Genomic DNA, 144,179 nt, shown 5'->3' on the forward strand with positions numbered 1-144,179 from the left:
ATGTGGACACCCTTTGTACTTTTTGGGCTTAGATGTGTGGCCACTAACTGCTTAGATTTACATTTACATTTTCGGCACTTTGCAGATGTTTTTAACCAAAGTGACTTACTGTACTGTGACAGTACTATACATTCTAAGCAATTACGGGTTAAGGGCCTTGCTCAAGGGCCCAACCAGCAACCTTTTGATTACTAGTCCAGTACCTTAACCACTAGGCTACAACTGCCCAGGAATTCAAAGCCAATTACAGCATAAACTTGGCAATAACTTACAGTTCCAGCATGAATCCTGACTTCAACCCCACTAAACATAGTAAGATGAATTAGAGCCAGGTCTTTATTAGGTAATTATTGCACAACACCATATTAATGCACATGGTTTTGAATGGGTGTCCACAGTAGGGGTGTGCTATATCGTATCGTTCACGATAATACCGGTATAATTTTCAAACGATACAAAAAGTACCATATCGGGATAAAAGCGATATTCTGCGTACTTTGCGTAATGACGTCACACAGCTACGCAAATGGCGTACGTTCGTTACGTGGGTCATTTGGGTACAGTAACGAGTATGGCAGAACGCGGCTCTGCGGTGGAGGAGCTCGTTCCAAAAACTCCAAATCCACCATAAATTAATCTTTGGCAACCCAAACCCGCCGGCAACTTTTTTGCGGAAGTATTTCTGACGCAGGTTTACACAGGGACGCAATTCAACCGAGCACCTCCACCAACCAGTGCAGGAATACTCTCAACAATAATGTCAACCACCAACACAGATGTAGTACTACTATTACTTAGTACTAATACTACTGTACTTAGTAGTAATTGTGGCGCGCTACGAGTAAAGGCCCACCGGGCTCTGCGCGTTCCAGTGTTGCCAGGTTGGGCGGTTATCCGCCATACAATTTAATAGCAGTTAAATAACACCTATTTAAAAGAAAATATTCCGTTTTAAAAAGCTCCAGCATTGTAGAAGGCTATTAAAAGTAAAGTCAATTTTCAATGCTCAATTGGCTTAATAGTGTTGGTCAGTCTGTATCACATTGTTAAAAGAAAATTAAAATGTGTTTTCCATGCATTCACACTGGCATGTTCTGGGGTTCAACTGAGTGTCATAATTACACACAAGTTAGCAGCCAAATGATCAAGCATTGCAAAGGAATATCTTTGAAATTCTTTCTCATAATGTTAAGGTTATAGGCTATATTTTCTTTTGTTTTTTTTTTACTTGTCAGTGAAAATAGAAAGAGAAAAAAAAAGCTTATTATTAGTATGCAGGTATTCGTGATGTAATTCTACATGGCACTCACTGCCTGTATAGGTAAATAAATGAGTGACCACATAAAAAAAGTATCAGTTTCTGTGTGACCCCTGTGTGAGCAATGGTCTCAGTCTGGCCACCCCTATGAAAATCGTCTGACTTCGCCATTACATTGTTACATTATTTTTACTGGAAAGACAAAATAAAGAAAAGTGTGTGTAATTCTTACATACTTCCTACATTTTTTTTTTACAATGTGTTAACTTATATTAATTCTAAATAAAACCTGAACATTATATTTTTTTTGCAATAGTGTTTTCTCGAAATAAATAAAATATTTTTCAGTGTTTTGTTATATCGCCAAAAAATATCGTTATCGCAAAAATAACCTGAAATATCGTGATATTATTTTAGGGCCATATCACTCACCCCTAGTCCACACACTTTTGGGAAATTAGATGCAGAAAGACTATCTAGATTTAAGGTGATGTATTAATACTTATTTTTTTGGCATCTCCCATTGGGGCTAGCCTTGGTGGACCATTCGTATCCATCCTGTCCTGTTCTGAACACCCTTCTCTTCTACGCCCGACCACCAGTGTCCCCTCTCTCACCACAACCAAAAACCTTCTACCTTGCTCTTTTTCTCCTGCCTGATTGTTCCATCCATAGAACTCTCTTTTCTTCTCTGCACATGCCCAAACCTTCTCAATCTGGCCTCCCTAACTTTGTCTCTAAAACATCCTACCTTTATTGTCTCTCTAATAAAAAGTCCTTTGTAACCTTGTCCATACTCGTCACTCCCAACGAGAATCGCGACATCTTCATCAGCCATTTTCAGCTCCCATCTGATGTTCAAATGCAAGTCGTTCTCTCAAACTGCTCGGCCAATAATGTAATAAATTATTACGGTGACACTGCCTGGAGCGAAAGCCAAGCCACAGGAGATGGACTAATCTAGCAAATCTGTGCAAGTCTAGCTGCGATGCCATGCTTCTGCCCTAGAGACATCTCAGCTGCCATCCTTATTTAACCCTCACCGGACACTTAATTTGAACAAAAGCACATGTGACTGACTAATCTCTTACCTGTCCACTGTGCCCTTAGTGCCGTCCAGCACCTCCACATTTAACTGGTCTGGAAGGCACCAGTTCACGCTGGACTCCTTGGTCTTTCCTGTGTGACGTGCCGAGTCGTACACACTCACTCTGCCCACCTGCACACACGCACAAAAATCCACATTATTTTTTATCCATTATTATAGTCAAAAATGACAATACAGTAATTCAAGTGTTGTGCAAGCCTATATCTAATGCAATTCTATGTGTGTGTGTGTAAACGTACCTCAGGATGGTTCAGTGTAAAGTTAGGAGGCAGGCTTTTGCTGAACTCCGCACTGTCTCTAGCCAACCGACAGCACACAGCTCGGGTCAGATGGCCGTGACTGTACAGGTACCCTGGAAGAATATGCCAAAACTGTCAGCCCTCTTCTGTTTTTGCTCTCCAGAAAATGTGAAATGAGGTCTGCGTCTGAGAATTACCTAAGGTGATGGAGCTCAAGTAGACAGGGTGAATGAAATGGCTGAGCAGCGCCCCCTGCAGTCCCAAAATGTTCCAGCGCATGATCTTGTCACTGCAGCTCATGGTCCTGAGGCGCTCGCCATGCTGGATGCCATCCCACGTGGGCACAATAGCACTGGACTCTACTGGAATGGTACCCTCACCTAAGAGGATATGACAAAAGAAAATGCTGAATCCATTTTAAATGCATAGAGGAATATGCTTGTCGTAGCAACAGTTTAAGGAAGGCCCTTTCCTGTTTCAGCATGACTGTGCTTCTGTGTACAAAGCCAGGTCCAAAAAGACATGGGCTGATAAGTCTGGAGAGGAGAACCGCCAGTGGCCTGCACAGAGCCCTGACCTCAACCATAATAAAAACCTTTAGGACAAACTGGAATGTTATTGCAAACCAAAAATCTCGTCCAATTTGTGCCTGACCATATGAATGTACCCAAATTTCCCACAGACATACTCCAACATATCATAAAAAAAGCCCTTCCAAAACAGTGAAGGCTGATATAGAATGTGAAATATAATACCCATGGTTCTCATATAGTATGTGATAAGTGTAACCGGTCAGTATGCAATCCCCCCCCTCCCCATTTTTCCTTCCGATTTAGCGCATCCAATTTGTCTTCCGCTGCTGACAGACTCCAGATTTGCATCCAAGGAGAGCATGCCGCTGCCCACGCCTTCTTTACACATGTACAGCCCTCCTCTTCTTGTCCGTCTCTTCTGCCAATCAGGTTCCTTACACAGCGTATGAAGACCCACCCACCCACCCACATAAAGTCCGGTCCCCACCCTGCAGATACGGTGGCCAATTTGTATCTGCTGCAGGCACTGCCCATTATGCTCGCCAGATGGCGCCCAGCCGACCGGTGGCAACACTGAGCCTCGAACACAGGAGTTCAGAAACTCGGTGCTGGTGTGTCAGCGGAATATCCCGCTGTGCCACCTGGGCGCCCAGTATGCAATTTTAATTCCTGACTGTAGCCAGTCTGTTACCCTAATAAGCATATTATTCAACTGACATGATACCGACCGTGCCACTTCTAGCTTCACAACGCACCAAGGGTTCTGGGCTTCTCAACATGTGGCCTGTAGCACACATGCAGCACGTGAATCATGGAATCATGCTTTTAGCGCTGCACATAAATGTGCATGGGAATGTCTATTTTATATACAATTGACAAATATATAATAAATGTTGGGCTGATGGTAGGTACTCATAGTTCACATGTTAGTCTGTTCTGTTTTGACAGCATATTAGGTGTAATGGCTCATTAGTGTAAATGGCGGGGAGGTGTACTTGATAAACGGTGTGAAAGAATATAAGCAATGCACACGGAACTCTGTAAGCAACATGCAGTATTAAACATAAAGTAATGAAGAGTAAGTAATCTATCCACCCCCACACAGCAGTCAATATAACACTGCCTGCCCGATGTGGTGCAGTTCCACAGACTGAATTAATTGGCCTGCTTCCACTAAAGAGCCAGACCAGATTTATGGCCGAGTTACATAAATAAGCCATCAGCATTTAAAACTGAATTAAGATTCAAATGTAATTGCATTAGAGTCGATGCGATGCCTCTTGCTTTCCAACAATTATGAGTCGCTATTTAATCGAGTCCATATAAAGGCCAGACTGTCTTACCGTTCTCCACTTTGGTCCTAAGTTTGCCTTGTTTAACATTCTCAAACAGGGGCATGTGAGCTGTGCCGGTGATGTCTGCTGCTTCGCTGCAGGATTTATCGAAAAGTGCCCCATCCCCACATGGAGCGGTGCTGGAAAAGAATGACAAAGAGCATGAAATTATCGATTACAGGGTTAGTTTAGGGCTATTATCTGTAAATGAGACACAGCATATTATTAAAGCCCATAACTGCTGAGATCTCAAGCTCCTGCAATCAAATCTCAGCTGTGCTATTGACAAGCCAGACATTTACAATTTCTGCATTTATCAAACGCTTTCATACAAAGTGACTTACAGTTGTGACAGTATACAATCTAAGCAATTGAGGGTTAGGGGCCTTGCTCAAGGGTTTAACAGTGGCAACCTGGCAGTGGTGGGGCTTGTACCGGCAACTTTCTGATTACTGGTCCAGTACCTTAATCACTAGGCTACAGGTGCCCCGGACACAAAGACACGACTGGCCACGTCTGGTGTGGGACGATGGTCAAACTGCATAAAAAGCATGAAATTACTGACCATAGGGTTAGTTCAGGGCTATTATCTGTAAATGAGACACAGCATATCATCGAAGCCCATAACCACTTAGATCTCAAGCTTCTGCGTTCAAGTCTCAGCTGTGTTATCGACCAGCCAGACAGCCACTCATGCTCAATTGCCTATGTCTGGTGGGGGACGATGGTCAAACAGGCTTCTTATTGCTGCATGAAATTACCGACCACAGAGTTTGTTTAGGGCTATTATCTCTAAATAAGACACAGCATATCATCGAAGCCCATAACCGCTTAGATGTCAAGCTCCTGCGTTCAAATCTTAGCTGCGCTATCGACCAGCCGGACGGCCACACACGACACGATTGGCCAAGTCTGGTGGGGGACGATGGTCAAACAGGCTTCTTATTGCTGCTGCTATTCCGGCCTCTGTCGGCCGGTTGAGGCACCTGCACTAGAGTTTGATTCAGAGATGGTAGTGCGCAACTCTGTACACAATGCAGCTCTCTGTGAGACCCATGTGAGACTCTGTGAGACTGTGACACGTGAGCTGTTTAGCTAAGATTCAAACCCGGGTCTGGGTGGTTCTTGTCTACTGCATTAGGACACTCAGACATTCATGCTCTGGCTGTGCAATGAATGTCTTACCTGATGTACAGATGGAACGTGATCCCATCTTTGATCTTGAGCATACGATCCTGAGCGACCTCAAATATGTTGTCCTCGTTGGGACTATCCCAAAGCTTCATTAACTCGCTGTACAAAAAGCTGTGCAGGAAAGAGAAAGTAAGCCGGGCAGAACCAAATACTGAGTCCAGACAGACATAATAAGTAAAGCTGCAGTGCGTCTACATTTACTTCTTTCATTAATATATTCATTAGAATGAAATATGATTCCATCACTGATATACTGAGAGACAAAATGCATCTGGAAAAAATGCCAATGTAAAGTGATACCGGATGAAGCCTCTTCTGGAAATGATTTCAGCATGGCAGTCGTTGACCGTATCGCCTTTAAGGCTCAGCTCTTCTCCTTTAACACAGCGATTTCCTAGAGTGGCAGAAATGACATTAAAATCGACACGTGTTCAGGCACGGCTGGCCTGTGAAAAAGATTAAACGAGATAGTCTGTGAAAAGACTAAATGAAAAAAGAAAAAAGAATGGAGAATTTATTCTTCTATCCATTAATAAGCAATTAAGTGATTAGGTGCATTTGCTGAGGCTTCATTTTAGTTTCGATTTCCCTATACTGCTGTGTCCACATGGACCACTCCGACGTCCCTTAAAAATGCCCTGGCGCAACTAATTTTAATAAGACGTCCGTCAGTGTACGTCGAAATGATTCCCAATTGCAACATCACGTGACCAGCGGGTGGTCCCTGGCTGTTTCCTTTTAAACGCTACTGGTGTAGCCTCACAAAGAGTCATATGATGTACTGAAAGTTACGCTATGCTTTCTGAGGATCATCCACCACACATGCAGGTGCCTCATTTTGCCAGCAAAGATCACAAATACATCAGCAATGAGGAATCCAAATGAACGACTCCCTCCCTCAAGAACGGCCATCTGCGCCTGTTGGACGTCCAGCCGCTTCAATAGCAAAGGTGGTATCCAAACTCATTAGAGCCAGAGCACCACATTGTAATCATGTATCAGCCAATCAGAGATTAAGATTCTGTCATCCGGGTCAGTACAGGATATGATCAATCCCCACCCTCTACACAAAGTCAGTTTGAGGTAATTATAATCCAGATTTGGAGCTTGTTTGACAAAGTGGTCTAATGCACTAGTCTATCATGTCTGAAATCGGAGTTCAAATCTCAGCTGTGCTAATGACCGGCCAGCACAGACACAATAGGCTGTGTCTGTTGGGGGACAATCGATGGAATTCCTCAGTATTGCTGCACAGAGATGGCGAATAACAAAGAGTTTAGCATAGCTCTCTGTATGCAATACTGATCCCTGTGTGAACCCACCCCTCTCAAGTGAAAAAAACAGTTGGCAACTGCACGTTAAGTATGACCCTCCGCGGTCAGGGTATGGGTCTTCAGAAGTAGAGGAGATTCAACTGGGTTACTGGGCACAACTAGATTGTTAGAAAAAAGGGAAAATAGAATTGAATAGAATAGATGAACGTGTTTAAAAAGTGTATTGTTAATACATTAATATATCTACAGAGACGTTGTATTGCACTGGCAGAGATGTGAACACACCCAACCTTCCCAACAGCAGACTCCAGGCAAGGTCGTTGGTGTCGTCCTAGTGCATTAGACCACTTTGTCACCTGATCGCCCACATTTTTACTGTTCAATGGCTAATTTTTTAATTCTTTAAAAACAACCACATAGGCAATTCCTCAGCCAGTGGATTTCAGCTTATTAGCACAATTGGCTTAATTACCTTCACTTAATAAGATAAAATTCAATGTATTTTAATGTGTTGAAACTGTTGAACAATACTGTGAATGGCTGATAGTTGAACCAATTGTGTTTAAACTTGATCTATTTTTAGGACTAATAGTTTGTGCAATTAAGTTTGCAATCAGCTTATTCATAAATATTTATACGTTTATTAATAAGTATGGCCTCAGTTAAATCAATTAATGATTTAGCACCCAGCACTTCTCCATATCCCTATTCAAACCTTGCTTTTTGATCTGTTCTATCAGTGATCATATAAGGTGCTTCTACAATATTGCTTCTACACTGATTAGACAAAATATTAGGACTACCCACCCACCATGGTGTCAAAACAGCTCAGACCAACTGAGACAGTCTCCACAAAACATCTAAAGGAGTCTTGTGATATCTGGTTTGACTTCTAAAAATGCATTGTCGAGCACTATGATCAAAACACTGTTTGCTGATGCTGCTGTAAAGCCAGTGTGTACGTAACGGGGGTGTTCAAGCTTTTGACACAAGCCCTGAGGCGAGATGTATCCAGCTGTCAGCAGATCTTATGAAAACGTGTGTGTCTGTGTGTACACATGACACGTACCTGTACCCAGGCTGATGACTGTGCCTAGGCTGTCAGCACTTCTCTTCATAATAATGGTGGCAAGGATTTTCCTTCCCAGAAGGCAGTGCTGAATGCGAGCAGTGAGTGCGTTGAAGCGCTGGTGACTCAGCATGGCGATCTGATCATGCATTGTGCTTCCGGTTACCGGCAACTACACACACACACACACACACACACACACACAGGACATACATGATATTTTAAAAGGCCTTTTGTTATTAATATTATACAAACCTCATTTCCAGGAGCGTTGGGACAATTGGTAAAGCAAAATAAAAAAAGAATTTGTGAGGTGTTGAACCCCCACTCTGTGTCTACAAAGTCACAATCCCTGACATAGTCTTGCTGTAATAATCATGAACTCCGTGAGAAAAGATGTGTCTTTCTAAAATCCTAATATACTCCTCCGTATCAATGGTACCTTAAAATACATGTATGGTCACTCAAAGTTGATCAGTGAACACATTGGATTGGATAATTACAACTACTATTATTAAGATCACAATATTCAGATTGTAACTTTCTCTACTGCTGCAGACCCCAAACCAGACCGAGGAGAGACGCACACTTTAATGAACCCTCTCCGACCAGCAGTTACCAAGCGCTTCTTTTCACCTGGCAAAAATAAAGTCTCACAGAGAGCAGTAATGCCTTACCATCTGCAAATCAAATGTCTTAGATGTAGGTGCCTCAACTGGCCAGCAGAGGCCGCAATTGCAGAAGCAGCAATGAGAAACGCATTCGACTCTCAACAACTCTTCACAGCTGTATTATTATAATAGTAGTAGTATTAGACTCAACAATATTATTTAAAGTGTTATTATTCATCCATTCATTGTCTGTTTTATCACTGCTTTATCCTATTAATGGTCGCTGTGGGTCTGGTTTACTGGGCGATAGACAGAAAACATCCTGGACAGGTTGCCAGTCCATCACAGGACAACACACACACATACACTCTCATACCTAAAGAAAATTTAGTATCTCCAATTCACCTCACTTGCATGTCTTTGGACTGTAGGAGGAAAGGGGAGCTTCCGGAGGAAACACTCGCAGACAAGGGGTGAACCTGAACTCCACACAGAAAGGACCTGGACCACTCCACCTGGGAATCAAACCAAGGTCCTTCTTGCTGTGAGGTGAGAGTGCTACCCAGCGAGCCACTTACATAGTACAAAATATGATTGTTGTCTTTTAAATTAATATTATTATGATGATTATTTCTACTACTACTATTATTGTTATTCCTACAGAAGTACTTCAAAGTCTTTTGATAAGCCTTCTCAAAAGAGTGGCACTTATAACTGAAAGGATGACCATATTGGCCACATATTTGGAAACTGGACACACCAATGCACACCGTGTCACAGAGTAAGGGAGTAGGTGTGGCTGACAGACAGGTACCTCTGACGTGAGCTCTCCGGTGCGTGCAGCTTTCTCCGCTTCACCTATCAACACTCGGAGCGCTGCATCTGCCGCCTCCTGTTTGCCCTGCTTTTTATTACTGGCACACACGGGAGGAAACCAGCGACCGCCCAGCTTAGCTTGATACGTGAACCTGAAAGAGGAAAAAGAGACGTGTGAAGGGTAAAATAATAGTCTCTTATAATATTTACAGTAATACTGTGTGTGTAACTGAAGACGGTTCCTTTAAACACTCTAGGCCATGACTGATTACTTTTGGACTGCACATGAAGCACAGTGTGGCCACCGTTTCTAAATATTAAGTATGAGGAAGGCCATATGCACTATTCAGTTTCTAGGTAACAGTTTGGGAAAGGCCCTTTTCTCCAATCATCATTAGGATTCCAATAGATCTGCTGTACAGATGAAACTCAACAAAGAATAAAAATACATTACGAGAAGCAGGAGTGAAAACCCCTACTAATTATTTTCAGCCACACCAGTTGCTAAAAGGTGTATAAAACTAAGTCTGTTAAATAAATACCATCCTTTCACATTTATGGCGACGCTTGAAGAAGGCAGACACTATCCTGTGCACAATGCAAGGTCAGAAAAGACATAATTCATTCGGTTTAGTCTGACCACACTGCTTCTGAACACCAACTAAGGTTTGATGTGACAAATACTGTGTTGACTAAATAGGTACAAAACCCCACAGAGACAGTCTGACTAGAATACAGGTGGTGAGGTAAATAAGATGCAAGGCGAAGAATGCTCAAACGGCAACCTAACATTTTGCTTTCTGGAATATTTTTTTCCCCCAAATATCGTCCAACTGAGGATGCTAAACCCACAGATACGGACGGATGATAATATTCACAAATTCATGCTCCGGTTTTAACATAGTCTACACTGATGCACTTCCATTGAACACAAGGTTCAAAAAGCTGAATTGGAGAATAAAATCTAACAAAACTCCTCTGCCATATAAGACAAAAAAGTTGAGGACATGTCTGTTTACCTAGACTATAAAATATTTAACTATAAAATATAAACTGCTAGGATTCAAATGGTGATCTCAGCATTTGTGGGCTATCAAGCTGGCTATCTAGACTTAATAGGTAGCACTTAAAGTGTAGACTGATTAATAAGAATGGTGCAGATATCAGTTAAAAAATCTAATCCACAACATAAAGTGTGTTAGAAGCTAAGGGATTTAAATACTTCCTAAAGAGTGAAAGTGTGCTAGGCTAGGTAAACTGCAATGCCTGAATCGAAATTACTCAAAAAAGGGGCTGAGAGCACATTTAAGCACACATTGTACTGGACAATATCAAAATAAAATATTTAATTAAATGTTGGCTCTTTGATTAATTTAAGAACACTGCTGTTGAGTGACATCTGCAATATACATACAGTAGGTCTTTATTACTAAGGCATGTTGTGAATGTGTGTGTTAGGGAGGTGTTAGAATACCGTGGATCATGGGGTGGTCCGGACTGGTTAACCATACGGATCTCTGCAGCGAAACCTCGTGAGCGTGCGTATTCGAGCAGGCCTGACACAGGGTTGTTGTTCAGGTGGTTGATGAGATCGCCAACTCCTGCCTCGTGTGCTGCCTGCAGCTCGGCCGCCGTCAGCGGGGGCAGCGATGGACACTGTGGCATAGCTGCCGGCGACTCGCCATCACCTGGTGAGCTAAATGTATGCTGTGGCTGGCATAAAAAGAGTCATGTGTCATGTGATTGATCATATGAAGTATGGACATTGACAAAAGTGTGGAGAACAATAAACATGGCAAAAGTATAACATATATTTTCCTTTATTTAATCCTTGTTCCTTCTTGCTCCTCATTGAATGTGACCTTCTGTACTTTTATTTTTACCTCCTCATTTTCATATTGTCAAACTTCCAAAAGCCCCTTATCCATTCCTCACTTGTGAGGATGATGAGTGGGCAAGACTTATTGACTAGAGGATATAAAGGCTAAGGCATCTGGTTTGGACCAACAGAAGAGCTACTGTGGCTCAAATGGCAGATCATGTTAATGCTGGTGATGAGGTCAATGTGTCTCAACACTGCATCAAACCTCTAGGCAACCATGACCAACAGATCAAAAACGCCTGTTAAGCAAGCCAAGGGTGACAGTGGCAAGCAAAAACACCCTTACAGGAAAAAACCTTAAGAGGAACAAGACTCAGCAGGGACCCCCATCCTCCTAGGGTGGCCTGAAAAATAATTTGAATGAATAGGATTTGGCATCAGGTTGCACTGTAGGACGATGAACCTCTCAATGCATGGAAGATGAAGGACCTGCTGGTAATATCATGGTACCGGATAGCACAGGACTCCTTCCGATGTCTCCTGGAGTCCATGTGTTGGCAAGTCAGAGCTGGTTTTAACAGCATTTTGGGTGGGTGGTTTGGCAGACGGGCGTATAGCAGTGTCATCAACAGATAGCACTCTTTCGCACTTCTGCTTTCATTTGCAGTTGGGTTGCACCTGGAGTCCAGTGACTTTCAGTGTGATAGAGCTATAAACTCTGTTAAAATAATCATTTTCAGTCATAAATGACAGCAAACACACCTTTACTTTCATTCATCTCTCTTCTGTAAACAAATATCCTTGAGTTAATTCTCTGACTACAAAACTATTTAAAAACTTCATACCTTGTTGAGCTGTAGTTTCCCCTCTGCCATGAGAGTCTTTACAGCTTCTTCTGCCGCCAGCTGCCGGGCGGCCTTCTTGCTAGGCGCGAAAGCCTCTGCGAAAAGACTGTCCCCGATCTTCACTTGGAATCTGAACCTGATGCAGAGAGAAAAGGGACATTAACTATTTAGCAGCAATGAACCTAGTGTTATCATTATTCTCATTACCTTAACTATTTAGCAGCAATGAACCTATAATTATTATTCTCATTAACACCATTACCTAGGGTGTTTTCACACGTGCACTTTTACTCTGGACAGAGGTCTGTTTGGACCTCCCACTTCGATACGTTTGGGCATGTGTGATGGTCATGGTCCCAATTTCTTTTTTTTTTTATGGGCTGCTCCCATATTTAGAGGTCACCAAGTGGATCTGGTCTGTATACTAGACTTGGCACTGTTTTTACACCAGACGCCCTTCCTGATGAAACCCTCTTATTTTTACTCAGGCTTGGGACCGGCACTGGGAGCACAGTGGCAAGTTCACTTACCAGTGTTTTCAGCCACCACCCCTTTTCTGCTTATTGGTCAGATGTGTTTGAGACAGGAGCAAGAAAGTAAATACAGGAAAAGGTCCTGTGTTTTAGACTAGTACATGTTTATGTAAAAAAAAAAAACATGAAACAGGGGCAGAGATGTCATTTGTTTATTGCTGTGGTAATTTTCTGGGCAACATACCAGGCTAAACTACATCAGCAGAATACCAAATTCACTTTCAAGGCACTTTGCAAAGAAGACTTGCTGAGCAGAAGGTGGCAAGCTAATATTAAGAACGTACAACAAAATTTGGGATGGGTCAGATAAGGTCGGACCATGTGTTCACCACAAACAAACTTCTCAAGAGCTCCAAGACCACGTCCTTCTAAAGGTCTCGACCAAAGCAATTCACACCGAGGGGGAAACCAAACCTGAGTATGATTTAATCAGACTAAAAAGTGCTTGGATGCGGACCAGGCTGTGTGTAAAAGCATAAGTGTTTAAGTATAACTACACGGCATATAAATAAATCCAAATGATGTTTTATTGTAGAATGGCTTATACACACGAGCCAAAACATTAGGACCAGCTGTCTAATTTGCAGTCAGTGGATAGGGGTTACAATGGGCACTTTGACTGGTCTGCGACTATGCAGCTGCACACATAGAAGGGTACGATGTACTGTGTTGTGACACATTCACCTCATTACTAGGATTAAAATAATTAGCAAATTGAGCCACAGTAGCTCTGTTAGCCATCATGTCCTCTGGTATCAATAAATCTTGGTCGCCCAACAACCTTTGTGATTGACCACTGTTGATGGGTTCTCACCATGGCTGCCTGTAACCACGTCTTCTTGTTTTAGAGTCGTGCCAAGTCGTCTGGCCATAATGATTGACTTATCAAAGTCACTCAGGTGTTTATGCTGATAATATCTGCTCCATTCTGGGAGGAGATACAGTTGCATACGTGCCAGGACGAGTCGGCTCAGGAACAATCAATCACTTTGCTGTATGCCACACTATACCGTTAACACTACTAACACCCTGGACTACACACTGAGACCTATTATTTATTATCATTTGCACCTGCACCTGCATACACTCTCTACCTTACACATATCTGCACAATTATTTACCCAATTATACAACAGTTAGTACCGACCTTACAATCTGATTGGTTGAGAAGCGTTCTAACCGTGCTGATATTCGTGATAACAGCACGGCCTTTTCACACCATAACCGTATTACTCCGCTGACGCGTTGCCAGTAACGACAAGCTTCATGCACACAAACGCGCACGCAGGCGACACAGACTTTATTCCCAATCGCGTTTTAAATCCGTTATACACAATCTAGTGCACTATGTAGGGAACATAAATCTGCGATCTGATACACAATCTAGTGCACTGTGTAGGGAACTTTAATGTGTTTGTAACGCGAACAGTTAGTAGCTCCCAAGAGTTCTGTTATCACCCACATCCTTTGGTGTGTGTGTGAGAGGTTTTTTATTTCTTTTTTTCCCTTCGGAGGTTCTTGCCTTCTTTTTCTTCTTGTTCTTCTTGTTCTTACCTCCCTAAAATGAGTTTTTGCAACTTAGGATGTCTGCTTTGTAGTGTTAAACTTTATATTGTTATTGTTATATATATATGAAAGACGAATAGGGTGTTCCAAGTACCAAAAAAATAAAATGGTTAAATTGTATACTTTTTTTATTTAATATTGTGCACAAATATGTCACCTATGTAAATATGTTTTTTTTTTTTCTCAGCATTTTGCTTATTTGATAATTTTAGTGTTGTTGACACACAACAAGGGCACAAAAATTTCATTCAGCGCAACGACTAATTTATGACAAAATACACACACAAGGAACAATCTTAGCCACTTCAAATTTATAAGTTTAGTATATCTCTTACAAAAGATTTAAAACCTCAGAAGAAACTGTACTTACTCTGTTTTGAATTTTCTGTGCATTGTTTGTACTCTAATGCATCTTGGGATTTTGTTTATTTGTATACAAGATGTTTTTGCTACACATTCTATTCTATTTGAAACCTAATCAAACTCTGTTTTCTATGAAGCAGGCCTGGATTCTCTTGCATTCACATGAAAAATATATATAATAATTATTTATTACAGTTATTTTAAGCAAATGTTTTTGTTGCACTGTATGATGATTTTATGTTGCACTGAATGACATACTCCAAATTATCCTGTTACATCAGAATATTCATGACTTAATTTGTTTTTAAGTTCTTTATTGATTAAAGTAGCAGTAGTAGAATGAAAATATGCCACACCAGTGGCAAGTATGTGTTATAATATTACTACATCATGAAAAAAGTAAGGCAATGAAAAACATAGCTAATGAAGCCATCATAACAACTTGTAAGGCACCAGAACAGTGTGGAAGTGTGGAATTTGTGTCATAACACGTGAAAAAGTTGCTGCAGTAAATCTAAATTCATTCAGCCGTGAAAACCATTTGAAGTCGCATTTTATTTCATGAACTGAACAAATGTTTTCCAGTCTTTTGTTGTTAACCTTGAGGTTCTTGCTGTACATGGCTTTGGTTCTGCGATTATGATTTTGACATCAGACTTAAGGTAGAAAATTTCATCAGGTGGATTTGGCCACACAAAGGAATTTCTGTTTCAATTTTGTAGCATGCAGCTAACTTGCACCTCATCTCCTACAGACAGCAGTACCTGCCCAACGAATGGCAGGTCATCGTACTTGACATTAACAAATTCTCAGGGACCACTTCATCAAAAACATAATTATTAATATTCATTGTAATTACTGATGTTATTAAGGAAGAATAAGACAGAGCCAGGATTCAAACCTTTAACCTTCTGACTGATGGCCCAAAGCCCTAACAGTACCTTTTGTGATAGCTCAATACAATTTCTACAAATTCACTTGTGTAATACTCTGTCTTACCGTGGGTCATGCGGCGGACCCTCCTGCCCTGTGCTGATGAATTCATGTTGGTTGCCGGTACGTTGACAATGCTCCATTAGAAGAGAAACAGGGTTCTTGCCTCCTGGAAGGGAGCGAGCCAGCGCCTTTGGTGGTCCCTCTTCATCCTCCTTTACCACAGTGAGCCAAAGTCACAAAGCACAGAACAAGAAAGACAAAACACAGTCCAGAATGATGAAAAAATAATCACACAATTCTAAATCAAGCCTATGGCAATAGATTAAAGAAATTTGATTTGGGATGTTAATGATCATTTCACCAGGAGGTCATTGTTTGAGGGGATTTCTCATTGGTGCTGCATTTGCAGCCTCTGTTTGCTGGTCGAAAAATAAAAAAATAAAACACGGCTCTGCTAGATCTGCTATGGCAAAGTGTGTGTACAAGCTTATGGTCAGAATTTGCCACAGCATCAGCTTTCTAGCTGTCACGCTCGCAGTCTCAGCTCCGCTCTCAACTCAATTAATGATTCAGTAGCGTTAAATCAATTGCCCTAGAGGTTATCAGATTATCTGCTAATCATTTACATCCCTATTCTAAAAACTCACAAAAGAATCATCTGCAGTATCATTTGTCTCAGCCATCACAACGGCAGGTTGATCTTCATCCTTCTCATCACCAGTTCCCTCAAGCTCTCTGGTGAGAATATACAGGGTCTTCGCAGCTGCATCCTTTTTAGCCAATTTCTTGTTTGAGGCTTCGGCTGGTGGGAACCTGCGTCCATCCAGCATTACCTGCATCCGGAACCTTGAAGGAACAAGATGCATTAGTGAAATGCATGAAATGAAAGTTCCTTGTACACACACACAAAAAAAACTTGGCTAACTAACCGGGGGTCATGTGAGGGTCCGGACTGTTCAAGCAGAAGAAATTCACAGTTATAGCCCAGGTATTGGGCATACTCCATCAGGCCACTGACAGGGTTCTTGCTGCTCGCCTCCTTTAGCTTCTGCAGCTTGCTATCTTCCAAACTCACGCTTGAAGATGGTGGCGCTGCCAGCGACACAGCGACCTCTGATTTGATCGAGTTCAGGAACTCAGGGATGTCGTCTGAAGCCCACTCCGACATCCCTCCGTTTCTTTCCGTTTTGTCTTTGGCAACTTTTTTGAAAGCTGCCAAGTCAGAATGTGATCCATTCCCTAAAGGACCCTCTTTGTTCTGAGGAGTCTTATTCTCGGGCTGGTTTTCCCAGTTCACTAATTCAGACAGCTCACTTGAATCCTGTGACAAGCCTGGTATACAGACTGTATTTTGGGTGAATGAATCTTCATTAAGGTCCATCTCTTCCTGTTTTTCAGGAACAGCGACAGATGCTTTCCGCTGCCGGTCCATCTTGACCCGTTGGTGTGCAGATAGCTCCCACATATGTGTTGACCTCTCTTTGCTGCAACTGAGATCGCCGTGCTTTTCCATTTCGTTCAGTTTGGAAACAATGTGGTTGGCACTTCGAAAACCCAAGTTTTTGGCGATCTTCAATGGACTGGCTTTGCCAGACTCATAGAGGAAGTGCAGGATCTGCTCCTTGTTATCTTTAGCATCCATCATTGTGGCAGAATCTTGTTCCAGTGCAGTAGTTGGAAATGTGTTTGGGTCAGAATCTAGAACTTCTTTTTCAGAGTCCTCTTCAAATTCCTCACTGGAATCACTACTGGCTTCTATTGAGGTCGTACTCAAAGAGTTGCTGTCAGATTTTACTGCCTGACTAATTTCCTGGTCTTGCTGTATAAATGTACCCTGAGGAACCTCCGCATCAGTTGCAGTTCTAAGCTGTAGTTTGCAACTTCCTTGGGAGGACTCACCTTCCTTACAGAGTCTCCAAAGAGGAGGATACCCTTCTAACTTTACTGCTTGATTTAACTTCGACAACGAATACAGCGCTTGGTTGACTATCTTCTTCGGCAAGCGGAGCTTTCTGCCTAAAAACTTGGCCGAGAGGGTTTCACCTCGTTTTAAGGAGGTCAAAGAACCGAGAACCTGCTTCTGGATTTCAGGGGTCAGCTTTAGGTAAGAGCTACCTGAGGTTGAAACTCTATTTGCAGATATACTAAAGGACAGGACAGTGCTAAAGTTCTTTGCCCTTACTAAACGATCTTCTTCTAGTGACAGACCATAAAAGTTTGAAGAAATAGAGGAGATGTCACACGTTCTCTGGCTGGCCCTGTAATTCTGATACTGATTATGCAGGCCCCTTGAACCAGACTGACTTGTAGCTCCAGGTGTAAATCTATCAAAGGAGCCCTTCTCCCAGTTCGGCCTATTTTGACTATAGCCTCCTCTTTTCTTGTAGTTGCTGGTACTTTGGAAATTATAATATCCTGCTCCTGCCTGTCGCTGGGGACGTCCGACAGGGGTTTGGGGCTGCCCTGATTGTTGCCTCGTATACCTGGGTGGCTCAGTACTCTGCCCCTTAAGGAGCGAAGCCTGCTGCTGGTGAAGGTCTGTAACTTCGTCTTTATACCCGATGTTATGTTGTGCTTCGTTTCGATTGTAAGATTGGAAAGAACTGCTGGAATAGGCTCCAGGAGGATACTGGAAGTGCCCCAAGCTTGGGTTTCTGGGGTAAGCTGGAAATATTTGGGGCCGAATATCTTGACTAGATCTGCCCTGATAGGGTGGAAAAGAGAATCGCTGGTGTTCTTTGAAGTCTTCTCCTCTACCTCTGCTCATAGCGCAGAAGTGGAGGAAAAAGAAGCCCGAACCTGGGCACTGACCCACTGCCCTCTGGCTTGGAGGTAAGGATGGGGACCAACAAAGCCACAAAACACTGATCTGTATTATTTCTTTATGCTGACGGTCTCGAAGTTGAACACAGCTTCACCTAAAAACAAAAATAAGTAGAAATTAGTAAATTAAAAGACTAACAAGCTGGGACAAAAGTACAAAGATAACATTCAGCATTTTTTCTGACAAACCTAATTGTAATAAGTAAGACTAAGGTTAAACCACTGTTCTGGAAGGTTCCACAATAAGCAGTTTAACTGGTAACTGGTGAGGTCATCAAGACTGAGAATAAAAGAAGCATCTACCAAAGGTTTAATCTATGCAAGCAAAGATCTGTCATGGTTTACCACTTGAACTGACTGACAATTGTCTTATGATGTTTGGCACAATGTCAGAATGTCTTTCACCAACTACAGTTCATAATATCATGAAACAATTCAGGGAGTCATAGGAAACCTTGGTGCGTAAAGGCCAAGGACGGAAACCGCTGCTGAATATGTGTGACCACCAAGCCCTTGGGCGGTGTTGTTTAAAAAAACCATAAAGCTACCATGATAGATATAGACACATGCCTTCAGGAATATTTTGAAAAATCATTGTCAATTAACACAGTAAATGCTCCATCAAGAAATGTAACCTGAAACTGTAGTATGCAAAGAGGAAGCACACACGGACACGGGGAGAACATGCAAACTCCACACAGAAAGGACCCGGACTGCCCCACCTCGGGATCAAACCCAGGACCTTCTTGCTGTGAGGCGACAGTGCTACCCACTTAGCCACTTGCCCTCAAAAAGTGCAAAAAAACAGCATCTGTGATGGCATGGGGGACATCAGTGCGCAGGGCATGAGTGATCTGCATGTATATGAGTATACCGTTGATGCAAACACTTAGAATGATATTTTGGGAGACATATTGTCTTTTCCCAGGCACTACATGTCTATTTTAGCAGGACAATGCCAGGCCTCGTTCTGTATGAGATACAACAGCATGGCTTCGTAGACATAGAGTAGGTGTACTTGACTGGCCTGCCTGCAGTCCAGATCTGTCTCCTATTGAAAATGCATGACGCATCATGAAGAGAAGAATCGGACAATGGTGACTATGGATTGGTGAGCAGCTCAAGTCTTGCATACAGTAAGAATGGGCAAAAAGTCTACTTGCAAAACTGAAAAATGTTTCATCTTTCCTGGAAATAAGGTTTGTACAACAAAACAAAATTACACACCAAATGAAACTGCTACCCAGTCTACACCACAAAAATAAATATATCTAGTTGCAACTCTATATCTAGTTAAAGTCTAAGACTAGTGTAATTCAATAACTCTGTAACTGGCCTTGAGAATAAATTATTCATTTTGTTGTGACACAGACTACTTATTTTTTGCCTTAGCAGCTATTTCGCCAATTCTCGCACTGACCCTAAAGTGAGGCAGTCCATCAGAGAAAAGCAGATATTAGGAAAGACATGAGCACATTCAAGGACAAATTGTCTCACTGTAACTGAAATTAGACAAAGCAATTACTAGGAAGAACATAAAGCATTACAGTCTAATCACTGAGGTTTAAAATACACAAGGCAATTTAGCAAAAACTACTATTTGCATTGTTAACAAACAAAGATAGGCATTTTAATGGAATCAAGACCTTGAGGTAAAAAAAAAAAAAAAGAAAAGAAAAAAAAGAATTATTTCAGGCAGGCAGGCATTTCTTTTTAATTTCTTTTTAAATGTATGCATCAAGGGATAAAATGGCAATTATATCCACTAAAAATTCAATATTCAACACAAAGTGCAGCAAAGTCATGGGGTCTGAATAATTTCTATTATTAATTTTCCAATAATTTCTGTACTTACATGACCTCATTACATTTGGATACTGGGTTGCTCATACCTCAAAGGGGGCAATTTTAACTTGTCCATGAGTAAACGTCTGGTGTCATTTAATTCCTTGCACTTAAGCTGTGCTCTTTATTAATGTCACTTTTGAAGTTGCCAAAAAGCTAATCTCTCTACTGCTTTTCTGCTACATCTGCATGAATTAGGGATGGTTATTTTTTAAGTAGATAAGGAAATATTACAGGTTGTCAGATGCAAACTATATGTAAACAGAAGGGGATTGTGCCATGCAACACTGGTTTCACATAGGCCTAAACCTCACACTTAGAAATGTTAGTGTGATGGTATCTCAGCTACATTATAAACACAAATGTTAAGACACCCACTGTCAAACTTTATGTTTTGTTGATTTCCTTTAATGGGAACAAACTTCTGCACTTGATGATAGACCATGTGGAAAGTTGTGGCACATATATGCACACATTTATATTTTTATCCAGATCAATTTTTAAACAATATAAGGTCGGCAATTAGGAGTTAAGGTCCTTGCTCTGGTGCTCAACATGTTGGTCAGCCAAGACTCATTAACGCCCAACAGAAAAGCTATTGTGGCTGAAATTGATTTGTTTATTAGGATTTCTTTTTTTTTTTTACACTTTTGGTTACATTCATGACAGGAACGGTAGTTACTCATTACACAAGATTTATTAGTTCACACAAGGTTATACGGAACACAGTCATGGATAATTTATTATCTCCAATTTACCTCTTTATTTTGCATGTCTTTGGACTGTGGGAGGAAACCGGAGCACCCGGAGTAAACCCATGCAGACACGGGGAGAACATGCAAACTCCACACAGAAAGGACCCAGAACGCCCCACCTGGGGATCGAACCCAGAACCTTCTTGCTTTGAGGCGACAGTGCTACCCACTTAGCCACCGTGCTTCCCTGGCTAAAACTGAAGATCATAATACAGGTAATGAGACAAAGTGTCACAGTGTCGAACCCCATACAGACGAGTTAAAAGTGCCTGTCCAGCATCAAAAGCACTACAATGAGCAGCATGCAGTCATAGGAATTGAACATCTGAGCAATTGAAGAAGGTCTACTGGTCTGATTAGTTGTCCGATTACTTGCAAATGTAAATATTTAAAATACTTTGTCTTAGTTATTTCTTCCAGTTTTTTTTTAAGTCTTAAGTTTTATTTTACACTTAACATAGTTTTTGTTATTTATATTTTCTTATGCTACACACACCGAGACCTAAGTAACTGCATTTCGTTTGAATGACAATAAAGCTGAGTCTGAGTTAATCCTATTTTCCAGTGAAAGAAAAGTCAACACGTTAAGGCTAGTCCTGGACCAGCTCCGACCGATAGCCCAGCCACTTCTAGACCCACTCCAGTTCGCCTACCTGCCACGTCTGGGAGTTGAGGACGCCATCATCTACCTGCTTGACCGAGTCTATACTCACCTGGACAAGCCAGCCAGCACGGTGAGGATCATGTTTTTTGACTTCTCCAGTGCATTCAACACAATTCATCCGGCTCTTCTGGGTGAGAAGCTGACAGCGATGCAGGTGGACACCCCCCTCGTGTCCTGGATTACAGACTACCTGACCGGCAGACCTCAGTACGTGCGCCTGCAGCACGGTGTGTCGGACAGAGTGATCAGCAACACCGGAACACCACAGGGAACTGTTCTCTCTCCCTTCCTCTTCACCCTCTACACCACGGACTTCAGCTATCGGACTGAGACCTGCCACCTTCAGAAATTTTCTGATGACTCAGCGATAGTTGGATGTATCAGCAAGGGTGATGAGGACGAGTACAGGGCTACGGTGAAGGACTTTGTCACATGGTGCGAGCTGAACCATCTACAGCTTAATGTGACAAAGACAAAAGAGCTGGTTGTGGACATGAGAAGAAAAAAGGCACCGGTGACCCCTGTGTCCATCAATGGGGTCAGTGTGGACACTGTTGAGGACTACAAATACCTGGGAGTGTACATAGACAATAAACTGGACTGGAGTAAAAACACGGAAACCCTCTACAGGAAGGGCCAAAGTCGTCTCTACTTTTTAAGACGGCTAAGGTCTTTCAACATCTGCAGGACTATGCTAAAGATCTTTTATGAGTCTGTGGTGGCGAGTGCTATCCTTTATGCAGTTGCATGCTGGGGCAGCAGGCTGAAGGTGGCAGATGCCAACAGACTGAACAAACTGATCCGTAAGGCCAGTGATGTGGTGGGTGTGGAGCTGGACTCGCTGACGACAGTGTCAGAGAGGAGGATGCTGTCTAAGCTGAAGTCCATTATGGACAATACCTCTCACCCGCTGTACAACACACTGGAAAGACGCAGAAGCACGTTCAGTCAAAGACTCATTCCACCCAAAAGCACCACGGAGCGCCACAGGAGGTCATTCCTACCTGTGGCCATCAAACTTTACAACTCCTCACTTAAGTAATAGACCTTACAATACGTGCAATATGATAGTTGTATCATAAATAGTGCAATATATGTCACCACTGCATCTGCCACTTTATTTTAAGAGCGTTTTAAGTGTATTTTAAGAGCGTTTTGCCACTTTATTTTAAGAGCATTTTTACTTTACTTTACTTTTTAATATATTCTTACCTTTTAATATTCTTAATACATATATACAATCTGAGCAACTGTAACATCTGAAATTTCCCCTCGGGGATCAATAAAGTATTCTGATTCTGATTCTGATCTGATAAATGACCTACAGGTATGTCCTGGTACCTGATACCACAGAATTCCTTGATGAAGGTTAGAGTTGTTTGCCAGGATATCAAGCAGGTGGTCCTAATGTTTTGGCTCATTTCTGTGCGCGTATTTATTTAACATTTGGCAACCTTGTAACATGTTCAACTAATCAAACTAATCAATCATAGAGCCACGGTGTTTCATACACTTGACATTGCTAGCGATTGTATATGAATTATTAAACAAATAAGTACAAGTGCAAACTATCTCCTTGACTATGCAATACAAAAGTAAGAATTAAACGAAGTTTTACTTAATATAATAATTGTAAAAGGTGTGTGACCTTACTGTAATTATGTAGTATGAAACAATATGGTTGAAGCAGCTCAATACGTACCTGAACAACAGAACTTGCTAACAAAGGCGCAAAAAGTCACAACAGGGCTGAAACCTCCTTTACAATCCACAACACCCGAAAAACTAAGAAAAATAACTCGCTAAAATAAACCAGAAAACACAACTAAAAGCAAAAATGAGCTATTTATATTAAAATCGTGTCCGGCAGGTGGATAGAACTGCAGCTAAAACAACGACCCGGTGTTTTACGTTCTGTTCTGTATGGTGTTACAATTCAACCGCTATTTAGCTCAACTTATCCACCCAAATTCACTTTATAAACTTAATGTGAGTCAATTAAGTCTGGAAAATCCGCAAAAATCTGCTATTTGGAAACAAAACCAAGCGTGAAGCGCCCGCTAAAAAAGGAAAACAGCGACTGTGTTTCACTTTCCTTTCTTCCAAATTCAAATCAGGTTCGTTTCACAGGTTCAATCAACACAGCGGCCGACAGGAGGCGCCAGAGAGTCGTATGACCTGAATGGCGCTGTGTACAAAGTCAGTGTGCATTCATTCATCGTCTGTTTTACCACTATTTTATCTTATTCAGGGTCGCGGTGGGTACAATTCACCAGGCGAAAGGAGGGAAACACGCTGTGCAGGTCGCCAGTCTATTACAGGGCAAACACATGCACACACACCTAGTATCCCCAATTAACCTGACTATGTTTTTGGACTGTGGGAGGAAACCAGAGTTTGTTGTGTTTGTTTGTGTTTATTGCCATTCCAGCTCAATTAGGCTACGTACATGGCATTAGAGGTAGGTTCAAAACCAAGTTTAAGTTAAATGAAAATTGCTGTTCTGTATTTGGCTTTTAATCTTTATGTAATTCAAGAAATTCTGGATTTTTTGTGGGTTATTGTGTTCAAAGAGGTCTTTCATATTAGTGTCTTTGTAAAATATTTTTCTAATATCATCGATGGCTTGGCATTCTGTCAGGATATGTTTTATTGATCATTGTGATCCACAGTACGGGCAGTTTGGCGCATCTTCCCCCAAGAGAAGGTGTCTGTGCGTCAAGGCTGAATGTCCTATACGGCATCTCGTTAACACCGTTTGGTCGTGTCTTTTTACTGGATATTGGGTAGTGGTCCTGTCGAGTCATGGCTTGATTTCATACAGTTTGTTGGCTGTGTTATGATTCCATTGCTCCTGCCATGTGTTCTTACAAAGCAATCTGACTGTGTAGAGGGCATCAGTGGGTGGGACATAGCACCAAGTGATCTGTTTTTCTGCAGCTTTCTTTGCCAGGTCGTCTGCTTTTTCGTTGCCCTTGATATTGCAGTGGCTGGGGATCCAACAATAGGTCTTTCTCCATAGCTAAGAGCTCTAAGATTAATGGGTGATCCGTTCGGAGGGATAGCAGTGCTTGGAAGCATGATTTGGAGTCTGAACACATTAAGAACAACTTGTGTGGGCTTATCTGAAGGTAATTCATGAGGAAACCAGAGGAAAACCCCTGCGGCCATGGGAAGAACATGCAAACTCCATCTGTTAATCAAACCCAGGATCTTCTTGCTGCGACAGTGCTACCCACAAAAGTCAAAACACAGTGTATGTACAATTGAATTGGTTGAACACTTGTTACAAATAGGTTGTAATGACTGTTGCGGCAGATAAATATTTAAATAAAGACGTATTACTTTGTTAATTATAGCGCTATTAGTGCATAAATGGGTCCAGTATTCACACAAAAGGAGGCCTGTACACAAAGTCGCCACACCCAGACACAACGTGATACTACAGTTAATAAATACTTCAACATCCAACTCCTTTCATTTCATGCTGGATCTTAGTGTTCACGGTTTAGCGTCATATTTCTTGGGCCACCAAAATCCATCCAATATAGCATCCCCTGTATCGCCAGCTGTCTGGCTGAAACCAAACCCCGCCACCTGCGACTCTCTCGAATGCATAAAAGATGAAGACACAGCAGCAAGGACGTGACTGAGACCATCAGTGCTTTTCTCATTTTCTAATGACAGAGGTCGTGTCAAACAAGGGTTTGTCTACAGTTCACTGAAACTATATACTGCTGCATACTACCACACTAAATAGTACAAATGCAGTTTATTGAGCCTATTCATCTTAAACAGCACATCATATTGAAGCAGGACACATGGAAAGCAGATGTGTCTAGCCAATCGATGTTGTATTTAAACTTGCACAGTTGACAGCTGTATGGGCACTTTTTTTTTTAAACCCTCTAAAAATAAAATTTTTAGACACTTGTTTAAATGTAAGTGTAATTCAGCACTTAAGTCTCTGGTTCATTAATAAATGTCTTTACATTTGTGCCCATATGCTACTATTAGTGCAGATTACAGCTCTGCTCTTAAATAATTTATATTCCATTACTTGAAACTGAAAACTACACATTCTACACTAAACAATATAGAAGAGCGTTTACTGAGGCCATACATTCCACACTGCATACTACCACACTAAACAGTAAAGAGGACTTTACTGGCACTCGACATCCAACATTGCATACTACCACACTAAACAGTATAGATGACTTTACTAACACTCTACATCCAACATTGCATACACTATTCATTATTTATTTATTTACACACTGCATACTATCACACTAAACAGTAAAGAAGACTTTACTAACACTCTACATCCAACATTGCATACACTATTTATAATTTCTTTATTTATTAGGATTTTAACGTCATGTTTTACACACTTTGGTTATATTCATAACAGAAACTGTAGTTATTCGTTACACAAGATTCATCAGTTCACAAGTTTAATGTCAAACAGTCATGGACAATTTAGTATCTCCAATTCACCTCACTTGCACATCTCTGGACTGTTGAAGGAAACCAAAGCTCCCGGAGGAAACCTACAGACACAGGGAGAACATGCAAACTCCACACAGTAAGGACCACCCCACCTGGGCATCAAACCTACTACACTAAACAGTACTGTACTGAGGACTTTACTGACATTTAACATCCCACATTGCATACTACGACACTAAACAGTATAGCAGACTTTAATGACTATCTACATCCAAAATTGCATACTACCACACTAAATAGTATAGCAAGTAGTATAGAGAGGAGTTTACTGATGTTACACTTTACACTACATACCACCACACGAAACAGTACAGTGGTGGAATTACTGATGCAGCCATCCCACTTCATACTACCACGTTAGATAGAACAAAGCTACCACATTATAGGGTATATCTAAATACAGTTTGCAGTTATTTGTCTATTTGGATATAATACTGAGTTCTGTACATACATGCATGCACACGTCGATACATTTTCTACATATTTCCTGTATATTGCCTGTATATGCTCAACATTGGTACACAGCTCCCTACCATCGGAGACCTTCACCACCAGCGCTGTGTGCAGCACACAGCATCATCAGGGACCCCTACCACCCCAGCCACACACTGTATAACCTTCTGCCATCTGGGAAAAGACATAGGAGCATATGTGCCAGGACCAGTCTGCTCAAAAACAGTTTTTTTCCAACCTTAATTACTTATCTGAAGACTACACTACGCCGCTAACACCACCCTGTACTACACACTGGACCTATTATTTATTATTTATCATTGCACTGTTAATACCATCAACACCCCAGATTACGCACTGGACTGTTATTATTATTTATCATTTGCACCTGCACTTTACACAACTGTTTTACATATATATGTATAGTTATAGTTATTTAGCACCATCCATATATAGTTATAGTTACAGTTGAATAGTTATTATTTACACATCTTTTATTATTATTACTGTTATTATTATAATATATACCTAACTAATCTTTATTATTATTATTACTGTTGTTATTATTATAATATATACCTAACTAATCTTTATTATTATTATTACTGTTATTATTATAATATATACCTAACTAATCTTTATTATTATTATTACTGTTATTATTATAATATATACATAACTAATCTTTATTATTATTACTGTTATTATTATAATATATACCTAACTAATCTTTATTATTATTACTGTTATTATTATAATATATACCTAACTAATCTTTATTATTATTACTGGTATTATTATAATATATACCTAACTAATCTTTATTATTATTACTGTTATTATTATAATATATACATAACTAATCTTTATTATTATTACTGTTATTATTATAATATACACCAAACTAATCTTTATTATTATTACTGTTATTATTATAATATATACCTAACTAATCTTTATTATTATTACTGTTATTATTATAATATATACCTAACTAAACTTTATTATTATTACTGTTATTATTATAATATATACCTAACTAAACTTTATTATTATTACTGTTATTATTATAATATACACCAAACTAATCTTTATTATTATTACTGTTATTATTATAATATATACCTAACTAATCTTTATTATTATTACTGTTATTATTATAATATATACCTAACTAATCTTTATTATTATTACTGTTATTATTATAATATATACCTAACTAATCTGCTATTATTACTGTTATTATTATAATATATACCTAACTAATCTTTATTATTATTACTGTTATTATTATAATATATACATAACTAATCTTTATTATTATTACTGTTATTATTATAATATACACCAAACTAATCTTTATTATTATTACTGTTATTATTATAATATATACCTAACTAATCTTTATTATTATTACTGTTATTATTATAATATATACATAACTAATCTTTATTATTATTACTGTTATTATTATAATATACACCAAACTAATCTTTATTATTATTACTGTTATTATTATAATATATACCTAACTAATCTTTATTATTATTACTGTTATTATTATAATATATACATAACTAATCTTTATTATTATTACTGTTATTATTATAATATACACCAAACTAATCTTTATTATTATTACTGTTATTATTATAATATATACCTAACTAATCTTTATTATTATTACTGTTATTATTATAATATATACCTAACTAATCTTTATTATTATTACTGTTATTATTATAATATATACCTAACTAATCTGCTATTATTACTGTTATTATTATAATATATACCTAACTAATCTTTATTATTATTACTGTTATTATTATAATATATACCACACTAATCTTTATTATTATTACTGTTATTATTATAATATATACCTAACTAATCTTTATTATTATTACTGTTATTATTATAATATATACCTAACTAATCTATATTATTATTACTGTTATTATTATAATATATACCTAACTAATCTTTATTATTATTACTGTTATTATTATAATATATACCTAACTAATCTTTATTATTATTACTGTTATTATTATAATATATACAAAATTAATTTGTTATTATTACTGTTAATACCATTTTTATTTTATTCATATGCTTATTGTTTTATTGCTATTATGTATATAGTTCTATATATATAGATATAATTCCATATATGTAAATAGCTATAGTTATAACTATATAGTCATATTCATAATAATCATAGATATATGTTTACTGATATTCTGTTTTTCTTTGCACAATGCTACTATTTGCATTTCTGGTAGATGCTAACTGCATTTCGTTGCTTAGTACCTTTACTGAGCAATGACAATAAAGTTGAATCTATCTATCTATCTATCTATCTATCTATCTATCTATCTATCTATCTATCTATCTATCGTCTTATAGTTTGTATATTCTTGTGTTTAAAGTTTTAAAGTTTCTTGTGCATTGTCTGCAGCTTGTACATTGCTTGTATACTGTATTTATACTAAAGAGATTACCATCAGCCGGAACCAAATTCCTTGTGTGTATCCACATACTTGGCCAATAAATCTGATTCTGATGATTCTTATAATTACTATAAAAGTTACTTATGTAAATCTGTTTAGGATGCAGAGAATGAGTGACCGTTAGTGCATAAATGGCAGCAACATAAATCTATGTCTGTACTGTGAGCGATCAATGGTTTTGTGATTAAAGGTAATCACAGAGAGCGACTCGAACACAATAGCGCATTGACACAATAACCGGACTGCAGCACCATCAGATAGATCTCAGCTCTAGCTTCTTTAAATCCACTTCGAATCTACACAGATCATTAAACTGATTTAACTCTCCAGTACAGTGTGTGATGTAGCTACAGTGATGTTTTATGATGTGTTTAGCTTTAGTGCAGCAGTTAGCAGTGCGTTCATTATCAGTTAGCATTAGTGGCTAAGCTGCAGCACTCCGCTGTTCTTCATTAATACAGTACATGCATTCACAAATAAAGCACTAATAAACACTGCAATATCACACAGCATTACATACTGCACACATGCACATTCTTTCTTTCATTCACTTACCAACACGGACTGCTGAACTGAACACAAACACTAAATACACAAACACACTCACCCAACGCAAGACGTCCGTACCGCACACAACTACGTAATGTTCGCGCGACACAAGCTCACGCGCTCTTTGATGATTCAGGCGCGAGCGAGAGGGCATCATTTGTGCTAACACGCTAAGAGTGATATATTGAATTCAGACGTGATTTATGTTGTCAACCTTCTCTTAATATTATCCAAATATCACATTCATTGTTGTACATTTATGAATAATTGACCGAATTTTAACATTTTTAAGACATACTGACTATATCTTACATTAATACTGTAGCGTCACCGCTAGGGGGCCGCCACGGGCTTTACCCAGAAGCCCTTGCGGCCATGCTGTCCGTACTTACCGTGGCCGTGTAGCCCAGTGTTGGGGCTGGGGTGGCTACGGTGAGGGCTGGATAGGCAGCCTTTATGTTTGGCTGTTGTATGAATGTCTGTGTGTATGAATGAGTGTCTGTCCTAATCCACTGAGTGAACTGCCAAGGGCAGCTCGACGCCACAATACATTAATACACAAAACTTCACTAAAAATGTGAAAGCATAAAGTACCTCAACACTGCTTAACTTTTCTCTCACTTAATGTTTGTAAAAATCATTAAACTGTTTTATTTATTAATTCCAGCTTTAGCTGTTTTTCTTTTTGTTTATATTTTATTTACATTTTCATCATTTAGCAGACGCTTTTATCCAAAGCGACTTACACACTTTCAGTATTGTGACAGTATACAGTCTAGGTAATTGAGGGTTAAGGGCCTTGCTTAAGGGCCCAACAGTGGCAACCTGGCAGTTGTGGGGCTTGAACCAGTAACCTTTGGATTACTAGTCCAGTATACGGTTGCCAACTTTCAGAACTGGAAATAAGGAACACCCTGGGCTGGCGGGTTGGCGGAAGGCATAGGGTGGGGGGTGGTATGGAGGGTGTTTACCTGAGCGGGGAGTAGGCGGTTAGGGTTGCACCTATAAAAAATATAACGAGTCTTACACCATCATAGGAACATTATCAAAATGTTTTATTTAGGCTGTTTAACCTTTATTATTTTCATTCTTTATAATAATAAATCAGAACCATATTTTAGGCAAAACAACATAAAGATCATCATGTAACATTTTTTCTCAATAGTGCAAACAACATTTTTACATAATCCATCTACACACTGACATGCAGCCCCGGTTCTGGACTGCGTTGCTTAGGGTGGCAGTGAGAGCTTATGGCCCTGTGCCAGCCCTGCTTGTGTTACTTTAGTTTCGCCCTAAGACGGATTAGAACCTACGGCAGAAAGACATGTGCGATGCGCTCTGCCCACTGTGCTACTCAAACAGCAGTGTAATAATCAGGTTGTTATGCTGGTATGTCTGCCCAAACAGAGCGTTACTGAACTTAAAAGTGAATAATACTTAAAATTATAACCAAACACTTTCTAATTCCCACGGTAGCAGCAGTTTCCTTCTGTTTCATACATATCGGCCTGTCTCAGTCTAATCTGCAGCATTTCTCTCCCATTGATAAAAATACAGAACAAAGTGCGTCCCATATCAGATCAACACGGAACGCAACGTTTAGTTTACAAATAAGGAACGATTCCGTATTTTACGGGATGGTTGGCAACCCTAATCCAAAACGACTTACAAACTTTTAGTACTGTGACAGTATACAGTCTAGGCAATTGAGGGTTAGGGGCCTTGCTTAAGGGCCCAACAGTGGCAACCTGGCAGTAGTGGGGCTTGAACCAGCGACCTTTGGATTACTAGTCCAGTTACAGTACCTTAACCACTAGGCCACAACAGTCCCTATTTATATTTATTTATATATTTATATACATTTTATTACCTCAAGCATTTTTTAGTTAATTATTATCCAAATTTCATTGTATATTGTATATTTTGGCTGTGATTTGATGTAACTTTATTTAATTTATAAGATAAGATTCCTTTATGGATCCCCATAGGGGAAATTCGAGTGTTACAGCAGCTCCAGTACAGTGTAAGTACAGTAAATAGAGTAAATAAAATAGAGTAGAATAAAATAAAAATACGAAAATTATTAATAAAAATATGAGATGCAATTACTATTATACACTGATCAGCCATGACATTAAAACCACCTCCTTGTTTCTACACTCATTGTCCATTTTATCAGCTCCACTTACCATATAGGAGCACTTTGTAGATCTACAATTACTGACTGTAGTCCATCTGTTTCTCTACATACTTTTTAGCCCCCTTTCATGCTGTTTTTCAATGGTCAGGACTCTCACGGGACCATGACAGAGTAGGTATTATTTGGGTGGTGGATGATTCTCAGCCCTGCAGTTACAATGACATGGTGGTGGTGTGTTAGTGTGTGTTGTGCTGGTATGAGTGGATAAGACACAGCAGTGCTGCTGGAGTTTTTAAACACCTCACTGTCACTGCTGGACTGAGAATAGTCCACCAACCAAAAATAAATCCAGCCAACAGCGCCCCATGGGCAGCACCCTGTGAAGATCTCAATGATGACCAGCTCAAACAGCAGCAATAGATGAGCGATTGTCTCTGACTTTACATCTACAAGGTGGACCAACTGGGTAGTAGTGTTTAATCGAGTGGACATTGAGTGGACACGGTATTTAAAAACTCCAGCAGCACTGCTGTGTCTGATGCACTCATACCAGCAGAAGACACACTAACACACCACCACCATGTCACAAATCAACTAAAATTTTAAACTTCCAACATACCCTAAACTTTTTTAATTACATTATTTAACCCCCTACAACTTGATGAATTCACAAAAAGTCAACCTTAATCTATTTTAATTATTTTTATAAAGAATCTATGAGCTGTTTATTTGTCATTGGTGTTACCAATTACCAAGACTCAACCAACATTAATGTTAATTTTTTAAAAGACACTCATTAAAACCTCAGGATTTATTAAAGGTAGAGTGGTGTAATGATGACACCAAGAAAAAAAAAATTTGATTGTTTATATTTTTAATGTAATTGTATATGTTTGCACATCATTGCATTAAATTATTTGATTCACAATTGTACTTTTTACTTTAAAAACCACAAAAACAGGAGTAGCCAAACAATGAGACTTTGATACAAACTCTGAAATATGGACTAATTATACAGCACATATCAACAAACAAACTATTGCTATAAAGTTTATAAAAATACATTCATAATGCCAAAATCCTGGAAAAACTTGGCATAATACTAGGGACACAATGTAACACCAGTGACGCAACGGCAGCAAAAGTTTTATTCTAACATTTTTAGAATACAGTTCAACCTATTATTATTATTATTTGTAATTAATGTAATTAACTCATAATAATCCTTCTTGTTTTTTAAGCTTTTATGTGGCTCATTCACTAGAATGTTGCTCCTAGGAGAAGTAACACCAGGGACAGTAACACCAATGACAATTTTGAAGAAAAACTGAAATTTTAACCAAAAGACCACCATTTCTCAGACCACATGTTCTCATAAATATTAAATGACTAAAATTATTTAATATAATGCATTTTTATGTGAAAAATCTCACAGCTTCAGCTATAAAATGAGTAACTCCAATGACATCTATTAAATCTTCACTAAAAATTCAACAACATATCATGTTATTTTTAACAAATGAAGTAAGAAATCTCACAAACCTTAAGCTCTTGTCCACTGCACTTCTTCCACTGACCTTTTGACCCAGGAAAAACCTCAAAGAGTATGTGCATGTTTCCAAAATAAAAGTCTTTTGTGTGGGGTAACACCAATGACATAGTTTGTGTGGACAAATATTTATTTGCAATTATATATATTTTAATTATTTTTTTTTACCAATTCAATATTCTATGTATTTTATATAATGGTAATGGTAAATATAAATGAGATTTTATTTAATAAAAAATATATGTAAATGAAAAGTACAAAGCTCACCACCCATGTACGATCTAAGGGACAAGGTACTTTCTTGATCTAGGCATTTTAAATAAAGGTTCAAATTAAAACAGTGAAGATTATATAAATAAACTTTGTTTCATTACTAAAGGGACAGTCCATATTTATTGAATATATACAATTAATGTGATTACTCGGTCTAATCATGTTTGAGCAGGCTGGAAAAGTAAGGGACATGCATTTCCACCATTTCTGTAGAATGACCCATACATATGTGTGTATAATGAAATGTAAAGTCCATTGCTGGGTAAAGGGGGGGGGGTGGTTGTCAGTGTGAGGACAGCATGTGTATTCTGCTATTGTTATACAGTCTGATGGCAGTTAGCACAAAAGAATGTCTGAAGCGCTCTGTCTTGCTCTTCGGTGGAATTAGCCTATGACTGAAAGAACTGCCCAGCCGGCATAGTTTCGCATTGAGAGGGTGAGAAGGAATTTCCAAGATGGCCCTAATTTTGTCCTTTGTTCTCCTCTCACATACTACCTCCAGACTGTCCAGCTGTAGACCCACAACAGAACTGGTTTTCCTCACCAGCTTATTTAGTTTGTTGGCACCTTCATCCTTGATGCCACCACCCCAGCACACCACAACACAACACAACACGACTGATGAAATGCTTTCAACAGTCTGTTGAAACACATTGAAAGACCTCAGCTTCCTCAGAAAGAACAGTCCACTCTGTCCTTTCACTATAGATGGCATCAGTATTATATTTCCAGTCCAGCTTGTTGTTTATATGTACTGTATATTTATGTTGTTCAATAAAGTAAAAAAAAATGCTAACATGCTCAATGCTATTTTAAGACTGGATTATTCCGAGCACTCAAAAGCTTCTATAATTACCCTATGAAGTAAATATTAGTACAGAATTAGAATTTCCCAACTAGCACATGACATTTTTTGAAGACAAGTGTAAACTATCAAAAGCTATACATTTAGTCCAGCAGTCCTCATGCTCGAGAAATATAAAACTAAATACAGCGGTACCTTGAAACATCAATTGGTTCTGGGAGTGGCGTTGAGTTTTAAGGTATTTTTTCCCCATAAAAATGTATGGGAGGCCTGTTAATGTGTTCCATGGTCCCATGGAACTGCATGTATTTTAGGCTCATGTAAAATAATGAGGTTGTTTTTGACACTTATACACTGAAAATAACACAAATATAACATAAAAACACTGAAATACAATTGAAAATCAATCAAAAATACAATAAAACCTGCTCTTTAACTTTACTTCTTTACTGTTTTCTTACGTTTCTCAATTAGTGGAGAGAACTTATGAGCAGTAATTATTAAGAGATGTTTAGTGTTTCTATGTTGTTCTTTTTTATATTTATGTGGCGGTCGCACACACGGCGAGTTTGAGGGAAACGTTCACCTTAAGGGTACAAATTTCTCGACAAAGGGGATTGAGTTTCAAAGATTTTAAGTTTAGGGGATGTTGAGTTACAAGGTACCACTGTATTCTTCTTAACAGTTGCAGTCATACTTTGATAAATATCAGTCCATAACACAGTGTTTTTCACTAACCGTTTAATTTTATTGAAATTAAAAAAAAGCTAAGCACATCCTCATTCTTTGGCTTTAAAGAGTTTTACCCCTACATAAAAGTTTTTTTTATCTGATACTTAAGGACTGTCCCATTTTTTAAATTATATCAAGAAATAAATAAATGTTTTTGATAGTTTATCTGGAGAAACATGCCACTCTAGCCTGTAAAGCAGTAGGTGCTTTAGAAGACCATCAGTAAGTTTTTAATTAATTAGATTATAATGTGCCCCATGTATTCATTCCAGACTATATCTGTAATTATGTGGACGTTAAATTATTTCTCCTGAACTGTAATTATCTGCTAAACAAGCTTCTAACATTTCTTTCTAACTTTCATCAACAAAACTACTTGATTGGAGGTTATGTTTCATCAACAATCCTTCACTGCATAGTGTCATGGAAAAATATGGTGAGATGATAAATAAAAACAAAGATTATAGTTCACAGGATTGGATTAAAGAATTTATTGGCATGATCGTGGGTATCTCCAGCAGTCTCTGGACAAGAACCCAGAACAGATGCTATAGCTGTCCCTTTATACTGCTCTGGTCACATGAGATTGGGTGTTGGACCTCTTTTCTGTTAACGATTACCCCCTATTGCTTTACAACTGTTTATAACCATTTACTGCATAACAACAGGTATGTTGCTTAGAGTCCCAGACTCTGCTCAAGCACAATACAACTAAGAATGCAAGGCACAAATCACCATACTACTACAGTTTAAGTAATACAAAGCATAAAATCTAGGGCTGTTGTTAATTGGGTTAACTAACGCAATTGGGCTGTTTGTGCCACTTTAAACATGTATCACTGTGGTAATTTGCGCTGCTTTAACACAGCAACATTGTGTTTATACTGTATAGTGATAACTCAGGTTTTTTTCCAGTTTGTGGTCGTGAATTAAAAATTACTCTAGCTGCTGCTGCTACATATTGCGAAATATAGGGTTTCGAATAACAATTTTTGTTTTCAAACAGCGTGAGAAATCATCACCAGACAAAATTACAGTTATTAATTAACGCTTCAATATCATCTTTGGTCAAAGCACACCTTTGTCTCGTCAGGCATCTGCACGCACGAATACGCATTACAGGCAAAATGAGTCTGACTTTATTTCAGAGGACTTTGGATGGAAAGCCCACGGACTGTACACATCGTGGGAACGGACTGTATAAACTCTTTAACATAGTTAACGCTGTGGGTCGACATGACGTTATACGTGTTGCATCTAGAAATGGTTGATTGTAGTACCCCGAGTGCCTGTTTTCAGTGGCAGGGTAACGAACAGGAAAAAAAATCCTTACTTTTGCTAGATAATGTGAACAGACTTGTCATTTTAAATAACTGGCTGAAAGAGGGGTAGCTGTTAACAACTCTATATAGGCATTGGCTGGCTTTCTAAAGATAATTTAGATTTAATAATTGTATTATAATTTTATTTTTTTTATTGGTAAACATTTTCTTGCAATACAAATGTGCATAACTGTTCAAATTTTGCTTAGTTATTTTTGCAGGGCCCCCCACAGGACCACTACAGAGCAGGTATTATTTGGGTGGTGGATCATTCCCAGCACTGCAGTGACACTGACATGGTGGTGGTGTGTTAGTGTGTGTTGTGCTGGTATCAGTGGATCAGACACAGCAGCGCTGCTGGAGTTTTTAAACACCTCACTGTCACTGCTGGACTGAGAATAGTCCACCAACCAAAAATATCCAGCCGACAGCGCCCCGTGGGCAGCGTCCTGTGACCTCTGATAAAGGTCTAGAAGATGACCAACTCAAACAGCAGCAATAGATGAGCGATCGTCTCTGACTTTACATCTACAAGGTGGACCAAATGGGTAGGAGTGTCTAATAGAGTGGACAGTGAGTGGACACGGTATTTAAAAACTCCAGCAGGGCTGCTGTGTCTTATCCATTCATACCAGCACAACACACACTAACACATCACCACTATGTCAGTGTCACTGCAGTGCTGAGAATGATCCATCATCTAAATAATACCTGCTCTGTGGGGGTCCTGACCATTGAAGGCAAGGCAAGGCAAGGCAAGGCAAGTTTATTTGTATAGCACCTTTCATACAAAGTGGCAATTCAAAGTGCTTTACATAAGGAAAAATTAAAAGCATTAAAACATTCCTGGGATCTAGAACCTCAGAAAGACTTCTTGCAAACATTTAGTTACAATTAAGACAACATGAAATTCAAACGAGAGATAAAAATTAAGAACATGAAAAATTAAAAGAAAATATTGTAAAATATAACCTACAATTTGGGAAATACGAAATTAAAACAAGAGAGATAAGCAATTAAAACATGAAAACTAAAAGAAAATATAGTAAAATATACACTACAATTTAGAATGTACACTACTCTATAAAAAGAATTATTAAGAGCATGAAAAACTAAAAGAAATAGGGTAATAGCAAAAATTTCGAGCTTAATCATAGGCACATGAAAAAAGAAAAGTTTTTAACCTGGATTTAAACATTTCTACATTTGCGGAACATCTAATATCTCCTGGCAGTCTGTTCCTGTTATATGCAGCCCAACAGCTAAATGCTGCTTCACCATGTTTAGTTTGGACTCTGAGCTCAACTAGCTGACCTGAGTCCATGGATCTAAGAGATCTACTAGGTTTATATTCTCTAAACATTTCTGAGATGTATTCTGGGCCGAACCCATTCAGTGATTTATAGACCAGTAGCAGCACTTTAAATTATATTCTGTAACTAACCGGAAGCCAGTGTAGAGATTTTAGAACTGGAGTGATGTGCTCAGTTCTCTTCGTCTTAGTTAAAACTCTAGCAGCAGCGTTCTGAATGAGCTGTAACTGTTTAATGGTCTTTTTGGGAAGTCCAGTTAAGAGACCATTACAATAGTCCACCCTACTGGAGATAAAAGCATGGATCAGCTTCTCTAGGTCTTGTTGGCACATAAGACCCTTGATTTTGGCTATATTTCTAAGATGGTAGAAGGCTGTTTTGGTGATGGTTTTAATATGGCTGGTGAATGTAAGATCTGAGTCTATTAGAACGCCAAGATTTCGGACTTGGTCTTTGGTTTTTAGAGCCCGGGAACGGAGGTGCTCACTGACACTAGACCTCTTTTCTTTGCTGCCAAACACCACAATCTCTGTTTTGTCCTTATTTAACTGTTAAAAAACAGGGTAAAAGAACAGGGTAAAAGCAGGCTAAAAAGGTATGTAGAGAAATAGATGGACTACAGTCAGTAATTGTAGAACTACAAAGTGCTTCTATATGGTAAGTGGAGCTGATAAAATGGACAGTGAGTGTAGAAACAAGAAGGTGGTTTTAATGTTATGGCTTTGGGTATCATGATTGGGTATGAAAGGAGAATTTTCCAGGCAAGCTTTGGTGGATTCTTCTTTTATTTTAAAGCTGTGATTTGGTAATTGTTACCCTGAATTCCTGAAGCAACTGTAGGTTATTCCTTTTCTATTTAAATGTTCTTCAATCAATTTGGTTAGGAGGCTCCTTCACCCTTACTTTAGCAAGATGAAAATTCCAGGCTGTGCCAAGCTTCTTCCATTTCAGAAGAATTGGCACCACTGTGGTCCTGGGAACACACAAATGCTTAAAATATTGTTTTATATCATTGATATAAAGTGTAAGTGGCAGAATACTTATTTTACCTAATTCTTACAATTTGTTCTGTTATAATAAGTAAAAAGTAAAAATGCTAGTTTGTTGTTCGTATTCATTGTGAGGATCATTTAGCGCCACTAGGTTGGTGCCACCACTCCAGTTTCAGATGCTATTTGTTCTTTAAATGTTAACAGACTGATACAATTCTCGAGGTCAGTGCCAGTGACACAGTGACCTAAAGAAAGTAATACTGCTGTAACCAATCCTCTTCACTATTTATAAGCCTGCTCACAACAGCATCTTTTACACCTCCTTTGCTCAGAATGTGTACAGTCACAGTACTGTACAGTCATGTAAAAAAGTTAGGACACCCCATGAGAACTTTTGTCTTTTTGAAAATATTTAAACATATGAACATTTGAGCTTCATGAACAGTACTGAGAGATGGAGCTTATACAGTGTATCACAAAAGTGAGTACACCCCTCACATTTCTGCAAATATTTTATTATATCTTTTCATGGGACAACACTATAGAAATAAAACTTGGATATAACTTAGAGTAGTCAGTGTACAGCTTGTATAGCAGTGTAGATTTACTGTCTTCTGAAAAAAACTCAACACACAGCTATTAATGTCTAAATGGCTGGCAACATAAGTGAGTACACCCCACAGTGAACATGTCCAAATTGTGCCCAAAGTGTCAATATTTTGTGTGACCACCATTATTATCCAGCACTGCCTTAACCCTCCTGGGCATGGAATTCACCAGAGCTGCACAGGTTGCTACTGGAATCCTCTTCCACTCCTCCATGATGACATCACGGAGCTGGTGGATGTTAGACACCTTGAACTCCTCCACCTTCCACTTGAGGATGCGCCACAGGTGCTCAATTGGGTTTAGTCCATCACCTTTACCTTCAGCTTCCTCAGCAAGGCAGTTGTCATCTTGGAGGTTGTGTTTGGGGTCGTTATCCTGTTGGAAAACTGCCATGAGGCCCAGTTTTCGAAGGGAGGGGATCATGCTCTGTTTCAGAATGTCACAGTACATGTTGGAATTCATGTTTCCAACACTCATGCAGCCCAAGACCATGATGCTACCACCACCATGCTTGACTGTAGGCAAGATACAGTTGTCTTGGTACTTCTCACCAGGGCGCCGCCACACATGCTGGACACCATCTGAGCCAAACAAGTTTATCTTGGTCTCGTCAGACCACAGGGCATTCCAGTAATCCATGTTTTTGGACTGCTTGTCTTCAGCAAACTGTTTGCGGGCTTTCTTGTGCGTCAGCTTCCTTCTGGGATGACGACCATGCAGATCGAGTTGATGCAGTGTGCGGCGTATGGTCTGAGCACTGACAGGCTGACCTCCCACGTCTTCAACCTCTGCAGCAATGCTGGCAGCACTCATGTGTCTATTTTTTAAAGCCAACCTCTGGATATGACGCCGAACACGTGGACTCAACTTCTTTGGTCGACCCTGGCGAAGCCTGTTCCGAGTGGAACCTGTCCTGGAAAACCGCTGTATGACCTTGGCCACCATGCTGTAGCTCAGTTTCAGGGTGTTAGCAATCTTCTTATAGCCCAGGCCATCTTTGTGGAGAGCAACAATTCTATTTCTCACATCCTCAGAGAGTTCTTTGCCATGAGGTGCCATGTTGAATATCCAGTGGCCAGTATGAGAGAATTGTACCCAAAACACCAAATTTAACAGCCCTGCTCCCCATTTACACCTGGGACCTTGACACATGACACCAGGGAGGGACAACGACACATTTGGGCACAATTTGGACATGTTCACTGTGGGGTGTACTCACTTATGTTGCCAGCTATTTAGACATTAATGGCTGTGTGTTGAGTTATTTTCAGAAGACAGTAAATCTACACTGCTATACAAGTTGTACACTGACTACTCTAAGTTATATCCAAGTTTCATGTCTATAGTGTTGTCCCATGAAAAGATATAATGAAATATTTGCAGAAATGTGAGGGGTGTACTCACTTTTGTGATACACTGTATAACTAAACAAAAAATGTTAAAAATTACTTTCAAACACAAGTTGTAAAATGTAATAAACAAAAATGGAAATTTATTGTGAGGAAAAAGTTAGAACACCCCCACATTTATTACTACTTAAAATGTCTAAAATTAGAATTAGGTACACCACATCAGCTGCAAAGATTAGACCATCGTTAAAGGACATTGGAGTTTTATTTATACCTCAGAATAAACCCTAACCCTAACCCTTCCCAGATGCATATGAGTCTGGGAAGGGATTTAAAAAGATCTCAAAACAATTAGAAATCAGCCATTTCACTGTCTGGAAAATAATAAACAAGTGGAGAACATTTAAAACAACTGCCAACATGGCCAGGTCGGGCCGTCCTAGCAAGTTTAGCCCAAGAGCAGACCGCAAGATGCGTAAAGAAGTCTCCAATAATCCTACAATGTCATCACGGGACCTACAGGTAGCTCTTGCCACAGTTGATGTCAAGGTACATGCATCTACCATCAGAAAGAGTCTGCACATGTTTAATTTTCATGGGAGGTGTGCAAGGAGGAAACCCTTGCTGTCAAAAAACATCAGGGCAAGATTAAAGTTTGCCAGAGAACACCTAGACAAAGACCAGGACTTCTGGAACAATTATTTGGGCACAGTAACAGAAGACATGTTTGGCGCAAACCAAACACAGCATTTGAGCACAAGAACCTCATACCAACTGTGAAGCATGAAGGTGGAAATGTCATGGTTTGGGCCGCTTTGCAGCAGCAGGGCCTGGCAAGCTCTCCATTATAGAATCCACGATGAATTTTTCACTGTATCAGAGGGTGCTTGAGGAAAATGTAAGACCATCTGTCCAAAAACTGAAACTGAAGCGGAGGTGGACCATGCAGCATGACAACGACCCAAAACATTCCAGTAAATCCACCAAGGAATGGCTCAAAAGAAAGAAATGGAGAGTTCTGGACTGGCTAAGTCAAAGCCAGTTTCTTAATCCTATTGATCCTAAATGCTGTGGGGTGATTTGAAACGGGCTGTGCATGCAAGAAACTCCTCAAACCTCACACAGCTGAAGAAATTCTGCATGGAGGAGTGGGAAAAACTTTCTCCCAGTCGATGTCAGAGACTGGTAGATGGTTACAGGAAACGTCTAATTGAGGTTATTTCAGCCAAAGGGGGAAATACCAGCTAATAAGACATAGGGTGTCCTAACTTTTTCCTCTCAATCAATTCACAATCAGTTTTTGTTAATTACATTTTACAACTTGTGTTTAAAAGTCATTTTTTTCAGTTTAGTTTAGTTATATAAGCTCCCTATCTGCTTCTGTTTCTGCATCCACAACTAAGAATGGCAGAAGCCATACGCCAGCAGCATCTGCTGCCAACGTTGCTTAATCTTACCTAAAATGGACTGATTCACAGAGGAGATGTGTATTGTGTGCTGACCTCTCAGAATTAACATTTCATATTGTTTATGAAAGTACTGGTGAAGAAGAGCATACATTTTCACACTGTTACCAGCATAAAGTTCAAAACCTAGGGTCTGTCATGGTATAAACCATGGCATGTACAGTATAGCATGCACATCCTTTTAAGCCATACACGTTTTTGAGCAACATTTAGTAACACCTATGTTTATTCTTAACATGACAGCACACAGCATGTGATAGGTTTACCTGCCTGCAGTTTCATAAAAAATATTTGATGCATTATGAAGTATGATATACACCGATCAGCCATAACATTAAAACCACCTTCTTGTTTCTACACTCACTTACCATATAGAAGCACTTTGCAGTTCTACAATTACTGACTGTAGTCCATCTGTTTCTCTACATACTTTTTTTTAGCCTGCTTTCACCCTGTTCTTCAATGGTCAGGACCCCCACAGGGCCACCACAGAACAGGTATTATTCAGGTGGTGGAGGATTCTCAGCACTGCAGTGACAATGACATGGTGGTGGTGTGTTAGTATGAGTGGATCAGACACAGCAGCGCTGCTGGAGTTGTCCACTCACTGTCCATTCTATTAGACACTCCTACCTAGTTGGTCCACCTTGTAGATGTAAAGTCAGAGACGATCTCTCATCTATTGCTGCTGTTCGAGTTGGTCATCTCCTAGACCTTTACCAGTGGTCACATAGCGCTACCCACAGGGCGCTGTTGGCTGGATATTTTTGGTTGGTGGACTATTCTCAGTCCAGCAGGGACAGTGAGGTGTTTAAAAACTCCAGCAGCGCTGCTGTGTCTTATCCACTCATACCAGCACAACACACACTAACACACCACCACCATGTCATTGTCACTGCAGTGCTGAGAATGATCCACCACCTAAATAATACCTGCTCTGTAGTGGTCCTGGGAGAGTCCTGACCATTAAAGAGGAACAGATGGAATACAGTCAGTAATTGTAGAACTACAAATTGCTTGGTGGTTTTAATGTTATGGCTGGTCAGTGTATGACAATAAAGCGAGAAAGTACATACCAAACATTTCTCATTAAATGCATTTATTTAAAAGAATATGTTACAATTTATTTATAATGTTATATGACCAAGCTTCCCAAATATTTGCATTTCATTGGCTCATTTTAAAACACTGTAATCAACTTTAATTCATTTGCCAAAAGTATTTCACAAATCCTTCAACATCTCAGTCATTTTATGTTGCTGTGGCTTTTGTCTGTGCACCTTATTTGAAAACGTATGCTACTAAAAACACTGTACACAGAGAAATCCGGTTTCATTTATTATTACTATAATGAGGTGATTCAGCCAGGGAAAACAGAGCATATGCAAGGAACAACCTCTTCGTTGCTGTGCCATCTCACTCTTTTTGGTAAGACAGCGAAAAAGAATGAGACATTGGGATGAAACACAAATTAAGATTCGTTGGTGGCTCTTTTTGTATTTAAGAAATGATATGCCTAAAATGAAGTGGAAGTTACCGTCATTATGCCTGTTCTTCACATTATAATATACAAAGAGTTCTCTCTTCCAGTCCAGGGATGTGACTAAGGACTTTTTACCCCATCTCCTTACCAGTTTAGACATGGACAGTTCCCTGCCACTGACTAAGTCTACCCATCAAAAGACATACAGTACATCATTTTGGGAGGGTAAGGCTAGCATGTGCTTCCTTCTAGTGAAAAGATGACAGGCATTACCACTAAATGAGCTGTGCTTTAAGCAAAGTTACTCAAGATCAATGCTCCTGGAGGGGGCACTAACTGTCCTCAAAAGACAGGCAATTCATTCTGACAGTTTTCCATCCAAGATTACAACACACCTGAACACTATCATGAACACCAAGAACACAGTACAGGTGTAGTAAAAGCCAGATCATGTGAGGACTCCTGAATGAGGATTAAAGTATTATAACATGGGCCAGCCATAGCCTAGTGGTTAGGGCACAGGACTAGTAATCCAAAGGTTGCTGGTTCAAGCCCCACTACTGCTAGGTTGCTGCTGTTGGGCCCTTGAGCAAGGCCCTTAACCCTCAGTTGCTCAGACTGTAAACTGTAACTGTTCTGTAAGTCGCTTTGGATAAAGGCATCTGCTAAATGCCGAAAATGTAAATGTAAATAATAAAAATGGCAAAGCAAGCCCAGGTGGCGAATCCTCGGTTCGAATCTCGGCTCTGCCACCGGTCGGCTGGGCGCCATCTAGCGGGCACAATTCCCAGTGCCTGCAGCAGAAAATAATTGTGGGTGGGGTCTTCAAATGCTGTGTAAGGACCCTGGTTAGCAGATAGAGGCGCCTGTGCAGAAAGCATGGGTGAAAAATAAGGGGTCCGCTAGGACTGTGCACAGGCGTGAGCAGCAATATACCCTCCTTGCATGCAATCAGGGATCCACAGCAGCGGAAGACAGATTGACTACGCTAAATCGGGAGAAAAATGGAGAAAATGGATAAATAAAACAGCCTCAAAAGATGTTACAATAATGTATGACACAAAAAAATTTATGACAAAGCTCATGTATGCCTGGTTTATTCATCTTGAAGCATTTCTAGTTTATCAAAAAAGGCAGACTCGGCCGCTCAGGTGGCGCAGCGGTAAAAACACACGCTGGAACCAGAGCTGGGATCTCGAATACATCGTATCGAGTCTTAGCTCTGCCTGACGTCTAAGGCTGAGTGGCCACATGAACAACGATTGGCCTGTTGTTCATATGGGCTGGACTAAGCCGGATGGGGTCTCTCTCTCATGACTGGTACAATTACGACCTCTGCTGGCTGATTGATGGCGCCTGCACAAAGATGAGAAAATAGTGCTCTCAGGGTGTGTCTCTCCGTACACAACGCTGAGCTCACTGCACTCGTCAAAGTGTAGGTGATAAGATGCATACGGCATGCTGCCCACGTGTCGGAGGGGGCGTGGGTTAGCTTCGCTCTCCTCAATCAGAGCAGGGATCGGCATGGGGCAATTGGACGCGCTAAAAAGGGAGAAAAAGGGGAGAAAATGCATAAAGAAAATAAAAACAAAACAGGCAGACAACAGAATTTAGCTTGAAAATACATGCTTGGGTAGCGCAGAAGTCTAAGGCGGTGCTATCGACCTAGTCGGGTGTCCAAAATCTGTGTCTGAGGGGGCGTGAGAGTATCAGCTCTCTTTAGCCAGGGTTGGTACAAATGGCAAGAAAATGACAATTAGATTGGCAGGAAAATGTGAAATGTAGGTATTTTCACCAACTGTACTAAAACAACAACCATAAACACTAAGTCAGCTAGAAACAACTCAACTGTATTGACTTCAACAGGCTAACTGCCACCAACCAGAAATAACTATATTTATTTGAAATAATGCAAACTAGGATAATGAAATGTTACATTTCAGAATAGTTGATTATTTTTTAATACACCGATTCCTTTTGCTGCCCCATACACAACAAACTGTGATGCACTGTGTATTCATCAGAACCAGCATTAACTTCTTCAGCAATTTGAGCTACAGTAGCTCGTCTGTTGGATCAGACCACACGGGCCAGCCTTCGCTCCCCACGTGCATCAATGAGCCTTGGCCGCCCATGACCCTGTCGCCGGTTTACCACTGTTTCTTCCTTGGAACACTTTTTCAATAGATACTGACCACTGCAGACTGGGAACACCCCACAAGAGCTGCAGTTTTGGAGATGCTCTGACCCAGTTTTCTAGTCATCACAATTTGGCTCTTGTCAAACTCGCTCAAATCCTTACGCTTGCCCATTTTTCCTTCTTCTAACACATCAACTCTGAGGATAAAATGTTCACTTGCTGCCTAATATATCCCACCCACTAACAGGTGCCGTGATGAAGAGATAATCTGTGTTATTCAGTTCACCTGTCAGTGGTCATAATGTTATGCCTAGTCAGTTTAATCTAATTATTAAAAAAAAGCAAAGTGCACAATGAGAATTAGTACTTTAAAATGGGCTAATTTGTGTGTTTTTACCCCTAAACAAAGTAAGCAGGTAAATGTACTCAAACTGCATTTGAGTACTGCTGCTACAAATGTTACAAAATGTTAGAAAATATGAAGATGTTACAATCATGATGTACCAATTGAGCAGACTATTTAGTACAGTAGTATGTGGTTTGGGACAGAGCATCTTTTTTAATCAATCATTCATGGACCTGACTGACAACTCTCTGTCTTCCGCTGCTGAGAAATACCAGATTGCATCCGAGAAGAGCACGTCGCTGTACACACCTCTTCCAACACGTGCACAGCCCTCCTCTTCCCGCCCATGCATTCTGCACAGGCGTCTCTTCCGCCAATCAGGGTCCTTACACAGCGTATGAAGATCCGGTGGACAATTAGTATCTGCTGCAGGCACTGCCAATTATGCCCGCTAGATGGCGCCCAGCCGACCGGTGGCAACACCGAGGTTTCACAACTCACATTTGACCCAGAATAGTACTCACAGCCTTGCACCTGTCTGTTAAAAAATCCTACAAAACAATCCTTAGGCTTTGGCAGCCTGCTGGGATGGAAGTGTAAATGGATAAAAAAAATTACACTACTAAAATGGTCTTAACAAAAACTCTCCCCCACCCACCTAAATTGCCTATATGACTAGGCACTGATGGTATGAGAACATGGCCAACATGCAACGTCAAACGAGTAATTCCACTGTCCATTTAAGTAATAGAAGCAGGTTACATGCACACACTACACAACAAAAGAAAAATACAATGCAGCAGTGAGATGTCATGTGACAATAACAGTGCAAAACACAAGTGGGCTCACAAACTCAGCGCTTATGCGCCTGCGCTAAAGCAAACTGATAAAAAAAAGGCACGAATGGCAGTGATTGAGGCAACAGAACCACTAATGATGTGTAAATAAAAACATCAGTAGAAAAACTACATACTAAATGAATGAGGAAAAAGCAACATCATTATTTAACACAACATAACAATCAGGGAACAAAGAGGTTTGCTCAACTTTTTTCTGAGAACTAAGGAAAGCAAAAGCTTTTTGGTTCCTAGTTTATATTAGGGATGGGCATGTGTACTTCAAGTACTTGATTACTTGTGCTGTTGATCGGTCATATGGAGTGAAGTACGAGAGTTCTTCAAAAAGTTTCCGCACTTTTAAAAACAAATTACATCACTCTACATAGTCACCTTCCGATGCATTTTTCCCAGCATCGTGCCATTACCAAAACATGTTTTTGGTTAAGTGTGTAGCTACTAATGCACTGCTGCTCTCACATCATCACATGAAAATCTTCTTCCCTTTAAAGCTTCTTTGAGCGTCCAATAACGTGGACATCAGATGACGCTAAATCCAGACTATAATAAGCTCTCTTCGAGTCTCTCAGACAGGACCAATTACTGCTCCTCCCACCCTCACTGGTTCCAATGAAAATATAAAAGTGCGGAAACTTTTTGAAGATCCCTCGTATAATTTATGTTTTGTTTTACATTGGGTTAGTAATTATGACACTGTGAAATCAAAAAGCATTCAGATCCCTTGACTTTTTGTGCACCTCTTTATATTGTGGATTTGATTTTGATTGCCATTTTTACCCATCAATTTACATTTGATTTCCCATAATAATGAAGTAAGAATGTTTTTTAGAATGTATCACATCCTTGAGATGTGTCTAGAACACAAGTGGACTCCACCTGTAATTTGAAATGACTGGACACAGTTTGAAAAGGCACTCGCCTGGGTATACAAGGGCTGACAATTTACAATGCCTTGTCAGGACAAAAACCAAGCCATGTCCAAGAACTGTCTACGGATCTTTAGAATCAAACTTGAGCAAGGCAGGAATCAAGGCTATAAAAACAGCACACATAAAATACCACATTGGTGCCAATTCATCTGAAATAGAAGATTAGAACCTGGAATCTTCCTAAAATTGAAGAGTCAACTGAATGACTAGATGAGTCTTGGTATTGCAGGTAAGAAAGCTCACATTAGAAGAGCTCCAGAAGTCCTATGCAGAGATGGACAAATATTCAACAGAGAATCTGTAAGATAGACAAGTGGCTCTGCAGCCATCCATAAATCAGGTTTTGATAGCAAACAGAAAGCCAACACAAGCCACTGTTGAGTATAAGGCATATAACCACTTGTAGGACTCTGGGAACAAAAACAGTTCTCTTTGGACAGAACAGCAAGCACAATGTCTAGTGAAAACAGGGCACTACTTATCACCCTGCTAATACAATTCCTACGGTGAAAGTAGTGGTGGCAGAATCATGCTATAAGGGGGGCTTTCTCAGAAACAGGGACTAAAATACTGATAACAATTGAGGGACAGATGAAAACCTCCTTCAGAGCTCATAAACTTTTAGACTAGAGCAACAATTCACTTTTTAATCTGACAATGACCCAACTGTGGAGTGGTTTAGATGCATTCTCTGCATGTCCTTCAGTGGTCCATCGAAGCCCAGAGTTAAAACCCATTAAACATCTGTGGAGAGACCTAAAAATGGCACATCACAAACATTGAATACCATATTGAATATTTCGCTTTGTTAATATGGGTTATTAAGTGTAGACTGATAGGTAAAAATTGCAATGGTAGATAAAATCTGTACATGTAATAAACATAGACATCTGTAGCTCAGCAGTTAAGGTACTGGACTGGTAATTGTAAAGTCGCTGGTTCAAGACCAATCTCTGCTAGTTTGCTAGGTCCGTAATCCTCAATGCTTGGATTAAAAACAGTCATAACTGGAAGCCCCTAATAGTGTTTTTTTCTACCAATTTAGCATAGCTGGGGACCCCAAACGGCATCCAAGGTGGGTGTATATTCGCCTGACACACACTTCCTCTAACGTGTGCACAGTTCACCAATCCCTTCTTATTCTCCCATACTTCGGTGGATCTGTGCGTGAGGGCGGCACTCTGCACTCCTCCACTTTCTGTACAGGCGCCCAGGAAACCAAGGCCCTTATACAGAGTGTCCCTTACACAGCGTTAATAATCCCACACCTTAGTCTGGTCTTTCCTAATCAGCAGACTGGAGGTCAATTTTGTCTGCTGCAGGCATTAGCTAACTGTGCCTGCTAGATGGTGTCCAGCCGACTGGTAGCAGAGCCGAGATTCGAACTTGTGAGCTCAGAATCTCGGTGCTGGTGTGCTAGCGGATAACAGATTATCCCTTACCCATATAAAATGCCTACAATTCCACTGTCCATTTACTTAACAGAGGCAGGTTACATGCACACACTAAACTTTAATCTAAAAAAGGAAACTAAAATGCAGCAGTGATGTCATGTGACTTAGTTTCCAATTACTACAAACGTCCATATTTGTGTTTTGCAACTGGAAGTCGCGTTGGATAAAAGCGTCTGCTAAATGCTGTAAAGTTGAATGAACATCTGTGCATTGTCTGAAGTGCAGATGTCCACACTAGATTAGAAATCAACTTTTCAATAGTATAAAAAAGAAAGTAAAAAATGGGCCTGTGACCTGTGGACCTGGTACAATTCCACTCATAAAAGACATGCCTTAGATTTACTTCTCAACCAGCTTCTAGCAAAACACCACTTTGACATCTGCCAGTTTAAATGCCGGGACACACGAAAGGAACTTATTTTTGTATCCACAAAATGCACTGATGAGCCAAAACATTAGAACCACACCCCAAAAATGACATTGCATATCATGTAGTTCACGTGTGGAATGCAGCAGACTAAACACCAGAGTTGATTTAATAAGGGCCAAATCATTATAACCAGAAGACTAGGTTGAAGTATCTGACAGGCAGCTATGGTGAGTAGCCACTGTAAGTCTTCTAAGGTTGTTGGCTGGCCAAGACTCGGCAATGCCAGAGGACATGAAGGCTATGGCATCTGATACGGACCAAAGAAAGGCTACTGTGGCTCAAATTGCAGATCATTTTAATGAGGTGAATGTGTCACGGCACAGTGCATCAAATCCTTCCGTGTATGTGGCTGTGTAGTCTCAGGCCAGTCAAACTGCACCCATAGTGGGCACGCACTCACGGACGATTTGGCACTGTAGGACAATCCACAGACTGCTGGAAATGTCCTGGTACCAGATACAACCGGACTAGTTCAGATGTCGTGTGGGGTCAGTGTCTTGGTGGGTCAGAGTCGTTTTGGCTCATCAGTGTACAGCCAAGTATTCCAGTACTTGATCCATCGAAAAGAACGAAATGCCCATCCCTAGGTTATATTGATGATCCACGTTGTGCAAATTATAATTACAGGCATTCACAGCAATGAAATCCATCGATGGGGTTGGACAGGAAATGTCATATCTAATCCAATACAAATCCTTTGCCAGTATCAGATTTGGAACGGATCCATGTCACCGAGTAAAGCTACACCCTGCTTACTTACAGAATGTTAGTTAAAATAGCAGATAAAAAACAAACATGTCGCATGGGCCTTTAATACTCCAAGGATTAAAGCTGCAGTATGTAACTTTTGCTTGCTAAAACTGTCAAATCTGTAGCATTAGCATTATGCTTTTAACCATACATTTATTTTATTTGTTATTATTTTGTTTATGCATTTTCTCCCCTTTTTCTCCAGACTTTTAGCGTATCCTCTACTGATGTTGATCTCCACCCTGGTTAAGGAGAGCCGAGACTGACACACGCCCCCTCCGACACGTGTGCAGTAGCCGCCTACATCTTTTAACCTGCACGAGGCGAGTTTATATAGCTTTGTGCACGGAGAGCCACAGCCTGATCAACGCATTTTCCCTCGTCTCTGTGCAGACGGCATCAAGCAGCCAGCAGAAGTCGTAACTGCATCAGTTATGAGGTTCCGTCCTAGAACAACAGACAATTGTTGTTCATGTAGGCACCCAGTCTGCCGGATGGCAGAGCCGAGTTTCTAACTGATATCAGCTCTGGTGTGTTAGTGTGTTTTTACTGCTGCAGCACCTGAGCACCCCAAATGACATTTATCGTAAAGCATTTAAAAAGCGATAAGACCGTTTAAATCTTTAAATCTGATGGAATCTGATATAAATTCACATTATGACCAACGACAGAACTGGTTTGTGTTGTGTTCACCCCTAAGGGCTGGTCCTTTGATGCCACAAAGTAAATTCAATATAAAAAACACTAAAATTGTTGCTTAGTTTTACAATATATGGGTGACAAGTTTGCTATCTGACAACGAGGCACAGACAACAACGTCAAAAAATGTTTATAATTGTATATGTCAGATTTGAATTAAACCCAAGGTATGGCTAAAAGTTAAGACATGACTACATAACAGCACTGCAATGGCTACTTGACTACTTTATGTCTTTAAAAGTGGGGCGTGAATCGCTGTTGATGTAGCCTCAGAACTGAAGCAAAACTCAAAATAATAGATCGGTCTCAAACCAAATACTACTAAAACTGGTTACCTCAACTATTCAGGCATCCTGTTTAGTGTGCAGAATGCTGCTTGGAACACTCTGAGTCTATTAGGAGCACCAGCCATTTGTCTAAACTTAAAGTTACATACCACAGCTTTAAATGCAACCATAAAACCAACATTTCAGTTTCAGGTCCCCAGATCATGCTGGATCTCCAATTTCTCCCATTTTTCTTCCTTCATAGTTGAAGATCATTAGTTCTGGCTCATCTGCTCTGCTTGTCTGGGTGGTCAGTGGAGTCCTAATATATCCACACCCATGAACGTCACTGTGGTTTTTCCCTCCTTCGCACCAGTCATTTGTCTCATACACTCTGAGGGAACGTCTGGCCTCATGTCAGATGATGCACATGTCAGTGTGTTAGTGTCAGGATGAAAGAATTGACACTCGTGGGGGGTCAAATCTTCAGGTAGTGGTAAAACCGAGCAATGTAGAAATGCTGCTGGCCTTCCTTTACATGCAAGTCACCAGGACCGATCACAGTGCCGGAGCCAGGAGTGACCGTTTTACAGGACAGTCGTTGGGTCGCTTCCTTCCTGGAGTGTTAATCAGAGCCTTGTCAAGCAAAATGTGACTGTAGAAACATTCTGCGTTCAATACAATGATTGGTATGAGTTCGAACTCGAGTGAAGAGCTGATGGGATTTGAAGGACTTTGTTCTCCTTTTTAATTTCTATTATTGTTTTGTAAGTCAGAAAAAGGATGACGTGTGTATGTGTGTGTGTGTGTGTCTGTGTAGAATTTTGCGATACACAGCAACTCCATTCTGTTCTGTTCGAACCGCTTTAGGTCCTGTTATGAGTGCACGAGCGTGTACGTATGAGTAGGTGTGTGTGTTTGGGTGTGGTTGTGTGTTCAGGGGGTGACGATCTCCTGTCTCAGGTTCCTCCATCCCTTCTGTGTCTCAACAGCTGGAAGATATTCTGCAAGAGGAAACACACCAGACATGTCAGACCTTGGCTACCCTCCAGACGAGGTAAGAAGTAAACAGTTTGTGGCAACAGTTCATGCCTACAGCACAGAAGTGTGCAATTTGGAACACAACTGTATCAACTTCCAAGTGTCGGTTAGAAAGCACTTTGTAGTTCTACAATTACCGACTGTAGTCCATCTGTTTCTCTGCATGCTTTGTTAGCCCCCTTTCATACTGTTCTTCAATGGTCAGGACCCCCACAGGACCACTACAGAGCAGGTATTATTTGGGTGGTGGATCATTCTCAGCACTGCAGTGACACTGACATGGTGGTGGTGTGTTGTGCTGGTATGATTGGATAAGACACAACAGTGCTTCTGGAGTTTTTAAACACCTCACTGTCACTGCTGGACTGAGAATAGTCCACCAACCAAAAATATCCAGCCAACAGTGCCCCATGGGCAGCGTCCTGTGACCTCTGATGAAGGTCTAGAAGATGACCAACTCAAACAGCAGCAATAGATGAGCGATCGTCTCTGACTTTACATCTACAAGGTGAACCAACTAGGTAGGAGTGTCTAATAGAGTGGACAGTGAGTGGACACGGTACTTAAAAACTCCAGCAGCGCTGCTGTGTCTGATCCACTCATACCAGCACAACACACACTAACACACCACCACCATGTCAGTGTCACTGCAGTGCTGAGAATCATCCACCACCTAAATAATACCTGCTCTGTGGTGGTCCTGTGGGGGTCCTGACCATTGAAGAACAGGGTGAAAGTGGGTTAAAAAGGTATGTAAAGAAACAGATGGACTACAGTTAGTAATTGTAGAACTATAATGTGCTGTATATGGTAAGTGAAGCTGATAAAATGGACAGTGAGTGTAGAAACAAGGAGGTGGTTTTAATGTATGGCTGATCAGTGTATATGGATTTGTCCATAATATTAACAATAATAAAATCTTAAAGTAAAAGCTCCGTTCAAGAAGCTCAAGCACACCGTACAACTACAGGCCTAAAATCAATCAAAATAAATACATAAAATTAATAAAAAATAAAAACAGAAAACAATCAATTTAAAATAAAGGGAAATAAGCAAATTAAAATTAATTATTAGGAAAAACAGTAAGAAAAAAAAGGGTCTTTGGCTGTTTTTTTTTTTTTTTTTTTTTTTTTATTTACGCATTTTCTTCCTTTTTCTCACGATTAAGTGTAGTCCTTACACTAACCAGGGTCCTTGCAGACACTGTGCCCAACTTTGTCTGCTGCAGGCACTTCCAATTGTGCCCACTAGATGGAGCCCAGCTGACAGGTAGCAGAGCAGAGATTCAAACCAGAGTGTTCAGAATCTCGGCACTGGTGTGCTAATGAAATGACTGACAAGCACGCCCAAAAATGCAGTGGTAAAGAGTTCCAAAGTTTGGGCCCTGCAACACTAAAAGCTCTATTACCGACAGTGTGTAACCTAGAAGGAGGGACAGAAAGGACATGGGATTTAGAAGACTGGAGAGTGCTAAGCCAACAAATCAATGAGATAAGGGGGAGTCAGACCATAGAAAGATTTGAATACCAGAAGAAGGATTTTCTACTGGATGCAAAAATGAATTGGAGTAATAAGATTTCTGAATTTGTGTTCACAGTCAACATTGCAATATACTGTATCTCAATAATATTCAGATGTAAACACACACACAAACACAAACACAAACACACACACAAACACACACACACACAGACACACACAAGATTAATAGCAAAAATACAGGCAGGCTAAGCCTTACCTTACTACACATACCATCTTTACTGCAGTTCTTATTGTCCTTATCCATCACCTCCTCTTCAACCTGGAACCGCAACACAATGTATTACTGCACACGTAATAAAAGTAAATTGGCAGTAAATAGTGCCAACATAAAATGATTCAACTTACCTCTTTTCTCCATTTAAGTTCACAGAAGACTCGCTCGAAGCACTCGTGCATGTAGTTAAACTGAAGATTAGAAAAGACGTTATTATATTCATTTCAAGAACCACATGTGTCAGGAAGTGTTAATCATGTGATCTAATAATCTGATCATGAAGATTATTCTTCTGGTTACACTATATGGCCGAAAGTATTTGGACACCTGACCATGACCGTGTTGGACATCCAATTTCAAAAACATAAAAAAAAAAGCTACTCACAAGACTTTTAAGTAGGTCTGTGGGAATTTGTGCCCATTTAGTCATAAGGGCATTTGTATGACGAGGCAATGATGTTAGTCAAGAAAGCCTCAATTTATTTTCCAGTTCTTTCCAAAGCTGTTGTAGCCTAGCAGTTAAGATTAGGGATGCACCACAATACAGTTAATAACCGATTCAAAAATTCCACTATTCAAATCGATTTGACATGTAAAATGAATCGATATTCACTTTAAACAGCAGAGGGCACTGGTGCTATTCACCTCGCCTGGTTGACGTCACTGGCGGTATATGCCTGGTTGCCAAATTTGGGGTTTTTCAGCCAAATTCAGCATAGTTTGTACCTACCTCAGAAATAAAAGCGCATTCATTATTTAGATAAATAAAAGATAATCACAAATACAATCTTTTATTTTCTTTTTTAAGAGAAATAATAAAAGGAAACTTTGTCATAATTTGTCTTCAATTTCAGTTTTAGAAAATCGGGAAAAAAAATCGTATCGTGAATCCAGTATCGTAAATCACATCGCATCGTGGGTAGAGTGTATTGTTACATCCCTAGTTAAGATACTTAAATAATAATCAGAAGGTCGCTGGTTCAAGCCCCACCACTGCCATGTTGCTGCTGTTGAGCCCTCGAGCAAGGCCCTTAACCCTTAATTGCTCAGACTGTATTCTGTGATAGTACTGCAAGTCGCTTTGGATAAAGGCGTCTGCTAAATGCCAAAAATGTAAATGTAATGTTTAGTGGGGCTGAGGTCAGGGCTCTGTGCAGGACACTGGAGTTTCTTTAAACCAAGCTTTACTAATGTCTTTATAGACCTTACTTTGTGCACAGGGACACAATCATGCTGGAACTGGAAAAGGAAACTGTTGCTGCAAAGTTGGAAGCATATCATTTCATTTATTTGTATAATTGACTTATAACACCTGTAAGCAATAGTGTTGTTGTGTCTGAAACACATGAATACAATAATTAAAAGGGGTGTCCTAATAATTTTGTTCATATAGTGTATCTGATTATTTCAGGTATAATGTAAACAGCAACTCTCCTAATTATTCATAGTGTTTCAGCCACACCCATTGCTAAGGTGTAAATGTATACAATCAATTCTATGAAATACATAATGTCTTAATATGCCCTTGTTTAACATCACTGCTGGAATCTCAGTTTGAATCAATAGTGGCCTCTCGAGGTCAAGACACTTGATCTAGAGAGCTTAGCCTGTCTCAGAGAAGATGATGCAGGTGTATCTACATGATAAGCATTTTGTGCTTCGCAGGACACATACTGTCGCTTACCACAGCATATTAATCTTTCACACAATATGCGGCAAAAGTAATTCCTGCTGGCTATGCCACTTAGTGTCAAGCTTGAAAACAATCCACAATACAGACTGACAGTATTGACAGTTTATTCACATGCAGTCTGGTATAAAACATGCATTTTAGTTTATACAAGAGAGCTCAGCAGTGTCGACATTTGGAGATGTGAGACGATTGCAAGCCCAGAGAAAGAATAAAGTGGCCTCATGAAACCTTATTGTTTCATTAATAGAAGGGTGAATTAAATCAAATCAAAGAGCTACGAAGCTATGGCAAGCAATTCCAGGCTTAGTAAACATGCTATCTAAAATGCAAACCCAATCTACACATTTCACAGCTCACTAGTCACTGAGCTGTATTTTTCCCCTCACAATGCCGTGCTAGATTTAAGCTTGAATAAAAACAGTTCAGGGGTTTGTGAAACACTGAGAATACGTCTGCACGTCACCCCTATCTTCATCATTCAGTGACGCCACTTTAAAGCAGTTAAAACAAAGCTGTAAATGTGCATGGAGCACAACGCTCAAGGTAGTGCAGCAGCAAGGAGGACGGCACCGCATCACTCCACAGGAAAGAGTGGCACAGATGGCACAAATCAGGCCCTTTTGTTCGTCAGTGCCTGAACTTACAAATGCTGTTTTTACCAAATTAATTGAAAAAGCCTATCTAGAAGAGTTGGGCATGTGTATGAAGAGTATGATTAAACTATATAATAAGGACACTATCATAAATAACTGCTAATCACGCAGTGCAGGTATCAAATGAATTAAAGATACACTATATGGCCAAAAGTAAGTAGACACATGACTAAAACCATGGCCAATAAAGTACACAGACGAGTCACATTATTATGACCACCAGCTAATATCCAGAGTAACCGGTGTGTGCAGCACGAACAGTAGCTAGACGGGCTGGGAGTGACTCAATAAGGTCCTGGTAGGTTGTCACAGACATCTGTCACTGCCAAGCAGTGCATCCCACAGCTGCTGGAGGGTGCTTGAAGAATGAGGTGGGCCCACAGATGCTCAACTGAGTTAAAGTCTGGAGAATTAGGGGGCCAGGGTAGTAGTTGGTCATGCTCTTCCAACCAATGTCAGATATTTCGAGCCGTGTGACGTGTCACATTGTCTTGCTGGAAGATCACATCCGCCCCAGGGAAGACAATTTTACCCATGGTACTTTTACCCATGACAGCAACCATGGATATACTGTATGTGCACCTGTTAGCAATGGTGAGATAAGAGGGGTGTGTACATACTTTTGGCTATATAGTGTACTTTATCAGGTTTCTTGGGTATGGAAAGACACTCAGTTTGGTTGAGTGAGAATGTGACACTTACATATGGAGTAAAGATCTTGACCCAGCGTGGCTTCTTCTCGCCTCGCGCATACTCAAAGCAGAAAGCCATACCCTCCTCGTCTGTGTCCCATCTCTGCATCTCGGCCCAATCGAACGCGATCACCTGATTCTGGGTGGGTGCAAAGAACAGGAGTGGTTAATAAACATCAAGATCTGTTTGATGCAATTTTTCAGATTTCATCCACATTACATTTCTTTCAATTCATGGTCTATTTAATTTAAAGACTTTTATACATGATTAATATGCTGCACTGTAGTACTTGGCACTGTTTGAAGGAGTGTAAAGGCTAAATAATAGGTTTGGGTCAATGTGTATTGAAGCATACACTGATAAGCCAAAACATTAGGACCACCCATCAAAAATGTGCATGGCAAAGGATATTAAATAACAGTTGGGCATGGGATGGTCAGGGATATATGAAATGTCAGAGTAATGGTAGTTACATGTTGAATGCAGCAGATATGATGAGCTACTTTGATTAGGGCAAAATCATTAAAGCCAGATGACTGGGTTGAGGTATCTTCGAAACAGCACGGGGTGCTCACAGGCAGCCGTGGTGAGTACCTACACATAGGGGCAGCACGGTGGCTAAGTGGGTAGCACTGTCGCTTCACAGCAAGAAGGTCCTGGGTCCGTCATGCATCCTTTCTCGTTATAACGACATCTTTTCTCGTTATAACGACATAGGAAGGACATAGAAAGGATGTCGTTATAACGAGAAAAGGATGTTTAAATCTTGTATGATTCGATGAATTAATGTCAAACAATTTTTACACAAACACATCAATGTTTCTCACCTACTACACAAACCTTATTTTTTTAAATAACATAGTATTTATTTTACATTATATTTAAATAAAAATCAATAAATCTGTAATAAATTTATTTGAAAAATACAAATTATATTTCCAAAAATACAAATCATACAAGATTTAAATGGATTTATTTGTCTGTATAAGTGCAGAGTAAATGTTTCTCAGTTAGTTTTATGACGGTCCCTAACTCATTAGATGAAGTGGGAGCTTGATAAACGGTTTCATTAAAACCTTTCTTTACATAAATAGACGTAATCTTAAAATTAACATAAAATTGTTTTTGTAGTATGTTCACTATTTTTATTTGTGTAAGAAATCATAAAATAAGAAGGTCTTAGGTGTTTTTTCAAGCACTTATTTAGATCGGAATGCCGAATGTCAGACAAATGTTGAATATTAAACTAAGTTTAGACATTGTTGCTCCTAAAGGAGAATCTTGATCGGCACAACAAGCTGCAAGGTTACACAAGCTACAGCATCATAAATAAATAAATAAATACTTGGAAGTCCATGTCTTCGTAAAAACACACTTGCACACACGCACGAACGTACAAATTTAAGTAAACTGAAAAAATAACAGTCCCTTTAAAATAAAAAAAACAATGTTATTGTATTACATGTATGATGTACACTTATTTACATCTGATTTCTAACTACCACTGACCTCATGCGGGCCAGTCAGAGACACCCAAGCCGGCGGCCGTCCAATGCCCAGGCATGTGTTAGTGCGTATCAGTGGTGTGTTGGTTTGTTTATTAGGATTTTAATGTCATGTTTTACACTTTGGTTACATTCATGACAGGAACGGTAGTTACTCATTACACAAGGTTCATCAGTTCACACAAGGTTATATCGAACACAGTCATGGACAATTTTGTATCTTCAATTCACCTCACTTGCATGTCTTTGGACTGTGGGAGGAAACCGGAGTTCCTGGAGGAAACCCACAGGGAGAACAAGCAAACTCCACACAGAAAGGACTCGGACCGCCCCACCTGGGGATCGAACCCTTCGAAGACCTTCTTGCAGTGAGGCGACAGTGCTACCCACTTAGCCACCGTGCCACCCCAAATTCAGGTAAACTGAAGAAAAAAAAAAAGTCCCTTTAAAATAAAAAACAATTTTATTGTACTACCTGTATGATGTACTCTTATTTCCGTCTTATTTCTAATTACCACTGACCTTACGCGGGCCGGTCAGAGACACCCAACAGGTCGGATGTGGCCCAGGGGCCGTACAATGCCCAGGTGTGTGTTAGTATGTATTAGTGGTGTGCTGGTGTGTGTAGGTGGTGTGTCTTTGTGTGTCTGTGCAGTGACTCAGGACCAGTCGGATGAGGGGACTGGTGTCTTTGCTCAACTCTTTGTGTTTTAGGGCTTTATAATAATAAGATTATAAGACCCCCTCACTGTATTTCTAACTTTCTCACCTCTAAGGTGCCTTCCTCTGTGCAAGCGTGTAGTTTGAAGTGGTGGATGCTGATGGCTGTGATGACCTGGCCTTTCCGGCGTGAGTCACAAGCGCAGTGAGGGAAGATGATCTCATTGTAGCCCTCGCATGTCCTCACCATACTCAGATACTACGGACAGAGAGAGAGAGAGTTTTTTCCTTTTATTGCCTTATAATCACCTCTAGCAGAACTGGATAAATGTGTCTTACAAAGCTACTGTAACTTTAAATAATGATCAAGCTGTCACACTGTCAAACTGCATCCTGTGTGCTTAATAGTGTGTAACTATACCATCAATATTGCACTAAACATATTACTTATCACAGCTGTGTGTGGTTTGAAATGCAGCCTATTTTAGTTACTGCAGAGGTTGATCCTGCCCTGGTAGGACATTGTTCCCAATTTGAATTGGAACATGGATAATAAAGAAGGCTTACTTGACCAACATCAGTGCCTCACACACTCACTCACTCACTCACTCACTTTCTTAACCGCTTATCCAGTTAGGGCCATGGGGGAGGCACACAGTAACACCCTGGACAGAGCACCAGTCCATCGCAGGGCTGACACAAATACACACACACATACACACACCCATTCACCTATAGCGCAATTCGATGTCTCCAATGAACATGACTGCATGTTTTTGGACTGTGGGAGGAAACCGGAGCTCCCGGAGGAAACCCACGCAGACATGGGAAGAACATGCAAACTCAGCACAGAAAGGACCCGGACCGCCCCGCCTGGGGATCGAACCCAGGACCTTCTTGCTGTGAGGCGACAGTGCTACCCACCACGCCCCAACATCAGTGCCTGTATCTTACAAATGCTTTTTTTTAATTCTTAACCAAATCTGTACAAATTCCCACAGACACATTCCATGATTCAGCGTAAAGCCTTTTTAAAGGAGTGAAGGCTATTATACCTATAATAGGTTTTATCCTTCTCTTCACTGTAACTCCCTACACTGCCCTCTAGTGGACAATAACGTTATGACCTTTTAATTTCATGGATGCTTAACGTTTGTGAATTAAAGTATATTTAAAATGTACAGATTAATCTCTACTTAAAACACAATATAGAACTATGATTGCTTAAAAGGTAAAGCATAATAGCTTGGTGTCATTCACAGGTGCAAGCTTGCCTCTCTAAATACCAGGAATCAACCAGATCCTCTGTGCCACAAACTTCTGTTTTACCAGGTATGTTGTTACTCCACTTATCAATGTGATTTACTTCTGATTCGCTTACAAATGACTTTTTATGACTCCAATAAACACCTGTGAGATAAGCTGAACTATTGAGCACAAGCTATACTTTATCTACTAAATGAGCACTAATTTACAAAAACACACCCCAAAATCTTAAGTGAAACTTTGTTTTGGAATGGGATGTCAATGCTTATTGTGAGGTGTCCACAATCTTTTGGCCATATAATGTATAGAAATGTCTATATAAAGCCATTATGGGAAAGCTTTTTAAAGTAGCTTGATGTAGACATAGTAATTCTAATCAACAATAAGGTTTGAGAGGACTTTGGTATGGCACGTGGTTTTGGCACACTTTCACCTTCATGAAGTGTTTAGAAAGCACATATGGCTAATTCCATGACATGCACCTGCTTCTATTTTTTAAAAGGTCTATTAACAGTATGCAAGAAGGCATTTATTCACTGTGCCAATCCAGGGTTCAATTTCTACATAAGTGGTTTGTTGTTACATAAATGCCTAGTTCACACTACAAGATTTTTGCCCTGATTTTTGCTCGGTGACTGGTCGGTGCTAGATTGGCTAGAACTTGGCGTTCGCTCTCAATCACTATGTGTGAACCACTCAACAACTCGATCCGAGCGGCTTGCAGAGCACTCGGTGACCAAAGAGTCTGAGTCGCCCAACAGGCAATGAGTGCTATGTCGAACAGCCAATGAGAACGCAAGATACGGTGTGAGGGGAAACACAGGGGAGTTGTAAAAAGGTGGGACAGGACAGTACAGTATACAGTACCAGTCAAAAGTTTGGACACACTTTCTCATTCCTGTGGTTTTTCTTGATTTTTTTTTAATTTTCAACATTGTAGATTAATAACGAAGACATCCAAACTATGAAGGAACACATATGGAATTATGTAGTAAACAAAAAAGTGTTACACAAACCAGAATATGTTTTATATTTTATATTCTTTAAAGTAGCCATCTTTTGCTTTGATGACAGCTTTGCACACTTTTTGGCTTTTTCTCAATCAGCTTCATGAGGTAGCCACCTGGAATGGTTTTCAATTAATGTTTGTGCTTTGTCCAGAGTTAATTTCTGGAATTTCTTGCTTTTTTAATGTGTTTGAGACCATCAGTTGTGCTATGCAGAGGTAGAGTTGGTAAAATATAAAACATATTCTGGTTTGTTTAAAATTTTTTTGTTCACTACATAATTCCATATGTGTTCCTTCATAGTTTGGATGTCTTCAGTATTAATCTACAATGTAGAAAATAAAAATAATCAAGAAAAACCACTGAAGAGAAGGTGTGTCCAAACTTTTGACTGGTACTGTAGTTTATATCAGAATAGATCGGGACACACACACACACACAAGTTTTACAGTATTTCTGACCTTATCGTTCTCCACAAAACATAACACCAACGCTGCAAAAATATTTATTAACCTCCAACTCACTATAGAACAATCCCTGCTGTTCGTGTAGCCAAATACTTCATTTATTTTTCTCCTTGATTTTACGCTGCACATCAGCGCACAAACTTTGATCGCTCGCCACTTGTTGATGTGCATTTTTGGACGTGGAATCATTAAACCTCTCGTCACTTCTCGCATGACAAAACGTAGTTTGGGAGACCAGACAAGCTCGCCTGTGATTCCAGTTGGTGATAGATCGTGTAGTGTGAAACCCCCTATCGCCGATCAGTCGTGTAGTGTGAAATACACACCGACTTGAAAGACTCCCGATTACAAGAGATCCAGTTGTGTAGTGTGAACCGTACAGCAACCTGACGACTTGAAAAGTCATGTAGTGTAAACTTGGCATAAGAGAACATTCTTTATCATTAGCATGGTTTGGTATATGGAAGCCACCTCTCTTCCTAATAGTAATTTTTGTGGGAAAGTCTTGTGTGCCATATGTGGCAGCGCATGTATATTATACAGGCCCACTGGCTGTTTTCTAGCTGTGTTGGTTGTTTTTCTACGGTTGCTGTTTCTCTGATGTTGCTGGGTTTTGTTTTCAAGTACTGCTCATTTTCCCTAGTCCCTAATACCCTGGTATCCAGCAGAGGATCATGTAGCACAGAGATCTTCTCTAGTATTTTTGTCAGCAGGGGGTCTACTTTTAGCGAATCAATAGCTTGCAGGCAAGCTTTTAAGTCTGGACTGGCTGAATAAACAGGTCGAAGCAGGTGTGTTTGTGATGGTTGCTGCTTCTATTTGGGCACCCAAGAACCTCCTTGCGTTCTGATAAACATAGACAGGTGTCTGGCTACTCTCTGAGTCATGTTTGAGAAATTGTATTGTATTAACCCTAAAACCATATCTAAACAGCAAAGTACAGCAGAGGTTTGATTTGGGCATGCTTTGCCACTTTAGGACATTCCATGCATTGTAAACATTTACCAAACCTGTTTGAGACTGACCATAGAAATCTTCCTCTGTTCAGACAGTTTCTGGAGCTGGTATGATTTGTCCTCAGCTTTAATGACGCCCCTCTTGACATCATCTAGAGCCTGAAAGAGAAAGAGAAGCATCCACACATCAAATACAATCACAAACGAATACATGAGCTCGCAGAGCACACAGCCCCACACACTGTGTAACCTTCTGCCATTTGGGAGGAGATACAGGGGCATACGTGCCAGGACCAGTCGGCTTAGGAACAGTTTCTTTCCCACCTCAATCTCTTTGCTGAACACCACACTACATTTTTTACATCGTTTACATCACTAACACACTGGACTACACACTGGACTTACACAAACTGTCAAACATATATACAGTGTATCACAAAAGTGAGTACACCCCTCACATTTCTGCAAATATTTTATTATATCTTTTCATGGGACAACACTATAGACATGAAACTTGGATATAACTTAGAGTAGTCAGTGTACAGCTTGTATAGCAGTGTAGATTTACTGTCTTCTGAAAATAACTCAACACACAGCCATTAATGTCTAAATGGCTGGCAACATAAGTGAGTCCACCCCACAGTGAACATGTCCAAATTGTGCCCAAAGTGTCAATATTTTGTGTGACCACCATTATTATCCAGCACTGCCTTAACCCTCCTGGGCATGGAATTCACCAGAGCTGCACAGGTTGCTACTGGAATCCTCTTCCACTCCTCCATGATGACATCACGGAGCTGGTGGATGTTAGACACCTTGAACTCCTCCACCTTCCACTTGAGGATGCGCCACAGGTGCTCAATTGGGTTTAGTCCATCACCTTTACCTTCAGCTTCCTCAGCAAGGCAGTTGTCATCTTGGAGGTTGTGTTTGGGGTCGTTATCCTGTTGGAAAACTGCCATGAGGCCCAGTTTTCGAAGGGAGGGGATCATCCTCTGTTTCAGAATGTCACAGTACATGTTGGAATTCATGTTTCCCTCAATGAACTGCAGCTCCCCAGTGCCAGCAACACTCATGCAGCCCAAGACCATGATGCTACCACCACCATGCTTGACTGTAGGCAAGATACAGTTGTCTTGGTACTTCTCACCAGGGCGCCGCCACACATGCTGGACACCATCTGAGCCAAACAAGTTTATCTTGGTCTCGTCAGACCACAGGGCATTGCAGTAATCCATGTTCTTGGACTGCTTGTCTTCAGCAAACTGTTTGCGGGCTTTCTTGTGCGTCAGCTTCCTTCTGGGATGACGACCATGCAGACCGAGTTGATGCAGTGTGCGGCGTATGGTCTGAGCACTGACAGGCTGACCTCCCACGTCTTCAACCTCTGCAGCAATGCTGGCAGCACTCATGTGTCTATTTTTTAAAGCCAACCTCTGGATATGACGCCGAACACGTGGACTCAACTTCTTTGGTCGACCCTGGCGAAGCCTGTTCCGAGTGGAACCTGTCCTGGAAAACCGCTGTATGACCTTGGCCACCATGCTGTAGCTCAGTTTTAGGGTGTTAGCAATCTTCTTATAGCCCAGGCCATCTTTGTGGAGAGCAACAATTCTATTTCTCACATCCTCAGAGAGTTCTTTGCCATGAGGTGCCATGTTGAATATCCAGTGGCCAGTATGAGAGAATTGTACCCAAAACACCAAATTTAAGAGCCCTGCTCCCCATTTACACCTGGGACCTTGACACATGACACCAGGGAGGGACAACGACACATTTGGGCACAATTTGGACATGTTCACTGTGGGGTGTACTCACTTATGTTGCCAGCTATTTAGACAATAATGGCTGTGTGTTGAGTTATTTTCAGAAGACAGTAAATCTACACTGCTATACAAGCTGTACACTGACTACTCTAAGTTATATCCAAGTTTCATGTCTATAGTGTTGTCCCATGAAAAGATATAATAAAATATTTGCAGAAATGTGAGGGGTGTACTCACTTTTGTGATACACTGTACATATCTGCACAATTATTTACCCACATATGTATAGTCATTTAGCAGCGTCTTTATATAGTTATAGTTGAATAGTTATTTGTTTCACACTTTCATCTTTATTATTATTATTACTATTATTAATACACTGATCAGTTATAACATTAAAACCACCTCTTTGTTTCTACACTTACTGTCCATTTTATCAGCTCCACTTACCATATAAAAGCACTTTGTAGTCCATCTGTTTCTCTACATACTTTTTAACCTGCTTTCACCCTGTTCTTCAATGATCAGGACCCCCACAGGACCACCACAGCAGCGCTGCTGGAGTTTTTAAATACCGTGTCCACTCACTGTCCACTCTATTAGACACTCCTACCTAGTTGGTCCACCTTGTAGATGTAAAGTCAGAGACGATCGCTCATCTATTGCTGCTGTTTGAGTTGGTCATCTTCTAGACCTTCATCAGTGGTCACAGGACGCTGCCCACGGGGAGCTGTTGGCTGGATATTTTTGGTTGGTGGACTATTCTCAGTCCAGCAGTGGCAGTAAGGTGTTTAAAAACTCCAGCAGCATTGCTGTGTCTTATCCATTCATACCAGCACAACACACACTAACACACCACCACCATGTCAGTGTCACTGCAGTGCTGAGAATGATCCACCACCTAAATAATACCTGCTCTGTAGTGGTCCTGGGAGAGTCCTGACCATTGAAGAACAGCATAAAAGCAGGTTTAAAAAGTATGCAGAGAAACAGATGGACTACAGTCAGTAATTGTAGAACTACAAAGTGCTTCTATATGGTAAGTTGAGCTGATAAAATGGACAGTGTGTGTAGGAACAAGGAGGTGATTTTAATGTTACGGTTGATGGGTCTTGTCTGTCTGTATCTATCTATATTTGTCTATTTATCTATCTCTGTCTGTCTATCTATCTATATATGTCTATCTGTCTATCTATCTAATTCTCTCTCTGTCTGTCCGTCTATCTGTCTATGTCTATCTATCCCTCTCTCTCTCTGTCCGTCTGTCTATATCTGTCTGTCCATCTATCTATGTCTCTCTGTCTGTCTATCTATATCAGTCTGTCTGTTTGCCTGTCCATCCATCCATCTATCTGTTTAACAGAACACACAGAAATACCATTACAGACCTGGTGAAAGCAATAGTTGATGGCGAGTTCGTTGTCGTTAAGCAGGAACTCCTCCTCAGTTGTGAAGAGCCACTTGCGCAAGGTCAGGCAGGTACCGGGCACGGCCGACGTGTAGTTCTGCACGTACAACTTATGCGGGAACTCGTTCGGAGCCAGCTTGCGCACTGGCACAGAAAAAGAGAAAATGTGGTACCTGGTCATTTTAAACATCAAGTTCATCAGCTTTGTCTTTTTTTTTACCACTGGCTTGTGTAAAATTCTTGTCAACGTCATGCTGTCTGAGACAAGTCAAACTGCCAACCATATATTACAGGGAGCTTTAACACGTACGGAGGATTACACTATTCTCTTTGCATTCCTCCACCACCTGTGCTGGTGCCTTGACTAAACAGTAGAAGTGATTACCCATGCCCTTCCTCTCCTGAGGCATGGCCAGTGGTGTCTGTGAAGTGTCCATTCTGGCCAATAATACACTAAGACCTAAACTCTTATTCTAAATAGTCTTTTGTTCGGGTTGGCCTAACATTTCAGACCTATGCCTATACCAGGTGTATGTTTAAATGGCTGCTAAGTACCATCAAGTTGTGAAACCACAGTATTTGGGACAAAGGCATAATAGCATGGCAATATGCCATCGTAACAGCCCTTATTGCTACCCACGAGTCTTTGTTTGCTATTATGCAAGCAGTGAACTGTCTATGACCTTGTTGGCACTCATTGCTGGAGGTGAAAGCCAGGTCTCTGGTACTTAGCAATAATGAAACACAAGACGAGTTGCAGGTGAAACTAAAGCCATGTGAAGTGGATGCGTGTCCAAGTTGTTTTTTTGTTCTGTTTCTCATTTTTCCACACTCATTCATTACTGAGGCTGAGGGCATTTTCACACCACAAGTTTGTTTGATTTAGTCTGAATCAATTAATGAGTTTAATAACTGAGTGTTTCCCCTTTGGTTTGGTTTCTTTGCACACAGAGAAAAATCCAAGCGCATTGAAGTGCATCATGACAAACAATGTGAGAACGTTCACTTGCATATTGGTCAGATGTCTGAGGCAAGAGAAAGACAGTAACCAAGTCTGTACTGCTCCAGACTTTGCAAAGCAGACTTGCTGCCTTCAAATGACTGAGCAGAAAAAGGCAGCTTAAGGTCAGACATTCTCACCACGTACAAACTGCACCAGAGATCGTCCTATCAAGGGTCTCGATGTAGTTGGTCTGCACCCAAGTGTGATTACTGTGTTCACACCTACCCAAGCGAATTACACTGAGGGGTAAAATGAACCCGAGTCAGATTTAACCAGACTGAAAAGTGCAGGGGTAAAAACACCCTAAAACTAGAGCTAGAATTTAAACTAAAAAAATTTATCCTACATTTACATTTTCGGCACTTATCCAGAGCGACTTACAGAAGTGCTTCCATAGTAAACATTACCTTACTCTAGTTTAAGTAAACAACAGTTCAAGAACACAAATCTGCTGAAACCCTGTTAGAACCAAAGTATTTTTTATTTTTAAATGAATAAGAGCGTTAGTAAGTAAGTAAGTACAAGTCAGCTTAGTTTGTTTGTTTATTAGGATTTTAACGTCATGTTTTACACTTTCGGTTACATTCATGACAGGAAACGGTAGTTTATCTTCACACAAGTTTCATCAGTTCACAAGGTTATATCAAACACAGTCATGGACAATTTAGTGTCTCCAATTCACCTCACTTGCATGTTTTTGGACTGTGGGAGGAAACCGGAGCTCCCGGAGGAAACCCACGCAGACCCATGGAGAACACGCAAACTCCACACAGAAAGGACCCAGACCGCCCCACCTGGGGATCGAACCCAGGACCTTCTTGCTGTGAGGCGACAGTGCTACCCACTTACCCACTTAGCCACAGTCCAGTCAGCTTAGTAAAGTGCTTAGTAAAGAGGTGGGTTTTTAATAGTTTTTTAAAGACAGCAAGAGACTCAGATGTTTGTACAGACAGAGAAAGTTCGTTCCACCACTTGGGTGCAAGTACAGAGAAGAACCTTAATGCTCGTCTTCCTCGCGTCCTGGGTGGAGGATCAAGTGAAGCGAGATTAGTGGCTCGGAGGTTGCGTGGTACAGAGCGAGGTTTGATTAGACAAAGGTAGCTTGCGGCTGGTCCATTTTTGGCTTTGTAGGCGAGCATCAGTGTTTTAAACTGAATGTGTGCAGCTACAGAAAGCCAGTGAAGAGAACGCAGCAGTGGGGTGATGTGGCAGTGTTCAGGTTGGTAAAAAACCAGGAGTTACAAGGGTTTAATAGTAGACATAGAAGCACCTGCCAGGAGGGAGTTGCAGTAGTCCAACCATGAGATTACAAGTGACTGCACTGTTTCACTGAGACAAGTCTGGACTGCAGGCAGGCCAGTCTAGCACCAATACTTTCTTACAACAAAGCCAAGCTGTTGTAACACGTGCAGCATTGTTCTGCTGGAACAAGCAGGCACATTCCTGAAAAAGACATCAATTAGACCAGTGATCCCCAATCACCGTGGGTCATTTATTACCGGGCCGCACAGAAAGAATAAATAATTAGAGATCGCTACAAAAGCAATGAAAACACTGCTTCCATTTCAACATCCTATCTTTGTGAAGCTGGATTTTCTGCAGTGACGGCAACCAAAACAAAGTTACGGAGTAGACTGGACATAGAGAATACACTTTGTCACCCATCACCCCTAGGTGGGAGTGTCTCGTTGCAGAGAAAAAAGCTCAGGGTTCTCACTGATTTTCCATCATTGGTGAGCAGTATTGTTAGCACTTTGTGTTTTTTATTATGCTTGTTGTATAATTTTATTTTAAATCCTCCCGCCAATGCCGGTCCGTGAAATTATATCTTATATGAAACCGGTCCGTGGTGCACAAAAGGTTTGGGACCACTTATTTATACAGCAACTTATGTTGTTCCAAAATGCCACTGTACAGTAATGCCTAGTTCACACTACACGATTTTTGCCCTGATTTTTGAACAACTCAGCGTTCACTCGGCGATCAAAACTCGGCTCTCAGTCGCTAAGTGTGAACTATCCAACAACTCGACCCGACCGGCTCGCCGACTGCTCGGCGACTGGACCGAGTTTTCTAGCACGCCAGATATCTGATCTCAGACGGGCAACTGGGAATGAGTGACATGTCAAACAGCCAATGAGAACGCAGGATACGTGAAGGGAAACGCAGGAGAGGATATAGTTTATATCAGAATACACCGGCACACACACGTTTTACAGTATTTCTGATTTGATCGTTCTCTACAAAACATAACACCCACGCTGCATTACAAAATTATTAATTAACCTCCACTTTACTACAGAACAATCCATACTGTTTGTGTTGCCAAATCCACTCAGATTCATTTATTTTTCCTCTTTGATTTTACGCTGCACATCAGACCACAAACAACTTTGATCTCTCGCTACTTGCTGACGTGCATTTTTGGATGTGGTATCATTAAAACCCCTCGTCACTTCTCACATGTGGTTTTGTAAAGAAGAACAAAAGGGAGACCAGAGAAGCTCGCCTGCGATTCCAGTTGGTGATAGATCGTGTAGTGTGAAACCCCCTATCGCCGATCAGTCGTGAAGTATAAAATATACACCGACTGAAAGACTCCCGAGTGCAAGAGATTCAGTCGTATAGTGTGAACTGTACAGCGACCTGACGACTTGGAAAGTCGTGTAGTGTGAACTTGGCATAAGACATTAAATGGTTCTTACAGATGTGCAAGATACCCATGCCACTGTTCTCCATGCCCAGAGAACATAATGCCCATGCATTTTACCTACTCTCCCAATTTTTTTGGAAAGGGGTTTTTGGAAATATCGTAACTGAGGGAACCGTTTCTTTCAGTTTTCCTATTTAAAACTTCCTAACACTTCAACATAGCTTCAAAAAAACCCTAAATCACAGCATGAATCTGTTCAGAAAAGGGTCACCATCCCTCAAGAAGCATGAGCAATGTTTCTGGCTAAGCAATAAGAAGCAGCAGCCAATAATAAGCAGACAGGGGTACTGGTCAGGATGTGGCTCCTGTCTCTTGTCTGAATGAAATCTGTGCTACATTAAAGCTCTCTAATAAGATCTATAATCCACAGAACCACAGTAACTGTAACTGCTACATTCCACTGGATCAAAGAATAATTAGAATGAACCACACTTACCGAAGGAGTGGTTGATGACTTCAAAGAGAGCAAAGTAACTGGCGGTAATACTGTCCATCCCGAGCTTCATCACCACAGCCTGAAAGAGACGAAGGGGAGGGGGTGCACCATAGCTGTATCATTTCTGAGAAATCAGTGAAGTCTGAGTGTACTTTGGATCCAGTTTTTGAATTTACAGCACTACTGTCAACCTGGCCATGTGTCTAACAGGCTTATTTGGCCCTGCCTGATAGAGGTAGGTTGAAGAGTTTCATATTGCTATTGCAAAAGCAACGTATGTTGGCCGGTCAAACTGTTTTTGTTTGTAAATGTAGTCACATTTATGATATTCACGGCATAAATCTGTGTTTTATGCTAGGTTTACAGGTCTTGTATTATATACATGTTTTCAGTTTTATATTATTAAGGAATTTGAGGATATTTCTGTATTATCTTGGGTGATAATACAATGTATTGGGCATATGTAGTCTTTGTTTTTCACTGTTGTACTATGGGCATTCGTTCAGGATGTGTGTTATGGTGACGGGTGTCTGACATTCTTCCTGGGGTCTGGGGTCTTCCGGTCAAAGTAAATGCTCGAGTGGTGGATGATGCGCTAAGAGCATAGCATGACCCTCTGTGCGAGATACTGTGGTGTGTTCTCTTAGCTGCCGGAGACCACATTTTTTACCTGGCAGGTAAAAAGCAGCAGCAAACTACACACTTAGAGATTTAGAGGGGGTGCGTACTAGTCTGCGGCTCTCTTCGATCAGGGCAGGGGTGGTGTAGGGGGAAGAGGAGTTGTGATAGGAAATTACTTGTTTTTCAGAGATTTTTGGGGTAGTTTATTATATATGTGCTTTCAGAATTGCAGCACCTTCATCTCTGATCTGTCCATCAAGAAAGGGTCATTTGCACCCAGGTGGCACAGCGGGATATTCCACTAGCACACCAGCGCTGGGATTCTGAACTCCCCGGTTTGAATCTCAGCTCTGCTACTGGCCGACTGGGCGCCCTTTAGTGGGCACAATTAGCCATCAGTCTGCTGGATGGACTAATAAGTGGGTGGGGTCCTCAAACGCTGTGCAAGGACCCTAGTTAGCAGCCCAATGCACCTGTACAGAGGTGGAGGTTGTACAGAATATGGAGATTGGTGCGTGTCTGTCCATGTGCGATATCCGGCCTTACGTGCAAGTCCACTGAAGTGTGGGCCAATAGGAAGGGGTCGAAAGACTGCACACGCGTCGGAGGGGACATGGGGCAGGTGAATATACCCTCCTCTGACGTGATCGGGATCCCCAGCAGCGGAAGACTAATTGACTACGCTAAAATTGGGAGAAAAGGAGAGAAAATGCATAAAGAGAAATAAAAAGAAAAAGCAACATTTGACTGCTATGGCCTGCACCTAGTCCTGAACCTAACCCTGTTAACCACTAAACTAAACTACCACTAAACTGGAACTGGGCTAAATGGACCAACTTGTTGTAAAACACCTACACAGAAGAGTAAAGGCTGTTACAGCTACAAACATGTAACTTCATATTGTCAAATGTTTTGGAATGGGATGTCCAATAAGCTTAGGGTCAAGTTCAGTAGTTCAGATAATCACATGCGGTACCTGGTAAACCTGATCTGTTGTGCAATTCTTTCGAACCCGGACGGTCACTGTGGTTTTGTCTGGCATGGCTATTCTCAATTCCACATCCGAGACTCCATTATAGTTCTGAAAGAGACAGACAGAGAAAGAGAGGGTGAGAGATGTGACTCATTGATGGAAATAATAGGGCAGGGCAATAAAAGCACATGGATTAGATAAAAAATGAACAAGTGAAATGAAGCTTAATATCTATAAACAGTCAACAGGGACAGAGGGTACAGAAAAGCAAAGTCCTTATCTGTCCTGTTTAACCGTACACTTATACAAACAGAGGACTGTGGCTAATATTTTTCATGGTTTGTCTTTGTTGGGGCTTGTATGGGGCTGCTGCTAAGACCAGGAACTCCTGGTACTCTCCAGTGCAAGCCTTAAATAGCTAAACATTAAGCTTTAATTGGCTTTAAAACATATCATTAGCTTTCCCTTTAAATTTCATTGACTTTTAACAGTGAAGCAGATCAACAGTGCCAGCAGCTCATAAGGCACCCCACACCATGCCACCTAATGCTCAATTTTTTTTCATGGTAGAGATGCATTGTTGTATTTCTCACCAGGTCTTTCAAGACACCTCTCTGGAGCATTACCATACCACTTAAATAGTGATCCATTATGCCAGGACTCAATCCCAACCCGACTGAACTTATCATGTTAGTTTAAGACAGCAATAGCTTAACATCTACTAGACATCTTCTAGACAAATATGTACGAGATAAGCATCTACTGAGTACACCTTGAACATCATTTCTGTGCATTAATGCATCTGTTGAATTGAGTTTCAGCATTCGTTTGTGATTGTATTTGATGTGTGGATGCTTCTCTTTCAGGCTATACAGTGCCTTGCAAAAGTATTCAGCCCCCTTGAACTTTTCAACCTTTTGCCACATTTCAGGCTTCAAACATAACGATATGAAATTGTAATTTTTTGTGAAGAATCAACAACAAGTGGGACACAATTGTGAAGTGGAACGAAATTTATTGGATATTTTAAACTTTTTTTAGAAATAAAAAACTGAAAAGTGGGGCGTGCAATATTATTCAGCCCCCTTGCGTTAATACTTTGTAGCGCCACCTTTTGCTGCGATTACAGCTGCAAGTCGCTTGGGGTATGTCTCTATCAGTTTTGCACATCGAGAGACAGAAATTTTTGCCCATTCTTCCTTGCAAAACAGCTCGAGCTCAGTGAGGTTGGATGGAGAGCGTTTGTGAACAGCAGTTTTCAGCTTTTTCCACAGATTCTCGATGGGATTCAGGTCTGGACTTTGACTTGGCCATTCTAACACCTGGATACGTTTATTTGTGAACCATTCCATTGTAGATTTTGCTTTATGTTTTGGATCATTGTCTTGTTGGAAGATAAATCTCCGTCCCAGTCTCAGGTCTTTTGCAGACTGCAACAGGTTTTCTTCCAGAATGGTCCTGTATTTGGCTCCATCCATCTTCCCATCAATTTTAACCATCTTCCCTGTCCCTGCTGAAGAAAAGCAGGCCCAAACCATGATGCTGCCACCACCATGTTTGACAGTGGGGATGGTGTGTTCAGGGTGATGAGCTGTGTTGCTTTTACGCCAAACATAACGTTTTGCATTGTGGCCAAAAAGTTCGATTTTGGTTTCATCTGACCAGAGCACCTTCTTCCACATGTTTGGTGTGTCTCCCAGGTGGCTTTTTATAGATATCTTTGAGAAATGGCTTTCTTCTTGCCACTCTTCCATAAAGGCCAGATTTGTGCAGTGTACGACTGATTGTGTCCTATGGACAGAGTCTCCCACCTCAGCTGTAGATCTCTGCAGTTCATTCAGAGTGATCATGGGCCTCTTGGCTGCATCCCTGATCAGTCTTCTCCTTGTTTGAGCTGAAAGTTTAGAGGGACGGCCGGGTCTTGGTAGATTTGCAGTGGTCTGATACTCCTTCCATTTCAATATGATCGCTTGCACAGTGCTCCTTGAGATGTTTAAAGCTTGGGAAATCTTTTTGTATCCAAATCCGGCTTTAAACTTCTCCACAACAGTATCTCGGACCTGCCTGGTGTGTTCCTTGGTCTTCATGATGCTCTCTGCGCTTTAAACAGAACTCTGAGACTGTCACAGAGCAGGTGCATTTATACGGAGACTTGATTACACACAGGTGGATTCTATTTATCACCATCAGTCATTTAGGTCAACATTGGATCATTCAGAGATCCTCACTGAACTTCTGGAGTGAGTTTGCTGCACTGAAAGTAAAGGGGCTGAATAATATTGCACGCCCCACTTTTTAGTTTTTTATTTCTAAAAAAAGTTTAAAATATCCAATAAATTTCGTTCTACTTCACGATTGTGTCCCACTTGTTGTTGATTCTTCACCAAAAATTACAATTTCATATCGTTATGTTTGAAGCCTGAAATGTGGCAAAAGGTTGAAAAGTTCAAGGGGGCTGAATACTTTTGCAAGGCACTGTAGATGATGCTAAGAGGGGTGCCATTAAAGCTGAGGACAAATCATACCAGCTCCAGAAACTGGCTGAACAGAGGACGATTTCTATGGTCAGTCTTAAACAGGTTTGGTTTTAAGGTTTTAATGCGATTTCTCAAACGTGACTCCAAGGGCAGCTGGAAAGTCATGTCGGACAGCCTGAACCTTTCTATGTTTATCAGAACGCAAGGAGGTTCTTGGGTGCCCAAATAGAAGCAGCAACCATCACAAACACACCTTCTTCGACCTGTTTATTAAATCAGTCCAGACTCAAAAGCTTGCCTGCAGGCTATTGATTTGCTAAAAGTAGACCCCCTGCTGACAAAAATACTAGAGAAGATCTCTGTGCTACATGATCCTCTGCTGGATACCAGGGTATAAGGGACTTCATAAAAATGAGCAGTACTTGAAAACAAAATTAGGAAATACCCCATCCAGTGTCTGAGATTTTTATTTTTTAACAGTTCTAGTGTTCTGTCTTTGAGAACTGTACATTTTAAAAAACCTTACTTCATAAACTTCTACTTAAAACAAAATGAGACACCAGTTTACCATTTTTCTTTCTTTGCAAGCCTTTTGTCTCCAAGGTGTACTCGTTGAAATGATATATAAACAGAAACACTTCTGTCTGAAGCTGGTGTCAGTTAAAAGGAACCAATACCATCATCTGCATCTCCATGTGTCCTCTGCCAGCCATAAACAACAAGGCATGATTCTGAAACCAAACCACACAGCCGATCTCCACGGCAGGTGGGCCCGCTACAGAGACGTTTGACGTTATCATTGTTTATATATACAGTGTATCACAAAAGTGAGTACACCCCTCACATTTCTGCAAATATTTAAGTATATCTTTTCATGGGACAACACTGACAAAATGACACTTTGACACAATGAAAAGTAGTCTGTGTGCAGCTTATATAACAGTGTAAATTTATTCTTCCCTCAAAATAACTCAATATCCAGCCATTAATGTCTAAACCACCGGCAACAAAAGTGAGTACACCCCTTAGTGAAAGTTCCTGAAGTGTCAATATTTTGTGTGGCCACCATTATTTCCCAGAACTGCCCTAACTCTCCTGGGCATGGAGTTTACCAGAGCTTCACAGGTTGCCACTGGAATGCTTTTCCACTCCTCCATGACGACATCACGGAGCTGGCGGATATTCGAGACTTTGCGCTCCTCCACCTTCCGCTTGAGGATGCCCCAAAGATGTTCTATTGGGTTTAGGTCTGGAGACATGCTTGGTCAGTCCATCACCTTTACCCTCAGCCTCTTCAATAAAGCAGTGGTTGTCTTAGAGGTGTGTTTGAGGTCATTATCATGCTGGAACACTGCCCTGCGACCCAGTTTCCGGAGGGAGGGGATCATGCTCTGCTTCAGTATTTCACAGTACATATTGGAGTTCATGTGTCCCTCAATGAAATGTAACTCCCCAACACCTGCTGCACTCATGCAGCCCCAGACCATGGCATTCCCACCACCATGCTTGACTGTAGGCATGACACACTTATCTTTGTACTCCTCACCTGATTGCCGCCACACATGCTTGAGACCATCTGAACCAAACAAATTAATCTTGGTCTCATCAGACCATAGGACATGGTTCCAGTAATCCATGTCCTTTGTTGACATGTCTTCAGCAAACTGTTTGCGGGCTTTCTTGCGTAGAGACTTCAGAAGAGGCTTCCTTCTGGGGTGACAGCCATGCAGACCAATTTGATGTAGTGTGCGGCGTATGGTCTGAGCACTGACAGGCTGACCCCCCACCTTTTCAATCTCTGCAGCAATGCTGACAGCACTCCTGCGCCTATCTTTCAAAGACAGCAGTTGGATGTGACGCTGAGCACGTGCACTCAGCTTCTTTGGACGACCAACGCGAGGTCTGTTCTGAGTGGACCCTGCTCTTTTAAAACGCTGGATGATCTTGGCCACTGTGCTGCAGCTCAGTTTCAAGGTGTTGGCAATCTTCTTGTAGCCTTGGCCATCTTCATGTAGCGCAACAATTCGTCTTTTAAGATCCTCAGAGAGTTCTTTGCCATGAGGTGCCATGTTGGAACTTTCAGTGACCAGTATGAGAGAGTGTGAGAGCTGTACTACTAAATTGAACACACCTGCTCCCTATGCACACCTGAGACCTAGTAACACTAACGAGTCACATGACATTTCGGAGGGAAAATGACAAGCAGTGCTCAATTTGGACATTTAGGGGTGTAGTCTCTTAGGGGTGTACTCACTTTTGTTGCCGGCGGTTTAGACATTAATGGCTGTATATTGAGTTAATTTGAGGGAAGAATAAATTTACACTGTTATATAAGCTGCACACAGACTACTTTTCATTGTGTCAAAGTGTCACTTTGTCAGTGTTGTCCCATGAAAAGATATACTTAAATATCTGCAGAAATGTGAGGGGTGTACTCACTTTTGTGATACACTGTATATATACAGTGTATCACGAAAGTGAGTACACCCCTCACATTTCTGCAAATATTTCATTATATCTTTTCATGGGACAACACTATAGACATGAAACTTGGATATACAGTGTATCACAAAAGTGAGTACACCCCTCACATTTCTGCAGATATTTAAGTATATCTTTTCATGGGACAACACTGACAAAATGACACTTTGACACAATGAAAAGTAGTCTGTGTGCAGCTTATATAACAGTGTAAATTTATTCTTCCCTCAAAATAACTCAATATACAGCCATTAATGTCTAAACCACCGGCAACAAAAGTGAGTACACCCCTAAGAGACTACACCCCTAAATGTCCAAATTGAGCACTGCTTGTCATTTTCCCTCCAAAATGTCATGTGATTTGTTAGTGTTACTAGGTCTCAGGTGTGCATAGGGAGCAGGTGTGTTCAATTTAGTAGTACAGCTCTCACACTCTCTCATACTGGTCACTGAAAGTTCCAACATGGCACCTCATGGCAAAGAACTCTCTGAAGATCTTAAAAGACGAATTGTTGCGCTACATGAAGATGGCCAAGGCTACAAGAAGATTGCCAACACCCTGAAACTGAGCTGCAGCACAGTGGCCAAGATCATCCAGCGTTTTAAAAGAGCAGGGTCCACTCAGAACAGACCTCGCGTTGGTCGTCCAAAGAAGCTGAGTGCACGTGCTCAGCGTCACATCATACTGCTGTCTTTGAAAGATAGGCGCAGGAGTGCTGTCAGCATTGCTGCAGAGATTGAAAAGGTGGGGGGTCAGCCTGTCAGTGCTCGGACCATACGCCGCACACTACATCAAATTGGTCTGCATGGCTGTCACCCCAGAAGGAAGCCTTTTCTGAAGTCTCTACGCAAGAAAGCCCGCAAACAGTTTGCTGAAGACATGTCAACAAAGGACATGGATTACTGGAACCATGTCCTATGGTCTGATGAGACCAAGATTAATTTGTTTGGTTCAGATGGTCTCAAGCATGTGTGGCGGCAATCAGGTGAGGAGTACAAAGATAAGTGTGTCATGCCTACAGTCAAGCATGGTGGTGGGAATGCCATGGTCTGGGGCTGCATGAGTGCAGCAGGTGTTGGGGAGTTACATTTCATTGAGGGACACATGAACTCCAATATGTACTGTGAAATACTGAAGCAGAGCATGATCCCCTCCCTCCGGAAACTGGGTCGCAGGGCAGTGTTCCAGCATGATAATGACCCCAAACACACCTCTAAGACGACCACTGCTTTATTGAAGTGGCTGAGGGTAAAGGTGATGGACTGGCCAAGCATGTCTCCAGACCTAAACCCAATAGAACATCTTTGGGGCATCCTCAAGCGGAAGGTGGAGGAGCGCAAAGTCTCGAATATCCGCCAGCTCCGTGATGTCGTCATGGAGGAGTGGAAAAGCATTCCAGTGGCAACCTGTGAAGCTCTGGTAAACTCCATGCCCAGGACAGTTAAGGCAGTTTTGGGAAATAATGGTGGCCACACAAAATATGGACACTTCAGGAACTTTCACTAAGGGGTGTACTCACTTTTGTTGCCGGTGGTTTAGACATTAATGGCTGTATATTGAGTTATTTTGAGGGAAGAATAAATTTACACTGTTATATAAGCTGCACACAGACTACTTTTCATTGTGTTAAAGTGTCATTTTGTCAGTGTTGTCCCATGAAAAGATATACTTAAATATCTGCAGAAATGTGAGGGGTGTACTCACTTTTGTGATACACTGTAACTTAGAGTAGTCAGTGTACAGCTTGTATAGCAGTGTAGATTTACTGTCTTCTGAAAATAACTCAACACACAGCCATTAATGTCTAAATAGCTGGCAACATAAGTGAGTACACCCCACAGTGAACATGTCCAAATTGTGCCCAAATGTGTCGTTGTCCCTCCCTGGTGTCATGTGTCAAGGTCCCAGGTGTAAATGGGGAGCAGGGCTGTTAAATTTGGTGTTTTGGGTACAATTCTCTCATACTGGCCACTGGATATTCAACATGGCACCTCATGGCAAAGAACTCTCTGAGGATGTGAGAAATAGAATTGTTGCTCTCCACAAAGATGGCCTGGGCTATAAGAAGATTGCTAACACCCTGAAACTGAGCTACAGCATGGTGGCCAAGGTCATACAGCGGTTTTCCAGGACAGGTTCCACTCGGAACAGGCTTCGCCAGGGTCGACCAAAGAAGTTGAGTCCACGTGTTCGGCGTCATATCCAGAGGATGGCTTTAAAAAATAGACACATGAGTGCTGCCAGCATTGCTGCAGAGGTTGAAGACGTGGGAGGTCAGTTTCTCAGTGCTCAGACCATACGCCGCACACTGCATCGACTCGGTCTGCATAGTCGTCATGCCAGAAGGAGGCTGAGGCACAAGAAAGCCCGCAAACAGTTTGCTGAAGACAAGCAGTCCAAGAACATGGATTACTGGAATGCCCTGTGGTCTGACGAGACCAAGATAAACTTGTTTGGCTCAGATGGTGTCCAGCATGTGTGGCGGCGCCCTGGTGAGAAGTACCAAGACAACTGTATCTTGCCTACAGTCAAGCATGGTGGTGGTAGCATCATGGTCTTGAGCTGCATGAGTGTTGCTGGCACTGGGGAGCTGCAGTTCATTGAGGGAAACATGAATTCCAACATGTACTGTGACATTCTGAAACAGAGCATGATCCCCTCCCTTCGAAAACTGGGCCTCATGGCAGTTTTCCAACAGGATAACGATCCCAAACACAGCCTCCAAGATGACAACTGCCTTGCTCAGGAAGCTGAAGGTAAAGGTGATGGACTAAACCCAATTGAGCACCTGTGGCGCATCCTCAAGTGGAAGGTGGAGGAGTTCAAGGTGTCTAACATCCACCAGCTCAGTGATGTCTTCATGGAGGAGTGGAAGAGGATTCCAGTAGCAACCTGTGCAGCTCTGGTGAATTCCATGCCCAGGAGGGTTAAGGCAGTGCTGGATAATAATGGTGGTCACACAAAATATTGACACTTTGGGCACAATTTGGACATGTTCACTGTGGGGTGTACTCACTTATGTTGCCAGCTATTTAGACATTAATGGCTGTGTGTTGAGTTATTTTCAGAAGACAGTAAATCTACACTGCTATACAAGTTGTACACTGACTACTCTAAGTTATATCCAAGTTTTATTTCTATAGTGTTGTCCCATGAAAAGATATAAAAAAATATTTGCAGAAATGTGAGGGGTGTTCTCACTTTTGTGATACACTGTATATATATATATATATATATATATATATATATATATATATATATATATATATATATATATATATATATTTTTTTTTTTTTTTTTTTTTAATGCATTTTCTCCCCTTTTTAGCGCATCCAACTGCCCCATTGCATCATGCTTCCTCTCCACCAATGCCGATCTCTGCTCTGATTGAGGAGAACGAAGTTAACCCACGCCCCCTCCGACACATGGGCAGCATGCCGTATGCATCTTATCACCTACACTTTGACGAGTGCAGTGCAGCTTAGCTGCATGTACGGAGGGACACACCCTAAGAGCACTCTTTTCTCATCTCTGTGCAGGCGCCATCAATCAGCCAGCAGAGGTCGTAATTGCACCAGTCATGAGAGAGAGAGAGAGACCCCATCAGGCTTAGTCCCGCACATATGAACAACAGGCCAATCGTTGTTCATGTGGCTGCTCAGCCTCACCCGGCAAGGCAGAGCTGAGATTCGATACGACGTATTCGAAATACCAGCTCTGGTTCCAGCGTGTTTTTACTGCTGCGCCACTCAGGCGCCGACATTATCATTGTTGATAAAAACTTAAAACAATGCAGTTTGAATTCACATCTCAATTTTCAGTCATGGCCTATTCGGGTCAAATTCAATTTCAATATGCAGAAAAGGCTATAATAATCAAAGAAATATGGCAGTACTGACCCTAATACCATTTTTTATTATAATTATTGGGCGTGTTCGAAAAGCTAGGGAGCTGTCTACATAGACTGCATTTTACGTCATCCTGTGCACGCTCCCGAGAAGGAGGCTGTTCGAAATCCTAGATGCCTTAAAATCCACACTTCTGAGGTATCTTCATATTTCAATGTTATTTTGGCTCAAGAACGAGTGAGCATCCGATGCTGCCTTAGTGATCAAGGCAATCCCAGAATTCATTGCCGGTCGGGTGCTCTTCTCTCGAGTTATTTTCAAATGTAAATAAAATATAACTGATTTTTAACTTGTATAAACTTGTACGAGTGTTTTTATTTGCAAGTTCGGGCTTGTCAGGAAATTTAACCGTTATCGGCACATGAAGGAAGATGTTATATTGACGTTAGCGTGCTGTGCTACCTCATCCATTGGTTTTAATGGCAAGATGCTAAACGCGAAATGCAAAACCCGATGGAATCGCTATCTAAGTAGTGCGTTCGAATAACCTGCATTATAAGTCATTGACTTATTAGAATCCTCTCTACTGAGGCAGCTGCCTATGTAGACAGTAAGACAGCAAGGCAGCTCCCTAGGTTTTCACACCCATTGTGTCTGTAGTATTTATTTCTATTTATTTATTAGGAATTTAACATCATTTTTTATACACTTTGGTTACATTCATGAATGGACAGGTAAGTTACACGTTACACAAGATTCATCAGTTCAAGTCAAACACAGTCATGGACAATTTTGTATCTCCAATTCACCTCACTTGCATGTTTTTGGACCGTGAACCAGGGCTCCCAGAGGAAACCCACGCAGACACTGGGAAAACATGCAAACTCCACACAGAAAGGACCCGGTTCGCTTCACTTGTGTATCAAACCCAGGACCTTCTTACTGCAAGGCGACAGTGCTATCCACCGAGCCACCAACTTTCTCAAAGTACTGTATATCAATAGTGACACCACTAGCCAGGTTTGTCCTGGCTTTTTTTTCTGTATCTGTGGTTTTATAAACAATTAAAAAGTAAGGGCGGAGGAAAGGTTCAGTTGCAAGCACTTGAGGCGATGAACATGAATGAGCTAAAATACTTGGATTGTAGAATACAAAGTAATGGAGAGTGTGGTAGACAGGTGAAGATGAGAGTGAAGGCAGGCCCTAAACTGTTGCTGCAAGTTGGAAGCATATTAATTTCCTTCATATTATCGATTTGTACCTCATCTTACCTTACCTCATCTGATTCAGACAAGAACTCCTGCATGACGTCACTCTCCCCAATCACTCGCACAGAACATACTGTAAAGAAGTGACCGAAAATGAGTAAAAAAGAATGAAAGCATCTAAACAGGTTATTTGTTTTGAAAGCATGCTAATTATTAGGGCTACACAGACATATTAAATATTAATGGCTGACTCAGTGGATGCGACAGCGAATGATTCAGGTTCGAATTCGGAACAGTTTTATGCCCTTTCTAATGTAACCCTACTTATTACAGTGTATCACAAAAGTGAGTACACCCCTCACATTTCTGCAAATATTTCATTATATCTTTTCATGGGACAACACTATAGACATGAAACTTGGATATAACTTAGAGTAGTCAGTGTACAACTTGTATAGCAGTGTAGATTAACTGTCTTCTGAAAATAACTCAACACACAGCCATTAATGTCTAAATAGCTGGCAACATAAGTGAGTACACCCCACAGTGAACATGTCCAAATTGTGCCCAAATGTGTCGTTGTCCCTCCCTGGTGTCATGTGTCAAGGTCCCAGGTGTAAATGGGGAGCAGGGCTGTTGAATTTGGTGTTTTGGGTACAATTCTCTCATACTGGCCACTGGATATTCAACATGGCACCTCATGGCAAAGAACTCTCTGAGGATGTGAGAAATAGAATTGTTGCTCTCCACAAAGATGGCCTGGGCTATAAGAAGATTGCTAACACCCTGAAACTGAGCTACAGCATGGTGGCCAAGGTCATACAGCGGTTTTCCAGGACAGGTTCCACTCGGAACAGGCTTCGCCAGGGTCGACCAAAGAATCTGAGTCCACGTGTTCGGCGTCATATCCAGAGGTTGGCTTTAAAAAATAGACACATGAGTGCTGCCAGCATTGCTGCAGAAGTTGAAGACGTGGGAGGTCAGCCTGTCAGTGCTCAGACCATACGCCGCACACTGCATCAACTCGGTCTGCATGGTCGTCATCCCAGAAGGAAGCTGACGCACAAGAAAGCCCGCAAACAGTTTGCTGAAAACAAGCAGTCCAAGAACATGGATTACTGGAATGCCCTGTGGTCTGACGAGACCAAGATAAACTTGTTTGGCTCAGATGGTGTCCAGCATGTGTGGCGGCGCCCTGGTGAGAAGTACAAAGACAACTGTATCTTGCCTACAGTCAAGCATGGTGGTGGTAGCATCATGGTCTTGGGCTGCATGAGTGTTGCTGGCACTGGGGAGCTGCAGTTCATTGAGGGAAACATGAATTCCAACATGTACTGTGACATTCTGAAACAGAGCATGATCCCCTCCCTTCGAAAACTGGGCCTCATGGCAGTTTTCCAACAGGATAACGACCCCAAACACAACCTCCAAGATGACAACTGCCTTGCTGAGGAAGCTGAAGGTAAAGGTGATGGACTAAACCCAATTGAGCACCTGTGGCACATCCTCAAGTGGAAGGTGGAGGAGTTCAAGGTGTCTAACATCCACCAGCTCCGTGATGTCATCATGGAGGAGTGGAAGAGGATTCCAGTAGCAACCTGTGCAGCTCTGGTGAACTCCATGCCCAGGAGGGTTAAGGCAGTGCTGGATAATAATGGTGGTCACACAAAATATTGACACTTTGGGCACAATTTGGACATGTTCACTGTGGGGTGTACTCACTTATGTTGCCAGCCATTTAGACATTAATGGCTGTGTGTTGAGTTATTTTCAGAAGACAGTAAATCTACACTGCTATACAAGTTGTACACTGACTACTCTAAGTTATATCCAAGTTTCATGTCTATAGTGTTGTCCCATGAAAAGATATAATGAAATATTTGCAGAAATGTGAGGGGTGTACTCACTTTTGTGATACACTGTATATTCAGGCTTAGGACCAGCACTGAGAGTCCACTGACAAGTGCACTTCCAATTGGTTAGTGTGTTTAAACCCAAGCACCCAACTGCTGATCCCTATTAGTGCTCCCTTGAAGAAGCCGCTGCCTATCTCATACAGTGTATCACAAAAGTGAGTACACCCCTCACATTTCTGCAAATATTTCATTATATCTTTTCGTAGGACAACACTATAGACATGAAACTTGGATATAACTTAGAGTAGTCAGTGTACAGCTTGTATAGCAGTGTAGATTTACTGTCTTCTGAAAATAACTCAACACACAGCCATTAATGTCTAAATGGCTGGCAACATAAGTGAGTACACCCCACAGTGAACATGTCCAAATTGTGCCCAAAGTGTCAATATTTTGTGTGACCACCATTATTATCCAGCACTACCTTAACCCTCCTGGGCATGGAATTCACCAGAGCTGCACAGGTTGCTACTGGAATCCTCTTCCACTCCTCCATGATGACATCACGGAGCTGGTGGATGTTAGACACCTTGAACTCCTCCACCTTCCACTTGAGGATGCGCCACAGGTGCTCAATTGGGTTTAGTCCATCACCTTTACCTTCAGCTTCCTCAGCAAGGCAGTTGTCATCTTGGAGGTTGTGTTTGGGGTCGTTATCGTGTTGGAAAACTGCCAGTTTTCGAAGGGAGGGGATCATGCTCTGTTTCAGAATGTCACAGTACATGTTGGAATTCATGTTTCCCTCAATGAACTGCAGCTCCCCAGTGCCAGCAACACTCATGCAGCCCAAGACCATGATGCTACCACCACCATGCTTGACTGTAGGCAAGATACAGTTGTCTTGGTACTTCTCAATAGGGCGCCGCCACACATGCTGGACACCATCTGAGCCAAACAAGTTTATCTTGGTCTCGTCAGACCACAGGGCATTCCAGTAATCCATGTTCTTGGACTGCTTGTCTTCAGCAAACTGTTTGCGGGCTTTCTTGTGCGTCAGCTTCCTTCTGGGATGACGACCATGCAGACCGAGTTGATGCAGTGTGCGGCGTATGGTCTGAGCACTGACAGGCTGACCTCCCACGTCTTCAACCTCTGCAGCAATGCTGGCAGCACTCATGTATCTATTTTTTAAAGCCAACCTCTGGATATGACGCCGAACACGTGGACTCAACTTCTTTGGTCGACCCTGGCGAAGCCTGTTCCGAGTGGAACCTGTCCTGGAAAACCGCTGTATGACCTTGGCCACCATGCTGTAGCTCAGTTTCAGGGTGTTAGCATTCTTCTTATAGCCCAGGCCATCTTTGTGGAGAGCAACAATTCTATTTCTCACATCCTCAGAGAGTTCTTTGCCATGAGGTGCCATGTTGAATATCCAGTGGCCAGTATGAGAGAATTGTACCCAAAACACCAAATTTAACAGCCCTGCTCCCCATTTACACCTGGGACCTTGACACATGACACCAGGGAGGGACAACGACACATTTGGGCACAATTTGGACATGTTCACTGAGGGGTGTACTCACTTATGTTGCCAGCTATTTAGACATTAATGGCTGTGTGTTGAGTTATTTTCAGAAGACAGTAAATCTACACTGCTATACAAGCTGTACACTGACTACTCTAAGTTATATCCAAGTTTCATGTCTATAGTGTTGTCCCATGAAAAGATATAATGAAATATTTGCAGAAATGTGAGGGGTGTACTCACTTTTGTGATACACTGTAACTGTTGTGCATGTGAAAGTCGGGGATGTATTAAACATTGGACTAACGGTAGTTGCTCGTAGTTCACATGTTGAACACAGCAGATAGGATCAGCATAAAGACCTAAGTGACTCTGATAAGCACCACATTGCAGGCTACTGAGTCAGGCTACTGGGTTGAATTATCTCCAAAAAAGCAAAGGGTGCTCATGGCATTTAGCATTTTTTATCTTGCTCAGGGGTCCAACAGTGGCAGCTTGACTGTGGTGAGGCTTCAACCAACAATCTTCTAAACAATAGTCCAGGACTGAGTTGAGCTATCGCTGCCCTATGGCTGTTTCTCTTCTTTTTGAGACTGAATTAAACTAGGCTAGACTTCATGCAAAACCAATTAGTTCAAACCACAAAAACTGGTTAAACTGATGCTTTAATAGAAAAACTATGGGCATTACTGTGCAGAGGATATGCGTACACTGACAGTGTACTATGTGTACATTACAGGGTAGAGGATATGTGTACTAGAGACAGTGTACAGTGTACTATGTGTACATTACAGGGTAGAGGATATGTGTACTAGAGACAGTGTACAGTGTACTATGTGTACATTACAGGGCAGAGGATATGTGTATTAGAGACAGTGTACAGTGTACTATGTGTACATTACAGGGCAGAGGATATGTGTACTAGAGACAGTGTACAGTGTACTATGTGTACATTACAGGGCAGAGGATATGTGTACTAGAGACAGTGTACAGTGTACTATGTGTACATTACAGGGCAGAGGATATGTGTATTAGAGACAGTGTACTATGTGTACATTACAGGGCAGAGGATATGTGTACTAGAGACAGTGTACAGTGTACTATGTGTACATTACAGGGCACAGGATAGGTGTACTACAGACAGTGTACTATGTGTACATTACAGGGCAGAGGATAGGTGTACTAGAGACAGTGTACTATGTGTACATTACAGGGCAGAGGATATGTGTACTAGAGACAGTGTACTATGTGTACAGTACAGGGCAGAGGATAGGTGTACTAGAGACAGTGTACTATGTGTACATTACAGGGCAGAGGATATGTGTACTAGAGACAGTGTACTATGTGTACAGTACAGGGCAGAGGATAGGTGTACTAGAGACAGTGTACTATGTGTACATTACAGGGCAGAGGATATGTGTACTAGAGACAGTGTACTATGTGTACAGTACAGGGCAGAGGATAGGTGTACTAGAGACAGTGTACAGTGTACTATGTGTACATTACAGGGCAGAGGATATGTGTACTAGAGACAGTGTACTATGTGTACAGTACAGGGCAGAGGATAGGTGTACTAGAGACAGTGTACTATGTGTACATTACAGGGCAGAGGATATGTGTACTAGAGACAGTGTACTATGTGTACAGTACAGGGCAGAGGATAGGTGTACTAGAGACAGTGTACTATGTGTACATTACAGGGCAGAGGATATGTGTACTAGAGACAGTGTACTATGTGTACATTACAGGGCAGAGGATATGTGTACTAGAGACAGTGTACAGTGTACTATGTGTACATTACAGGGCAGAGGATATGTGTACTAGAGACAGTGTACTATGTGTACATTACAGGGCAGAGGATATGTGCATTAGAGACAGTGTACAGTGTACTATGTGTACATTACAGGGCAGAGGATACGTGTATTAGAGACAGTGTACAGTGTACTATGTGTACATTACAGGGCAGAGGATATGTGTATTAGAGACAGTGTACAGTGTACTATGTGTACATTACAGGGCAGAGGATATGTGTACTAGAGACAGTGTACAGTGTACTATGTGTACATTACAGGGCAGAGGATATGTGTATTAGAGACAGTGTACAGTGTACTATGTGTACATTACAGGGCAGAGGATATGTGTATTAGAGACAGTGTACAGTGTACTATGTGTACATTACAGGGCAGAGGATATGTGTATTAGAGACAGTGTACAGTGTACTATGTGTACATTACAGGGCAGAGGATATGTGTATTAGAGACAGTGTACAGTGTACTATATGTACATTACAGGGCAGAGGATACGTGTATTAGAGACAGTGTACAGTGTACTATGTGTACATTACAGGGCAGAGGATACGTGTATTAGAGACAGTGTACAGTGTACTATGTGTACATTACAGGGCAGAGGATATGTGTATTAGAGACAGTGTACAGTGTACTATGTGTACATTACAGGGCAGATGATATGTGTATTAGAGACAGTGTACAGTGTACTGTGTGTACATTACAGGGCAGAGGATATGTGTATTAGAGACAGTGTACAGTGTACTATGTGTACATTACAGGGCAGAGGATATGTGTATTAGAGACAGTGTACAGTGTACTATGTGTACATTACAGGGCAGAGGATATGTGTATTAGAGACAGTGTACAGTGTACTATGTGTACATTACAGGGCAGAGGATATGTGTATTAGAGACAGTGTACAGTGTACTATGTGTACATTACAGGGCAGAGGATATGTGTATTAGAGACAGTGTACAGTGTACTATGTGTACATTACAGGGCAGAGGATATGTGTATTAGAGACAGTGTACAGTGTACTATGTGTACATTACAGGGCAGAGGATATGTGTATTAGAGACAGTGTACAGTGTACTATGTGTACATTACAGGGCAGAGGATATGTGTATTAGAGACAGTGTACTATGTGTACATTACAGGGCAGAGGATATGTGTATTAGAGACAGTGTACAGTGTACTATGTGTACATTACAGGGCAGAGGATATGTGTATTAGAGACAGTGTACTATGTGTACATTACAGGGCAGAAGATATGTGTATTAGAGACAGTGTACAGTGTACTATGTGTACATTACAGGGCAGAGGATATGTGTACTAGAGACAGTGTACAGTGTACTATGTGTACATTACAGGGCAGAGGATATGTGTACTAGAGACAGTGTACAGTGTACTATGTGTACATTACAGGGCAGAGGATACGTGTATTAGAGACAGTGTACTATGTGTACATTACAGGGCAGAGGATATGTGTATTAGAGACAGTGTACAGTGTACTATGTGTACATTACAGGGCAGAGGATATGTGTATTAGAGACAGTGTACAGTGTACTATGTGTACATTACAGGGCAGAAGATATGTGTATTAGAGACAGTGTACAGTGTACTATGTGTACATTACAGGGCAGAGGATATGTGTACTAGAGACAGTGTACAGTGTACTATGTGTACATTACAGGGCAGAGGATATGTGTACTAGAGACAGTGTACAGTGTACTATGTGTACATTACAGGGCAGAGGATATGTGTATTAGAGACAGTGTACTATGTGTACATTACAGGGCAGAGGATATGTGTATTAGAGACAGTGTACAGTGTACTATGTGTACATTACAGGGCAGAGGATATGTGTATTAGAGACAGTGTACTATGTGTACATTACAGGGCAGAAGATATGTGTATTAGAGACAGTGTACAGTGTACTATGTGTACATTACAGGGCAGAGGATATGTGTACTAGAGACAGTGTACAGTGTACTATGTGTACATTACAGGGCAGAGGATATGTGTACTAGAGACAGTGTACAGTGTACTATGTGTACATTACAGGGCAGAAGATATGTGTATTAGAGACAGTGTACAGTGTACTATGTGTACATTACAGGGCAGAGGATATGTGTACTAGAGACAGTGTACAGTGTACTATGTGTACATTACAGGGCAGAGGATATGTGTACTAGAGACAGTGTACAGTGTACTATGTGTACATTACAGGGCAGAGGATATGTGTATTAGAGACAGTGTACAGTGTACTATGTGTACATTACAGGGCAGAGGATATGTGTATTAGAGACAGTGTACAGTGTACTATGTGTACATTACAGGGCAGAGGATATGTGTACTAGAGACAGTGTACAGTGTACTATGTGTACATTACAGGGCAGAGGATATGTGTACTAGAGACAGTGTACTATGTGTACATTACAGGGCAGAGGATATGTGCATTAGAGACAGTGTACAGTGTACTATGTGTACATTACAGGGCAGAGGATACGTGTATTAGAGACAGTGTACAGTGTACTATGTGTACATTACAGGGCAGAGGATATGTGTATTAGAGACAGTGTACAGTGTACTATGTGTACATTACAGGGCAGAGGATATGTGTACTAGAGACAGTGTACAGTGTACTATGTGTACATTACAGGGCAGAGGATATGTGTATTAGAGACAGTGTACAGTGTACTATGTGTACATTACAGGGCAGAGGATATGTGTATTAGAGACAGTGTACAGTGTACTATGTGTACATTACAGGGCAGAGGATATGTGTATTAGAGACAGTGTACAGTGTACTATGTGTACATTACAGGGCAGAGGATATGTGTATTAGAGACAGTGTACAGTGTACTATATGTACATTACAGGGCAGAGGATACGTGTATTAGAGACAGTGTACAGTGTACTATGTGTACATTACAGGGCAGAGGATACGTGTATTAGAGACAGTGTACAGTGTACTATGTGTACATTACAGGGCAGAGGATATGTGTATTAGAGACAGTGTACAGTGTACTATGTGTACATTACAGGGCAGATGATATGTGTATTAGAGACAGTGTACAGTGTACTATGTGTACATTACAGGGCAGAGGATATGTGTATTAGAGACAGTGTACAGTGTACTATGTGTACATTACAGGGCAGAGGATATGTGTATTAGAGACAGTGTACAGTGTACTATGTGTACATTACAGGGCAGAGGATATGTGTATTAGAGACAGTGTACAGTGTACTATGTGTACATTACAGGGCAGAGGATATGTGTATTAGAGACAGTGTACAGTGTACTATGTGTACATTACAGGGCAGAGGATATGTGTATTAGAGACAGTGTACAGTGTACTATGTGTACATTACAGGGCAGAGGATATGTGTATTAGAGACAGTGTACAGTGTACTATGTGTACATTACAGGGCAGAGGATATGTGTATTAGAGACAGTGTACAGTGTACTATGTGTACATTACAGGGCAGAGGATATGTGTATTAGAGACAGTGTACTATGTGTACATTACAGGGCAGAGGATATGTGTATTAGAGACAGTGTACAGTGTACTATGTGTACATTACAGGGCAGAGGATATGTGTATTAGAGACAGTGTACTATGTGTACATTACAGGGCAGAAGATATGTGTATTAGAGACAGTGTACAGTGTACTATGTGTACATTACAGGGCAGAGGATATGTGTACTAGAGACAGTGTACAGTGTACTATGTGTACATTACAGGGCAGAGGATATGTGTACTAGAGACAGTGTACAGTGTACTATGTGTACATTACAGGGCAGAGGATACGTGTATTAGAGACAGTGTACTATGTGTACATTACAGGGCAGAGGATATGTGTATTAGAGACAGTGTACAGTGTACTATGTGTACATTACAGGGCAGAGGATATGTGTATTAGAGACAGTGTACAGTGTACTATGTGTACATTACAGGGCAGAAGATATGTGTATTAGAGACAGTGTACAGTGTACTATGTGTACATTACAGGGCAGAGGATATGTGTACTAGAGACAGTGTACAGTGTACTATGTGTACATTACAGGGCAGAGGATATGTGTACTAGAGACAGTGTACAGTGTACTATGTGTACATTACAGGGCAGAGGATATGTGTATTAGAGACAGTGTACTATGTGTACATTACAGGGCAGAGGATATGTGTATTAGAGACAGTGTACAGTGTACTATGTGTACATTACAGGGCAGAGGATATGTGTATTAGAGACAGTGTACTATGTGTACATTACAGGGCAGAAGATATGTGTATTAGAGACAGTGTACAGTGTACTATGTGTACATTACAGGGCAGAGGATATGTGTACTAGAGACAGTGTACAGTGTACTATGTGTACATTACAGGGCAGAGGATATGTGTACTAGAGACAGTGTACAGTGTACTATGTGTACATTACAGGGCAGAAGATATGTGTATTAGAGACAGTGTACAGTGTACTATGTGTACATTACAGGGCAGAGGATATGTGTACTAGAGACAGTGTACAGTGTACTATGTGTACATTACAGGGCAGAGGATATGTGTACTAGAGACAGTGTACAGTGTACTATGTGTACATTACAGGGCAGAGGATATGTGTATTAGAGACAGTGTACAGTGTACTATGTGTACATTACAGGGCAGAGGATATGTGTATTAGAGACAGTGTACAGTGTACTATGTGTACATTACAGGGCAGAGGATATGTGTATTAGAGACAGTGTACAGTGTACTATATGTACATTACAGGGCAGAGGATACGTGTATTAGAGACAGTGTACAGTGTACTATGTGTACATTACAGGGCAGAGGATATGTGTATTAAAGACAGTGTACAGTGTACTATGTGTACATTACAGGGCAGAGGATATGTGTATTAGAGACAGTGTACTATGTGTACATTACAGGGCAGAAGATATGTGTATTAGAGACAGTGTACAGTGTACTATGTGTACATTACAGGGCAGAGGATATGTGTATTAGAGACAGTGTACAGTGTACTATGTGTACATTACAGGGCAGAGGATATGTGTATTAGAGACAGTGTACAGTGTACTATGTGTACATTACAGGGCAGAGGATATGTGTATTAGAGACAGTGTACAGTGTACTATGTGTACATTACAGGGCAGAGGATATGTGTATTAGAGACAGTGTACAGTGTACTATGTGTACATTACAGGGCAGAGGATATGTGTACTAGAGACAGTGTACAGTGTACTATGTGTACATTACAGGGCAGAGGATATGTGTACTAGAGACATATTAAATAACACAAACAAAGTGTTTAGCCTTTACTTCTCTCTAGGTATTCCTCAAGACCCCTCCTGCGGGCATCTAGCTGCTGCTCAGACAGAGTGAAAGGCCATTTTCCGGGCAGCTTGGGGAACGTGAACGTGGCAAACTCTCTCTTCAGGTTCTGATGCAGAATAGCGAACTCCCTGTAGCGCTTGGAGCACAGCTGCCTACCAGCCATGTACACGTTAAATACCTAGAACAAACAGAAACAACATCAGCCATGCTGCATGAAAGTATGTTCGCTATAGTGCATTTTATCATGCATACAGATCATTTGAAGAGAAGAAAGTCTGCATACACATGGACATTTAAGGCATATTTGGAGTTTATCAATCACTTCTTTTTCACCCAGCAGAGACGGAATCACCTGGTGCATATGCTTCAACAATACCAGAGTTTGTATTCACAGCAGCAATAGGGAACCCAGTCAACCTCCCTACCTCAGGATCAGCCAACTGTGCCTGTAGGAAGCTCTGCCGAGTCGACAGCACATCTAAAAATTCCATCTAAGCCCAGTGGTAGCGGGCTAGCGCATTACACTGCTGCATGCATTGACAGGATCACACTGGTGCCCGGTTATGAGTCAAAACTATGCTTAGTTACCAGCAAAACAAGTTTACTGGGTTCAAGCTTTTGATTGAATGCACCTCGCCGTTATCGTGTGTCGTCCAATCAGCACCTCAATACATTTTTTAAAATGTATTTATTTATGCATTTTCTCCTTTTCTCATGATTTAGCATAGCCAATTAGTCTTCTGCTGCTGGGGATCCTGATTGCGTTCGAGGAGGGTATACTCGCCTGCTCCTCGCCCCTTCCGACACGTGCGCAGTCCCTCAACCACTTCTTTTTCGCCTGTGCTTCGGTGGATTCGCACTTGAGGCTCATCCACTTCTGCACAGGTGCCTTGTCCTTGCACAGCGTTTGAAGACCCAACCCACTTAGTCCGACCTTTTCCCACCCAGCAGACCCAGAAAATTGGTGGCCAATTTTTGTCTGCTGCAGGCACTGCCAATTCTGCCCGCTAAATGGTGCCCAGTCGATCGGTAGCAGAGCCGAAACCAGGGTGTTCAGAATCTCAGCGCCGGTCTGCTAGCGGAATATCCCACTGCACCACCTCAGTGCCTCAATACAATGTTATTAATTATTAATCAAAGTTATTATCTTTGACCGACTTCAACAGCAATGTGTTTATACAAACCCCATTTCCAGAAAAGTTGGGACATTTTGTAAAATGCAGCAAAAAGAATGTAATTTGTTAATTCTCTTACATTTTTATTTAACTGAGAAATGGTTTTCAAATGTTTTCACTGATTAACTTCATTGTCCTTTAAATATAATATGTACATATAATATATATGAAAATAAAACAATTAGATTTGAGAGAAGTGTCACTGGCGGCACAATGGTCTATAAGGCGAACGCACCATGGTTGAGATCAAGGTCTGAATCTCAGCTGTGCATTTGTCTCAGGGGAGGCGTCTTCATACGTTATAAGAATTTAATAAGTAGCAAATGAAGACTGTACGCTGTACGGTTCACACTACACGACTGAATCTTTTGCACTCGGGAGTCTTTCAGTCGGTGTATATTTCATACTACACGACTGATCGGCAATAGGGGGTTTCACACTACACGACCTATCACCAACTGGAATCACAGTCGAGCTTCTCTGGTCTCACAAACTACATTTTGTCACGAAAACAAACGCGAGAAGTGACGAGGGGTTTAATGATACCATGTCCAAAAATGCACGTCAACAAGTAGCAAGTGATCAAAGTGTTTGTGCGCTGATGTGCAGCATAAAATCAATGAGGAAAAATAAATGAATCTGAGTGGATTTGGCAACACGAACAGTATGGATTGTTCTATAGTAAGTTGGAGGTTAATTAATATTTTTGCAATGAAACGCTGGTGTTTTGTAGAGAACGATCAGGTCAGAAATACTGTAAAACGTGTGTGTGCCGGTGTATTCTGATATAAACTATATTATCCCCCTGTCCCACCTGTTTACAATCCTCTTCTGCGTTTCCCCTCACACTGCATGTTGCGTTCTCATTGGCTGTTCGACATAGCACTCATTGCCAGACGTGGAACTCAGATCAGATATCCGACATGCTAGAAATCTCAATCCGGTCGCCGAGCGCTCGGCGAGCCGGTCGGGTCGAGTTGTTGAGTAGTTCACATATGGCGACTGAGAGCCGAGTTTTGATCGCCGAGCGAACGCCGAGTTGCTCCCGAGCCGGCAAATCTAGCGCCGACCAGTCGCCGAGCGAAACTCAGGGCAAAAATCGTGTAGTGAACTAGGCATTAGTAGCGGCATTTTGTACAAACTGTAACCTACTAAGACCTTTAAAAGGGAGGCTAGCTAGATGGACTTAAGGAGGTCTAGCCATTATGACACCAATGCATGCACAAGTGTCTCTTGCTAGACTGAGGGATGATCGGAGACGAGCAACATGACAATCTAATTAATTCATAATTTATTTATTAGGATTTCAACGTCATGTTTAAACACTTACATTCATGACAGGACAGGTTACACAAGATTCATCAGTTCAAGTCTTTAATGTCAAACACAGTCATGGACAATTTAGTATCACCAATTAACCTCACCTGCATGTCTTTGGACTGTGGGAGGAAACCGGAGCTCCTGGAGGAAGCCCCTGAAGACACGAGGAGAACGTGCTAACTCCACACAGAAAGGACCCGGACCGCTCCACTTGGGAATCAAACCCAGGACCTTCATGCTGTGAGGCCACTGTGCCACCCTAAATAATTAATAAAGAGCGCTACTGCTGGCATTTTCCCTACTATGCTGTACGCTTCTCATACGTAGAACCCTGAAGTCTTATAATGGTCTGTTGTAAATGACACTGAGCAAACGGGCATGGATGTGATCATGCCAGCGGCCCCACTCACCACAAACTTCTCGCCGTTCTGCTCCACGTGTTTGTAGGTGGGCACCGAGATGGGCACGGCCTGCTTGTCGCTGTAGTCGTAGCAGGACTGAGCCGAGCCGTCGTCTCCTGGGTCCAGGCTGTCTGTCTCTGGCTGGGGGACAGAAAGGACAGCGAGGACCAGTTCCCTTTCACCAGCTCGGATCAGATCCACCACCTGTTTATGAGTGGCTCCTTCCACGTTCACACCATTCCTGTATATAGAGATGATGAAAAAGAGAAAGGACTTATATGCCTATCCTTGAAAATGATATTTTAAGGAACAAACCCACCAGGCAAGTGACTTTTCAAATGTTCCTGCTCAGACCTATTAATGTTGCTGCCTGGAGACGTACTCTAAATGGCCAAAAGTAAAAGGACACCACTTATAATTATTACGTTTAGGTGTTTGTCAACACGTGGAAATTTTTTTTAAATTCATTTTAATGTTTAGCCATTTTTCTATCTGTCCAGCTTCTGTGAAATCACTGAGCACAATGCAGTAACACACCCTGGACAGGACGCCAATCCATCACTGGGCACCAGTCATCCCCTTCCCCAGACATAACCAATCATGTTTGTATGTAGACGCCCTGATTGGCCGATAGCACAGCTGGGGATTCGAACCCTGATCCCAGTGGTAAAACACACTAGCACACCAGAGCTGTCGGTTCAAAACTGCCATCCGACAGGCTGGGCACCTACTGTACATAAACACTGACTGGTTGTTGTTTAAGGGCAGGGTGCCAGAGGGAACCTATTAACTGATGCAATTACATTGATGGTGCCTGCACAGAGTCGAGGGATAATGAGGATCAGGGTGTGACTCCCTGTACACAAAGCTGATCCGCATATGAACCCGGCTATTGCACGTGTCGGAGGGGACGTGTGTGTCACGGCTCTCCTCAACCAGGATGGAGACTAACATCAGTAGAGAAGAAGCGTAATGCAATCGGGTAATTGGATACGACTAGATTGGGAGGAAAATTGGGGGAAAAACGCAAAATGCAAAAAAAAAAACCATGATATGCTTCCATCTTTAAGGCAGCAGTTTGGAAATGAATCCTATTCCAGCACGACCGTTTACCTGTGCACTAAGCGATAATGTTTACCTGTGAACAAAGCCCTGATTTCAACTCTAATGCACACGCTTGAGATAAACTGGAATGATGATATGTCCAGCAAGGGTGTCTGAGCTTATTTTTTTTTTCTTGGACTGAAATTCACCCAGACCCAAATTTACCCATTTCCAAATCTGTCATAGCCACAAATAAGGGGGAAATCCACATTTATGCCCAGAGCTTGAAATAGGCCATCCAACAAGCTCATGGTCTGGCTTTTGGCCCAGGTCACCCAGGTCCATTCCTACAGATCTGACGCTGACAGCCCCTGAATTGCATTATTCGTCACTAACGCTAAGTCACAGTGTTTGGGGATTTTTTCGGTACAGTCCATATCAGATTAAGGAGCTGGAATGATCAATCTGAGGACACATACATCAGCTGAGTCATCAGCAATCAGCAGCATTCTCACACTAGTATACACTTTCTTCCTCTCACACATGGACGAGCAGTTTCGAAAAAGGCAGGGTCAGCAAGATCTTCTCTGACTTCCTCATTAAGCATTTCATGTGGAACAAACAACACTTGAACCGAACTGACACTATAGCTGCGTCCGGAATCGCATACTTACAGAGTACGCACTAGATTGGAGGAAGTATGCACTACTCGGCCGGTAAAAAAGTACATACTTTCAGTACAGAAGTATGCAGTATGCACACAACACCGCTACGTACTACATGCGCCATCTTGCCAACGTCAAGTGATGACGTAAGGACGTGATGACGTAATATCACCATAGTTACAGACTCATTACAAACCCCACTCGCCAAAATTTTGGATATTTATCGCCTTTTTGTTATTTATTCGTCTTTAAAATGTTTTATTTTATTTATCTTACTTACACTTGTGAACAGAGGACTCCGTTTTCCGCTATCTTTCTTGTTTCTTATTCCGCTTTGAACGCCTACGCAGCTCCAGTTGCATTATGGGATACATTAGCGGACCGCAAGTGTGCATCGCTTGCATACTCAAACATGGCTGCCCAATAAGTAGGTCATCCGGGTACTTCTCGCGTATCTCTTTGTGTATACTATGTATTCGGACATACTAACCGCTCTCGCGTCCTCATTTCGCGTACTATTGAGTATGGAAGTATGCGATTCCGGACGCAGCTTATGTAACACATAAAGAAATGAAAGAAGCATACTGCTTGGCTTTCACACTGTGCATGTAAAGGTCGGATTAGTGCACAAGTGCACAACGGGGCTGTCTAAAGGAATTTGAAATGTGTACGTTCGGCAAATTCAACTAGAACATCTACAATCTATTGAGTGGACGGCTGCAAGCTGTACTGCATTGTGTGTTTAACCATGTATCTACACTTCAACCACTAATTCTTCCTAACAGCTTCGCTTTAGAAAAGGTAGGGGGGGTAAAAGCTAAAAACAAAATTGATTGGCTGCAAAACAGGCAAAATGAGTGATCATAACAGTATAAGTGCACCCACAACATTTTGAAAGATCTCTACATCCACTATGTCAGGGTTTTAAACCCTGGGCCAAGAGCTGCGAGCCAAAAAAAAAAAATGGGTTGCAGAGAAAAATAATAATTTATTTATTTATTAGGATTTTAACGTCATTTTTTACACACTTTGGTTACAGTCATGGACAATTTAGTATCTCCAATTAACCTAACGGCACGTCTTTGGACTTTGGGAGGAAACCGGAGCTCCCGGAGGAAACCCACGTGGACACGGGGAGAACATGCAAACTCCACACAAAAAGGACCTGGGGATTGAACCAAGGACCTTCTTGCTGTGAGGTGACAGTGCTACCCACGAGCCATCGTGCCGCCCAATATTAATAATTAAATAAACGAATTTTTTAGAGCATATCAATTTGTATCGGATACCTGATTGCATCCGAGGAGAGCGCGTCGCTGTACACGCCTCTTCCGACATGTGCACAGCCCTCCTCTACCCACCCCTGCATTCTGCACAGGCGTCTCTTCTGCCAATCAGGGTCCTTACACAGCGTATGAAGACCCACCGACCCACACATAGTCCGGTCCCCACTCTGCAGATACGGTGGCCAATTAGTATCTGCTGCAGGCACTGCCAATTATGCCCGCTAGATGGTGCCCAGTCGACCGGTGGCAACGGCGAGTTTCGAACCGAGCAGTTCAGAATCTCGGCTAGCGGAATATCCCGCTGCGCCACCTGGGCGCCTAAATAAACTAATTTTACCAGGCACAAACACGAAATTAACCTGTACACAAACACTCTCTTGTGGAGGCTTTACGTTACACCTTGTAAACCACAGTGGGACCAGATTGTCACCAATTTCCTTAATTAAGTATTTCTTTGTTTTGTATTTTGTTTTTATGTATCGTTTGTGTTGCCTGGGTTGTGGTAAAAATCATGGACATGATGTAGGTCACTTGAACTACACTTTCACTTTGCTCATCCTGTCCACATCTGTTTCTTTACATACCTTTTTAGCCTGCTTTCACCCTGTTCTTCAATGGTCAGGACCCCCACAGGACCACCACAGAGTAGGTATTATTTAGGTGGCGGATCATTCTCAGCACTGCAGTGACAATGACATGGTGGTGGTGTGTTAGTGTGTGTTGTGCTGGTATGAGTGGATCAGACACAGCAGCGCTGCTGGAGTTTTTAAATACCGTGTCCACTCACTGTCCACTCTATTAAACACTCCTACCTAGTCGGTCCACCTTGTAGATGTAAAGTCAGAGACGATCGCTCATCTATTGCTGCTGTTTGAGTTGGTCATCTTCTAGACCTTCATCAGTTGTCGCAAGATGCTGCCTATGGGGCGCTGTTGGCTGGATATTTTTGGTTGGTGGACTATTCTCAGTCCAGCAGTGACAGTGAGGTGTTTAAAAACTCCATCAGCTTTTCTGTGTCTTATCCACTCATACCAGCACAACACACACTAACACATCACCAACAGCATGAAAGGGGGCTAACAAAGCATGCAGACAAAAAAACAAATGGACTACAGTCAGTAACTGCAGAACTACAAAGTGCTTCTATATAAGTGAAGCCGATAAAATGGACAATGTGTAGAAACAAGGAGGTGGTTTTAATGTTATGGCTGATCTGTGTGTCTATTCCCTTGTTTTTAAATGAATGGAAGGTGGCTAACATGTATTTGTCAAAATATCAACTTGCTACAGCCAAAAGGTGGAGTCATTCATTTTAATTGCCTATGGTTTTGAACTGGGATGTCAAACAAGGTCATGATCAGGTGTCCAGATACTTTTGGCCATATAGTGCATGTATACATCGCATAATTCTGTATTGTTGAAATGTATTTATGCCTACAAACACATTTCTTAAATCTAAATGTGCAATCTGACTCTATAATAAAACAGTATTCCAGTATAACCAATTCACCCAGAAAACTGAGTTGACGCTGAGGCTAGGAAGATGCATCCTTCGCCATAGCAACCGAGTCCTGCATCACTGCGGTGCCTGTGTGAATACCAACATGCACAACCGAAAACCAAATGCAAATGAAGATATGCACAATAACAATGCACAGAAGAAATACTGATCATGTGGATCAAGGCTGCAAGCCCCAGCCAAAATGTTTTAATGTTCTTCACCCAACACATTTTCTCAGCTATGTTTCTCTCGATCTTGTCAATTTAGGATGCAAATCAACACCTCCCGGGCTACGCGAAGATCTCAATATCTGCCACGCACCCAGGTATCAGTTGTTTCTGTACGGAATACAGAAAGGTGGCAGGACAACAGCTGCACTGGCTTGCAGAAGGGTGAAGAAAGAGAGGTTGTGTGAGCACGGGGGTGATGAATGTGATCGGAATGCGTAATGAACACGGCCGCTCTGACACAATCCTTCTTTTCTTTCAAACGAGGCAGCCGTTCAAAACAGCTGGCTCGGCCGCGCAAAGACAGTATTATGCGGAGGACACAAAAGCCACCAATGGCTACACAGGTTCCAGTCACACCGAGGTTTGGCAGCGAGAGTCTTTGATAGGGGAGCATGTTCCTCTTCTCAGAAAGACTGCGACAGTGGGATAGACAGAAACGTAAGAGCCCCAAATGAAATCACTTTTCTGCTTCGAGGCTCAAGACTCTCAAAACTATATGATCAAAAATGTGTGGAAAGGTCCTTTGTTGTTCCAGCCTGCCTCTGTGTGCAAAGCAAGGTCTGGTGTGGAAAAAAACTCCAGAACCCTGACCTCGTTTATTCATTCACTGTCTTTTACTACCGCTTTATCCTAGTCAGGGTCACAGCGGGTGCAATTCACTGGGCGAAAGGTAGGAAACACCGTAAACAGGTCACCATTCCATCACAGAGCGCACACACATTTACCCGCCCGAGGTTAAGGAATAAAGTCGAGACTGCCGTGCCAACAACACTGCTCCTGCCGGATGTGACGGGGCCTGCCGTGTTTGCACCAAGAATGTCAAGAACTCACTACAGACTTTATTACAGACTGGACTGAATAATAACTCTATTATTATTTATTATTGCTACTTACAACTTTCAGTTCATTTTAAGTCAGTGTTCGTATGATTTGTGTAAATACTATTTATTTAAAGTATCCTCCAGACCACCCAAGAAGGATGGGCCCTGCTGAGTCTGGTTCCTCTCAAGGTTTCTTCCTGTAATTTTAAGGGAGTTTTTCCTTGCCACTGTCGCCCTCGGCTTGCTCAACAGGGGTTTTTGTATCTGTTGGTCCTGGATCTTGTAAGGTTGCTTTGAGACAATGTCTATTGTAAAAAGCGCTATATAAATAAAGTTGACTTGACTTGACACACACACTCTGTGCTAAGGCAAGTTCAGTGTCAAACACAGTCATGGACAATTTAGTATCTCCAATTAACCTGACTGCATGTCTTTGGACTGTAGGAGGAAACCAAAGTACCAGGAGGAAACCCACACAGACACGGGAAGAACATGCAAACTACACACGCTCCACCTGGGAATCGAACCTGAGATCTTCTTGCTGTGAGATGACAGTGCTACTCACTGAGCCACTGTGCCGACCCACCCTGACCTCAGCCTTACTAAACCCATCAAGGCGTCAACAAGCCTCTCTCAATTGGAATGATGACTGCGAGCGAGACCTCATAATCCAACATCTGTGACCTTATCATACAACTCCCAAATGCTATTTCGACTAAACAGACGATCTGATAGATTCAATAGATCACGCTGTCATGTACACTGAGGCAAAACATTAGGACCACCACCTAGTATGCCGTCAATACAGCTCTGACCAACCCAGATATGGACTCCACAAGACATCTGACGGTATCAGTCCTGTGGTGTCTGGTACCAGGATCTTACCAGTAGAATGTCCTACATTGAGTCCTGTTGCCATGTCTTCCATAAGTAAATGATACACATGTGGCTGGTTGTCCACACGATCTTGGAGAAAACAGATTGCTAATGCTCCGATGTCCAGTTCTGATGTCTGTGTGTCCACTGTAGGTGCTTTCAATGGTGGGCAGGAATCAACACGGGAACTTTGACTTGCCTGCCACTTGCCTGAGTTTCTATAGAGTTCTATGGAGCTTTACTTATAGGTGCAAGTAATACGCTTGTACACTTACATCCAAAGCAACTTACAATCGTAAATGACTACAATTTGAGCATTGCATGAGGGTTAAGGTCTTGTTCAGGGGCCCAACAACTTGGCGCAACGTTCTGATTACTAGTTCAGTACCTAACCACTGAGCTACTACTGCCTGCTATTTCTCATTACAATTCCTCTGCTTCTTGCACCACCCCAATACAGGCCAAGGAGGGCTGCAGACTAGCATCACATGAAGTCGGCACCTGACAACATGACGTTCTAAACCTTCTCATTATTGTCGAGAGGCTTGTTGACGCCTTAAAATAGCACAGCTGGTGTCTCAAATGCGGCAGCCACAGGTGTCCGTTATTCCAGAGCGTGTGTGATCAGTTCTGAAACCTCCAATGCCAGTAGGAAAAATAACAAATGTACCAGCATTCACATGGCTGTTCGTAATAATGTCATAACTGTCTGTCAGATAAACTCACTTCTCATTTGCTTAGAGCTGATAAAGGCTTTATTGCCTTGCTTTGCATCACTCTTGCCCCATAATCCTTTGCTAAGCAATTTTGTTTGACTTTAGGTTAGTCCGAATTTATTATCTATGACTTATGTATGACTTGTCTAAGGCCTTCAGACTATTTATAATTATGTTTAATACTAAAGTTCCAACATTCTTAACATTGTGTGAGCCCTGAGTAGATACAAACCACATTTCCGAAAAATATATACTGTCAATATAAACTAATTTAGAATTTGATCCCTGCAACACACATTTTTAAAGAATTGGGACAGAGGTATATCTACTACTGTGCTACATTACCTTTCCAAATAATTATACTTTATTATTATTGCAGTTTTGCATGTGGATTTTTTTGCCCAGTCTTGCTTGATATAAGGCTTCAGCTGTTTAATAGTCCATAGTCGCTGTTGTCTGAATCTCCTCTTTATGGCATCTTTATGATATTTTCAATAGGAGACAGATCTAGACTGCAGGCAGGCCAGTCAAGCACACACACTCTGTGTCTATGAAGCCATGCTGTTGTAGCCATGCAGAATGAGGCCTGGCATCGTTTTGCTAAAATAACCATGGACTCCCGGTTAAAAAGACATTACCCTAATAGCACTGTTTATCTTTCTCAAATCCCAATAAATGCCTCTGTGTCAATTGTACCTTCACACATATGCATGTCACCCATGCTAAGGGCACTGATGCACCCCTTACTATGACAGATTTGCACCCCCGCCATTTTGACTCTTGCAGCTTTCATTGATAACAGCCTGGATGGTCCTTTTTGTCTTTGTCATGATGTCCATTTTCCCCGAAAACAAACATGGATGAATCTGACAAGAGCACATGTGTCCACTGTCCTTCTGTCCATCTGAGAAGAGCTCGGGCCCATAGAACTCTGCGGTGATTCTGCATAGAATTGACGTTTGAGTTCTAGGTTGCCTTCTTGATGAAGAGGTAGACTGTGTTGAGTGGAAACGGTTTTCTGAAATACTTCTGAGCCCATGGGGCTATATTTATCAAAGAAGGATGACGGTTTGTCCAGAAATGAGGTTTGAGGGCTCGAAGGTCACGCACATTCTCCAAATTTTCCCTGAAAGACCTGCAATATTTGCAACTGTGCATTGAAAAATGTTCCACTGAACAACTGTGGCCTCCAGATACGGATGTTGGCACAGTTGAAATTCAAACTCAAAGAGGTCCAACTCTCTGAGGAGGTGGTTGGCATATTAGCCAAGCGCCACCAACAAATGCACATTTAAATGTACAGCTCACTCTCTAAAAGCCCCAGTCAACTGAAAATAACCAATCAAGTCATAGCTCAAACCTAGTTCATCATTTTGAATGTAGTAGTCAGTAGCCAGTAGTATATTACAAAGGCTAACTACACCTTTTAATGTTTTGCCAACTCTTTATCCTGATCAGGGTTGCTGTGGGCCTGACAAACTGGCCATTTTCATAACAGTCTAGCCTATTCTAATTCTGCTTTGCCAAGCGACAAGTTGTGCATCTTTTACTGGTGGACAGATCTGGACCATGATAGATATTGATCTTATTAAGCCGCAGTAAACTGGGTAATCAGATTGGATGATTTGGTGTACTCTGGATATTTAATCCTCCCCTGTCTAGCCTGACGCATTAAACCCATCTCCCTTCAATCCATGTCGATCTGTCTACTGACTGGACCCCAAGCTGAAAAATGGGCATCCTAATCATAAATGCTTTGGGACACCGGGGGATGTCTGAGGTGGGCAGATTTGATCCAGGATTGCAAAGTAACCTAAGGTCGAGGCATTCCATACAGTACTCCAAGTACCTTGGTGTTATTTGCTGCCTTGTATAATTACACTTAATATACATTATAAGCAGACCAAAATGGATACAATATTTATTTTAAATAAGAAGCTGTGCGCATGAACAGAAAAACGCAACAGCGAGGGAATTTGTGGCTGAAATTGGTTCATGTTATTACTGACATTCATTTTCTTTTTTTATATTTTTTCCCCTCTTTTTTGCCCCCAATTTTTATCCCCCAGTCTAGTCATGTCCAATTACACTGAATGCGTCCTCTATACAGATTCGACCCTTCACCGCTGACCGAGGACGCCTCTCAACTGACTTGCGCCCCCTCCGGTACGCACAGTCAGTACAGATAGTGCATTTTTCACCTGCGCGAGTCGAGTTCATACACTTGACGGGCACTGCACATGGAGGGCCACACCCGCATCAGCATTATGATCATGACCTATGATCCGACTTTTTTTACCCTCTAATCCCTGAACAACAGCCAATCGTTGTTCATGCAGCCGCCCAGCCTAGTCGGAAAGGCAGAGCTGAGATTCGATACGATGTATTCGAAAACCCAACCCTGGTGAGCTAGCGTACTTTACCGCTGCGCCACCTGAGCGGCCATTACATTCATTTTCGACATTTAGCGGACGCTTTTTATCCAAAGCGACTTGCAGTACTGTGCCAGGATATTGTCTAAGCAATTGAGGGTTAAGGGCCTTGGTTAAGGGCCTTGCTCAAGGGTCCAACAGTGGTGCGGATTGAACCAGCGACCTTTTGATTACTAGTTCAGTACCTTAACCGCTAAGCTACAACTGCCTGATGTACTGAGACATTATTAACGAAAGCTGTACGGATTTCTGTTACCATTATCGGTCTTCCGTACAATCCAAGTATAATGGACTTTATTTTATATTTCCTAGCTGGACACTCAACACTTCAGCGCCTTTCATGTAAATCTAGCATTGACTTTGCTGTTTTCAAACACTGACGCGTAGTTGCTAAACATTTACAGAATATGTACGAATGTACGGAACACTGTTACCGTACGTTACCTGTTTGTTTCTACGAGTACAAAATGCTCGCTTGCTAGCAAACACCTGACATGACAGCCGACTAACCGCTAAATGGACGCTACAAACAACTTATTTCCAAAACTAAATAGTGTTACACTTCAGAAAGCTTAAAAGCAACTATATTTCTGACACATTAACTATATTTCTGAAAAATGACAGGACACTGAGGTGGCTAGCATTAAGTTTTTTTCTCCCATCCGTATTCCGACAAACCAACGCTCTTGCAATGCGATTGGCTCGCTGATTGTTAAAATGTCAGATAGACCAATAAGAATGCAAGGTGTTCACGCCTAGCCAATAAAAACAAGTGGGCAGGATTTTTGGAAAACGGGTGGGAAAGAAGACGCTAATGCTACTGTTTAAAGTACAAGCTCTGAAACTTATCTATCGGTACTGACAGTACAGCAAGACAGTACTTACTGGAATTAAAACATTACCTATAAAAATGGCGAGTAATGACATGTAAAAATAATGAACAATGTCAGTTATAATTGGTTAACCTGATTGAACAGACATTAGCCCGCTAGCAACAACTCACACTTCGAGGATCCGATCGCCCTTGTTGATACCGGCTCGGTCGGCAGCTCCGCCTGGTAGCACAGCGCTGACATGCTGGAGCGGAGCGTACAGCTCGCCGTTGATGCTCCGCAGCTGGCCGCCCTCGCTCACCTGGCCGCGGACGTTGAAGCCGTAGCCGGAGTCGGACTTGACGATGCGGACGAGGCGCGGGCCCGCAGTGCCGCCGTACCGAGAGGAGCAGCGCAGTGCCGCAGGGACAGCAGAACGCGTCTCGTCTCCCTCCTCGACGTCCGCCATAATATTTCAGCTGTAGAAAAAGCCCGTTCAGACCGTGTGTGTCCCACCGTGCGCACACATGAGCTTATCACAGCGCCAGCTCCGAACCAGAGAAACGGACCGCACCAAGTCACGCCCCCTTCTGTCACGAGGTGTCGCTTCTGTTTTCCCCCTCACGTAACAACAAAACGCTGCATCATGGGATATGTAGTCCAGTTGGTAAGAACGCGCCGCTCAAGACGGAAACGCTCCCAGCACACGGTGGCAGTGTAGTGCAGGGCAATACGCACTCACACATTAACCTACGTACACCTAGGGGCAAGTTAGATTAGCCAATCCACCTTCTGCATGTTTGGAAAGTGGAAAAAACTGACATACCAGTGTCTGAAAGGTCTCGATGACCTATGTTGACATCAAACCTCAGTAAAGTATTAGACCAGTGATTAGAAGGTTGCCGGTTCAAGCCCCAACACTGCCAGGTCACTCCCCCTACTGTCATGAGGTGTTGCTTCTGTTTTCCCCCTTTATGTAACAACAAAACGCTGCATCATGGGATATGTAGTTCAGTGGGTAAAACCCTCCCAGCGCACGGTGGCAGTGAAGTGAAGGGCAATACGCACTCACACATTAACCTACGTACACCTAGGGGCAATTTAGATTAGCCAATCCACCTTCTGCATGTTTTGGAAAGTGACATACCAGACAGACAAACCAGTGTCTGAGAAGGACCTGAACCCAGGTCTCGATGACCTATGTTAACATCAAGCCTCATATCCTCAGGGCAGTAAAGTATTAGACCAGTGATCAGAAGGTTGCCGGTTCAAGCTCCAACACTGCCAGGTCACGCCTCCTTCAGTCACAAGGTGTCTCTTCTTTTTTCCTCCTCATGGGATATGTAGTCCAGTTGGTAAAAACACTCTGCTCAAGACGGAAATGCTCCCAGTGCACGGTGGCAGTGTAGTGCAGGGCAATAAGCACTCACACATTAACTTATGTTCACCTAGGGTCAATTTAGATTAGCCAATCCACCTTCTGCATGTTTTGGAAAGTGAGAAAAAAACAGACATCAAACCTCATCTCCTCAGGGCAGTAAAGTATTAGACCAGTAATCAGAAGGTTGCCGGTTAAGCCCCAACACTGCCAGGTCACTCCCCCTTCTGTCACGAGGTGTCTCTTCTGTTTTCCCCCACAAACAACAAAACGCTGCATCATGGGATATGTGGTTCAGTGGGTAAAACGCTCCCAGTGCACGGCGGCAGTGTAGTGCAGGGCAATACGCACTCACATATTAACTTATGTTCACCCAGGGGCAATTTAGATTAGCCAATCCACCTTCTGCATGTTTTGGAAAGTGACATACCAGACAGACATACCAGAGTCTGAAAGGGACCTGAACCCAGGTCTTAATGACCCATGTTGATTACATCAATCAACATCAAGCCTCACCTTCTCAGTGCTTTAACATACTGGACCAGTGTTCAGAAGCTTGTCAGTTCAAGCCCATCACTTTAAATTAAAAGGTCTGAGAAAGGATGTGCTGGATATTGTAAGAGAAGCTCATTATACAGTATATTCTGCTAAATGTACTCAAGTTAGGGCAGTAAGTGCCAGTCTGATATGAGTTTTATTTTTTTACGCCTTCCAAACCAGGTGTAAATTCAAGTCAAGTCAAATTTATTTGTAAGGCACTTTCTACAGTGAGGATTGTCTTAAAGCAACTTTACAGAATCCAGAACCGACAGACCAAACACCCCTGTTGAGCAAGCCAATGGCGACAGTGGCAAGGAAAAACTCCCTTAAATTACAGGAAGACACCTTAAGAGGAACCAGACTCAGCAGGGACCCCCATCCTCCTTGGGTGGCCTAGAGAATAATTTGAATAAATTAGATTTACACAAATCATACATACACAAAATTAAATAGATTTGTGTTATTTTTTGCATTTTCTCCCCATTTTCCTGCCTCCCAGATACCAGATTGCATCCGCGGAGAGCATGTCGCTGTACACGCCTCTTACGACACGTGCACAGCCCTCCTCTTCTTGCCCCTGCATTCTGCACAGGCGTCTCTTCTGCCAATCAGGGTTCTTACACAGCGAATGAAGACCCACCCAACCACCCATAATCCAGCCCCCACCCTGCAGATACGGTGGCCACTTAGTATCTGCTGCAGGCACTGACAATTATGCCCGCCAGATAGCATAATTTTGGGACAATATGGAAAATGCAAATAAAATAAAAATGCAGTGTTCCTTACATTTACTTTGACTTTTGTTTGATTGTAGACAGTTTGAACCCAAGATATTTCATGTTTTATCTGCTCAACTTTTAATTTGTTAATATACCTCCATTCCTGCATTTCAGGCCTGCAACACATTCCAAAAAAAGTTGGGATGGGGCAATTTAGGGCTAGTAATGAAGTTAAAAAACTAAATAATAATGTGGTCAACAGGTGATGGTAATCATGGTTTGGTACAAAAGCAGCATCCAGGAAAGGCTGAGTCTTTGATGATCAAAAATGATCAGAGGATCTCCAGTTTGTTAACAGATGTGTAAAAAAAATTATTAAAATGTTTAAAAACAATGTACCTCAAAGAAAGATTAAAAGGAATTTGCATATTTCTCCCTCTACAGTGCATAATATCATTAAACCATTCAAAAAATCAGGAGGAATTTCAGTGTGTGAAGGCCAAAGGCGCAAGCTTAAGCTGAACGCTTGTGATCTTTGATCCCTCAGACGGCACTGCATCAAGAACCGCCACTCAACAATAGCTGATATAACCACATGGGTGAGGGATTACTTTGGCAAACATTTGTCAAGCACTACAATACAGAGTTACATGCACAAATGCCACTTAAAACTTTGCTGTGCAAAAAAGAAGCCTTATGTTACCCATGTCCAGAAGCAGCATCAACTTCTCTGGGCACAGAGGCATCTAGGATGGACCATCACACAGCGGAAACGTGTATTGTGGTCAGATGAATCAGCATTCCAGGTCTTTTTTTGGAAAAAATGGACAGCGTGTGCTCCGGACCAAAGACGAAAAGGACCATCCAGTCTGTTATCAGCAACCAAGTCCAAAAGCCAGGGTCTGTCATGGTATGGGGCGGTGTCAGTGCCCTTGACAAAGGTCATTTACACTTTTGTGATGGCAGCATTAATGCAGAAAAGTACATTGAGATCTTAGAGCAACATATGCTGCCTTCAAGACGTCATCTTTTCCAGTGATGTCAATGCATTTTCGACAGGACAATGCAAAACCACATACTGCACACATTACAAAGGCATGGCTGTGGAAGAAGAGAGTACGGGTACTGGACTGGACTGGCCTGCCTGCAGTCCTGACCTGTCCCCAATAGAGAATGTGTGGAGAATTTTGAAAGGAAAAATGTGACAACGACGACCCCGTACTGTTGCACATCTTAAGACGTATTTGCAGGAAGAATGAGACAAAATAAAAGCTGAAACACTAAATCACTTGGTATCCTCAGTGCCAAAACGTCTTTTAAGTGTGGTGAAAAGGAACGGCAACATTACAAAGTGGTAAATGCTTTACTGTCCCAACTTTTTTTTAAAGAACAATTTGCTTAATGAGCTACAATAAATACAAAAAAATAATGTTTTTGTCAGTTCTGGCAAGACATTCAGGCCATAAAGCAGCAAATTTTCCTCATACCATCACTACCATCACCGTGTCAGACTATTGGTATAATGTTGCTATTGTGAAACACTGTGTTAGTATAACATCAGATGTAACACGGCCCATGATCACATTTACAGGTAACCTCATGAATGATTCACTGTTGGAGGATTTTGATAGGCTGGCCAGTGGATTTACCACTATTTCAAGTTTTCTCCATTTAATGATAACTACTCTCGCTGTGGTTTGCTAGAGTCCTGAATAACTCTAAATAACTTTCTAACATTTTCCAGACTAATACAGTATATATTTTTTTCCATTAACCACCTTATTCTGGTCAGGAACATGGCAGGTCTGGTTTTACTGGAAAACATTAGGCGATTACACTGGAAAGGGCGCCAGTTCACCACAGGACTCCCCCAATACATATAACCTCCTGAGTCACAGGTTGAGTACCACCAACCTAACATATACTACATGGCAAAAAGCTTGCAATAGTAGTTCCAATTCATCTTAAAGGTATTTAGTGGGGGGGGGGGGGGGGTTAGGATGAGGGATTTGTGCAGGCTACTGCAATTGCTCCACACCATGCATTTATGTGCCTAGCTTCCTTACCCCTCATTTTTCCCCATTCATACTGTTTTCCTCTGGGTGCTTTGTTTTTCTTCTGCCAACACGGTTGCCCTAAATTGTACCTAGTTGTTGTTGTTGAGTAAGCATGTAAGTCAAAGTCCTTAATGCAATCTCCAGCTTCTCATGTTATACCTTGACCAGACAGCAGAGGTCTCGTTTTTGAAGTGGTAATCAGGAAATGCTCCATCCGACCTTTACTCTGGTGTCAGTTGGGCACTGAGCCATGGCAGAGCTGAGATCTGAATTTAATGGGTGTGGCTGAAACACATACACTGAGTTGGGACAACATAATAATAAAACACATTCTTAGTTTCTTACATTTACTTTGACTTTTATTTGATTGCAGACAGGATGAACCTGAGATATTTCATGTTTTGTCTGCTCAACATTTCATTTATTAATAAACATCCATTCCTGCATTTCAGGCTTGCAACAAAAAAAAAATTTTGGACAGTAAAGCATTTACCACTTTGTAATGTTGCCATGACATTTTGGCACCGAGGATACCAAGTGATTTAATGTTTTAGCTTTTATTTTGTCTCATTCTTCCTGCAAACACGTCTTAAGATGTGCAACAGTTTGGGGTCGTCGTTGTCACATTTTTCGTTTCAAAATTCTCCACACATTCTCTATTGGGGACAAGTCAGGACTGCAGGCAGGCCGGTCTAGTACCCATACCCTCTTTTTCCGCAGCCATGCCTTTGTAATGTGTGCAGCATGTGGTTTTGTGTTGTCTTGTTGAAAATGCATTGACATCACTCTCAATGTACTTTTCTGCATTAATGCTGCCATCACAGAAGTGTAAATTATCTTTGTCAAGGGCACTGACACACCCTGGCTTTTGGACTTGTTGCTGATAACAGTCTGGATGGTCCTTTTCGTCTTTGGTCCAGAGCACACAGCGTCCATTTTTTCCAAAAAAGACCTGCAATGCTGATTCATCTGACCACAATTCATGTTTCCACTGTGTGATGGTCCATCCTAGATGCTTCCGAGCCCAGAGAAGTGGACGCTGCTTCTGGACATGGTTAACATAAGGCTTCTTTTTTGCACAGTAAAGTTTTAAGTGGTATTTGTGCATGTAACTCTGTATTGTAGAGCTTGACAAAGGTTTGCCAAAGTAATCCCTCACCCATGTGGTTATATCAGCTATTGTTGAGTGGTGGTTCATGATGCAGTGCCATCTGAAAAATCGAAGATCACGGGCGTTCAGCTTAAGCTTGTGCTCTTGGCCTCTACGCACTGAAATTCCTCCTGATTCCTTGAATGGTTTAATGATATTATGCACTGTAGAGGGAGAAATATGCAAATCCCTTCCAATCTTTCTTTGAGGTTCATTGTTTTCAAACATTTCAACATTTTTCTCACGCATTTGTTGACAAACTGGAGATCCTCTGATCATCTTTGCTCATCGATCCTTGTCCTGGTCACTGTCTGTGAGGAATTTTGTGTTCAATTTGGAGTCCTCCCACTTTCCAAAAACATACAGAATGAATGAATGAATTACGAATTTAAGTTCAGGTTTGTGTAACTGCAAATAACATAGGTTAGACAGGGGATTAAATGAATGTAAATGTGAGTAATTGGACAACCACAAGGTGGAGACATTATCTGGCTAATGTGTTTAAACCAAGGCCTTAGCCTTAAATTGAACATAGGCGTGTATGTGGGCGAGGGTTAGTCTAAAACGTTCCAGCCCTATTAAGTGATGTGACCACTGACCGATCCTAACATGTTTATTTATTTATTTTTACATCATTATATAAATATATACCCCCTTACCCACTATATATTGAGATTACAGCCTAAGTTAGAACAGATGTTTACCACATACAATCTTCTAGCGGAAAGTCTGGGTCATTAAATGTGTTATTTGAGAGTGTAGCTGACTCTTAGGCCAAAACCCTGAGTAATAAGTACAGGAATTGCCAGGACGACGCTCGTAAATGAACACATTTGTTTGCATGTGCCCTTGATCAAGTAAATCCTCCCCAAAGGTAACTAAAAGTTGGCAGTACTTTGCCATGTACTGCCAACTGCCTGAGAGCACATTAGGATCCTTGTTCTTTAACCAAAGAGAAAGCAAAAACAGGCACTGGCACTGACTGCCCGGGTCTGACGCTGTTTTTTTTTAAAGTTACAGAATTACTGGCACTGTTTGTAGAGATGAGTGGAAAAAAGTAATACTAAATGTTACTGTGGTTGATAAACTCAATCTCATAATGAATGTATAAGAGAAAATATAAACTGATCAGCCATAACATTAAAACCACCTCTTTGTTTCTACACTCACTGTCCATTTTATCAGCTCCACTTACCAGATAGAAGCACTGCTGTTCTTCAATGGTCAGGACCCCCACAGGACCACCACAGAGCAGGTATCACACCTCACTGTCACTGCTGGACTGAGAATAGTCCACCAACCAAAAATATCCAACCAACAGCGCCCCGTAGGCAGCATCCTGTGACCACTGATAAAGGTCTAGAAGATGACCAACTCAAACAGCAGCAATAGATGAACGATCGTCTCTGACTTTACATCTACAAGGTGAACCAACTAGGTAAAAGTGGTCAGTGAGTGGACATGGTATTTAAAAACTCCAGCAGCGCTGCTGTGTCTGATCCACTCATACCAGCACAACACACACTAACACACCACCACAATGTCAGTGTCACTGCAGTGCTGAGAATGATCCACCACCTAAATAATACCTACTCTGTGGTGGTCCTGTGGGGGTCCTGATCATTGAAGAACTGGGTGAAAGCAGGCTTAAAAAAAAGCATGCAGAGAAACAGATGGACTACAGTCAGTAATTGTAGAACTACAAAGTACTTCTGTATGGTAAGTGGAGCTGATAAAATGGACAGTGAGTGCAGAAACAAGGAGGTGGTTTTATCAGTGTATTTTGTAAACACAGTTGTCAGAATTACAGACACCTCTAGAAGTTCTTATGAAAAAATTACAATATATTCTGAGCTCAATTAGCTCATAAATCTTTTATGCAAACCCACCGCCTGAGATCCGGGCGTCTAGATAGACGTGATTGGCTATGTCTGTGGGAGGGGTGGCCGAAGCCCTGCAATGGATTGATGCCCTGTGCAGCATATTCCTGACTTGCCTCCAATGTTTCCTGGTGGAAATTGACCCACTGTGACCCACTTAAACCAGAATGAAGCATTTTTGTCCATGCATTCATGGAACCATGTCTTCTTGGATCTTGCTTTTTGCACAGTGAAGCAGTTATGTTGAAACAGGAAGAAGCCTTCCTCAAACTTTAGCCTCAATTTAATACACCTGTGAGCATGGGTGTGGCTATAACACCTACACTCAGTTAGGAGGAGCGCCCATGTAGATTGGGCCATAAAGCGTATGCACTGGAGAGGTAACAGCACGACAACCCCCTACAAGGGAATGGTTTTGCAGGTGGTGGCCACAGACATTTACTCAATGTTGTAATAGACTCAGATCTTACATTCACCAGCCATATAAAAACCATCACCAAAACAGCCTTCTACCATCTTAGAAATATAGCCAAAATCAAGGGTCTAATGTGCCAACAAGACCTAGAGAAGCTGATCCATGCTTTTATCTCCAGTAGAGTGGACTATTGTAATGGACTTCCCAAAAAGACCATTAAACAGTTACAGCTCATTCAGAACGCTGCTGCTAGCGATCAGAGCACATCACTCCAGTTCTAAAATCACTACACTGGCTTCCAATTAGTTACAGAATAGAATTTAAAGTGCTGCTACTGGTCTATAAATCAATGAATGGGTTCGGCCCAGAATACATCTCAGAAATGTTTAGAGAATATAAACCCAGATGATCTCTTAGATCCATGGACTCAGGTCAGCTAGTTGAGCCCAGAGTCCAAACTAAACATGGTGAAGCAGCATTTAGCTGTTGGGCTGCATATAACAGGAACAGACTGCCAGGAGATATTAGATGTTCCTTAAATGTAGAAATCTTTAAATCCAGGTTAAAAACTTTTCTTTTTTCTTGTGCCTATGATTGAGCTCATCTCATTCTTAATTGTAGGGTATATTTGACTATATTTTCTTTTAGTTTTCATGTTTTAATTGCTTATCTCTCTTGTTTTAATTTCGTATTTCCCAAATTATAAGGTATATTTTACAATATTTTCTTTTAATTTTTCATGTTTTTAATTTTTTATCTCTCTTGTTTGAATTTCATGTTGTCTTAATTGTAACTAAATGTTTGCAAGAAGTCTTTCTGAGGTTCTAGATCTCAGGAATGTTTTAATGCTTTTAATTATTATTTTTTCCTTATGTAAAGCACTTTGAATTGCCACTGTGTATGAAAGGTGCTATACAAATAAACTTGCCTTGCCTTGCCTTCCTGACTGATTCTTCTCCAGTTTTACATTTTGCTAGTGTCTTTGTCACTACTGGTAGCTTGAGGCGGTACCTGGACGGAGAGCTGGACAGGGCTGTAGAACCCAGCAGCAGGACCGGTATCTGCTCTTTTGTTTGAGGAGGAACAGGAGGAGCTCTGCAAAATGAGGGCCCACTGTCCTATAGACAGATGTGAAAAACTCTGGAGATGTCAAAGTAAATGTTATGCTGCCTGCAACATCATCCAGCATGAGTGGCTTGGCAATGGGTCAGTAATGGTCTGGGGAAGCGTATGTCGCATGTGGTTTTGAATTGTCTTGTTGAAAAATGCATGTGCGTCCCTAAAAAGTTAACGTCTTGAAGGCAGCATACGTTGCTCTAAAATCTCACTGTACTATTTTGCATTAATGCTGCATCACAGAAGTGTAAATGACCTTTGCCAAGGGCACTGACACCCCCCCATACCATGACCTTTGCCAAGGGCACTGACACACCCCCATACCATGACAGATCCTGGCTTTTGGACTTATTGATGCTAGCAGTCTGGATGGTGCTCTTTCTTTGTTTTTTTTTGTTTTTTTGTCCGGAGCATGAAATGACGATTCTTGATGCAGTGCCATCTGAGGGATCAAAGATCAAAGTTGTTAAACTTAGGCTTAAGCCCTTGCTTTTTACACCCTGATATTCCCCATATTCCTTAAACTGTTTATGATATTATACACTGTAGAGGGAGAAATATGCAAATCCCTTTCAATCTTTCTTTGAGGTACATTGTTTTTAAACATTTCAATAATTCTCAAGCATTTGTTGACAAACTGGAGATCATCTGGCCATCTGTGCTCCTCAAAGACTCAGTCTTTTGTGAATACTGCTGTTGGTCCAAATCATAATTACAATCACCTGTTGATTTGTGTACTTTATACAGCATGGAAGCATAGAGCTCTGACTCACACACACTACCTCCAACATGTGCACAGTCCACCAATCCGTTTTTATTCTCCATACTTCGATGGATTTAGGCATGTGGTTGGCTTTGTGTACGGAGAGCCACACCCTGATCTCAGATGCCCTGGGCAACAGAGGTTGACAACACCATTCCTTAATCTGGCCTTTCCCACCCAGCAGATTGGAAGCCAATTTTGTCTGCTGCAGGCATTAGCCAAATGTGCCTGCTAGGGGGCGCCCCTGGTACATATCTCAGGTATAGCTATTGTGTGCTGTGTATGGGTGTAACCTATCTATAGATGCAGTATAGCTACTGTTTGGTAAAAGTACAAATGTGTACTTAATACTCTATAGTTATGATAGATACTGCACTGTGTACGGTATATCACTGGGACAGTGGTATCCTAGTGGGTAGAGCTTTGGGCTATCAACTGAAAGGTTGAGAGTACAAATCCCAGCCACTGTTGGGCCCTTGAACAAGACCCTTAACCCTCACTACTCCAGGGGCGCCGTACAATGGCTGACCCCAGCTTCCAAAGGAGAATTTCATTATACTGTACACCTGTATATGTATATATAACAAATAAAGGCATTCTATTCTAATCTATATAACTGAAGTCTTTACTGTATAGTTATAGATATAAAGATCATTTGTAGCTTGTGTGATGCATAGTGTATATATCTGTAATAATCAATCATGACAAAAATCATAATAAAAAAATATTGTTTTATGCATATGCATGTTTTATTCTCCCACCATTTCTTACCCACCCCCACCTGTACACAAAGAATCAACACAACACAGAGTTCTATTAAAATAGTTTATTTCACACCTTTTTGTACTTACTCATTCATCATCAGATGAGAATGCCAAAAACATTTCTGCCTATGGATTAATCTAACATTTTTACATAATGGATTTGGGATGTGGTGGTACATTAACATCTAACAGGTGTTATTCTCTGTTCATTTCTTCTGGTCCTTGAAGAAGTCATTGCAGAGCATGGTGAGACAGGCCACCAGAGTGACGTACTCTTGGAAGTCCACTGAACCATCGGCGTTAGCATCAAGATCCTTGAAGATCTTGTCCAGAGCTTTCTGATCTGTGTTTTTCTTTTGGACATAACACACAAATGCAAATGTTAAATTGCTGTGAATTTTGTACTGTAAGGTAGCTTGTAAAGGTATAAAGTGCATTTCTTACTCCAAAAATGTCTCCCAACTCTGCATTGAGCAAATCCTTGAGCTCTCCCTTGGACAGGGTGTACTTGTCTCCCTCCTTGCCAGAGTATTTGTGGAAGGCACCAATGAGGAGTGCCATGGCTTTCTGCACATCAGACATGATGACGACTGGAGAAAAAAAATTGAATCATTTACAGCAGTTGTAGGAAAAATCATTGCATAAAGTTTTTTATCATGACAGAGCCTGAAGAAAAGGTAACACATTATTTGTGTATTCTTTTAGCTTAAATGTTACATTTAACCAAAAGAAAGGGGTGTGTATTATCTGTGCCCAGCCTACATAAACACTAACACACACCCTCACACTTTTCATGCACATGTACCCCTCCCAACCAGTATGGGAATATGGGAGTACATCCCTCTCCCTTGTGATGGGATCAGCTACCAAACAAGAAGAAGGGAGGAGAGAACCAATAAAAGGCAAAGATGAGTAGGAGGACGGATTTAAAAGGAGTGGAAAAGTAAAACAACCGGTTTTAATACGTGGCCAACGCCCACAGTGCTGCCTGTAATTAACACGAAAGAACAGACATCGCCTATCCTGTATTTATTTTGCATCCGTTAATCCTTGCTTAGTAACCACGAAGAATTGCTTTTTGAACTGTCTGACTCAGTAAATTAGCTAAATCTCAGCATAACAAAGAAAGGAAGGGAGTGTTTCAATGTGCAGTTTCAAAACTACTCCAAAACTAAATAAAAACATAATAAAACAACACAAACAAGTGTGCATTTAATTTACAGAATAAAAAAAAACCAGGATCTCCAAAACCGAATTCCACAATTCAGCGCAATCAAATCAGACCTGCACAAAACTCAGTGTCTGAACTATAAAATCTATGCAGAATATTTAGTTCAGAAGTGTTCAGAAAGTTTCCTCTACTCACCTTAGTTCTGCACAAAGAGTTCGAGAATCAACAAGGAAGAAGGAGGAAGTGAAGCGCAGAAGGACGGAGCTGCCATTATATGCAGCGGCTGACGCACTCCGCCCCGTCATACAATTTACCCCTCCTCATCACCGAGCCTGTTCCCTCCCCTACTCTCCCTTTTTCTGTTTATGCCCTTAAAGCAGGGGTTCAATATTAAAATCAGTTTTTAGCCTGCACTCCATATTTACTAATGTATTACTTATTATAAATATGCATTTTTGCAAACAAACTTTCTCATTTAGAGATGCAGAGTGGGTCGGGGGGGTCTGTAAACAACAGGAACAAGGTGGGCACCGAGTGGGTCCACATTGCAATTTAGAATATCTAGTTCATCTGCTGCATGTTTTGTGGGGTTGGGAGACCTGAGGAAATCCACACAGCCACACATGGAACATGTAAAACTTCCCACAGTCAGTCACCGAGGCATAAACTCAGCTTCCGGGATCTATGCTCCTGAGCCGCACCCACTCTACCAGCTCTGCTACAGATAAAAACAGTTAATCCTAAATCTATTGCATTGTTATTGTTAGGACATTAGATTATCCTAGACGTATCTATGCATAAAAAGCAGGGTAACAAATCACCTTTAATGGAACATTAAGGAAAAAAGGCGTGTGCTTTTTTTGGACACATTATCTGTAGCACTTGGGTAAAGAGACACACCTGATAAAGTGTGCTGCACAGCCGTGCAGCTTCTGACGTTATAGGTTTGTTAAATCTGTACTATGAATGCTAGCAGACTTCTAAAAATGTCTAGGAATGTGCTCGGTGCTTAGCAAAAAGTTGTAGTTTGGTATGATGAGTCAACCTTCCGAATTGTAACAGGAAATAATGGACAATAATGAACACCATACAAAGGACCATTCATTTGTTACTATGTATACCCATACGCAAATGTAATACATATATGCCCATACTTGTGCAAACTATATATGAAACCTATTAGAAATTGGAACAATTTCATATATTGACATATATGTGTGACCCATAGAAATATATATGCTCATGCATGTGTAATACATTTTACATTTTTTGACATATATGTAACATATATGACAAAAATGATAATTTCTATGTAATATATAGAGCCGAGATTCAAACCTGGGAGCACCGACGCGCAAGGGGATATTCCAGCTGCGCCACCTGAGCGCCCTACATAGGATCTTTTAATACCACAAAGTGAACTTCTTTTCAACTCAAAAAAAGGTGTTGGTACTTGTGTTGCAGCATGCCTCTTTGCCCAAATTTGAACTGAACAAATAAAAAGTCGTGCCAACTCAGTCAAGGTCTAGAAAAACCGAGCAAATTTTGAAGAGCTTGTTGAGTTTAGTTTACAAGACAAATTATACGTTCAATGAAATAAAAACATTTAGAAGGATTAAATGTGTTTTACTGGATGCATTTTTAAAATATATTTTTAAAAGTATTGCTTTGAGTCAGAATCAGTTTTTACCAACAGCGTAGTTGCAAGGTCTGGGGATTTACACTGAAATAGGCTGTTTCCGGGGTCGGCTCTCGGCGGATCATGATCAGCATTGATTTGGCACAATTTTTATGCACTTCCTGACACAACCATCCCTATTTTATACTGGTTTGTGCATCTAGCGGCTAGGTATCTATAGGACAATTCAGTGTTTCCAATTAGCCTGGTGGCATGTTTTTGGACTGTGGGAGGAAACCGGAGCACCCGGAGGAATTGGATACACTAAATTGTAAACTGTAAAGACTGTGTTCGATATAACCTTGTGAACTGATGAACCTTGTGTAATGAGTAACTACCGTTCCTGTCATGAATGTAACCAAAGTGTAAAACATGACATTAAAATCCTAATAAAAGAAAACAAAACAAAAACGACTGTGCGCATCCAATCCACATCGTGTTACAACAGCATGGCTGCATAATCAGAGTGTGCGGGTGCTGGACTGGCCTGCCTGCAGTCCAGATAATTTTTTTAATTAAAAATGTGCATTTCTCAGCTGAAGACTTACCTAATTCAAAAATGCCAACAACTGCTTTCAAAACACAATCAACTGTTTTTTTTATTTTTTTCCTAGACTAATTGTTTTGCTTAAAATAATGTTAATACAACAGGTGCTTCTGCCCAGGCAATAAGGTTAAAAAAGTGAAATGTCAAATATTCATGGTACAAATAACTGCTTTTTTTTTTTTTTGCAGTTTACATACTGTAATGACCGTTTGGAATAGAGGTTTGTACAGCACAGATGACTTTGACTATGACTTGAACCCATTGTCTGAATTTGCATGCAGCATTGTATTTCCCCCTCAACCTGCCATAGAAACTCTGTTTGCTGCTCCCCGTGCTTCTCCGGGGGGAGACTTAGCGTCCTTTTCTTCTTAAAAGCAACTTTTTCAATCAACCGAAAACAATCGAGATGTCTACATGTCTATAGGCAGGACACGAAGCTAACCTTTGATATTTAAACCCAGCCCACGCTTTACTGGAGAAGCGAGTCAGACCAGGTTTTGAAAAACCAAGACTTGTGTGTACAGTAAAGCTAGGTGTGTCTGGTTGTAGCACTACAGAGAATTATAATAACACACAACTCGAGCTCATTCTCGAGAACAAAGAGCAAACAGAACCACCTTAAAATTAAGCAAGCTTAAATAGATTCTGGGTCATTAAAAATAAATCTGACATTTTTATCAGTTGTACTTTTAGACCTACACTTGAAAGCGTTACATCTGGCAGCCATGGGATTTGAGTGCTTTCTGCAAGTGTTCTTTTCTTTAAAGCAAACACTATATGGCCTAAAGTATGTGGATACCTGAATATGGGCTTGTTGAATAAACCATGCATTAGTATGGAACTAATCCTACTTTGTGGCTATAACCACTATATTGCCAAAAGTATTTGCTCGTCTGCCTTTACACGCATATAAACTTGAGTGACGTCCCATTCTTAATACATACGGTTTAATATGATGTCGACCCACCCTTTGCAGCTATAACAGCTTCAACTCTTCTGAGAAGACTTTCCACAAGGTTTAGGAGTGTGTTTATGGGAATTTTTGACCATTCTTCCAGAAGCACATTTGTGAGGTAAGACACTGATGTTGGACAAGAAGGCCTGGCTCGCAGTCTCCGCTCTAATTCATCCCAAAGGTGTTCTATCAGGTTGAGGTCAGGACTCTGTGCAGGCCAGTCAAGTTCTTCCACACCAAACTCGCTCATCCATGTCTTTAGGGACCTTTCTTTGTGCACTGGTGTGCAGTCATGTTGGAACAGGAAGGGGCCATCTCCAAAGTTGGGAGCATGAAATTGTCCAAAATCTCTTGGTATGCTGAAGCATTAAGAGTTCCTTTCACTGGAACTAAGGGGCCGAGCCCAACTCCTGAAAAACAACCCCACACCATAATCCCCCCTCCACCAAACTTTACACTTGGCACAATGCAGTCAGACAAGTACCGTTCTCCCGGCAACCACCAAACCCAGACTCGTCGGATTGCCAGACGGAGAAGCGTGATTTGTCACTTCAGAGAACACGTCTCCACTGCTCTAGAGTCCAGTGGCGGCGTGCTTTACACCACTGCATCCAACGCTTTGCATTGTGCTTGGTGATGTAAGGCTTGGATGCAGCTGCTCGGCCATGGAAACCCATTCCATGAAGCTCTCTACACACTGTTCTTGAGCTAATCTGAAGGCCACATAAAGTTTGGAGGTCTGTAGGGATTGACTCTGCAGAAAGTTGGCGATCTCTGTGCACTATGTGCCGCAGCATCCGCTGACCCCGCTCTGTCATTTTACGTGGCCTAACACTTCGTGGCTAAGTTGCTGTCATTCCCAATCACTTCCACTTTGTTATAATACCACTGACAGTTGATTATTTAGTAGCGAGGAAATTTCACAACTGGACTTGTTGCACAGGTGGCATCATATCACAGTACCATATCACTGAGCTCCTGAGAGCGACCCATTGTTTCACAAATGTTTGTAGAAGCAGTCTGCAAGCAGTCTACCTAGGTGCTTGGTTTTATACAATAAAAATGTAGGCTACACCCTGGTCTGGATGCCATAGCATCACAAGGCAAACACACACACACAGTTACACCTAGGGCAAATTAGTTGCTTAAGTTAACCTCACTGCATGGACTGTGGGAGGAAACCCACGCAGACACAGGGAGAACAAGATTGCTTCACTTGGGAATCGAACCCAGGACCTTGCTACCCAACAAGCCATCCATACATACAAAGTCAAAATACAGCGTAGTGGTTGACAGAAGTGGTTGAATACTTGATGCAAATAGGTTGTAATGACTGCAGATGTGTTACTTTGCTATATATTTATATGTATGAAAAGTAATGTGTGTGAGGTAAAACATTTCTACTCATTGAGTTCAGGTGTTTCAGCCACACCCAAACACCCAATAATAACAGGTGTATAACATCAATTATATAAAATAAATAACAGGTGTCCTAGGATTTGGTAAAATTTTACTATTCAGACTAATTACTCTTCCTTTCTATTGTTCAGCGGTCAGGATCAGAGCTCCTACCTATTTCAATGCAACACACTCAACGAACTCATCTAAATACTCTCATGTTGACATGACCAACTCCTCATAGACCATAACCAGAGGCAAGGTTTCAAACCAGGTCCCAAGGACCCTGTTGTTTTGCAGCACCCTCACAAACTATCTGCTGTGCCTACATGCAGAACTGCACAGGATCACATCATAACCTAAAAACATCTAACATATGATTATACACAACAATGACTGTGATATATCAAAGCTGAAGTGACACATTCACTGCGATGGGTGTAACACATCAGGAGAATGGAATGAATGGTGTATATATGGGCACATAGGAACATTTTTCCTGGAATGTAGTCTGTGTTTAGCTGACTGTTACTTGGCAGGATAACATTTAGGCACAAACACATGACATAGTTTGTCCAATCATTTTACCTATTTAACATATATACATTTAAAGTGAAAAGCTAATACACCAACCCCATTTCTAACAAAGACTGGACATTTTAAAATGCATTGTATGCACAAACACATATTTGTGATTTGTTAATTCTCTTGACCCTTTATTTACCTGACCAAAAAACAAAGACACAACAGGGACCAACAACCTTCTGACTGATAGCCCAAAGCAATACACACTAGACTACCACTGAAATTTAGTATGTGGTCAAAGTATGATTCTGTGGTTAGGTTTTAGCTGCCAGAGGAACTGTTTTCTTCAAAAATAAAGAACTACCTAAAAATCCATAAACTGTGGACACAAATGTGGGGTCCAGCAGGACAATGGCCCAAAACAAACATAGAAACTGTGATTTTGGTAATGGCTACATAAAAGGCTAATGGCTTTCCTAATGTCAAGACTCTGGCACCCTGGTAGAAAGAATTGTAGGTTACCAATTAGATGGTTGTGGGTTAAATCCTGGCTCTGCCATGTAGCCACTGTTGGGCTCTTGAGCAAGGCCTTTAACCATCTTGGCTCCAGGGGTGCCATACAATATCCATAAAGCTTTTTAAAGCCTTAATTCAGTCTTTAACTGTGCCTGGCATGAGTGAGTTTTTGAAATGGTTCAGGCTGCAGGGGGGATTCTGACACACTGTAATTAAAGACATTGTAAAACATAAATATGAGAACATGAGAAACATGGGAAACATTCATTTTTGATTACAAACTCAATCTAAAAACTGTGTTTAGTTTTATTCATTGTTTTACCTTTATTCATTCTTGAACGTACACACTAAATCCAAATAATAAAGGGGGTGGAATGGGAAACAAGACCAGAAACCTGAAATAAAGTAAAAAGACCATTAATATATAGGTAGTAAAATCATGATGGTGTAAAAAGTAGCAATAACAAAAGGCTCAGTGTGTGAAAATAGTCCGGGAGTTTAAGTAAAACACACATTTGCATGGTGTACATATAGTGCACGTGACCATCAGTAACACTAATGTATTATTTTTTAATTCATTCTTTGTATTACCACTGCTATATCCTGGTCAGGGTCATGGTGGGTTAAATTCACTGGGCGAAAGTTAGGAAACGCCCTGGACAGGTCACCAGTCCGTCAGAGGGCAAACACACTCACACACCCACTCCAGTTAACCTGACTGCATGTCTTTGGACTGTGGGAGGAAACTGGAGCTCCTGTAGAAAACCCCCACAGACACGGGGAGAACATGCAAACTTCACACAGAAAGGTCCTGGACTGCTCTAGGTGCATATGCTGTGAGGTGACAGTGCTACCCATCAAGCCACCAAGCTGCTCCATTAGTATTAGAGAATCCAAGATAAACTTCTATGTAAAGGTCATTGCAGAAAACCAATATTGACTGCTTATTTGCCTTTGACCTTTGATCTCTCCAAAAGTTTGTTGCTACATCTATAAAAGCAAGTTAAGCAAGTTATATTAATAATACGTATCTAGCCGACTTCTTTTTTGTAGTAGAGCATGCAGGTGCTAGACTGGCCTGCCTGCAGTTCAGACACTTATTCCAATAAAAATGTATGCTGCATTATTCTAAATCGAAATTGTATCGCCCCACCAATTTCCTCCTAATGTACATCAGGCATAACATTATGACCACCTTCCTAATATTGTGTTGGTCCCCCTTTTGCTGTCCCATACGCAACAACCTGTGATGCACTGTGTATTCTGAAACCTTTTTATCAGAACCAGCATTAACTTCTTCAGCAATTTGAGCTACAGATGGGACCACATGGGCCAGCCTTCGCTCCCCACGTGCAACTATGAGCCTTGGCCGCCCATTATCCTGTTGCCATTTACCATTGTTCCTTCCTTGGACCACTTCCTTGGACCACTATCTTTTGATAGATACTGACCACTGCAGACCAGGAACACCCCACAAGAGCTGCAGTTTTGGAGATGCTCTGACCCAGTCATCCTTACCTTACGTTAAATCCTTACGCTTGCCCATTTTTCCTGCTTCTAACACATCAACTTTGAGAATCATATGTTCACTTGCTGCCTAATATATCCTACCCACTAACAGGTGCCGTAATGAAGGGATAATCTAGTGAGTGTTATTCACTTCACCTGTCAGTGGTCATAATGTTACGCCTGGTCGGTGTAGTTATATCTAATTACCCAATCATATGTCGCCTCTACAGCTGCAGACCTCCACTCCTGACCGAGTAGGGCCTTAATTAACACATGCCTTCTCTGAGTACCCGGTAGCTTCTTTCCACTTGCATGAAGTGGCTTCATATTGTGCTATAAGTTCTGTCAAGTTGATTTTGACTCCTGGTGACCATATGGATAGTATTTCTTCAAAACAGACTGTCCCAACTTTTTTGTAATGTGTTGCAGTCATCGATTTGTGCAATAGTATAAATATCTTGTCTTTGTACTGTTTTATCATGCAGTACATGCCAAAAAGGATTTGGAAATTATTAGTATCTGTTTTTCTTATGTTCTCACTACTATACCAATTTTTTTGATAGGTTATATGAAAAAAAAGGCTTTTGTTTACTAAAATAAGTGTAAACCTAGTCTTGAGTCTTAACTTTAACTTTTGCACAACTTTAAATAGAAGGAAGTTGGCACATTTCCTCACTTCGTTATGACAGACAGGGTGTGTTACACTTCACATTTCACTAAGTGTAAACATGTTATTGTTAGTTAACAAGTAAAATAATGTTATCCTCCCAGTCTGACTAATAGTGTGTTTTCTTATTTATGAGTGTTTGCTTTAATTGCTATGCAGTTTAGAGTACTTTCACTTAACGCTGTGAAATCTAGAACAAACTGTGTGGTTTTCCAAACCTAAAAGTCATTTTAAATTTAAATTTGATTGATATTTACTGTGAAGCAGCTCATTACCAGCAGCTGGAAAGACTCCCCACACCATTACATCTAATCCTCCACACTTAGTAGAGACGCTCACGATGCTCATGATTCTCACCAGGTCTACGAAGACATTTCTTCAGAGCTTCATCATAAACCAAGATTCTTTACACCATAAAACCTGTCTGAACCAATCTAAAGTAAAATATCCATATTCTGCCACAACTGTAAACAGCAGTAAACAGTAAAGCATTCACCACACTTAAAAGACGTTTTGGCACCGAGGATACCAAGTGATTTAGTGTTTCAGCTTTTATTTTGTCTCATTCTTCCTGCAAACACGTCTTAAGATGTACAACAGTACGGGGTCGTTGTGTCGCATTTTTCGTTTCAAAATTCTCCACACATTCTCTATTGGGGACAGGTCAGGACTGCAGGCAGGCCAGTCCAGTACCCGTACCCTCTTCTATCGCAGCCATGCCTTTGTAATGTGTGCAGCATGTGGTTTTGCATTGTCTTGTTGAAAAATGTATGAACGTCCCTGGAAAAGATGATGATGATTAAAGGCAGCATATGTTGCTCTAAGATCTCAATGTACTTTTCTGCATTAATGCTGCCATCACAGAAGCGTAAATGACCTTTGCCAAGGGCACTGACACAACCCCATATCATGACAGACCCTGGCTTTTGGACTTGTTGCTGATAACAGTCTGGGTGGTCACTTTTCGATTTTGGTCCAGAGCACACAGCGTCTATTTTTTCCAAAAAAGACCTGTAATGCTGATTCATCTAACCACAATAAACGTTTCCAGTGCGTGATGTTTCATCCTAAATGCCTCGGAGCCCAGAGAAGTTGACATCGCTTCTGGACATGGTTAACATAAGGCTTCTTATGTTAAGGCTTCTTAAGTTTTAAGTGCCATTTGTGCATGTAACTCTGTACTGTAGTGCTTGACAAAGGTTTGCCAGAGTAATCCCTCACCCATGTGGTTATATCAGCTATTGTTGAGTGACGATTCTTGATGCAGTGCTGTCTGAGGGATCAAAGATCACGGGTGTTCAGCTTAAGCTTGCCTTCTTAGCCTTTACGCACTGAAATTCCTCCCGATTCCTTGAATTGTTTAATGATATTATTCACAGTATCCTCTGATCATCTTTGCTCATCAAAGTCTCAGCCTTTCCTGGATGCTGTTTTTGTACCAAACCATGATTACAATCACCTGTTGACATCACCTGTTTGGAATCACATCATTATTGAGTTTTTTTACCTCATTACTAGCCCTAAATTGCCCCTGTGCCAACTTTTTTTGGAATGTGTTGCAGGCCTGAAATGCAGGAATGGAGGTATATTAACAAATGAAATGAAGTTTAGCAGACAAAACATTAAATATCTCAGGTTCAAACTGTCTGCAATCAAATAAAAGTCAAAGTAAATGTAAGGAACTCTGTGTTTTTATTTTATTTTATTTGCATTTTCCATACTGTGTCAACTATTTCTGATTTGGGGTTGTAAATCTGGGACATTCGTCTCCTTCCATGATGGGGCTTTAGGCTGTTACAGATCATTTCTTTCTGGCAACATCATTTTCCAAAGCCTTAGTATTTTAGATCCAAAATTGTAACCACAATTTCACTTTTGTGTAGAAGGAGACAATATAAATGAATGTCTTTGTCTTTATTTAATTTCAGATTTGGGTGTCCACCCAAGCTTTCGCTTTATCCTGGTCAGAGTCATGAGTTTGTTTATTTCTTATTATTTTATTTTCTGTGACCCATTTTTTGGCTCGTGACCCAATCAAGGGTCTGAAAAACCCTGCACTAGTTTACAAACAGCACAGTGTTGACCACAACACTAGATGAACACTTGTGTGGCTTACTGCTTTGTTTATTACAAGCTCTGTTAAACTTGTAAAATGGTTCATTTCCAAACAGAAAGGGCCAAAATAATGGGACAGAATGGCAAGCATGTAGTTATGTGGTTTGATTCTCTTAACCATGGCATGTTGAAAAGAATTTGTGGTCTGGGTCTTACTGGTCTGTGTCCATATATGTGCTGGATGCCACGTACACCAATGTCTTAACTGACAGGTGTGATAGTATGAGTCTCCACATGGAATTAATTCAGGTACTTTTGTTTTGCCTCTTGATCAAAAGAACGTCTGGGAGGTCCTCACTCCAATGAGCCTTTTTATTGTCATGTTTTCCATCCTTCTTTCAAGTCATGCCTACTGCCAGCACAGTTAAGAGACTAAAACACTATTTTAAAAAAGGTCAAACAATTATGGCACCTACAGTAGCTTGCTATAATTTCTACTCCAGTCACAAAGCTATATGAAAGGTATGTAGACATTCTTTGTAATAATTGTGTAGAATCATAACCATTAATAATGGTTGTGTAGTATCAGCAATACAAAATTTAATGTCCAACTTTGTGACAGTGGTTTGCAATGCTGGCAACCAGGTTTGACATTAGCCCTGACCTTATCCCCTATTAACACCTTATGGATGAATTGGAATGTTGATAGTGATCACAAACACAGACACACTCAAAAATCTAGTTATAGTCACTAAGGTGAGGATTACAACTTCATATTAGTTCCTATAATTTTGGAATGTGATGTGCAACAAGCTCAGTTGTACACATACTTTTAACCATGAATAGAATAGAATGCCTTTATTTGTCATATATACATATACACGTGTACAGTACAATGAGCCATTGCACTGCACCCCTGGAGCAGACAGGGTTAAGGGCCTTGCTCAAAGGCCCAACAGTGGCTGCATGGCAGAGCTGGGATTCAAACTCTTAACCTTTTATCTGATAGCCCAAAGCTCTACCCACTAGGCTACCACTGTCCCTGACCAAACATTTTAGATTGCAAATAAGAGTGTTTAAATGCACAGAATTATCAGATTTCGGGCATCATGAGGGTACCACCATTGGACAAGCAAGCTGCCCCAGAGGCAGCATGACTAGCCCTGTTCTGGAGCGGGTGAGACGTTTGGATGCATGCTGGGTATTGATGGTGCTGTTCATGCATTGACGTCCCTTTCTGGTTTATTTTGAGTTCCCTTCTTCCCCATTTGTTCAGAGAACTGTAAGTTCAGAGTAGCTGGTTTTCAGTCTGCGCTACTCCTTTTCTATCCACTTTCTCTATTGCATGCTGCAGATGCTTTTGTGTCATTCATTTGTTGCTTTGTTTCCTGTTATTTTGGCCCCTGCTTTTATTTTCCATTTACTTTTTCTTACCTTTTTGTGACTTTTAGCTACATTATTGCTCTACCTTGGTTAAGCATGCTGCAAATTGCGTTCATTTTCAGTCCTTGCAGGTGTAGTACTACACCTGGCGCCTCAGTGGCGAGGCATTACCCGCCCCATACAGAAATAGTATTTAGTAGTAATCTGATACCTCTGGGATTTGTAAACCTCAGAGTCTAAATGAGTCAGTCAGTAATGAAATCTCTTAGACAGGTAAGTGAAGTAAAAAGTTTATATACACCATGTTATGGCATGGAAGTTGTGGGTTTTTAATCATTTCTGCAACTGTTTTTTCAATATAACTAAATGGTTGGACTCCTAAAATTAAGGGTCCTAAGGTCCTGAATATGTTTCTACATTTTGGTTACTGTCTGTTAAGAGTATCAGATGTCCTTCCCATGTTTGAATAGGTTTCCACCTCTCAAAAACTTGGGTGGATGGATGGATGGATGGATGGATGGATGGATGGATGGATGGATGGATAGATGGATAGATGGATAGATGGATAGATGGATAGATGGATAGATGGATAGATGGATAGATAGATAGATAGATAGATAGATAGATAGATAGATAGATAGATAAGTAGGCATGTAGATATGTAGGTAAATAAGCAGGTAGATAGGCAGGTAGATAGATCTGAATAATCTTGAGGGAACTTTTGTTTAGTTACAGCAGCAGGAACTTTGAACTCTACACATATGAACATATAAATAATGAATAAACAATATAATATGAGGTTATAATCACCTATATATTAGCCAGTTGCTGAACACACTTTTCTGTAGCTTCACTGTACATAGAATGGAGGGGGTGGGAGGCATCATTCAAAATTGTTGAAAGTTTACTAAGGGTCCTTTGCGCAATAACAGTTTCCAGAGAAACTGGAAACCAGGTTGAAGTGGTAAGTACAAACTAGGATGAAGTGGTTAGTACAGACGAATTACTTAATAAATGATTAACTCTGTGGCATGGCCTTCTAAATCCCTTGTTAGTCATTATGATATATATATTGACTTCTCTGTGCTCTCCCACCTCCCAAAACTTCAGTAGGTGGACTGGCTAGGTGTTGCGCTGTGTTGGGTTTGCACAGTGTCCACACCCAGTGGTTTTGGGATAATGTGGTTGGTGACAATGATTGAATAAAAAGTTTGAGGTTGAAGTGTTGAAGTGCAACAAATTGTTGCAAGCTCCTGAGTTCTGAGGCATGAGACAAGCCTTAAACCATGCTGCTTCTTCCACTGGGTATTGATGTACAGTACATTTTGGCTTAAACCTAAAATAAAAAAGCTATTATTACTTGATGAGTCTTGATACATTTTGCACAATGTGATGGAACAATTTTGGAAAGACAACAATATTTTTCATGGGGTTAGAATCAGGACTGAGGCACTCAAGGACATGTTGCTTTGGATTATTGTCTTCCTTCCCAGTTTTAGCTTTCTGTAAAATCAAACAGTTCCAGCTTATTCAAGTCATCTTTCTAACATGATACTACCACCATCATATTTTATAGTGTTAATAATTGATATTTCTTGTTAGCCTTAGGCCACCCATACTACCCACAATTTAAGGTACCTTCCTGAATTGTTGTTGAGGGGACTTCTGTGATGTTTTACATTTTTTATTAATTTAATATGTAACACCTTGGATATTGTTGATCCATAAACATCACTTTTACTTATACCATCTAACTCTGGAACATTTTGTGTACAAAAATATATGATTTATTACAAATGTAACCTTCTAATTCGTGGTTTAGGGTATAGGGGGTGAATACTTTTCTGAAACTTTAACAAGTCCACTTGCTGTAGAGATTTGCAACATGGCTCGATATGGAATTAAAATATGATTGGCGGAGGAGGCGCAAAAGATTGACATATCAATTTCTCTTGACCGTCACCTGTGCCTTACTGATTTGGCAGCTCATCTGTTGGTAACCTGCTTTTCTTTTGAAACTGTGATGCCAGGCTCAGTTCAATCTAGGTTTCTTCTGGCATTGGAGGCCAGCACACTTTTATCTCTCTCTGGAAACGCAGCTAGTGTCACAGTGTTTTTGGGCATCATAAGGGTAGCGCCATTGTTCAAAGAACTGTGGGTTCAGTGTCACAGGTGCTCTGAGTAGCTTGCCACATTATGACAACCAGTTTTCAGTCTGCGCTGCTAACCAGGGTTCTTACACAGCATCAAAGACCCCACCCCCTTATTAGTCCGGTCTTTTCCACCCAGCAGATTGGTGGCCAATTTTGTCTGCTGCAGGCACGACTAGGGGAGCTCAGCCAACCGGTAGCAGAGCTGAGACTCCCAGCGCTGGTGTGCTAGAAGAATATCCCGCTGTGCCACCTGTGTTCGCTCCCCAAAGACGTTTAATGGAGTTGAGGTCTGGGTTTTGTGCAGGCCTCTTAAGTTCCTCCACATCAAATATAAATCATGTCTTTAAAAATCACGCTTTGTCCACAATGGTGCGGTCATGCTGCAACAGGAAAAGGGTATTTTCCAAACTGCTGGCACAAGTTGCACAAGCATGTAATATATTCCTTATTTTTTATTTTATACATTTGTTTGCAACTAGAGTGGCTGCAACTTCTAAACTTAATCCTTAGGAGTGGTGTCCACACACTTTTGGTTTGTAAATAATCAGCTGCAGCTAACCTAAATCCAGACTGAGTACTGTTGAGGAGAAGTTAAAAGGAAGCCAGATAAAACCACAGAGCCTACTCTGCCCACGCACAGACATACCAGATGATTCACTTTCCGCTTTGGGCATCGTGACTGTCATGGCAACAGGCTTGTGTTTTCATGCCAAGGGTATTTGTTGTTTTCCTGACAACAATCATATACTCTGTGCCACTGGATGAGAGCAGAATGAAGCAAAAAAAGGGGGAAGGAATGTGGAGGAATGAAAAAGTGCTTAATTTTAGTTGTGTTGAGGAACCCTAATAACCCAGACTAAAAGGGGATAAGGACTGAAAATGACAGAAAACTGAACCGGCAGAGTGAAAGATAGAGGAGGAGGAACACAAGTTGGAACACAGTGGTGGGAGCGGTGTAACGAGTAACCCTGTATAACCCCTCAGTCATTATATAACACAGGGATGAATCACTGGATCAGAATTTCACTCTGATTTGGGTCACTACTGGGCTCTGTGAGTGCAGTGCAGTGTAGTGGAATGTTTCATTCATCACTACCTTGTACACAATGTGGCCAAAAGTATATACACACCTAATTATGAGCCTTTGAGGCTATCACAGACTTATTTTCAGAACAGCTTTGTTGAGGGTCAGTCAGTGATGTTGGACGATAGAGCCTCACAGTCAATGCTCCAGTTCATCCCAAATGTGTTTAATGGAGCTGAGTTCAGGGGTCCTGAACTCAGGACTCTGAACTCTGTGCAGACTGCTGGAATTCCCCTTAATCAAACCCTGTCCTTTTGAACCTCATTTTGTCCACAGGTTACAGCCATGTTGGCATGGGAAACTGTCTTCCCCAAACTGTTGCAAAGTTGAAATCATGTGGTTTATTTTATATAACTGATTGTATATGACTGCTAGGCTGAAACAATAATTCATTCATTGTCTGTCTTACAACCGTTTTATCCCATTCAGGGTCATGGAGGGTACGATTTACTGGGCTAAAGGCGGGAAACACCCTGGACAGGATGGCAGGGACAACACACACACACACACACACACACACACCTATTAACCTGACTGTATGTCGTTGGACTGTGGGAAACCCACACAGACATGGGGAGAACATGCACATTAACTCCACACAGAAAGGACCCAGACTGCTCCACCTGGGAATCGAACCCAGGACCTCCTTGCTGTAAGGCAACAGTGTTTTTGAGTGGCTCTGTACCCATCACCCACAAATAAAAAATACAACAAAATGTACCCAAGTGCAGATGGAAAGTACCAGAATGTGGTCTGCCGCATCTGTGCCCCTGCCAGAACATGTGCAAATGCTTTAGTGTACCTACACACACACACACACACACATACACTATATTGTCTACAATCAAGTAAATGCACAATGGTTAATGGTTTTCCTTTGAGGGCTCAGATGACTAAACTTTAACAGAAACACACACGCACACACACACACTTGGACTGTTAACATTTTCCATTGTTTATAAACAATAGAAGAAAATGGCCTTCAAATTACAGTAAGAAAGCCGCTTGATGCACATAAAAACAAAACCCAAAAAAGGTGATAGGTAATTGGGATCCTTACACCAGTAAAGATCTGTATGAACTTTAAAAGATATGTTTGTACTATAGATATGCAAACCATGCATGTAGTACATCTCGTTATCCAACAACCACATAAAGGCCCTCCTTTTTTCATCATGACTCTACCTGTGAACAAAGCAAGATATATAAGACTCAAGTGTTCCAGTGGTCGGCACAGAGCTGTTAAATGAAAACTGGGGTTTTTGGTCCATGCCTGACCTCACAAATACTCTTTTTACCCAATAGGCAAACAATTCCCTCAACCACACTCCAGATTTTGATGAAAAGCCTTGTCAGAACAGTTAAGACTGTAATAGTTCCTCATGAGCCACGTACTTTTGGCCATATGCATGTGGAACCAGCACAATGTACAACATCATACAGAGATGGGCCAAGATCTTCACATCACTTCCGAAATTACAGTCTGGACTTTAACCTCTCCTGCAGTATTATTCATCACACTAGAATCAGCAGTTGATAACAATGCATATCTGCACTTTACAATGTTTAAATGTAAATATACACTCGCATATATTCTTGCTTGTTTATTCTATTTCATTCTATTCTATTTTATTTTTCTTTTATTTTTAGTACCCTACCCCCATTTTATCCTCTCTATTCTCCCCTTTTCTCTTATGTTTGCGAGTTTTAAGTTCCCAAGCCTCCCAAAACACATTTCAATGTACAATTGCTGCTAACATACACCGACCAGGCATAACATTATGACCACTGACAGTGGACTGCCAAAACGATGGGCATGTGAGCATCGGAACTGGACCACGGAGCAATGGAAGAAGGTGGCCTGGTCTGATGAATCACATTTTCTTTTACATCGCGTGGATGGCCGGGTGCGTGTGCGTCACTTACCTGGGGAACACATGGCACCAGGATGCACTATGGGAAGAAGGCAAGCCGGCGGAGGCAGTGTGAAGCTTTGGGAAATGTTCTGCTGGAAAACCTTGGGTCCTGCCATCCATGTGGATGTTACTTTGACACGTATCACCTACCTAAGCATTGTTGCAGACCATGTAGACCCTTTCATAGAAACGCTATTCCCTGATGGCTGTGGCCTCTTTCAGCAAGATAATGAGCCCTGCCATAAAGCAAAAATGGTTCAGGAATGGTTTGAGGAGCACAACAACAAGGTTGAGGTGTTGACTTGGCCTCCAAATTCCCCAGATCTCAATCCAATCGAGCATATGTGGGACGTGCTGGACAAACAAGTCCGATCCATGGAGGCCCCACCTCACAACTTACAGGGGTTAAAGGATCTGCTGCTAACATCTTGGTGCCAGATACTACAGCACACCTTCAAGGGTCTAGTGGAGTCCATGCCTCTATGAGTCAGGGCTGATTTGGCAGCAAAAGGGGGATCAACACAATATTAGGAAGGTGGTCATAATGTTATGCCTGATCGATGTATGTACAAATGACAAACTTCAAACATTAAACATCCAAATGGAAAAAAAAAATAATCTGTGTAACTGGAATTGAAAATCTTACAAATCTTACATGCATGAAAGTGTGAAAGATGCAAAAAAACATCCAGTAAGTGTCAGTTCAGCTGTCAAAAGTGCCTATCTAGTTGAAGATAGAGGCTAGAGAAAATGGCCAGGCTAGTAGGGCTAATAAAGAGGCTACCACTTTTTACAACCGTGATGAGCAGAGAAGAATCTCCAACCACACGTCACATCATATCTTAATGCAAATGGTCTATAACAGCAGAAGATTGGGTTCCACTTTTGTAGGCCAGATTATACTGTATACTGTTCTTGTAGGATGACTTGATGGTACCTAAAGATTTTGGTGCATTGCTTTGTGCACAGAGGTATTGCCAAGCTAAAACAGTTAAGGGCGTTCATCAAACTGCTTTTGCAAAAATGTTTGAATGCACTGTTTGTTTTGATGGCATTCACTAGAACTTTAAAGGCCCATCCCAAACCAGCATAAACACTGCAAATCATGTAGTGTTTCCCATGCATCTGCCACACCTAAATTCATTTGCCAACCTGTCAATGTGATTGTTGTTCCTCACTTTAGATAACAAGTTTATCCTGCTGCAGAGTCCAAGAGTTGTGCTCTTTAAGTGCTCTGGTCAAACTAGGCATTGCTCAATGTAATCTTAGGCTTGGGTGTGCCTATTGTCTGCTTACATTGTTTCAAGACAGTTTTAAATACAGTAGTGAGCAAGTTTTACAACTAAGCTGTAGACAACAACAACAACACTTAAGAGTTGACTCGGGTAGCCATAGAAGGGTAAACAAACAAAGTGACTTGTTTGGAAAGGTTGCGTCCTGTAGTAGTGTTACATCTATAGTCACCAATGACTTGATGAAAATAGTGCATGTAATACCTGGCAACCTGCAAAGTGTCAAGTCAAATTTAATTGTATAGCGCTTTTTTACAATAGACATAGTCTCAAAGCAACTTTACAGCGTCCAGGACCGACAGACCAAAACCCCCTGTTGAGCAAACCAAGAGCTACAATGGCAAGGAAAAATTCCATTAAAATTACAGGAAGAAACCTTGAGAGGAACCAGACTCAGCAGGGACCTCCATCCTCCTTGGGTGGCCTGGATGATAATTTGAATGAATTTGATTTAACAATACACAAAATTAATTTAAACTAAAAGTTATAACCAGTGAAGTAAAGTCAATAGTGAAATCTGGACATCTCCCAGCTCTGCTCCTTTGTCTATAGTCAGGGTGGACAGTTCTGGTCCTAGGGGTCAAAACCAGGTGCAGCCAGAAGCCAACAAACATGAGAGCACCAGACCCCTAGGATGAGAGCCACATTTCCCTGGTTTGGAAAGACTAATCAAAGTTCTCTTTTTATTTATTTAATTATGTGTTTATTTATTTTCACCACATACAGTGTATCACAAAAGTGAGTACACCCCTCACATTTCTGCAGATATTTAAGTATATCTTTTCATGGGACAACACTGACAAAATGACACTTTGACACAATGAAAAGTAGTCTGTGTGCAGCTTATATAACAGTGTAAATTTATTCTTCCCTCAAAATAACTCAATATACAGCCATTAATGTCTAAACCACCGGCAACAAAAGTGAGTACACCCCTAAGAGACTACACCCCTAAATGTCCAAATTGAGCACTGCTTGTCATTTTCCCTCCAAAATGCCATGTGACTCGTTAGTGTTACTAGGTCTCAGGTGTGCATAGGGAGCAGGTGTGTTCAATTTAGTAGTACAGCTCTCACACTCTCTCATACTGGTCACTGAAAGTTCCAACATGGCACCTCATGGCAAAGTACTCTCTGAGGATCTTAAAAGACGAATTGTTGCGCTACATGAAGATGGCCAAGGCTACAAGAAGATTGCCAACACCCTGAAACTGAGCTGCAGCACAGTGGCCAAGATCATCCAGCGTTTTAAAAGAGCAGGGTCCACTCAGAACAGACCTCGCGTTGGTCGTCCAAAGAAGCTGAGTGCACGTGCTCAGCGTCACATCCAACTGCTGTCTTTGAAAGATAGGCGCAGGAGTGCTGTCAGCATTGCTGCAGAGATTGAAAAGGTGGGGGGTCAGCCTGTCAGTGCTCAGACCATACGCCGCACACTACATCAAATTGGTCTGCATGGCTTTCACCCCAGAAGGAAGCCTCTTCTGAAGTCTCTACACAAGAAAGCCCGCAAACAGTTTGCTAAAGACATGTCAACAAAGGACATGGATTACTGGAACCATGTCCTATGGTCTGATGAGACCAAGATTAATTTGTTTGGTTCAGATGGTCTCAAGCATGTGTGGCGGCAATCAGGTGAGGAGTACAAAGATAAGTGTGTCATGCCTACAGTCAAGCATGGTGGTGGGAATGCCATGGTCTGGGGCTGCATGAGTGCAGCAGGTGTTGGGGAGTTACATTTCATTGAAGGACACATGAACTCCAATATGTACTGTGAAATACTGAAGCAGAGCATGATCCCCTCCCTCCGGAAACTGGGTCGCAGGGCAGTGTTCCAGCATGATAATGACCCCAAACACACCTCTAAGACGACCACTGCTTTACTGAAGAGGCTGAGGGTAAAGGTGATGGACTGGCCAAGCATGTCTCCAGACCTAAACCCAATAGAACATCTTTGGGGCATCCTCAAGCGGAAGGTGGAGGAGCGCAAAGTCTCGAATATCCGCCAGCTCCGTGATGTCGTCATGGAGGAGTGGAAAAGCATTCCAGTGGCAACCTGTGAAGCTCTGGTAAACTCCATGCCCAGGAGAGTTAAGGCAGTTCTGGGAAATAATGGTGGCCACACAAAATATTGACACTTCAGGAACTTTCACTAAGGGGTGTACTCACTTTTGTTGCCGGTGGTTTAGACATTAATGGCTGTATATTGAGTTATTTTGAGGGAGGAATAAATTTACACTGTTATATAAGCTGCACACAGACTACTTTTCATTGTGTCAAAGTGTCATTTTGTCAGTGTTGTCCCATGAAAAGATATACTTAAATATCTGCAGAAATGTGAGGGGTGTACTCACTTTTGTGATACACTGTACATATGCAAATGAGGATGGGTCACATGAAAAAGAGAAAGTCAAAAAAACATGGTAGAACCTCCCAAAATCGAGTGTAATGGAAGTGTTTGACACCCTAAACTGAAATACACATTTTTTTTAATGCATTTTCTTCCCATTTTCCTCCCGATTTAGCGCACTCAATTTTGTCTTCCGCTGCTGAGAGATACCAGACTGCATCCGAGGAGAGCACGTCGCTGTACACACCGCTGCACAGGTGTCTCTTCCACCAATCAGGGTCCTTACACAGCGTATGAAGACCCACCCACCCACCCACCCACCCACACATAGTCCGGCCTTCAATTAGTATCTGCTGCAGGCACTGCCAATTATTCCCGCTAGATGGAGCCCAGCCGACCGGTGGCAACGGAATATCCCGCTGCGCCACCTGGGCGCCTTGGAATACCATTTTAAGGTAGGATTAATTCACTGTATTTATTTATCAATCAGACTATTTAAAATTAAAATTAATCTGGCAGTTCTGATCATAATGGCCTCAACCCATTGGGTTCAATTATAGATTGAATGAATCCTATCATACACTATCATGATGATCAGCTTTTTTAATTATATAGTTCAAGTTATAGTTTATATAGTTCAAGTCTTCCAGCTACATCCTTTGCTAATATGTGTTCAAAAATATGCCTTCAGATTTGTGGCAACAGTTTAAGAAAGTTCCTCTTCTGTTGTAGATCTGTTTATTGAAGTCAAGATGTGGATTCAAACTCTTCTAAAATTGTGATGCCGGACTTGTGACTTGAGCTTGAGATTACTTTATTTGCTTCACATGTGCACAAAGGCTTTACAAGGGCTATAAACATATAGTTTGACAGGTTTGTTGAGAATGGACAAGAGTGGCCTTCACTGCCCTAACCTCCGCCTCATTAAACACCTTTGAGATGATTCAAAACCTGGTGAGCTCTCTACATACAGTAGACAGCATTTTAAGTCATTGTATGTATTGTATTGTATTAATGCGGCCTACTGATGTGCCTTAATTCTTAACGATATTCTGATTGAATAATGAGGAATCATCCAGTGCTTCCTTAGCAGTGAAGGCAATCCCAGAATTCAGTGTGGCACAACTCTTATCACAAAAAATTACAAATATGGCAGAGCAACATGGATAAGTTCTCTTCAAATGTAAATAAATTCTCATTGATTTCATTGTATAAAGGTGAACAAGTGTCATTTATTTGCAAACTGGGCTCGTCAGTGACAATTTAGCTGTTTTTGGTACACAGAGGGAGAGGTTGTGGCATCTCAGCCCATAGCCTAAGGCTAACTGTGTTAGCTTTGTAAGCGAAAACTGTGGTGACAGCTGCCTAATTAGTGCGTCAGAATAATCAGCCTTATGAGTTTGATGTCTTATTAGAATCCTCTCTATTTAGGCAGCTGGGAGCTCACTAGGTTTTCAGACAGACCGATTGATAATGCTCATTAATGGTGTTTTGACTAAATGGATACAAAGTTTTACATACACAAAGCCATATTACTGTATTTGCTATAGTTTTGGAATGAGATGTCCAACAAGCTCATGGTGTGGTGTCCATTAGAGTAAAAGCTATGACACTACTCTGTAAACACACCATTTAATGTTGCTTCTACCACATCTTTATTTTAAAAATCAAATTAATGAATGAATTCATGTTTAGTCCTGAGATGGTTGATTATATTTGTTATTTTATTGTAGGGTATTTCTTACCTTGTTTTTAGGAAAAGCATGCAGAGGTATGCAGTACCAGCCACAGTTTTAATTACAACCCCAAATCAGAAAAAATTGGGACAGCATGGAAAATGCAAATAATTAAAAAACGCAGAGTTTCCTAGATTTACATTGACTTTTATTTGATTGCAGACAGGATGAACCTGAGATATTTCATGGTTTGTCTGGTCAACTTCATTTCATTTATTAATAAACGTCCATTCCTGCATTTCAGGCCTGCAACACATTAAAAAAAATTACCAAAGACATCCATTTTTCCAAAAAAGACCTGGAATGCTGATTTATCTGACCACAATACATGTTTCCACTGTGTGATGGTCCATCCTAGATGCCTCCGAGCCCAGAGAAGTCGATGCTGCCTCTGGACGTGGTTAACATAAGGCTTCTTTTTTTGCACAGTAAAGTTTTAAGTGGCATTTGTGCATGTAACTCTGTATTGTAGTGCTTGACAAAGGTTTGCCAAAGTAATTCCTTGCCTATGTGGTTAAATCAGCTATTGTTGAGTGGTAGTTTTTGATGCAGTGCCATCTGAGGGTTTGAAGATCCACAGGCGTTCAGCTTAAGCTTGTGCCCTTGGCCTTTACACACTGAAATTCCTCCTGATTCCTTATATTGTTTAATGATATTATGCACTGTAGAGGGAGAAATATGCAAATTCCTTCCAATCTTTCTTTGAGGTACATTGTTTTTAAACATTTCAATCATTTTCTCATGCATTTGTTGACAAACTGGAGATCCTCTGATCTGAACCTCGCTTTGTGCACTGTCATGCTGGAATGGGAAAATATTTTTTTTTTACACCTATTAATAATATAGGTGTGGCTGGAATGACTGAAGTTAATAATCAGTATCAGATCTGAGTATTTTAGAATGATCTGTTTTACTGCCAAAGCCGATCAGCAGATCCTGCCTACCCAAGTGTGTGCTTTTGAACTTTTGAGGTCAGAGTGTGTGTGTTTGCGTTGTGGGAGCAACATGTTTCTCATGTTGGTAGGGGAACATGACACGCAGGTAGAGCAGCTTTTAGGTACAGAACAGCCACAAGACGACACAACTATCACTGAACCAAATCTTAAAGAGTTTCAGAACATGACAAAACAAATGTGTGAGGAAAGTAATAGTGAGAAGAAGGGTAACCTTTGGGAGAAAGGAAGTTTGCTAACTTGAAAAAGCTGGCAGCAGGACACCAATAGCTTTTATCACCCCAGCGAGAGAATGTGTGTGTGAGAGTGTGTGTGTGTGTGTGTGTGCAATGTTGGGCATGTAGTAAATCTGTTTTTTTATTTAACATTGTAGAGTAATTAGGTTGTAGTGCTGTTAGTGTTTAAGTAGTGTAGCTTGGAATGAGTGGTTCTATGAATACAGCATTGTTTTATTTTTATAACAAGCATAATTTCTAGAGTTCAATCCAAGCCACCAGTTTGAGTTGATAGTGTTTGAATAAAATGCTCAAACCCTTTCAACAGTCACTGTTTTGCCTTGCCTCAACTAAAAAATTAAATGTTATATATACACATTTTACCGTACATCATCATCATTAAAATAATATTAAAAATAATAATTAGAACAATAATACAAAGGCAACATTGTTCAAAATTAACCATTAAAAAGAAACACCAAAGTAGAAAGTGACCCCTAGTAAGGCAGCAGACGAATTTGGACACTAGTTTGCTGGGTGGGAAAAGACTGGACTAAAAAGTGGGTGCGGTCTTCGTACTGTGTAAAGATCCTGGTTAATATCCTGAGGCACCTGTACAGAAGTGAAGGAATGCAGAGATCAGTGTGTGACTCTCCATGTGCAAGAATGGCCTCACATGCGAATCCACTAAATATGGGCGAACAAGAGGGGGTTGGTGGACTGTGTATGGTCGGAGGGAGTGTGTGTTAGTCAAATATACCCACCTCAGAAGCAGTCGGGGTCTCCAGTAGTGAAAGACTAATCAGCTACAATAAAATTGGGAGAAAAAGGGAGAAAATGCATAAATAGAAAAAAAGTGATCAGTTCGCTCATTTAAAACTCCATAGAGCTTCCTTTTTCTAATAACAGGCATCAGTCTATTTGGTTATACCTCTACCAGCTTTGCACACCTACATTGGAAAATATTTGCACTTGTTTTTTGCATAATTGTTCACATTTAGCCAAACACAATGCTGCCACCACCATATTTCACAGTAGGGATGATGTATCGGGTGTGTGTGTGTGTTTGGTTCCAGCAGTTCCTAATTCATTGTAGATACTGTAAACACTCAAGTAATACGCGCATCAATATTAATATTAACTTTCTTTGTTCATTTAATCAGTGGCAAACTTCAGTCATGCTTTAAGGTGTCAACTGAAGAGCCCATGTTGATTTAAAACTTGCTTGACTGTAGACGATGTTGCCCAAACCATCTGTAATTCATAGCAGATCTGTTTTGGGGGATTTTGAATATACACTGATCAGCCATAACATTAAAACCACCTCCTTGTTTCTAATCTCACTGTCCATTTTATCAGCTCCACTTACCATATAGAAGCACTTTGCAGTTCTACAATTACTGACTGCAGTCCATCTGTTTCTATGCATGCTTTGTTAGCCCACTTTCATGCTGTTCTTTAATGGTCAGGACTCTCCCAGGACCACTACAGAGCAGGTATTATTTGGGTGGTGGATCATTCTCAGCACTGCAGTGACACTGACATGGTGGTGGTGTGTTATTGTGTGTTGTGCTGGTTTGAGTGGATAAGAGTTTTTAAACACCTCAATGTCCCTGCTGAACTGAGAATAGTCCACCAACCAAAAATATAAGCTGCCAACAGTGTGACCTGTGACCTCTGATGAAGGTGATGAAGGTGACCAACTCAAACAGCAGCAATAGATGAGCGATCGTCTCTGACTTTACATCTACAAGGGGGACCAACTAGGTAGGAGTGTCTAATAGAGTGGACAGTGAGTGGACACTGTATTTAAAAACTCCAGCAGCGCTGCTGTGTCTGATCCACTCATACCAGCATAACACACACTAACACACCACCACCATGTCATTGTCACTGCAGTGCTGAGAATCATCCACCACCTAAATAATACCTGCTCTGTGGCGGTCCTGGCCATTGAAGAACAGAGTGAAAGCAGGCTAAAAGAAGTATGTAGAGAAATAAATGGACTACAGTCAGTAATTGTAGAACTACAAAGTGTATAGTAATGGTCCATTACACAATTATTGAAACAACTAGCTCCCTGAAACATCACTTAAAGAGGGAAGGTCCAAAAACAAACTGGGCTTAAGAAACTCATTTACATTTTCTGCATTTAGCAGACACTTAAATCCAAAGTGACTTACAGTACTGTGACAGTATACAGTCTAAGCAATTGAGGATTAAGGGCCTTGCTTAAGGTCCCAACAGTGGTAACCTGGTAGTTGTGGGGCTTGAACTAGCGACCTTTCGATTACTAGTCCAGTACCTTAACCTCTAGGCTACAACCGCCTTACCCATATCACAAATCACCCTTACACAGCAGAGTGTGTAGCAAAACTAAGAGGCTGGACTGTGCCTGGAGCTAAAGCGGCCCTAATGCTGATACCATTACTCATCATGTTTTTATTAACACTGGAGAATTCAATGACAAGGACTTGAGTGATTGCTGGCAACCATTCTATTGAGTGTAATAGCACGTTATGTTTAGCTCTTTGAGAATTACTCTAACAATGTCATGTGAAGCAGGCCAGGCCTGAAAAAAGGTTTGCAATTCATATTTGAGTAAGGCACGGCCAGGTTGCGTTGCTTTATGGTGGTTTTTCAGGCTCTGTTGATTGATCATGTGCTTTGTTAAATCTTTGTGTGGAGATCAAATATCCCTGATGTTTCGTCGACAATTTTGGTTCCAAAAGCTGAACATTTTGCTTAGTATAATTTAAGTCACTTGGGTGAATTAGGTTTTAGTATCAATCCATGTTTAGTGAGATGTTACAACCCCAAATCATAAAAAGTTGGGACAGTATGGAAAATGCAAATAAAATAAAAACACAGAGTTCCTTACATTTACTTTGACTTTTATTTGATTGCAGACAGTTTAAACCCGAGATATTTCATGATTTCTCTGCTCAACTTCATTTTATTTGTTAATATACCTCCTTTCCTGCATTTCAGGCCTGCAAAACATTCCAAAAACAGTTGGGTTGGTGGTAATTTATGGGTAGTAATGAGGTGAAAAAACTAAACAATAATGTGATTCCAAACAGGTGATGTCAACAGGTGATTGTAATCATGGTTTGGTACAAAAGCAGCATCCAGGAAAGGCTGAGACTTTGATGAGCAAAGATGATCAGAGTCAATAATAGTTTGTCAATAAATGTGTGAGAAAATGATTGAAATATTTAAAAACAATGAACCTCAAAGAAAGATTGGAAGTGATTTGAATATTTCTCCCTCTACGGTGCATAATATCATTAAACGATTTAAGGAATTGGGAGGAATTTCAGTGTGTAAAGGCCAAGGGTGCAAGCTTAAACT

The 144,179-nt window shown here is 41.3% G+C and overlaps 3 protein-coding genes across 4 annotated transcripts in view; all 3 read right to left on the reverse strand.

Moving 5' to 3' along the window:
• adar (adenosine deaminase RNA specific) overlaps window positions 1-18,268 on the reverse strand; it is a 19,547-nt gene extending 1,279 nt beyond the window's left edge. Inside the window, exons 1-13 of the mRNA XM_062991909.1 lie at window positions 16,431-18,268; window positions 16,149-16,347; window positions 15,565-15,713; window positions 12,104-12,239; window positions 10,911-11,149; window positions 9,435-9,588; window positions 8,010-8,181; window positions 5,967-6,060; window positions 5,658-5,777; window positions 4,482-4,612; window positions 2,803-2,985; window positions 2,606-2,718; window positions 2,350-2,477 (exon numbers count right to left, since the gene is read on the reverse strand). Of these exons, the coding sequence (XP_062847979.1) occupies window positions 2,350-2,477; window positions 2,606-2,718; window positions 2,803-2,985; window positions 4,482-4,612; window positions 5,658-5,777; window positions 5,967-6,060; window positions 8,010-8,181; window positions 9,435-9,588; window positions 10,911-11,149; window positions 12,104-12,239; window positions 15,565-15,713; window positions 16,149-16,347; window positions 16,431-18,268 (3,656 nt within the window). The remainder of the gene's footprint in view (window positions 1-2,349; window positions 2,478-2,605; window positions 2,719-2,802; window positions 2,986-4,481; window positions 4,613-5,657; window positions 5,778-5,966; window positions 6,061-8,009; window positions 8,182-9,434; window positions 9,589-10,910; window positions 11,150-12,103; window positions 12,240-15,564; window positions 15,714-16,148; window positions 16,348-16,430) is intronic.
• A 28,599-nt stretch (window positions 18,269-46,867) lies between these two features.
• Window positions 46,868-106,523, reverse strand: snx27b (sorting nexin 27b). 2 transcript variants are annotated; one of them, XM_062990999.1, is made up of 13 exons: window positions 106,136-106,523; window positions 95,571-95,802; window positions 92,651-92,843; window positions 82,230-82,294; window positions 72,149-72,253; window positions 70,552-70,630; window positions 66,380-66,543; window positions 63,295-63,384; window positions 59,639-59,788; window positions 57,374-57,502; window positions 54,457-54,516; window positions 54,322-54,370; window positions 46,868-52,532 (listed from the first exon to the last, which is right to left on the reverse strand). In XM_062990999.1, the coding sequence occupies exons 1-13, from the start codon at window positions 106,411-106,413 to the stop codon at window positions 52,465-52,467; spliced, it is 1,662 nt and encodes a 553-aa protein (XP_062847069.1). In that variant the 5' UTR covers window positions 106,414-106,523; the 3' UTR covers window positions 46,868-52,464. The 2 variants fall into 2 exon arrangements, with proteins under 2 accessions (XP_062847069.1, XP_062847070.1); XM_062991000.1 differs by having other exon boundaries at window positions 54,308-54,370.
• Window positions 106,524-116,773: 10,250 nt separating this feature from the next.
• On the reverse strand, window positions 116,774-118,183 carry LOC134310349 (ictacalcin-like). Its single transcript, XM_062991910.1, has 3 exons — window positions 118,093-118,183; window positions 117,171-117,316; window positions 116,774-117,079 (listed from the first exon to the last, which is right to left on the reverse strand). Exons 2-3 carry the CDS (start codon window positions 117,306-117,308, stop codon window positions 116,933-116,935), a joined length of 285 nt encoding a protein of 94 aa, XP_062847980.1. The 5' UTR covers window positions 117,309-117,316; window positions 118,093-118,183; the 3' UTR covers window positions 116,774-116,932.
• Window positions 118,184-144,179: the final 25,996 nt, after the last annotated feature.

The sequence above is a fragment of the Trichomycterus rosablanca genome, chromosome 3 (assembly GCF_030014385.1).
Source record: "Trichomycterus rosablanca isolate fTriRos1 chromosome 3, fTriRos1.hap1, whole genome shotgun sequence".
In the NCBI taxonomy this organism is placed as follows: Eukaryota; Metazoa; Chordata; class Actinopteri; order Siluriformes; family Trichomycteridae; genus Trichomycterus; species Trichomycterus rosablanca.

Coding starts and splice junctions, on each gene's coding strand:
- snx27b (XM_062990999.1), bottom strand. CDS start 106,413: ATGGCGGACGTCGAGGAGGGAGACGAGACGCGTTCTGCTGTCCCTGCG. Junction 59,789..63,294: donor AACAGAGGAAGATTTCTATG/GTCAGTCTCAAA, acceptor CTCTGTCCGTAG/TATCTGAGTATGGTGAGGAC. Junction 54,371..54,456: donor AACTTAAATGGAGAAAAGAG/GTAAGTTGAATC, acceptor TTGCGGTTCCAG/GTTGAAGAGGAGGTGATGGA.
- LOC134310349 (XM_062991910.1), bottom strand. CDS start 117,308: ATGTCTGATGTGCAGAAAGCCATGGCACTCCTCATTGGTGCCTTCCAC. Junction 117,080..117,170: donor AGTTGGGAGACATTTTTGGA/GTAAGAAATGCA, acceptor TATGTCCAAAAG/AAAAACACAGATCAGAAAGC.